This window comes from Melopsittacus undulatus, chromosome 6 (assembly GCF_012275295.1).
Source record: "Melopsittacus undulatus isolate bMelUnd1 chromosome 6, bMelUnd1.mat.Z, whole genome shotgun sequence".
NCBI classification, from domain to species: domain Eukaryota; kingdom Metazoa; phylum Chordata; class Aves; order Psittaciformes; family Psittaculidae; genus Melopsittacus; species Melopsittacus undulatus.
The window spans coordinates 75868203-75982202 of NC_047532.1; the positions used below are offsets into that span (position 1 = coordinate 75868203).

Here is a 114000-nt window from a genome sequence, read left to right on the forward strand (position 1 = left end):
TGTTACATTACACTCTGCCCTCAGCAGATCCATTGGCGATTCTCCTGAGATACGCAGTACTGCAGCAGCAGATAGCAGCATAGAATCATTTAACATATGAATGCTGTCAAACAGTTTAATCAGATCTGAGATTGCTCCCCCATTGTGCCCTGCCCTAACTCGTTGTGACTGCAGCGAGTGAGCCGGGCTCCCCTACACAAAGCGCCCTGGCAGCCCGGCTCTTTGTCTGCTCTCTTTGCATAATTTCCTGAGCCCTGCCCCGTTCCACCTGCTCGCTGGTGTTAAGCTTATTTATGGATCATTTACATGCAGCCCGCTCTGCAAACACATCCCGGCAAGGATTTGTTTGGAGGAGCAATGGGAATGAGCCTCTCCCTACGCGAGGTCCCCTCCAGTTTGTAAGACCTGGAGTCCAAACGCTTCAATGGCACTTCCTGAGCCATCCTTGAAACACCAAGGTGCAAAACCACGAGTGCTCTGGTCCTTGCACCAACACCTCCCCCAGACTGCTGGAAATCCAAGTGGGATAAGCCACAAATCGTTTTGTGTTGTTGTGGTTTGAACCAGGACACCAGCTGGAGAAATGCTCACCCATCCCGGTCCAGCACTCTAACCCCAGCCCTGCTGCTGTGGGAGGAAGCGTGCGGTTCCTGGGAAGCTTTGTTCCCTGTTGTTTGTTCCATGTCCCCCCGCAGCGTGGAGGAGAAGCAGAATAAAGGGCAGGGCACAGGAGCCAGCTCCTGCAGAGGGTGAACAAACAGGACTGCATGGACCAGTTGAGCATCGCACATGTCCCTGGGCACAGCCTGCACCCACAGCCCTGCCCTGCACATAGAACCATGTAATCACAGCATGGTCAGGGCTGGATGCATGAGCAGAAACCTGGGTGCATGGTGGTGTCCATCAGCCTGTGAGGAGAACAGGCAGAGCTTTGATGCTGGAGTGTCTCAAGCATGAGCCCAGTTCAGCTGTAAAGCCAAAGTGATGCTGCTGCATTCAGAGGAGTGCTGCTTCTCTCCCAAACCACCTCTCCAGGAGTGCCTGATTTGACCCATCACAGTCTGAAATTTCCCTTGTCCTGTCCCTATAGCCCTTGTCCAAAGCCCTTTCCAGGTTTCCTGGAGCCCCTTTAGGCACTGGAGCTGCTTTAAGGTCCCCATCACAGGCATTTCTGCTGGTAGCAGCAGAGCAGGTCCAGGCTTGCTCTGTTTCCTTATGGCCATCCCTGCCGAAACAGCCTTGTTGTGACCCATGACAAGCCCATCCTCACTCCCTGCCTGCTGCAGCAAGCCACAGGCTGTGGGAACAGCCCAAACTGCCTCTTCTTCCAGGATCACCTGCCTGGGAGTAGATCCTGGGCTTGCATACAGACTCCAGCCCCATGTTGTCCCCATGGCACCCTGAGCTCCCTAAACACCAGCATCTCTGGCTCTGCTGCCCATCTGTATGCCAGGAATGGGGTGAATCCCAGCACAGTGAAACCCAGCCAGCCAGGGAAGGCAGTCATGCCTGCAGTGGTAAGGAATTCATCAAGATCTCTGCTGATGAAGCCATTGCCTTCGCTTTGGAAGGAATAACCTGCAGGCAGGAAGCCAGCAGGCAGGTTATCTGCCCGCAAACTCAGCCTCAGGCATGCCCCAACCCACCATGGCCCTTCCTGACCAGGATCAGCAGGGACACAGGAGCCATCTTCCATATGCTCCTACAGCCATAGTGTAGGTTGTGGGCTGTGTTCACCTCCAGCTGCTCTGGAGGTCTGAGATGATGTGAAACACCCTGTGCAGGCTGGGGATGCCTGAATGCCTGGTGTGCCAGGATAACATGGTTACAGGGCACCACAGAGGACTGTCCCCAGCTCCAGGGTCCTGGAGCAGAGCTGAGTGGCTGTCCTGGGAACTGCATCCCTATGGACCCTGGACATTAACTCACCAGTCTCATGGTGATGGGCAGCGGCCAGGTTGGAGCTGAATGCAGGAGTCACCCAGGGCTGGCTTAGAAATATGTCTGTGGCTGGGTCTGAAGCAAGGTGCAGCGGGAGGGGTCCTGCAGCATCCCTGTCACCAGCCTCGCCTGGCTCCCAGCAGCACGTTCAGGACAATATTCCCTCCAATACTTCCCATTTTGCTCTTGCCAACAACCTTCTCCCAGAGAACTTCCCCCCTGCAAAAGAACAACAAATGAAATCCAAAAGTGCATCAAGGTTTTCACCTGGAGACGCTGTGCCCTTGGAGAGCATCGGGGTGAGCAGGCTGGGCAGGGACCACAGGCTGCCCACCCCAGCACTGCCGATGCACCAGACTGCAGTAAAGGGTTTTATTGCCCCAGCCGCTATCAGCCAGCTCTTTGGCTGCAGGGGAGGCAGCCGCTCGGAGCCAGTTTACAGCAGAGCCTTCATTTTTACTTTAAAAGCATCTGGAAATTAAAACTCCCCCTTGGCACCAGTCCACTTTGGAGGCAGAGCCAGGCCTGTCATCTGGCCAAGCAACCCCGCTCTATAGCTGGGTTGGATGGATCCAGCACCGGGATGGTTTTCCAACCTGAGCAGAAGTGGGATGCTGGCTCCCTTCCAGCAGCTCCACAAAGTTCCCAGGCCAAGCATTGGTTTGGTCCTCATGCCATCCATGTGACATGGTGCACACATCACTGGGAGCTGGTAAGGATGCGCTATGTCCAGCTCTGTGCTCTTCGCCAACCCCAGGAAATCTGTTCCAAGGTGCTTTGGCCAAGGCAAAGAGCAACAGGCTGGTTGGTGAATGCAGGGCTCGTCCCAGCTGAATGGGACCAGTGCAAAACGTGGGTCATTGGTGCCCATTGTGGTGCAGCTACAGGTCTGGAAGATGCTGGTCAGCAGCAAGCTGCCTCCATGGGGACGGCACATCACTGTGGCTGCCTCAGCAGTGACACTACTCAGGGCTGAGTTTATAGCAGAGCCCTGGGAAGTTCCCCATGAGCAGTGTTTTGCCCCCATATCCAAGTCATTTCATGGCCATGGCCTTACAGCCCAAGTGTGATGGGCAACGGCTGAGGGACCTGGGGGGTTCAGTCTGGAGAAGAGAAGGCTCAGGGGGGACCTGATGGCTCCCTACAAGTGCCTGACAGGAGGATGGAGCCAGGAGGGGCTGGGCTCTGCTCCCAAGGAACAAGGGATGGGACAAGAGGAAACGGCCTCAAGCTGCACCAGGGCAGGTTTAGATGGAGCTGAGGAACAATTCCTTGCCCAGAGGATGCTCAGGCATTGGAACAGGCTGCCCAGGGCAGGGCTGCAGTCACCGTCCCTGCAAGTGTTCACACAGCGTGGAGATGAGGCCTCAGTGCCATGGGGTAGGGGTGGCCTTGGCAGGGCTGGGAATGGTTGGACTGGATGAGCTTAAAGGGGTTTTCCATCCCAGCTGATTCTGTGGTTCTATGCTCAGCATCCTATTCCCACCCTGCCCCGTCCCACCAGCTCCTGCTTCAGTTCAGCCCAGTGAGTGCCCAGCACCAGGAGACACAAGCAAAGACTCTTCTCCAGTCTCAGCAAAGCTCTTGCAAACCCTCCTGCACATCCACAAACCAGGCTTTTCCAAGGCTCATAGAACCAAAACAGCTGTGGTCAGATCCTTATGGCAACGGCAATGCACCCGCCTGTAGCACAAAGCCTATCTTCCCCGCTGGATATCAAGTCCCTGTTTCAAAGCATGGAAGCACTGCGTCTTTCCAAGGAAAGGATTTCCTGCATTGTTCTAACCCTGACAGAACAATGTGTTCTTCTGGGCCCTGGTCTTTGCAGGCAGTTGAAGTGCTGGGTTAAAATGTTCCCTAAAAAAAAGAAGGAAAAGCAAAAGGCAGAGGCAGGACATAAGGACCTTGCACTCTGAAGGCACGAGCAACCTCCAGAGCAGGCTGCGCTACCAACTCTGCCTCTAATAATATCTGCCAACTCTGTGAGCAACGGACATTGTTTAAAGAATCTAATCAAGTTATGAGCTCCTTTTGAAGTCAGACAACTTTGATTTAGCAATGGCTTCAGAGCTTTGAAAAACCCAAACTTTTCTAGTTTGTCTTCCATGATGGCTCCTTACCTGTCTCCCACCATTGAATAAATCATCATAAACACGAACCAGATGCCTAATGCTAACAATAACTTTAGAGAGCCCTGCTTCCCCTAAGATGTATGGGCAATGACTAACACACTTTTAGCCTCCAGACTTAATTTAAAGCATTCTGAAACTGTGCACTGGTGAGATGAAGGCTGCCCGAGACAATAAGTTTTACATTGAAAAATAACCCCTGGTTTTAGCAGCAACAAAGTCAAGCTTGTCTTCCCTCAGCCCTGGTGTCCTCCTGCCCTGTGCAACCATGGATGCACTTCCATGATTTCATGTCTGATGATGGAGGAAAAGGAAGGGCTTACAGAAAATCAGGTGTCTGTGTTTGAACACATGGAGCCTGCAGCAGCACAGCGCAGCTCCTTGCAGTGGGCTTGGCTTTGTGTTCAGCTGAGATGGGACCAGGGACAATGCTGTGCCCAGCAGGGAGCAGCTGAGCTCACCTCAGCCTCTGCATCACCAAAGCACTTTGAAACCTAGACCCCCCCTTGCCTGGAGCAGCAGCTCCAGGGGGATGTGCTGGTGGGAGATGCAGTGATCCTGACCCAGAGACCTCAGCCTGTGGCTGCTCCAGAACTGCTCCATAGGGAATATATTGCTTAACAGAGGAACCCACTTAAATGCATTGCTAGTACAGCTAAATTGGTGTCTGGAGATAGAACTATGGCAAAGAAACAAAGCTTTGAAAGCTTCCTTGAGTATCACCTATGCCTGCATGCACCAAATTGGGTTGATTTTGCCTTTTTATTTGCATGTATTTGATGTCCCTTATTGACAAGGTTTGTCATCATACGCATTTGAAGCAATACCTAAAAAGGATAGGGGAGAGGGAAGGATGAGAGGAAATCTTTGACCTTACAAAGTTAAGGAAATTCATACTAAGTAAAGTCTCCCATGCAGCCATGCTTTGCCTGGGTGATGCGCCAGCACAGTATGGCACAGTGGGAAGCTCAGTGACACAGAATGAACTAAAGAGTCATCACTATAAATATACCCATGGGATGCTCGTGGGGAGCTCAGGAGGGTTATTTCTCCACCCTGAACTTCATGGCAGCACCTCTGCTGCGTTAAAGACCTCTACCTGATGGCCTCCGGAGCAATCAAGTCACACTTCAGCCCAATGCTGTGGTTAAGCCAAGGTGAAGATGCTATGCGGAAAACAAAAGCGTGCCAAGAAAAACAGGGAAGATTTTCCTGGAGGTTTGGCCTTTGCATGAAATTTGTGTTCTCTTTGCATCACAGCTGGTGAAGCTTCACGGAATCATGGAATGGTTTGGGTTGGAAGTGACCTCAAAGCTCCTCCAGCTCCAACCCCTGCCACAGGCAGGGACACCTTCCACTGCAGCAGCTGCTCCAAGCCCCTGTGTCCAACCTGGCCTTGAACACTGCCAGGGATGGGGCAGCCACAGCTTCTCTGGGCACCCTGTGCCAGCACCTCAGCACCCTCACAGGGAAGAGCTTCTGCCTAAGAGCTCATCTCAGTCTCCCCTGTTCTGGCAGCTTAAAGCCATTCCCCTTGGCCTGTCCCTACAGGCCCTTGTCCCAAGCCCCTCTCCAGGTTTCTTGACTTGTGACATGGGGAACAAGGTAAAGCACAGAGTGACTTGAGGGGGGTGAAGACTCTGGACTCAGTATCTCCCAGGAAACTTTAGCCACCTGCAAAAGTGCTCTTGTCTAACACCAGGAGAGCTCTTTGCCAACAGAGACCCCACCAAGTCTGCAGCCATGCTTGCAGCAATGCCAAATCCACCTCCAGAAGTAGTTAGTAGAGAACAAGAATATAAAAGACCACAACTTACACATTTCAAGCCATGGTTTTGATTATGTAGAAGAGCAAACAAAACCTGAAAAGCATCTTTTATAGAAAAAGTTAATTCTGTATGATGCTTTTTCCTTACAAAGGATGATTTACCTGTCCCTGGGGTTATGGTCTTTGTACAACAGAGCTCATGTCTGTTCTGGTTCCTTACATCTGAGATACAGATCCCAGGCAAACAGCTGTCCCCTGGTACTGTGGGGTTTTCATGACAAATGGGAATCCTTCACAGGCAGCTTTCATTTCTTCATCCGAAAGCCTCATATGTTAGGAGCTGCCAGAGTCCTGTGAACTTTCATATCTATTATGCCATCACCACTCCAAATGCTTTCGAATTAACAACCAGCCAGATTTCCTTTCGATGACCAAGCAGGAAAATAAAGAGAAAAGACAGAAGTTATTACATTACAGAATACCTTCTCCTCCAGCCCACTCAGCAATCGCTTTGTAAAGTGATATGAAAGGTTATTTACATTGGGATACATCTAAGGGGATGAATAAGAGCAAATGCTTCAGAAAGGGATCACAGCTGTTTCCTTTCTTACTTACCCTTACCACTGAGCAATCATCCCTGTGCTGGGTGTGAGCCGGGGCTGCCACACTCTGGGACACGCTCAGATGGGATCCTGACAAAGTGCAAGGAATATCAGTGGGAAATGAGCATTTCGAGTAATCTCTTAAACTCATTATCCATTTAATTCCTTTTTTAGGCTCATTCCTTGTTCTGATTCCTGTTTGGGTTTTGGAAAAGGGCATCTTTGATCCCTGTGCATGGATGAGGGCAGGCATACAGGGAAGAGCCCTTTCTGTGGGAGCAGAGCTGCTGTTGCATTGGCAATAACAGTTTCCAGGAAGGATAGAATGAAAAGCAAGACAACAGTGCAAGAGGAGTGTTTTATAGCAGTGCACTGCACAGCTGTCCCACCCTTGCCAACACAGGCTTCCAAAAGTGGTGGGATGCTCAAGCAAAAGGCTGGAATCACAGCCTGATGCCTTTTCAGGGTCAGGATCCCAGGCATCGGTTCAATGCATCTGGCAAGAAGATTGTACAGCTAAAAATAATGAGGGCGATATTAAAAAATCAGGGAAATTCACTTTTATGCCTCACGACTCTGGACTGACCCCGTTAATAGCAGCATCTTTTGATTGTGCCTTTTCAAACCCTTATCTATAGCCCCATCTGCTTGGCAGTGAGAATAGGGGGGCACAGGCTTTGCTAAGGTCTTGCAGGGCTCCAAGACCATGGATGGTCACCGATGGGAGATCACAACCCCAGGGATCCCCTGCTCTGACAGCCTATGTATAAAACCTGCGTGAGTGACTTAATAGCCTCAAAGATTGCCATGGTGAGTAATCCTCCCAGATTTGGTGCTGCTCTCCCAAACACTGGCTTGGCAAATATTGCCTTTCGTTCCTTTTTAAGCATCAAAGGCTCACATTTGCTTTGAAAGTGATGTTTAGTCATAATATTGTGTGTCTACAAGTCACTTGCATTGTGAGGAGGACATAGCCACCTCCAAATAAATGCTGCAGCAGCCATTCTGCTAACTGATACACTTGAAAAATGGTAGCGAGAGCAGACGCCAATGCACAGCTCATCTATACCAGCCACAGATGATGGTTGGTTATGTTCTATGCTGGAAATGCACACTTGTTTCATTTCTCCTTTCACTGAGGACAGGATTCTGCATTCCTGTGCTTTGTATAACTCCCCCTGCTATAGCCTGTGGCAAAACTTTAGGCCTGAAGAGCTGTGGCAGGGGAGCTTTTATCAAGGGGGCTCCAGGGGCTGCTTCTGCCTTCTTTATGCCATAGACTCGTCCAAAAGGGATTGCCAGGGAGTAGGTTCAGCACCAATTTATGTGTATAAACAGCAATGCAAAAGTCAGAACAGAAGCCAGTTTTATTACCCCTATGCTTCCGGGGCAGACTGAGCAGCTCTGATTTCTTCTGGTGCCTTGAGGACAAGACTGTCAGGGCTGTTTCTTCTCATCCCTGTTCCCTAGGTAGCTTTTAGCCTGTGTGAGGAGATCACAGCAAAGGAAGGCACAGAACCCTCCTTCCTCAGCCTCTGGGCTAAACCCCACAGATCTAAACTGTTCTACTAGGGGTTGATGCCTCCAGTGAGCCTCAGGGCTCTTATCTCTGACTGCTGTAAACCAAAGACCATTTACATGAGATCAGCCCATGTGGCCATTGCTTTCCACTTCATAGCACCTGTACTTCATCTATCAATAATGATGAGCAACCCATCACTGCCAGCCCTATAGTGATCTTGTGACTATTATGGGGTTCTATTTAATGAACAAAGAGGGAAAGCATGATGGAAGTCATGCAAATGATTAAACGCAAAGATCTGCTGATCTTGTGGAGACCACCGGCTCTTTAATAAGTCTCACTCCAAAGGGAAAGGTAGGTCCATTTAAACCCCCTTTTCCAATTAAGATTTCTAAATGCAGTCCTTTAAAACAGCCAGGCTCTGTAGGAATTGCCATGGAGTCAGAAAGAGTCCTGTGCTTGACTCTATAACAGTCAAACACGGGATAATCTCCTTCCTCCTGAAGAGCTCAGCTGAGCCCTAAAGCATTAAGCAAGAGGGTTTGCTCTACCCAAAGCACCATTTGTGTGACCTCTCCAGCGATGGCTCTTCTCCATAGGAGGATTCTGCAAAGCTTTTGATAATTTTATGGGAACACCTCATTGCATATTTCAGGCATTCCCTTTGCCATCTCCCTCCCCAAAGCACAGTAACCTCCCCAATAAAGCACAGCCAGAGACACAGCGTCTGGGGCTCTTTGGGTACCTGACTGCATGGAGAAGCCTTCGCTGCCGTGGCTGTTCCAAAGCTGCTCGTGCGAGGAGCGTGGGTTCCTCACCAGGAGAATCCCCATTCCCAGGGAAGGGAGCGCAGGGCAATTAGTCACTGTAAAACAGGCTAACGAGGGTAAAGAGGGAGGGCTTGCCTAGGCCCCAGTAAAACCCAGTGCTTTATGCGACTCAAGATGCCGCTGGAGGAATCTGGTTAATCTTTTACTCTCCTAGTAAATCATTCATTGAGGCCATCTGTGAAACATGAGACGAGCAGCTCCAACCCAAGATTCCCGCTTAGCAAAGCTTGGCCGGAAAGAAGCTTTCCTGATAAAGTTGATAGCTGGTCCAAGCCCTCATGGTTTCCAGCAGCATTAATCCTGCTGGGGAGATTAGAGAAATGGCCCTGGAAGGTCCTGAAGTGTGACTGTGCATCTCAGCAAAGGTCAAGAGAAAGGAATAAAGGGGGAAAACAAGGGAAAAAGAGGGGAAAACAAGGGGAAAAGGGGAAAAACAAGGGGGAAAACAAGGGAAAAGGGGGAAAACAAGGGAAAAAGAGGGGAAAACAAGGGGAAAAGGGGAAAAACAAGGGGGAAAACAAGGGAAAAGGGGGAAAACAAGGGAAAAAGGGAAAAGCAAGGGGAAAGGAGAAAAGTAAGGGGAAAGGGGAAAAGCAAGGGGAAAAGGGGGAAAATTAGGGAAAAGGGGGAAAAATAAGGGGAAAACAAGGCAAAAGGGGTACAAACAAGGGAAAAGGGGGGAAAGCAAGGGAAAAGGGGGAAAAGCAAGGGAAAAGGGGGAAAAGCAAGGGAAAAGGGGGGAAAACAAGGAAAAAGGAGAAAAAAGGGGAAAAGAAAAGGACAAAGCACAGCATTTGCCAGTGCCTGGCTCAGAGATGAATCTCTTGGCACTGTCTTTTCCAGCAGCCTCTTGGATACGAACAACCCCAATCCCACGGGCACAGCCCCTCTGGGACAGGAGCATTCCTGCGGCTCAAGGAGAGCATCAGTGAAGAAATCCAGTGCCTTGATGGCCAAGGCTGAGCCATGGTTCTGTTCAAGGGGAGGCACAAACACCCCTACTCAGCTGAACCCAGACCCCAAACTTCCCTGCCTCGGGAATCAAACGTGTGCAGCATGGGATGGTGTCACTCGAGGAGTAAGTCATTCAAAACACCCCCATCAGCTTTCCATGCTAGGCAGCTTATCCATGTCCTCCATCCAAATGGGAGTCGGGTTGTTAAGCAGCAGTTAGTCTTTCTCCACAGGCATTACTGCTAACCTGGGAATAGAAGAAAGTCCTTAGGCAAATACTTCATAGGGCAAAACAAATAATAGTAAGCAATAGCTTGCAGAATAAAAGGGCTGAACACCTAACCACAGGCTCCAAGAGCATCGCTTATAATCTGCCTCCCCCAGGAATTAAGACAATACAGTTTTTGATGGCTTTTTTCCTTAATTCTTCTAGTTTCTGACCTCTTAGGATGCTCGATTCCCAGGTGGCTCCATAGCTAGAAGGAACAGAGGGTTTCAAAGTGAAAGATGAGATGCCCCAACTCCTAGAGCCAAATGAAAGCAAAAACCCATACAGGGGCCAAAGTAAGAGCAGAGCAGCCTCTCACTGACCATGACACTACCAGCTTGTTAGCGGTGCACATTCTGTGGTGGAGAGAAGTCAGTCAAGGCAAGTAAGATTGGAAGTTGGCTTGGGTTTAAAAGTGAAGTGTTCTTCCTTCCTGCTTATTGACTACACAGCTGCTGGAGAACACAACTGTGATTGCGGCACTGAAAACTGCCTGAGCAGAGCTGCAGAGGGAACAGGTCCCAGCGTGTCAGAGCTCATAAAAGAAGGGGATTTCTGATCTCTACGGGACAAGGGCCTGTAGGGACAGGCCAAGGGGAATGGCTTTAAGCTGCCAGAACAGGGGAGACTGAGATGAGCTCTTAGGCAGAAGCTCTTCCCTGGGAGGGTGCTGAGGCGCTGGCACAGGGTGCCCAGAGAAGCTGTGGCTGCCCCATCCCTGGCAGTGTTCAAGGCCAGGTTGGACACAGGGGCTTGGAGCAGCTGCTGCAGTGGAAGGTGTCCCTGCCTGTGGCAGGGGTTGGAGCTGGAGGAGCTTTGAGGTCCCTTCAACCCAAAGCAGGCTGGGATCTCCTGTCTCAGCATCAGCTGGGCTCTGAAACAGAGAGGTGCCCCGTTAGTCAGGCAGGACTCACACTGTTGAGAAGAAGCCGCTCTGTTCTCCCAAGCTTGGTGAACCCTCCACCCTCTGAACCGCACAAGGTGAAGGCTGCAGGAGCATCTGTTATAAATCCTCTTCTCCGGGCAAGAGCAGGAAGCACAACTTTCACAGGACTCTCTTCTATGGAGAAAAGCATCCAGGCCTTTCCTTTGCAAGCACTGCATCCCTCCTGGAGCCCTTTGTGATCTGGGTTGTTTAGAAAGTAAATGATGTGAGCCAGAGAGAGTAATGGTCCTTTCTCCAAGAAAGAAAAGCTTAATTTTACCATAGGGATCTTTGTCTGCCATGACCCCTCCGGCAGCTCACAGGAATACAGGAGGCATCAACCAGCAGTGAGGAATGGTTCGTTCTATGAAGTTGCATCTTAGTTCTTAACAGAAATATCCCCTCTCCTGCAATTAATCCCCCCCTAAACCACACCACATCATCCTCAGTGGCTAATGTGCACCTTCTCCATAGCTTATAGCACACTCCTTTTTCTATCTAGCCAAAACAGACCTAGGGCTTGTAACCTCTTCACAGTTCTCTGAGCTGCAGCTGAGATGCTCAATGCATGAAGAGCAGGCAACATTCCATGAGTGGCAACCCTAGTGGAGCTGGGTCCAGAAAAGAGAGGGGAAAGGGAAGTGGGAAGAGGATTACCAGACTCAAAACCATTCGTTGGTTGCTCTGGTTAATATCTGATCAGCTAACTGGAAATTGGGATCAACAGCTAGGATTTTTCCATCCAATCTGAGTGAGCCAGCAGTTGGGTTTCATTCAAGTAATTGTTCTAATGAATAATAATGTCTTATTACGACTAGAGGGCTTATTGCTAGAATGTTGTACTAAGTTCAATAACCTGGACTCACCATACATTGTCCCTCTTTGGGAGCTTCAGCTGCTCAAGAAGTAGACTCAGAGTTGCGTGAGCATCCCTAAAACCTTCCCCTCTTAGTTCCAACTTTGGAGAACAAGTTGTTCATCATCTGCTGAACCGAGCCTTGGAGTAACTCCAGTGAAAATAAAAGGAGTAACAACAGGAATGGATTAGGCCCAATTGCTTTCACATTGCTCCAGCTTGAATTTTCAATTCCAATGCCAAAGGAGAAGCAAAACCAAACACCCCAAAACCCCAGTGTATGGCACAGGGACAGATACACTTCAAAACCTCAGTCTGCCCATGCTGTGGCCTCATGCCCTTTGGAAAGTGCATCAAGGTGAGCGTCCCCAAGTCCACCTATAAATAAAACCTTGCTGTCTCGTGGCAGGAGCAGGATGGATTCCTCCTTCTGCCCCAGCCTTGTACCAGTGTTTGCACAGAATGGTGCCCTTGGCAGGGTTGGAATGAGATGATCTTTGAGGACCCTTCCAACCCAAACATTCTGTGACTGTATGAAACCCATCCTGCAGTTGTAAGGCTGGAGGGACACTGGCCTCACACACGGCTGAAGAAAGCACTATCTGCCAAGCTGAGAGACAAAGGGACTGCAGAGTCAAGGACTTCATAAAGGCACATGAACATTGAATCATGTGTGTGTTGTACCAGCCCTAGGCAGAGCTGTGCACAGCTCACAAGGGCACCTCTCACCTGCAGACCTGTATTTGATAGAACCATCTCCTGTGCATCCCTGGTGAAACAGATGTGAGCCAACAGAGAGCAAGTGGAGCAAGGGCTGAGATGGAGAACCCCTCTCCTGCCTGTTGAACCATGCTTTCTCTCAGTGCCTGCTGCACCACTCACCCATTCGCTTTTAAGTAAGTTCCTTCTAACCCTGACCTGCTGTTTCCTGCCCGGCTGGTGAGCAGAGTGCAGCCGCTTCCTCTGGGCAGTTCCTCAGGGCACCCTTTCAGTGGCTGCCACATTAAGTTAACCCCAGAGAAAGCGTTGCTGTGGTTGTCACTGGAGCTATTCCCAGGCTATTCCAGAGGGTTATAAAGGGGGGAACAGAATTATCCAGCGATCAAATAACTAATCCGCCAAGTCATGCCCTGGGTTCAAGTCCTAGCTCCTATTGAACCAACAGTCACCAGAGAACCTCTCTGTGCCTCCAAACCCAGTTCTAATAACACTGATGAGACTCAAAGTTATCCCTGCACAGATCAGAAACCCACAACACATTGCAGCAGCACCCACCCTTCAGAGCAGGTTTCACCCCTGAGCTTTACAAAGGCAAATGCCCATCTCCATTCAGCAGACAGGGCTGGAAGTGGAGGAGCTCGGCTCAGCTGCTATCTAGCGCCGAAATCACTGCACATTGTTTGCAAACTTATCAGCAGTGACTGGAATGGTGAATTAGCTTCAGCGAGGCAGCTGGCAGGCTGCTGAGGCACACAATGCCTGCTGAATCTGCACTTCCTGCTGCAGACGTGCGAAGGAGAAGGCAAACTATGAAAGAGCAGAGAAATGGCTCCCAGCGCAAGGAAAGGCTACGTGCGGCGCAGGCGTAACGGGGCCAACCACTGCTCCAGACGCCAAACCAGAATCCCCAGCAATAGTGGTGCTGGTGGCACTCAGCCCAGCACAGTGCTTGCCATGGATGAGATCCAAAAGAAGAGCAGGCTCACTTGTCTTCTCCCACCTCCTTGCTAAGCTGGGTTAGACCACATTGCTAGAAGGGCAGCGGCTGGACCCAGCACACAGACCAAGGGTGATGCTTGCTTCTCTTCACATAGAATCATAGAATTTGTGTTAGAAGGGACCTCAAAGCTCTGCCAGCTCCAACCCTTGCCATGGGCAGGGACACCTTCCACTGCAGCAGCTGCTCCAAGCCCCTATGTCCAACCTGGCCTTGAACACTGCCAGGGATGGGGCAGCCACAGCTTCTCTGGGTGCCCTCACAGGGAAAAACTTCTGCCTAAGAGCTCACCTCAGTCTCCTCTCTTCAGCTTAAGGATCTAAACAGACCTATAGGTAGAGGGTAGAGCTAAATTGACCCTCTTTAAGCAAATAACACAGTCTATGCCAGCAGCAGCAGCAGACATCAAGCCACGTTCCAGGCAGTGCTCACCTGGACATGGCACCGGCACCGGAGCACTGTTGCCTGGAGGGATGCTCGCTCCATGCAGGCAAATGTTCTCTGTGCACTGCAGGTTACAAAGCTGAAACCGCTGCACATTCACCAAGATCCAGGTTCTGTGTGTGCCCAAGCAGAGAAATAACAGAAAGGTGCTTCCTGCCTGTGGTCTGACGGGAAAATTCCCAACTTATACACTGCAATCCACTGAAACCAACTGAAATGTGCCCAGCAGGCTACAAAAGGGCTGGGGAAACAGGCACTGTGCAAAGTACTCCTAGAAAAGCTCTCTTGCTGTGACAGGGACTGTTTGTTCATTTCAGGTCGGCAGCAAATCTGATCTAAGCCTCCTTTAGCACATGGCTGTGTTACAACCAAAGAGCATCTGCCTCTTCTGTATCAGTTTTCAGGTTATCGGTACAGTGAAGTGCAAACCTCAACCTGGGAAGTTGGCATTTACTGGGAAAGGAAGAGGTTACACTGTGAGTGAGGAGAAAGCTGGAGAAGGCGCAGGATGAGCCCGATTTAGACGCTCCAGCAGGATCCCCAGTGCTCATCAAACACTGCTCCGTGCTTTGCAAGCCACGATACGCCATCCCGTGGTCATCCCATCCCGGGAACTTCGCACAGCTTATTCCAAGTATCCAACCCAGCTCAATGGGCATTGCGTGTGCTGGCACTGCTGCCCACCACCAGTACTAAGTGCTTTGTGTTTCTTCTTGCTGCTGCAAAGCAAGGCTGGTGCTCTCCCAACTGGTTTGTGTTGGAAAGGACCTCAAAGCTCCTACATCTCCAACCCCTGCCACGGGCACGGACACCTTCCACTTCAGCAGCTGCTCCAAGCCCCTGTGTCCAACCTGGCCTTGAACACTGCCAGGGATGGGGCAGCCACAGCTTCTCTGGGCACCCTGTGCCAGCGCCTCAGCACCCTCCCAGGGAAGAGCTTCTGCCTAAGAGCTCATCTCAGTCTCCCCTGTTCTAGCAGCTTAAAGCCATTCCCATTGTTCTGTCCCTACAGGCCCTTGTCCCAAGCCCCTCTCCAGCTTTCCTGCAGCCCCTTTAGGCACTGGAGCTGCTCTCAGGTCTCCCCTTCAGAAGCCTTCTCCAGCTGCCCCAGCCCAGCTCTCTCAGCCTGGCTCCAGAGCAGAGCTGCTCCAGCCCTCGCAGCAGCTCCATGGCCTCCTCTGCACTCACTCCAACAGCTCCACATCCCTCTTGTGCTGCTGCCCCAGAGCTGGACACAGCCAACACCAGCCTCCCGCCATCCCACACCACCTCATCCCTGCTGGGTGACATTCCTCCCCCTGCTCCTCCCCTATGGCACTCTGTGCCACCAGGTCCCTCATGACCCTCACTGCCCCTGCAGATCTTTGGGCATCTTTGTCCCACTCCTACACCCTCAGTTCCCTTCTCATGTTTCCTTTCCCTCCATGAGTTTTGCCCACTGCTGTCCAGCACATGTCTGATGGAAGCTGGCAACCCTGTTCAGTAACTATTCTGCTTGAGCATCCAGCCCTGCTTTGGTTGGCCAACAAATGCAACCAGAACCTTCAAGGCTCATGCAACTGACTGTAAAGGAGGCAGGAGGGAAGTCTGTACCCCTCCTTGCTGCCCATCTGGCCCAGCCTACCCAAGCTGCCTCATATTGCTCATGCTGCTGGGTATTACTACAGGAGGAGGAAAGAATAAGGAATAAATAAAAGAGAAGTGACCAGCAGCAATAACAATCCTCAAAAGGCAAATGTTTCCTATTACAATACTGGTTCTTTGAGGCTTTGATGTCACTTCTCCCACACAAAGCTGTTTCTTTCACAGTCTGTTGCACATGATCAAGATGCTACACATCCAATGCATGGCCCATCCTCAACTCTTATTTAAAGCACATTTGTCCCATCCCTACTTGGTTCTCTGTACTGCTTTCCAAACCAATACTCACACATCACAGCCATAGAGGCAGTTTGATTCTAGCTCCCATTGTCACATCTATTTTCCTTCCACATTCTTGGGGGGGTTCTGGTCATCCCTGACAGTGTTTAAAGCCAGGTTGGACAGAGCCTTGGGTGGTCTGGTTTAGTGTGAGGTGCCCCTGCCCATGGCAGGGGGTTGGAACTGGGTGATCTTAAGGTCCTTTCCAACCCAAACCATTCCCTGATTCTATAAATGGGGAAGTGTTGACACTTCTCCAGGTTTGAGGCTGAGCTGCTCTTTGTGGCAGGAGCTGAGTTTCTCCCTCAGTTTTAAAGGTGTGTAGAGCAAAGGTTTGCTTTGGCAGAGGCCATATCCTACATGTCCATTCTGGACCAGCTAACTTTAGCAACATCCTTTATTCTACTATGGCCCATAGTTTTCGATGCCACACGCTTCCTACCTGCACGTTACAGATCCTGACATTTCACACTGAACATTGCATTGATAAACCATTACACCTTTCATGACAAACATAAGTCACAAATCATCTGGGGGCAAGGAAAATCTTGTTGTTCAAGCACAATGGGGTTCCCATGGTGTGCATTATGAACTCCCCCCCTACAAACCACAGCTTGGCACTTCTGCCAGCTTACTTCTCTTTGGTGGAAGCTCCAGCATGGTGGGGGCTGCAGCAGGATACAGGTTCCTTTAGGTGCTGCAAGGGTTAAACCAGTCAAGCTCTGAACAAACAAGCACAGGTCATTGCCTGCAGGATTCATCGGTGTTCAACAGGAGTTGCTCCTGCTCAAACAATAGCCAAATGTCTCACAGAATTAACACGAAACAGAGATCTTCCAGACAAGACATGGCCTTATCTGGAAAATAACCCCATATCCCAAACTCTGCTATACCCCTCAACAAGAGACCTGCACAAATCCACCAGGAATATTACCACAGTCAACCTACAGCAATATATTGTGTTTGTACAAAAGGTAAAGACCTCATGGTCCTCAGAAATAAGCTAACAGGGACTAAAGGTGTTGGAATCACTGTACTGTGCAAGGCGATGCTTTTGGGGCAGAAAGGAGCTGCTCCACAGCCTGGTGTCCCAAAGGGCCCTGCTGAATCACATAGGGCTGTAACCATGTGGGAGATGAACAGATCTTGTGGCCTTTCAGTGGCAAGTTCTTACTTTATAGCAAGGAGAAGTGTTTGGGGGTGAAAGCATATTGCATTGTGTTGTATTACTGATGATATATGCAAAAGATTATTGCCTGCAGTTAAAAATAAGGAGTCTGGTATGAAACCAGCTGCATTGGCTCACTAAAAATAGGTTATTTCTGTGTTCTGTGTTTTCAGGTGTTATTTCTTCTAAACCCCCAATCTTTCATGCTCACCAAAGCTAACGTGCGTTCTTTGTTAACAGCAAGGACCTACCTGCTTCGCATTTCCCAGCTTTATCATGAAAGCAGCACAAAACAAACTGCTCCAGGTTTAAAAGGAAAACATTGGCCCTGGTATGCTAATCACAGGCAAAACTCAAACCCAAGGCCCAGTAGACCCCATATCAAAAGGCTTTAAGATCTAAAAGCAAGTAATAAAAAGCAGCTTTAATGTATAATGGTTTGGATTGAAACAAGAGACTTCCTTAAGTGCCCAGTACACTAATAAAAGGATAGCCTTGAGGTACACACACAGTTGAAAGTGGAAGTTGGGTGCATTTGTATTTATGGGAATGGCAGCGCCAGGCCAGCAGCCACCACAACCCACTTACATGAAGACTCCCCATCCACAAACCCACACTTACCATGCTGAAACCAGCTCATTTACTCCCCCAGAAAACATTCTTGCCCTAAGACAACATCTGAGTTTAGCCTGATAGCAAAGGTCCTTGATAACCAGCCCTCCTCCAGCTCCCTGCCCTCTCCAACTGATGGCTAAACCCAGGACAACTGCAACTCCCATTTTGACTGGCAAGCATAACTTGCTCTTTTGGGGCTGGATTGAGCAGAACAGTGCTAAGCTTGCCAACAGGGAGTCTTCTCCTATTGGCTTGAACACCCCAGACTGTTCTGAAAGCCTCTGTTGCTTGAAAAGTGCCTTTTTCATCTGAAAATGAGTTGGATCAGCTAGGTCTGAGTTCAGGGGTAAAAGGCTCATTTATAGTTAAATGAGCTTGTTCCTACATCCTCTTGACTGGCACCTCCAGTGACCCAACTTACGTCAACCACTGACTTGGCTGAGGATCATTTAAGATCCCAAGAGAGACTGAAGTAGTGAATGGTGGGCAAAATCCCTTCCCACTTACTATGGACAGCTGCCATTCCTGTAACAGCCTTGGAATACAAGAAGTAGTTTGTACGACTCCAAAAACATTCCTTGGCCTTTACTCCACAAAAGCAAATGAAACAATCTTATGACTTCATGAAATATTTGAATCCATGTTAGTGCAAAGTTGGTTTATTATGATCTTACCAGAAAGATTACAGGCAGATGAAATTCCTGCAGGGAAAACCAAGTTCTTGCCTTTGTTGCCACAAATATATAAGGAGGGCCTACAGATAAGAACATATTTGCAAACATGTTTTCCCAAGTCTATTGTATTGGGTGCACCAGAAGACAAGGTCCACATCCTCCTAAGCCTGCTCAGGTTAACCTCTTCATACAGCCCCCAATGTGGGTCTGGCTGGAGAAACATGCCAAGCTGAAGCCTTACATTTCAAATGGGTTTAGCATGAGTGCTCTATTTTTATCATTACTGAAAAACCCCAAACCCCAGCAATAGCTTTCCTCATGTATTTCAAGGAGTTTTCCAATAAAGTCTGCAGGACTCAGCTTTACATCCTCACCCACTGACAGTTTAATTACTTTCATTGTAGAAGAAAGTATTTAATCACATACAGTCAGAGAAACAGCCCCTTAAATACAGGCTTTTGGGCCCGTGATCCCCAATTTGAAATTCAATGAAGGAGAATGAAACATGCATACTGCAATCCATTTCCTGATTCAGAACACTTGATATTATCAAAACACAGAGTTCCACAGCTGACACACACATTTCTCTAAAGCATTGGTAAAACCCTTCCAGCATTTTAAGCCCATGAAATGAGGATTCAGCATGGTTCAGATTGGATCTAAAGGCAGTGCTAGTCAAAGACCAACAGCACAATGCTGTGCTCATGAACACATTAAAAAGTCCATCTAAAATGCTGCTGGAATTACACTGGTATTTCAAACTTGCCTGTCAACAGTGACATTAAAGGTAAGTCATCACTGGTGATTCTCAGCAATAGATCTGCACTAATGGTTTCTTATTTAAAACAAGGATGCAAGAGAGGAACTCAGACACTCATATAGCAATTCAGCATAAGGAAATCTGGTGAGGCCATAAAAAACAGTGAAATGTGTCAACAGTTATAGACTAAAGCTGACTACCAGCCCCAGCTGGCCTGCTTCCCCACACTCCTACCTAATTCATTACATACAAGCCAGTTACCAAGCCCCGAAGTGCACCTTCTAGTCAGTTTTAGCCAGTGTGCTGTACCAGCCTTCACACTGCCACAAAGATGGGTTCTGTCCACAGCAGCAACACGTGCAGTTAAGTGCAGATGTCAGCTATTAAAGTATTAGAAAACCCAGTTTTAAAGTAACACATTGTCTTACAGCTACGAACGTGAAAGAGAACGTGGTCCAAGGTGGTTCCTACTGCACTGCACCATGCTATTCATTCCAAAACAAGAGACAGCCTGCGTCTGCGTTACATACATAGTTTATAAAAGAGCAATGACTTCAGAAGAGTGGGGAATAGCCAGAACACTCCAAAAACGGCTGTAACAAGAGTATATGTGCATTTGCTTTATGAAGCTTACATTCTAATGTTTACAAAGGCAGAAGACTCTCCACTAACAAACAAATCTGGAATACATCCATTGTACAGGTAAGTCAGCCAAAAATAAGCAACTGCTGTGCTCTTCTCACTTGTAGGAAAGCATGCAATAGCCTTCCCCCTTCTGCCACCCCCTGTTCAGATTTCTACACCACAGTCCCATTAAAAGCATCCTATGATGAAACTGGGGCACAGGCACCAGGTTGAATTTTATCACAGACGCCATTTACCAATGTCCTGTAGATGTCAATGCAGCCTTCTGCTAGCACCAGAGAGGATACAAGCATGGACAGAAAAATATTTAAGCCATTTAAGACATCAAAAAAGGTCAAGAAATAGCACTGGGCATATACAAATAAACTGAACATTCACTCCTGCAGAGCTCCTTTAAAAATGGCACCAACGGACAGTGTTTTACAATATGCACATTTATTCAAGGTGGGGAACTAATGCTCCACAGGTGAAAAAGGAGAATACAAATAAAAGTGCCACTGTTGGCCCACAATGGGATTGCTTACAATCGAATGGGAACACTTGGAAAAATAACCTGGTATGTACATGTCTCCTGGGAACTTAATGGCTTCTTCAGAACACAAATAACTATGGTTGTCCCCCTCCCTTTTTTTAGCCAGACAGTATTGCCAGAGCTTGTGCTCCCTTTTCAAGCACATCATCTTCCTTGAAATTCAGTGCTATTTTCTTTCAGAAAGATCAGAAGTTGTACTTTTAGATAACAAAAGCATTTATGTTACAAACATTCAGAACCGGAAGCTTATGATTCTGGCAGACAGCGTTGCGTATTAAATACAAACCAGCCAGCAATTACTGAACATAAAAAACTTATTCAATCATAAAAAAATACTATAATTCATCACCACAGACTTTTTACATAGTTATAAATAATAAATAGCATAACACAGTAGATTACAAACGGATTTATTTTGCCCCGTTAAAGTCTTTAAAAAGTAAAATATCTCTTGTCTTACCTCAGCCTGACCAAGGTACTGTAGCAAGCCTGCTCAGAGCTCAAACATAAGCCAAGCAATACGCAGAGCTCGTGTTCAATCCAAACTTTTAAGTCTTTCCTTAGAAATGGAATCTTTGCTCAGCTGTTTGCCCTGCTCATGACGAACAAAGGTGTAAATGCAGCTGCAGAGGGCATCACCTTGGCTGCTCTCTTGGGCTGCCCACAGCATTCAGCGAGCATTCCTAAGGAAAGCAGCCTCCAGGACAGGTTGTGGTGAGCACCCTATAAGAAGCTGTACATAAAAGGGCTTTCCCCACCCACCCCTCTGGTTTTACATTCCATCATTTTATAACAATGCCCCCTAAGGCACAAAAATACCTATGACCTCAATGCCACGGGAGACATCGGCGGTGCCAAATATGGTTCTCCTACACAGTAGTTTAAATAACTTTGTTAACTGCACTGTACGTCTTAGATCGAGGCATGGGGTCATTTTCCTTGGCCAAACCTTGCTGAATATTGACCTTATTTCATAAAATCTGCAGGGTAAAGGATCTGGGGAGAGAACTATGCAGCTATTTTAATCATGTTTGTAGAGTACTGTTATTTCTTCATTGGTGGCAAAAGTGCCAATCATTTTGTTGTGGGTTTTTAATGTCAGAGAGGGAGATTTCCACACCCACTGTAAGAAAAACGACTAGCAGCACTAAGAAAAGATTTTCCTTCCTTCCATAAAAGAATTTTTAGCTAGTGACTAAAGATAAAAACACCAAGGAGAATATTTTTACTCAATGGTAGAAGTGCCAGAGAATAAATCAGCATTTTCAAATCCCTCCAAATCAAATTCTTTCCTTAGACATAGTGACCACAATAATAATAGAAGTAATTCTCCTACAAATTGCAACACTACTAGGCAGATACCTATTCTTGGAATCAAATTGTGTATGCAAGTTCCTGAAAGCAAAACGTTAGTATAATCTGAGCAGACATCTTGTTTAAAAAAACACAAATTTGCAAAAACAGACATTAATATGGTCTACAACGTCCATTAAATGGAAAAAAAATCAAAATCACTGGAAAGTCACCAAGGATTAAGGAACAAGAATAGTTTTCTTTCAGTAATCCTCGTGTTAATGGTTCAAGAATGAGAGTTCATTTCTCTGTACGAGTGTACAGTGAGGAAACAGCACAACCAGACACAGATTAAGTCACTTAGGTGAAAGATCATCCATCAGAATGAACGAAGAGCATGAGTTGGAGCATGTCACTGGAGACTCTGTGGTTATGCTGCCTTTAGTCAGCGAGTCAGAGGACGAGCCAACACTGCTGCTGCTCCCATCAAGAATATCTGAAGACAGGCTGGGGAAGAAGGAAAAAATTCTTTAGCACAATGACTGTGGGTACAAAGCCAATGCACTGTCGCCTTGTAGAGGTGTAGGAGACCTATACTACCACTCAGTCTTTACTGCAAGACTGGCAGCCCTGAAGACTCCTTGTTTTCTGTAGCATGTTACAGATATATTCATGCTCCTTATGGGAATGAGGAGCAGAATTTCTTTTTTCTTTTTAACATGCAGAATAAATCATCACTCTCATTTGAATCACTCACAGAAAGGATATGACAACAAATGAGAATAAAACCTTAAAAGAGTATAGAAAGGAATAGCAATAACCTAATCAGCAATGCAGCAACAATATCATTGCTTAGTTACTATGTTCTTTAATGCTGAACTGCTCAGAGCAACATTTTGAAATCTGTTTTGCCCTTGTAAGGAATGCTCATATTTGGATTTTGAAGTCTTGATACAAGATTCTAGAGGGTGTAAATGGATGCTTTTACCATTTATGCTGGAAGCAACATGAAATAAAATCTCTCTAAGCAGTTTCGAGTCTGTAGGTAAACTGAAATTGTAGTAATAGAGTTGGTATTTTACAGTGCTTATTTTCTGACTTCTGACACAAAAGAGAAATCAGCTTTTAATGAATCCTGATAAACAAGACTGCACCACTAAAAACCATGAATAAAAACATGAACTATGTAAGCGCAGTAACTATTCACACACACATCTTCTGTGTATGCAGACAAAATACCACAGATACTATATGAGCACCACCTACAACACAATGAAATAATGAAGCATCCTCAAAAAAGAACTTTGCTCATGAACCAACAGGGATTTGTAACAATCAGATTCAGTATAAAGGCTTTGATACACAAAATCTAGGTTACAGTCTGCTCAGGAAGATCTGATCAAAGGAGCAGGAACACTGTCACACTACCACAGGAGCAGTTCCCAGTAACATGCATACACAAACTATATGCAGAGTATATTTTCCTGGAAAACAAACAAGAACATTTGTGATCCATGCACACTCCCCATTTTGGCATTTCAGGGCACATGAAACAGTTTACCATGAACTGAGATCGGTCAGATGTGTAACATCTGGAGAAAGCATGTTGGTTGTTCCTTGAAAAAGTCTCTTTGGCTGACTTTCAGTTTCCATTTCACCTAAGGAAAACAGTGCAAATAATCAAACTCACTTGAGCCTCTGGAATGTCTGTCTATTTAACATTTGCTTATGGTAAAAGACAGGATTGTTCCATGACAGTGCAAAGCTATTGAAACCCAAATCCTCTCATTCAGCAGGCCGAGCACTTGGATAAGACATTCATTTGATGCTGTTGTATAACCATCCAGTCCATCCTTTGAGGAGCTACAACAATCTCAACAACATAAAACTAGGCACTTGCTACCTGGACTATAATCAGGCAAAATAATCTAAAGCAAACTAATTACTGTGACTTAATTTTAAGTAAGCAGTTGAGATGAAGAGACTGACATAAGCCAAAATAGGGAGATTAAAGTTCTTAGTGATTATGAAAGCAGGAATGGCAGCTTGGCTCAGTTTCACGCTCCTGCAGACAACAAATTCTGATGCATATGTACACTGCTACAGAAAAGCTGAATAGAAAAAATGACATGTGTATGCATTTCCATTTACTCATCGTGGATTAGGCTATCTTTGTACCTGTAATCATCTACTGATATTGAAAGATTAAACATGATGAGGAGAATTCATATAATGTTTAGTTTAATCTGCCCTGAGAATGAGCAGGTTTGTGAAGAGCTCCCGTACAATAGACACATTTGGAAATATCAATTTAGAATCATAAAATAGTTAAGGTTGGAAAGGACCTTAAGATCATCTAGTTCCAACCCCCCTGCCATGGGCAGGGAAACCTCACACTAAACCAACAAGAAGCTTAAAAAAAAACCCTTCCAGCTATAGCACATTTTCATTTTTAGTTTGGCAACTAACACATACGAAATGGGAAGAAATGTTCTGGCTTTTTACCTACACTTCACAACAGCTGTGGTATCAGTTTGAAAAGCTGACGGAAGTTAAGCAGTATAGCAAACCAAAGTATGTATTAATATATGTTATGCAAGAGAATTATACTACCACTTGGTTTATAGACTGATAAGCCCCCTAAACTTTGTTTAGCTCATGGAGGTACATTCCCTTCTTCAAAGGGAAAGATCAAGCTGAATGGGCAAAACACCCCCCATTTATAATATAACCAAACCACCAACTTAAGTAACTTCAAATTTCACAAAGACAAATCTGCTCCAACACACTGCACAGTATACCAGCATTTATTCCCTCTACAAATATTCTTCAATACATTGCTTTCTCCTCCCATGTGTCACAGTGTCGCTTTGTTACCGTGTCACATCTATAGAGTATGAAGTGTAAAGCTACTGCTAAAATTCAGAAATAACAAGATTCTGTATTTAGGAAAACAAATTAGGGTCATTGAAATGGGTTGGATGTTTTAAATCTAAGTAACATTGAAAAGTCCTTGATATTTCAAGTAAAAAAGGCAAACTCCTATCTTCACTTCATAAAAGACACTCCACAGGAGCATATGGATAGGTGAAAAAAGCCTGTCCTTTACCTGCTTTTAATACAATACAACCTGGATAAAGCCTATCATAAAACACCAAAAGTGAAGCAATGCAATATAAATACTTATTCCCTACCCAGTCTGGTAAATTTTTGTTCAATATTTAATGCCTCTAAAATTCATAGAAAATAACAGCCAAGAAAGAATTGGCATCCATGGGAAAACTTGCCCCTCTCCCCTGTCAACTCAATGTATATTAGACAACATTCTGTATCTGATAGAACAAGCAGCCCTAAAATAACACTAACCAGCACCTTTTCTTGAAGGCCAAGTCTTGTAAAATACAGGGAGATGCTTTTTATGCAGTTAAGAATGCCCAAGTTAAAATGCAGAAAGAACAAGCATGGCTAGAGGCACACTTGTAAACATCTCAATCTCCCAGTTCTGCTATGGAGACTTGTTCTGGGCTGTAATTTAAATATCCTTAACATGGAATACTTCCAGGAAAGAATGCAGTTTTCCCCCTCCAGGAGGAAAGCGCTGATCTATTCCACTTCTCTAAACACTCACCTTCTGAACTTTCAGAGTGAAAACAAACATTCAGTACTAAATTTAGCAGATAGTGCATGATAAGCAACATTCCTAAGATGAACTGGAGGGTGTGCACTGTACAGTGGTACTCTTAGGAATGTCAGGGCTTAAGAATATTCATAACATTGCATTAAATGTGTACAAAGTTTGCCTCTTTTAAGTAATTGTTGCTTTTAGAGGTTTTCATTCTTCTGGTTTAGACTACCTATTTTCCACTGTATTTTTAAGTTACAACTGGCAAATTCCAGTTCACCATGGATAAAAGTGCATTGTATTTGCAGAACAAAAAACCCATGGAAAAAAAGAAATGCATCCAGCTGCAAAACTACATCCCCATAGGGTCCAGATAAAACATCTAATACTTTAAATACACATACCTTTTCTTTTAATGGGGCCAAGAACACTGGGCCTGATACAGTTAATAGGACTTTGACTCCTCCTGCTATAGAGAGAATACCAACACTCAGTCAGGCCTATTCCACCACACCTAGCATCAAATCAACACAACTACAGCACCATGAAATGTTCTTTAAAGCTATTCCTGCACAACTGGAATGCTTAGGGAGTCTAAATACATAGATAACAAAGTGCCTGCTATTAAAGCAGATTATCTGCCAGACAAAATTGCAGTACATTTTCCAGGGCTTTCTCCTTCCCATAGTGCCTCACATCCTCATGTTAATCATGCCCATTTCTAAACTGCATTTAATATACAAAATTGATATGCTGGAAAAGTTAAAGTTCATTTGAAGTAGCCAGGAATGTCCCCACCAGTTACCGAGTCTAGGTTGAAGTTGACACAGGCTTCTATAGGAGCACCCACATAAACGTGGTAAAGGCTGAACTTTCAGAGCATTTTTACGTGGCAATACTTCAGCTATTTCAAAACTAAAATCACTTTGAGTGCCTTAATATCAGCTTTAGCTAATCTTCATGCCAGCCTTGGAATTTAAGCCAATGTATACCTGTTCCTTGTAGATATTACTTACTTGGTGAATCGCCTTGTTGGACTGGGAATAGGACTTGGAGGTAGCCCATTACTGCTCACAAACATTTGCAATGATGGTGAAAAACATTGCTGCAGAGAACACCACATGAAGGTACTTCAGAATTCTCTTTGAAATATTCAGTTGTTTCATCCCACCCTCCAAACAAAACATCTCCAGTTAAAGAAAAGCTGGTAACAGCGTAAAGCAGAGATGATCATACACAACCTTAGAGGCATTAAAACGTTAACTTGCAAAAACAGACTGCCTAAAGCAAGCCCGCTGAGATTAACCTAAAATTCAAACCCATGGGAAATCTGAAATGGAAATAGAAGCTGTTTTCTAAATAAGAGAGTTGTTTCTGTTCTCTTACATTTAGAAGCAGCAGTACAGTCCTCAGGACTTGCTTCTTTCAAGAGACTTGTTAAACAAACAGGCTGAGTTGACTCAAAATACATCTGATCTGAAAACTTAACACAGTATTCCAGATGGAACAGAGCTCTGTGGTTCTGCAGCTCATTTGAGCTTAGCCCATGAATGCCCAGAGATAAGCACAAAAATGGTTTTCTGGCAAGTTATCTACTACTGCTTCACAGTCGTGATTCCAAAGGTACAGGAGCAGCTGTCAGCATCAGGGTTACACTAGGAACACATTTACTCAGCACTAATATGATGCTCCAGGCATACACCATCAACAATAGTAGCTGAGGCATGTAATAAAATGTAGCAGTACAAAAGCAGAATCACAAAAGGGTGATTCTGAAAACAGGGTCAATCAGCCCATCTATAAACACAGTTCCCAGTTTCTCTGTGCTGCCTTTCAGTTTTCCAGTCCTCACTGGAAAAAGCATTTATTTAATATACATGTATTCCCTTTCTCCAGCATCTCCCATCAGCGCAAGCTCTGCGCACTGGAGTTCTCCTTCCCAGTGATTTATGCCTTCCTTTCCATAACTGACAGATACACTCTCATCCTCCTCACCACACAGATCTGCAGCTTCTAGTCTTTGCCTACAGTCTTACTCTACACATATGATATATTCCAATGTTGGCACTTCTTCCCCAGCAGCTCCTATTTATGCAGCTGAAGATCATATCCAAATCTGATTGCTATAACGACCTCTTCCAGCTTCCCTAGAACCAGAACCCTGACCTATCCCAACATCACACAGACAGCAACTGCAAACATTCAGTGTGGCAGTACTGGGACACTCCTAGTGTGGCAGTACTGGGACTCTGCTAGCTCTGAGATGGTAAAGATCTGATTCTTAGAAACAAGTAAAATGTGGGTTTAGGCTGTGGGTTTGTTTTGTTGTTGTTTGGTTTCTTAAAAACTATCAGTTTGTGAAGTTACACAAGTCCTCACAGTTCACCTTGGGCTAAAACTCTGAAGTGTTCTCTCAGTTTGGTATTTCACTTTTCCTACCTTTCCTATTCCTCTTGTAGGTGAAGGTGCAGGCGAAACTGGAATGAAGTCTATTCTCTTTGGGGAGGAAGATTTCTCAGACTTGTCCAAGTCATTGTCGCTCTGTAAACACAAGGTTTCAGACTTAACACTGTCACAGCACACCACCTTAGAATCCAAGGCACAACCTTCTAGTGGGAAGTCATTGGGCCAAATGCACAAAAGCTAAAGCAGATGAACTTCTCCAGTTACTTTCACAGTTAATGTCTCTCTTTTCCTTAAATTCTTCAGTTGAGTGTAATAGTAGAATAGGAAACATCTATAAAAAGATTACCAGGCTCAAGCTTTCCTCCCATGACTGGCTTATCTGCATTGCTGTCTGCACTTCCCTAGAATACAAAAAACCCCATCAGTAGCTACAAAGAGGATAACTCTGGCTATTTTATCATCTTGTTTGAATAACACCCACCTTTCATGCGCTGTTTCTCGGTTCATTAAATCCACTCCCTCCTCCTGCAGGAGATAAAACATCCTCAGTTTCCCCATAATATTTGCTTTGTCACAGGTAGTTGGAATAGCACTCATGATTCAATAACTTGCCATTAGAACTGAAATGCAAACAGCAGGACCACTCCAGAAAGAAAAGAGAGCTACCAGCCCAGCTCAGTTTTTCTTAAATGAAACAATACATCAAAACCGAAAGGTAGCTTAAACATAAGGTAGCAAAAAGCAAGGATGCTTCCTTGTTGGAACTGAATCTTAAAAAAGACTGGGTTTTCGCTAGTGCTTGAAGAACTCAACAGGAAAGAAACTCCCATTAAGTACTTAATTATTATATAATGTTTTTCATTCTGCTACTAAATACACAGATAAAACCTACACTCACCCTTCTGATCTGATGAAGTCGGCTACTAGGAATACGAATAGGAGATGATGACAACAACTGAGGAAATAAAAAAGGGACAGCCACAGTGATTAAATCACATCTCAGCACCTTGCATACATCCTATTCACCACCACCTGCATTCTTAGTGAATTAAAAATGAGCTGTACTACATGTGGATGACTCAAATCATGTTGCAAAAAGAAAATACTGACCTTCAAGAGAGAAAACTTGTTTTACAACTTACAAATTCATTCTATCAGCAAGTGGCACAGAGCTCAGGCTTGCATGCAGACACTGCTCAGCATCTCAAATACACAAACTACCATGAGACAACTCAGAGATTTTTTTAAGTGAACTTATGAACATTATATAATTCCCAGCTGTACAGAACAAGATGACAAACTCCTGTATTAACTTATGCAAGGAGCTGGCTATTATAAGGGAGAAATCCCAGTGTTTCCGCTCAGGTTTGAACAACACTCCCTAAAACTTGACTGTTGCAATTCTCCAATTTTACACATCTCATTCCTCTGAACTTTGGCCACCATCACATACAAATGGGCCAACAGTCCCCATTGAGGATGTCCATTTGTTCTCTGCAACACCTTCTGATTCGAGTGCCAAATTGTTACTCTTATTTCTCAGAAATCCCATAACAAGACACAAAAGAGAATCCTATTTAAGGATTTTAAGTATTGCTTTTCTCAAAGCCTATAGGACTTTATCTTCACTAGCCTCAAGATGAGAAAAAAAATGTTCAGTGGAAAAGAGCATATAGATCCCGGAGTCGATATGATGGAACAAAAGGAAACGCACCATCTTTGACAGGTTAAACAGCAGGGCTGTTACTGTTAGACTTCAGTAAGAAACAGCAGAACATCACCCAGCAAATTATTCTTCTTTAAATCATTTTCTGACATGTAGTGTTCACCCTTTCCAATGTCAAACAAGCAGGTCAATGAAGACTTAACCCCCATTTCAATTTTACAACAAATTAAAAGACTTTTAACTGTGACAACAGTTTTCTCTTCCAACCCACAGTCAGGTCCAAGTTAACTTTAAGCTAAAGCACACACAGCTTCAGCTGCTGTTGTCTCCTTGGGGACCTACAGGTAACAAATACACCAGCATTATGACAGCAGGTTGCAGTCACAGCTAGAAAAACCCGCATATTCTGCAGCCTGAAAGGTTGCTGGGATGCACAGTGCAAATACAAATCAAGTTTAACATCATTTCTGCAGTTCAATTACTTCTTGTTAAGTGTAAACAAAACATGCTTAAGATTCCTCACCATGCTGTGACGGCTCGTAACTGTTGTGCTGTTCCTGCGAGTTCGCAGCACGTAAGGCTGAAAAACCTGCGAGTTGTCACTGGGGATGGAACATAAGCTTTTGTGAGTAGCTTCCTAAGGGGTGTTTCACTTACAGCTGCCCAGCGTCCAAAAACACCCATTTCACGTCGGCAGAAGCTCCGCTTTCACTGACGGCAGCGCAGTAGCCACCTTCCCCGGCAGCCCGCGGGGATCCGCTGCTGCCCTTCCGCAGCCACCCACCACCCCGATCCGAAACCGGGGACGTGAGGCCCCCACCGGGCACCAGCCTGCGCCGAGCACCGGAGAGCAAGGGCCCAACTGCTTGCGGGTCGGCCTGCATCACTTCACGGCTGGGCCCCGAGGGACAAGGCTCTCCGGGGCTGCGGGGCCGGGCCGGGCCGCGCTCACCTGAGCCCGTGGATGAGCGGGGCGCTGTTGGATCTCCTCAGGCCGCCCCCGTCGCTCGGGGCCGCGGCGCTCCCCGGCGGCAGCTCCAGGTCCAGCTCCATTTTCTCCTGAGCCATCGCGGCGGCGGCCGCACCTCCGGCTCCGGCTGCTCCCGCTCCGCCGCGATGCCCATTCACTGCCGGCGGCCGCAGCGGCTCCTCATGCCGCCGCTGCCCCCGGCCCCTACAGGCCTCGCGGGCGGCGCCGCAGGCACAGGCCGGGGGCGCGCCGAGCCCGGCGAGGGGGGCGGCCCCAGCAGCGCCCCATGCCGGGGGAGGCCCGGAGGGAGGCCCGGGGAACGGCGCCTTCCCCCACCCGCCGCTGCTGCTGCCGCCGCCACACGAACGCGCTCCCGCTGCTGGCTCCGGTGCGGCCGCCTCAGGCCTCGGAGCGCCTTGGGCCGCACTCCCCTCCACGCGCCCGCCGCCGCCCAGCGCGCATGCGCGGAAAGCCAGGCGGAGGCAGGGCTCCCCGCCTTACATAGCGCATGCCTCCAGCGGCCGCACCGCGGCACTGCGCATGCCCTACAGGGCGCCATCCCGCCAGAGCCGGCTGCGTGCGCGCTCCCGAGAGCGGCAGAGCACGCGCGGAACGGCTGAGCGGGCGGGGCGCCCGTTTGAAACGGTAGAGGAGGTGCTCGGAGACCGACAGTGCAGGGGCCGCGGGCTCCAGTGAGGCCCAGGGGGCCATAAGACTGGTCCGGTCTTACCTGGGTCTGTTCCGGGCTCAGCCCCGGTAGAGCAGCGGTGAAAACACTTTGAGACCTGCTCAGGGTTAGGTTCTCGCTCCTCAGCTGCAGTCTCACAGCGTTCCCCAGCGTTCTGCTGTGCCGCTGAAGAACGTGCTGTGGGTTTAATCAGTAATATGAGCCCCCATGCTGCTCTTAGAAATCCGGCATAAAGTTCATTGTAAGACCCAAAATTCTAGCTCTTGGCTGCATGTGGGGCTCGGAATGACATTTACAATTCCATTCCAAGCAGCAAAATATTGTGCTTCCAGAATCTTATTTTCTAGTATTTTTCTGTAATAACAATTACAATATATGTCTGTCTCTTACACACAGATGATCTTCAGGGTCTCTACCAGCACTGAATTCATAAAAGTTTCCATTTTCTCCTGGGAAACAGTAATTCTTTTCCCAGAGCACTAGGTACAAGAATAGTTACAATAGAAAAGTGAGGATTTTTAATCATTTCAACTTTCTTAAGTGGCTGGATTAACTATTCTCTTGGAATATTAAGGAATACCAGAAAGAAGCTCTTCCCTGTGAGGGTGCTGAGGCGCTGGCACAGGGTGCCCAGAGAAGCTGTGGCTGCCCCATCCCTGGCAGTGTTCAAGGCCAGGTTGGACACAGGGGCTTGGAGCAAGCTGCTCCAGTGGAAGGTGTCCCTGCCTGTGGCAGGGGTTGGAGCTGGAGGAGCTTTGAGGTCCCTTCTGACCCACAAGATTACATTTAAAATATTTTCAGGAGTTTTCAATATTATATTGGAAAAAATTGAGACAAAATTCCTTGGGTTTTATGAAAGTAGAAGGGAAAAGCTCCCTTTCCCACTGCTCACACTATAATACATCATGGTCAGTAATGACACCTTCCTGTGAGATGCTGCAGAGTTGCCATCTCCTGCAAAGATCAAGAAAGTAAATACCTAAACCCTTTTTTTGCTTAATTTCCAACAATGATGATCAACCTGATTCACTGGAAAATTAGGATCTCCTGCACAAGCAAAGTCTGTCACCTCTCTCTGCCACCACTCACTAAACACACCACCATGCTTTGAATGCTGTACCGTTCTCCTGGTGAAGTGCTTCAGCAGGAGCATTCTGCAGCCTGGAACAGCTCTCCCAGTGGCTGGTGAGTGCCCAAAGGGCAATTCCAGTGACAGCATTCAAGAGAACAAACACCCAGCTCTGAATGCAAATCCATTCACACATATGTTTGCTCTGCTAACACAAAAACCACCTGCCAAATGTGACTACATTGCCAAACTATGTCGGTTTTGCTACTTATTATTGTGGAGTTATTTTGTTATGTTCTTGCCACTACAGACAGCAAAAAGCTTCAAATTTAGAGGGCCTATAAGGATGCTGGGGAGCGACTCTTTGTTAGGGAGTGTAGTGATAGGAGAAGGGGTAATGAGTTCAAACTTAAACAGGGGAGGTTTGGATATAAGGAAGAAATTCTTTACTGTAAGGGTGGTGAGGCACTGGAACGGGTTGCCCAGGGAGGTTGTGAATGCTCCATCCTTGGCAGTGTTCAAGGCCAGGTTGGATGAAGCCTTGGGTGCCATGGTTTAGTGTGAGGTGTCCCTGCCCATGGCAGGGGGGTTGGAACTGGATGAACTTGAGGTCCTTTCCAACCCAAACCATTCTGTGATTCTATGATTCTGTAAGTGTTGTGTACCAGGATACCCTTAAAGGGAAAACTCAACAATCCCCCAAATGTGGCTGAGAGCTCAAAAACATCTGCTTCACGTGCTCCAATTTTCCAACACATCAGGCCACTGTCTGACTGGGTTTTCCCACAGCCAAGTAACCTTAACAGGAATATAAGAGATGTGGGGACTGTCAAGGTGACCCTCAAAGGGTAATGAGGCAGGGAAAAGGGGATGTGGCTGTGGGAGAGTTGTGCTGTGGAACAGAATGAGGTGAAAGATGGAAAGGAGGAAATCACAAATTGCTGAGCTGGAGAAACAGGGCAAATGAGCACAGTGAGAGGGATTAAGTAAGGACAGAGTACATTAAACAGAGCTTTGGGAGGATACTGGTGAAGGATGGAGATTCCAAGTGGGAAAATGGAGACTGGGAGAATGAGAGAAGTGGGTACAGTGCCATGTGGTGGGCATGAAGTTGTGGTGTGGGCAATGATGTGGTGATACTTGGTACCATCAGTACCCTGGCTACAGTAACCACAGCCATGTGACACTACAAAATGCTACCAGCATGTGACCTGTGAACATGTTCTAGCTACCTACAATCCACCTTTCTTTTGTGGCTATTAAAGGCTGCCTGAAAGTCTCCCCTGGAGTATACGCTGATGCCTGAAGAACCATCAGCTGCATTTCTGAGAAGCGACAATGGTTAGGTACAAACTCAGATGCTGGTTTTATTTGAAGGTCAGCATTGTAGCACTTTGCAAGAAAGCACTAATGAACATGCTTTGTACACCTAGAACATTTATTTCTCAGGGTAAGTATCTGTCTACAGCCTAGATAAAATGGTTTAACTAGTTAGATGGATGAGTACATGGCGACAATATCGACACTGACACATTAGCCAGTGAGTGCACAAGGGCAGAACTGTTCTGTACACACAAGTTTAGATTGGGTTGACAAAAGCTGCTATAGCAGAGCAAAACAGGGGTGCAGCAGGTACTACCTGTGCCTCGGAACAGGGCTCCATGGCGGGGGGACTGGGGTCTCCCACAGGCCGCAGCCGGGTCGGGCAGCCCCGGGGAGGGGACAAAGGCACCTTTAAGCTTTCTCACCGCTGCTGTACTTGTCCCGGGACTGGAGAGCCGCGGCCCCAGGACCGGGCAGTGTGCCTGGAGGAGCCGGGTCACCTCAGCGGCGAGGCCGCTCCTCTCCATCCCGCCTCACGTCTACCAGTGGTTGTGGCTGTCCTGGCCTGAAGGGCTCGGCGGACACAGCAGCGCGGAGGCCGCCCCGAGCACACACCGCACCGGGCCCAACCAGCTGCGGCACCGGCGGCACCGAGCCCCGGTGAACCGAGAGCGCTCCCCGCATGCGCCCTGCCGAGGGATGCCTGTGGCGCAGGCGCACAGAGCGGCGGCGGCAGTGGGCTTGAGGCGCTCCGAGGCCTGAGGCGGCCGCACCGGAGTCAGCAGCGGGAGCGCGTTCGTGTGGCGGCGGCAGCAGCAGCGGCGGGTGGGGGAAGGCGCCGTTCCCCGGGCCTCCCTCCGGGCCTCCCCCGGCATGGGGCGCTGCTGGGGCCGCCCCCCTCGCCGGGCTCGGCGCGCCCCCGGCCTGTGCCTGCGGCGCCGCCCGCGAGGCCTGTAGGGGCCGGGGGCAGCGGCGGCATGAGGAGCCGCTGCGGCCGCCGGCAGTGAATGGGCATCGCGGCGGAGCGGGAGCAGCCGGAGCCGGAGGTGCGGCCGCCGCCGCGATGGCTCAGGAGAAAATGGAGCTGGACCTGGAGCTGCCGCCGGGGAGCGCCGCGGCCCCGAGCGACGGGGGCGGCCTGAGGAGATCCAACAGCGCCCCGCTCATCCACGGGCTCAGGTGAGCGCGGCCCGGCCCGGCCCCGCAGCCGGCGGTCAGGCTGTGTGTGTGTATGTGTAGGTTTGCGGTGTGCAGTGTAGGTGAGGAGCACGCAGTGTGCAGGGTCAAGGCTGTGGCCGTTGCTATAAAGTAGCAATTGCTCTGATTTAAGGGTTCAGGTCTGACCTAAAACCCGCCCAAATCGCTGTACCGTATGTGACTATAAACAGTAAATCCTTTCGGAACAGTTGGGTGAATTTAGGATATTGGAGGATGCACAAGTTTTACATTTAATGTAAAACGTTACTTCAGTTGGCATGGAGTTTGTCTGGATGATACTCATTTTGTTACTGTGTAATACTGGGAGAGGCGCATGTAGGTAAGTTTGCTTGGGTATTTCCGTAGGCCTCTGGCCCGTGGCATTTGTGAGGGGTTTGGATGTTTGCCTCTAGCTGACAGGGCAGAGCTGGGGAAAGCTCTCAGGTGTGTATGGCCTTATGTACAGCTTTGTGTTTGGGTAAGTTGATAACGCAACGCACTATTTCTTGTCTCCTCTGGGTTGTTATGCAGTTGGGAAATGCCTGCTTCTACATGGCATGGCTACTTCGAGGTGGTTCACATGCTGTTCTTAGTAGCATGTCTGCAGCTTGGGAGAGCTTATTGACAGTAAACTTTGTAAAACAGCGTAATACATGGGTACTTCCTCCCCACAAACCCTCTTAAACTTCATGTCTCTGTAACAAACAAGGTATCAAGTGCTGAGCCAACCTCATAAATCATTTTGTACCAAAATCATTGACAGTCCATTACTGTTCAGAGGAATATTATTGTTTATGTAGCCATAATTTAATGCTAAGTAAACATGGTGATTCTTTCAATATTCACTGTATGTAGTGATAATTGTAAAGGAACAACTCTCAGTTTGTTTTGATGCTGTACACAGGTAATGGGAATGGCAGTCATTCCTCAGGCAGATTGCTGAGCAGGTAAACTGGTTATGTGACTGAGATGAGATGCTTTTATAATCTCATCCTTTTGTAAGTTACAAACTGTGAGATCCTTGCCTCCTTAAAAAGATATCCTATAACCATGCTGCAAACAAAGCCTGAGCTCTTCCGTTAACACTGTGCATACGCCATACGTTAGGTGCGTATACAAATGGAGCCGATTTGAGGTGGTTGCAGTGTTTTGCTTGTTAGGAATTTTCCAGCAGAATATTGTTTTTGCAAGATCGCAGCTCTTGGCAAGAAACTTCGGGTTTTTTTCCCAGAATGGCTTCCCTGGGTAAACTGAAACAAAAACTCTTGAGGCAGAGCAGCAAAAGCTGTTCCTGTTTTGACTTCTTCAGTAACAGGTTTAGTAAGGAGCTTGGAGAGTGAGTTACTGTAGAGCCAAAGAACATTTTGAAGTGGAATGTTTTAGGTCATGGAAGTTACATTTCACAGAACTTTTGACTCTTTTTTCATGACAAATAAGATTGATTTTTACTGGGAACTGTGAGTGTTTTCTGTAAAAGGTATGTGATGTGACCAGCTGTTGCAAGGGAGAGTAAAAGTAAGGATATTTGCAGGGTTTTTTCCTCTCCCTCTTAAAAGGAGCTTCTTTTATATCAAATAACCAATCCTGTGTTATTTAACTTACGTGCTGTTTCCTGGTTAGAAAAGCAATGACTGTGGTTAAAAGCCTTAAGGCTTTAAAAACTGCTTTTATTGTAGGTTAAATTTAACCTCATTTACAAAAAGCATTTAGCACTTTAAATGTTCATAGTGATAAGATTTATCAAGATACTGTTTTGGGTTTTTTTGGTCCTATTTTCTATGCAGCATTGAATTATTCAGCCACTGGTTAAATGCCATTTATAAACTTATTCTGTTGAATGATGCAAGTTGCAGCCATTTCATTTTTCAGAAATTCCCACAGAGATCATCAGTCTTTACAGGTTTTGAGCTATTCTGACGACTGAGGATGATTAATTAGAATCATGAATTAAAGTAGCTGGGACCTGGGGAAAGAGCAATTTGCTTTTCACTCTGTGCCAACAACCTGCAGGAGTCCTTCCATATCTGTCTCTGGAGTGCTCTGTCTTGAAATGAGAGCTGTCATAGCATTTGAAACTGAGTTTCGATTAAGAGGTGCTTTTTGCTAGGAAGGAAATGGCTTTTGCATCTGACAAGTGTTTCTTTTCACAGTGATAATTCACAAGTGTTCCAGGCCAGCGTTCTGCGGACCCGCAGGAACAGCACCACAGTTATGAATCGTCACAGTCTGGTAAGGAAACTATTAAACCAATTGCATTAGGTCCAAACAGGGTTAAAGGAGAGAATGAGGTTGTAGTCTGTGGAACTAATAGCACATGTTTTCAGAAACAAGGCTCTAACTCTGACATTAATGCACTGTACCTATAGTGAAATGTTACTTATAGACCATTGGGCCTTGTAAACTTGGGCACTTGTATTTCATTCGGATCATAACTTTGTTTATGAAATGCAAATGGGTGTTCTAAGAATAAGAAAGGTAGTCTGTAAGGAAAACTGATTATGTAGATGTATTGTTGTTCAGTATTCACTGTGTTAATAATTTCTGATGGTTAAAAAAAACAGGTGATGATACTCTTACCTTAAATTTTCTTTTATATAGTAATGACAGAATAGACTGTTGTAATCAACAACAGTGATAGAATCATATAATCACAGACTGGTTTGGGTTGGAAAGGACCTTAAGATCATCCAGTTCCAACCTCTGCCATGGGCAGGGGCACCTCACACTAGACCATGTTGCCCAAGGCTCTGTCCAACCTGCCCTTGAGCACTGCCAGGGATGGAGTGTTTATCACTTCTCTGGACAACCTGTGCCAGTGCCTCACCACCATCACAGAGGATCATATCTACATACATATATATCTATATATCTACTTTTATAATTACTGCAGGGGCAGCTGTGCCATTTGCCTGGGGTTTAACCTGCAGGTTTCTATCACTACGTGTCATTGCCAAGGAAGGGTCAACTAGGCTCAGTGTCTTGCTGTTTGTTTCCATCCAAGAAAATGTCAGTGACACCTAGTGAGTAAATGTTTCAGTGGTTTCTGTTTTGTTTGCATGGTTGGGGATCTTGTTTTGTTGTTTAAGCGAAGCATTTTCGCCCGTGGTTAGATGTTTAGGTGCTATTTCAGCATTTTCTTTGTTTATTCTCTGTACAGCTCAGTCAGCTCCCTGTCAGGGTTCACTCTGTGGCCCCACAGATGCTTGTGCTGGCAGAAGGCAGGGGGCACTGGAGGAACAGCAGTGGAAGGGCAGAGGTGCCAGGGCAGGTGGCTATTCCCTTTGGCAGTGGTCCCTCTGAAACTTTACCTTCAGGGGAAAAGATTTATCTGACATACTGGAGAAGGGCAATGGGGAAGGTGTCTTTTTCCTTTCATAGTCTAATAGTTTGTAATGGCTTTCATCAAGCTTTGTGCTCTCAAAGCACTGGAGATTTGAGTAGCATCATTTCCCCAAAGAGTTCAGTCTGCTTTAAGAGGGACTGAGGTTTCTTTTCACAGTAATTAAATCAAGTAAACAAGAGAAAAGAAAGCTTTAAGCATTGGCAAAGAAAGGTGATGACTTGTTGGGAACAAGATGCAGAATCCTCAGAGTTGGTGGGTTTAGTTACTGCATTAGATCCTACAGAAGAAAACTGTCTTTTTAGAATTTCTATTTTATACTGCAAGCCGCTGGTTTTGTATATATTTTGTTAATGTCAAACCTTAAAACATGTGGATCACACTCATAAAATTAGAACATAATGAGTGGAACAAATGCATTTTACTGTGGAGTGCCCTAGTGAACAGGCAGGAATGTACTACTGTTCAAACCTTTTTCTCTGTGAGAATCAAGGTCGCCTCAAGGTCCACATTGGCTGGTACAGCTTGGAGGAATTTTTATTAGGCTTTTAGGGAGCCTATCCATTATAATAGCAAAACTGACCTAAACTGGACTTCAGAAGTATCAAATCATAACATTATAATAACATTATGACTTTGGTGGTATATATATAAAGATGAGTACATTCTGGCAGAAACAACCTCTTGTGAGTTAGATAAGCTAGTATCTTTTGTGAGAAGGGTGTGAAATCTTGATATTTGGCTCAGAGGGAGGATTCTGGATATATGAAGCACTAATAGCCTATGATAACTTACCATAACCTGTTGTTTAAGGCAGCAGAATCTGTGTTCTCCATGGTGCTGATGAGAAGATGGTGCAGTAAATGGTTAACTGAATGTTCATAAGCTCTCCAGGTTGAGCATGATGAAGAGCTCTGGCAATGTTTTGTGAAGCAGATGAAGCCTCCTACTGCATAAAGCACAGAAACACTTAGTAATAATGCAAACCTTACTTGCTGAACACACTGGATCCATTTTAAGAAGATACCTTGCCAGTTTATAGAGAGGTTAAACCTCTAGTCAAAGCTTTAGCTTTGAAGCTTTGATCCCTGAATGGGTTAATAACAAAAGTCAGTTTAGGGGCGATCATTTGAGGGATGGGAAATACATGAAAAGAAACTATATTTTGAGAAAATAATCTCTTTTAATTGCTTGGTTTTGAGCCTGCAGTTTTACATCACAGTACTCCAGTGAGAGCTTGATGAAAAATGGACAAAATTATCAGAAGACCATTTCTAGTGACATCCTCTCTGACTTCACCCGAATTGGTTGAAGCAAGTTCAGAGAAACCATAAGGAAGACATTTAACTGTTGTTAGCCTTCTAATAGCTGATTCTTTCAGCTGTCAAAGTAGGCATTTGTAGGCAGGCAACAATCCAGAAGCCTTTCTGCACATTGTGTTTTGGCTTTGGATTTTTTAAAGGAAGAAGCTCTTCCCTGTGAGTGTGCTGAGGCACTGGCACAGGGTGCCCAGAGAAGCTGTGGCTGCCCCATCCCTGGCAGTGTTCAAGGCCAGGTTGGACACAGGGGCTTGGAGCAGCTGCTGCAGTGGAAGGTGTCCCTGCCCGTGGCAGGGGTTGGAGCTGGAGGAGCTTTAAGGTCCCTTCCAATCCAAACCAGGCTGGGGTTCTATGATCTATTGGAGAGCCTTCTGGATCACTTGAAATATTCTGCATCACTTCAGTGAAGAAGTTTATGCAACAATATACATTAAGTGTGGTAAAGTGCTACTGAAAAGCAGCTTTATTCTGTAGAGAACTGAAATCCAGGCTGATGCCAACTAGTATGTTCTTGCAAGTAACTGATGTAGTTTATATATACTATGAATGTTTTAATTCTTTATTCTTGATCTGAGACAGCCCTATGGAGTGGGTGCTGACATTCCTGTGCCTTTCCCTCCCTTCTCCTGTAGTTTCTAAGTGTGTCTCAGTTGTATGTGGCTTTGTTTTGCAGTTTGTGCCATCATCACCTATCCGTATTCCCAGCAGCCGTCTTCATCAAATAAAACAGGTAAGCACATGTTCTAAGTCAGTTTGATTTAATTTTGCATTTTTTATAGGTGGTTGGGGTTTTTTGCCATTAATGTGCAATGTCCTTCAAGTGACAATCGATTTTACTTTGAAACAGTGTTTGCAATGTCACTTCAAGGTGTTTCAAACATAAAAACATGTCTGCATAGCTCCAAATTTCATGAATCTTATAGTGAGAAGAAGTTTTGAGCAGAAAGAGGAGTCTGAAAATGGACATTTTGGAAAGGAAATCTTTCATGTAAATCCTTAGGGTAAAGTTTCACTAAGGTTTTGGCAGTGGTGCCAGCATAGAGTCACAGCCAATGCAAAGTGTTCCTTAACTTGCGTTGACACAAGACTTCTGTTCAGCCAGAAAATGGACTGGATAAGGAGGCTAAAAGAATAAGTTTGGGCTCTTCTTGCTGGTCTGTTTTTCATCTGTATAATTATCCAGATTATGGCACTTGTGCTATCACAGCATGAGCAGAGGGGGAAGGGTACCAGCGCAAACACTTGGGGAGGTGGCGGATATCTGAGTAGGCTTAAATAGCACTGCTGCCCACAGTCAAACCACTCAAGTTTTCAAATCAACAAGCTCAGAATCTTGCGGCTCCTCCATTTTCTATGTCCACTTTTTGACAGTAGGATGTTTATAAGATTTCTTTGAAGATGCTTGGTTTTATTTATATACATATGTATTTTTTAGCTTGCTGGTTTTCAATGGATAGGCTTGATTTTTACAGAGTGAAAAGTTAAGAAAACAATTTAATGCTTCAGGCAGCATTTTCAGGGTCTGATCTCTGAAGCAATGGAAGGCACTTTGTTTCCCATCTCACCTAGTGAAGGTGAATGCATAGTAATCCTGAAGAAAATAGCTGTTTGCTTTCATTATGGAAATAATCTGCTGTCTTAAAGAGACTGAAGCATTTGGGTCATTTGTAGGGTTGTTTTTATCTGCATAAAAAAGCCTAGGATTAATATGTAAGTGTGATGTGAGCAAGGGATTGAATTACAGAATGAACTACTGCAGCTGTGCTATATCACATGAAGTTAAAGTTTGATAATCCAATTCTTTTGAAAATGTATCTATATTCCTACTTTTTCCATACATTTATAAAAGCCAACAGTGACATTTCCTAATTTGTGTTGGATCACTGAATTCCCAAGTTGGAATTCCATAGCCTGTCTACTTCCTGGCACAGATGGGAACCTGTGTGATTTACTTCTGATCTCTTTCAAATCTTACCAAATAATCACACAGTTGAACCATGTTACTGTTAGTAACATTGGGAAGGTATTTTGTTGAACTTCTATTCTTGGACTGAATTAGGGAATCTCTACTCATTCACTCACCAGACTGAGCAGCATTCAGTTAGTTTGAAGGAATGGTGTCTACCTAAGAGGAGATCAATAGTCAGGTTTGTACTTTAACTTGGTGTTAATGTTTAATGTGGTTTTACATCTCTGATCCATTTTAATGCTATTTTTTGGATGGTTTAGGACCAGAACACTAAATCCCAAATGCATTGTGTAAAATGCACTGTATTGCAAATGAAATAATGACAAGTGTCTAGTTAGTTACTCATCCATAGAATAAGGATAGAATATAGCCATGCTTTTGAGGATGATTTGCACCAGTTTCCACACCATGCATAAGGTTACACCAGCATGAGCAGAAGGTTTGCTTCATTGTTCAGTTTTGTAACTACTTCTTGGCTAGTAATGAAAACAAAAACACTGCTTGAGAAACAACCAACTCCTATAAGCATTTCTTATATGATGGTCTCTCTTGCTGCATTTCTTATGTGATGGTCTCTCTTGCTACATCTCTTACCCAGCCTCTTCCCCTCACTCTTTTTCATGTGGTGAGAGCTTGAGGTTATTGTTGCTTGACTGAGTTGGATTAATTTTGGTGTGTAGCAGAGTGAAATGAAACCAGAGCTGATTTGCTGTAGGAAAGTGCTTTTGTTTATTTTCATTTTTCATCTCTTAGGAAGAAGGAATGAATTTGCTGAACAGAGAAACAGTACGTGAAAGGTAAGCATCAAGGTGAACTGGAATGTTTCATGAAGTCTGCTATGGGCCTGGGACAATACATTTCTTTTCTTCTTTACAGAGAAGTGCAAGTAGCAATGCAGATGAGCCACTCATGGGAGGAGAGCTTGAGCCTGGTAATGCATTCATGCTTCAATTTTTGTTTCTTTTGTTAGTATCAGAACAGTAGAGACTCTCATGTCAACGATTTCTTTATTAGCATCACCTGCACTTAAGGTGTTTGTATATTGCTGCTTTTGATCAGCACTTTTTCACACTAACAAGGCATAGAATAATCAGTTGTTTGAGGATACATGTGGGTTCCTTTGCACCCATGCAAAGAAAGTTGCATGGATGTCTGTCTGTTCAAATTTTCTTCCATATTCTGATAATCACCAAATGTTCCTTAAGGCTTTTCTGTTGTTGTTAAGCATAAGCTCATAAATGGCTACTTAAAAATTATTAATATGATGGAGAATAACTTTGGAATTGTACTCAGGTCCACACCAATCAGACCTTTTCAAGGTAAAGAACTCGTTCCTAAGATTAATTCTGTGTGTTGTTTCCAGACTGACCATGATTTTGAGAAATCCTCATCACCAAAGCAAGTGGACTTTGTCCCAGTTTCTCCAGCTCCTTCACCTACTAGAGGAATAGGGAAGGTGAGCAAAATGTGGTAATAATGGGTTTGTCTTGAGTAGTGCTAAATAAATCCAACCAAATTGGTAGCAAAAGATAAAGCCACCTGCTCCTTTCTGCCTCAGTGGCAAACAAGAAACTAGAATAAAGAAACAAAACTGTCCCTAAAGCCCTAAACCAGAAAATATCAACCAGCAGATGCACATCTTGTGGGTGTGAAATTCTGTGGAGTGTTCAACTGTTAATATGTGGTTAGTAAACCTTATTTATTTGCCTTCCTCTTGGAATTAAGAGGAAGGAGTGTACATGCATGTTTTCAGAGTCATGGAATGGAGCTCATCTCAGTCTCCCCTCTGGCCGAAGGTTAAAGCCATTTAACCCAACTACAGTGAAATAAATCCATGTCAACCTGCACATTTTCTGTCTGAAAATGAAATCTCCAATTTTAGGGTTTTTTTGTTCTCAGTACTGAAGTATCTGGCTATACCCAACCCTGTTGACTGGGTGCTTGCATCAATAATGGGTTGCTTACTTACCCCCAGTAAGGATCAGTTGTTACTGTATGGGTGTGATACAGTGTTTATACATAAATAACACAAGCTGTTTTCCTCTCAGCAATGTTTCTCACCATCTTTGCAAAGCTTGGTGAGCAGCAGTGGGTTACCTCCAAGTCCCAGCCCAAGTCCAACACGGAGATTTTCAAGGTCAGTACCAAATCATATCAATAACAGAAAACCAGCATAGCTTGATCACAGAAGGCTTTTTATAGACACAACTGATTTCTGATCACAAATACACCTTTATTCATGAAAACGGGGGGGGGGGGGGGGACCATGGCAGTGTATAATCTGTTACAATGCCTGTTTTCTCAGTGTTTTCCACTTAGTAGTTTGTTATCCAAGCATCTGTTAATGCTTTGCGTGTTTTCAAGCTTCCTTTATTAATGGTGATCAGTACAGCATATGCCTTCTTTTAGCAGGAGAAGCCAGAGTCCCATTAACTGCATTCGACCAAGTGTTCTGGGGTCAATAAAAAGAAAAGGTACAGTATTTGGTTTGGGCTGATGTAATAGGCCAGCTTGTGAACTTTATCAATTGAAAATAGAATGTAGCTTTCCTCATAATTCTGTTCAGCTGCCTGATACTTGAAAGAGTGCCTAGAAATAGAAGGTATTACAGGGGACCAAATAAATAGAACTGGTTACAGAGCTAAAACAGATTGTTAAATTAGTTTTTACTCTTCCATAAGACTAATAATTGTTCTAATGGCTCTCCGTTATATTTGTATAGTCATAGATCTGATAACATAATGATCGTAACAGACTTCTATATATCTGACAACATAATGATCATATATATACCTGATAACATAATGATCATAACAGACTCCTCTGTAGTCATATAAATCTGATAAGAAATGGATGTAACCTGCTTAACAAAACAAGAAATACAACTGTTGGTAAATTGCCAAGTAAAACATTTTGGAAGTCCTGGATAACACAGCACACAGGTACTATAGATGTAATAATCACCCTTCAGAACCAAAAGTTGATGCAGAGACCTTGTATAAACACCTTTACTGCTTTATTGGGAAATGTTTCTCAATCTCCTTATGTTTTTGTTCAAGTTTAACTTTTGGTTATTTTATTGCATCTGGTTTTATACCTTCATGCTTCACCTTTGTAACAGAACACTCTGACTCCTAGATGACTTTTATCTGAGTTCTGTCATCTTTCACAGCCTGTTCAAGCATATATCTGTCCTCCCTTCTCCTAGAGTATTTGGAAGTCAAAATCAATGCATAAGTTTAGTGATAATCCTGAACCTTGTTTCTATTGATTACAAGAAGAAAACAAGCTTCCTTATTGTCAGCTTCTCTGCTTTGGTGGATCCAGTTGGTGAACTGATAGCTGAATAAACTGGAACAAAAAGATTGTTCTTCACTACTGAAGAATAAACACCTGATATCTAAACTCAGTTCATAACTCACTAAATTTTATTAAAGTTTGAACTAAAATGTTGCCAAGAAACAGTCTTTAAAATTTCAGCATAAAATTTCTGGTTTACATGTAAAATAACACTCATTCTCTTGTGTAAGATTGAACTTCTGTTCTGTTTGCTGTTCGCTGAAAGTAGGTTTTAGTTGCAATGACTGGTAATGTTTTATCATTTCTTATTTCTTAAAAGGTGTAATGGAGATAGAAGATCATCCAAAAAGATTATTCCAAGGATCCACCAACATGCTTAGCCCTGAGGTTTCACATCAGGCAGACCTTGGCGGATGGTAAATGCTGTACTATTTATTGTGTCCATATCATCAGAAGCATTATAGGTGTCTCTTCATCCAGCAATGACTGTGCTTCAAGCTGGTTTTGGTTTGGGTTTTTTTTAAGTACAAACATCTCAGTTTGCAGCAGTGAAAGCAGCACAGTCACCAGGCAGCACTGTTCACTGCAATGTACAGCTTCTAGACAGGCTGTTAATGTGCTTCATGGAAATGGGAGTTCAGTACGCTTAGGAAAAGATACCTCATGGCTGACAACTCCTTGAGTCTAGTTTCAAGTCGCAATCAAATGTGAATGTAACACACCCCCACTGGGGGTGGATTGGGGGTTTTCTTCCTTCTCTTTTATTTTCCTTGCTCTTAGTCACATAGCAAAACTGGTTCTGCCCCTCCCTGCTGGGAGGAGATAAAAGTACTATGTTAAAAATCATAACAACTTGAAATAGCAAGGGATTTTGATTTACTATTTCAGTCAAGAGGTTCATAATACATAGGGTGTGCCCACACAACTATGCACACAGGCTGGTTCACAGCACTTCTGTCCTTGCCTCTCAGCTGATGTACATGGCTGTGCACAACCTTTAAGCCATAGCAGTGGTAACAACAACATAGTGTTTTAAAAGTACTTTAAAAACATGCCTTTTCTTGCACTCCTATTCCCAATAGGCACAGCAGTGCAGGGTCATGGCTGCATCTTGGTTTAGGAGATGGTAATTTTAAAAAGCACTTTGATGCTATTGCTGGTGATAGATCACTTCAGGTGTAATCCTAAATCCTGTGCAACACTTAGTGAATGGTACAACTGAAGTATGTACAGTTTATCATCAGCTCTCCCCATGACAGACCCCTCTGGGTATGTGTTAGGCCAGGATGCTGTAGGAGATGGGGTAAAGCTTGGGATGAATTCCTCAGCCTTATGCTTTCTAATCTGTACATCATTCCTGGATGAGATGAAGGAGGTGGGCAGAATGTTATCTGCCTGTATGGAAGTGATGGCGCAGCGTGTAGTTGCAGCTTTATTTCAAATCATAGGGCTTACTGTTCCTTCAGAGATGCTCTAAAATAGCTTTATAATGAGTGGAAGCTAGTATTTGAAACTCAGAGTACCTCATTTCTCCTAACTTGCTGTTCCTCTGTTGCCAGTCTGTCGTCACATGCTCTCGATGACAACAGGAGCAGTGCAGGCTCTTCCTGTGACTCACCAGCTGAAGTTGGCACCAATACAGACTCTCCAGTCTCACTTTCTGACTCCAGATCTCCTTTTTTACCAGTAGATCTCACGGCTAAGTTACCCATCAATTGAGAAGCAGAAGTCTGCTAATGGACACCAGGAAACAGGCTGGACATCAATAAGACTTTCTGTTGTGTGTAACTGATTCTGTTCCTCATAGGAACTTCCAGAAATGTCACGATTTCTAGAAAACTTCCAGAATAGTTCCTTGAGGAGGAATTCGCATTTCTAGTGATTTGTATGACATTTACTACAAATAGAGTAAGCATTTGAATCGCAAACATATTTGATGCTAACATCAGTGAGCAAGCTGTTGATTTACAATGGATATTGTCTTGTTGGAGTAAGTTACAAGTATTCTACGTACATTCTGCTTGTGGAACTCTAGGCTTTCCAGCAGCTGCCAGGCAGCATCCTCACTAATATAACATGGTGCTTGTGTAGTAGCAGGTAACTTTCACACTTGTCCTCAGTCTGAAACCAGCAAAGCAGCTTTTACTGAGTTGTTTTTATTCCAGGAGTGTTAGATATTTATCCTTTTTGTTCGTCATATGAGATAGGGAATACTGGGAGGGGGAACTGATTCTTGTGTTCTATGATGATTGGCTGTTAATCAATTCTGTGTTCTAATAGATGTCAAAAGAACAAGTTGGTGAATTGCCAACTTAAATTGATAATGATGGATTTTATTCATGATCATGACTGCTCTTGTGGCTAAATTCAGATTAGGTGGGGAACATTCTGGGGGTTTGTATTTTCATTTTCTTCCCCATGTAGATGACTTATTAGAGTGGTAGATGCTCTATTAAAGGTCTTTTAATAAGGAAATATAATAATAATAATGTTTGGAACAAAACATTAAATCCTGAGGTTTTAGTAATGAGTGCTTCAGAAGCGCGTTATTTTAACAGGCAGTGTTTGTTCCCATACATGGCTTTTGTTGGACAAATACAGAGAGGAATCTTGAATGCCTTTATACAGGCTGAGGCAATCAGACATGTTTAATCTGTGTTTCATCTCCTGCTGTCACTTCCCTCGAACAATGGCATTGAGTTATTTCTGCTGTTGAAAATTTCAGATGCTGATTGGAAGAGGTTTTGGGATTCTTGTGCTATATTGGAAAAGTCTTGACTTGAGGCTTGAGACATCTTGATCTCAACTTGGGAATTCCCCAAACAGGAGAAGAACCTGCAAACCTCACCACAGCAGCTGGTTTCAGGTTTTCCAGTGGCAACCTCCTTTTGGTTGTTGACTCCTGTTACCCAGTTGAACTTCCCCAGCTGGGTCCCTGTTTGCACAGGTGTGTGCATCTGTACTGTGAGGTTTCAAGCCTTCCCTCCAGAGAGGTTAATAATGAAGCAAAATGGTTTCTTTTTAAACACTAAATCTTTGGTCTGTGTAATAAGGTGAGAAAAGCGTGGAGGCTTCCTCAAGTAGGAGAAAAGCCTGAACTCAGCTGTGAAAGATTGATGAAGCTTTGACTGACAGCAGCCATCAGGAGTAGAAATGGACAACTTGGAGTGCAAAGACGTGGTGACCTGAGGGCCAGCGACTAGTGAACGTATGTCCTTAATGTAGAGAGAATATAGAATGTATTTAATAGTTTGACTCAGTTCAAGTAAGAGATGACATGGTTTACTTCTCATTTCATTCCTCTTAAATTATTCTATTAGTCAACTTCCTGATTGCAGCTCCCTTTCAAAACCCAATTGCCCTTCATCCCTGTGGCAGATGAACAAGCTTGTGTTTCGTGTCTGTTGGCTCTCTCTAATACAGCACAGTTTGGTTTTGCAGTTTCAGGTATGTGCCAAAGAGTTGCTGTGTGTTCACTCTTCTGTGGTGAGGGCAAGATGGGGGTTTAAACATCTTGCAGAAGAATGAACCTCCTGGTGTCTCTTCGTCTTCTAAAGATGCACCAATGGAGGGTTTGATAGTTCCATGGGGGTCAACTCCTCTCTCTTCTGTTGACTATTTATGCTATTTTTCAAATAAGTGCCAATAAATGGAAAAATAAATGTGTGTTGCTGTTTGTGCACTTTGTTAGAGCCAACTGGAATCTGGTTTTAATGTTTAAATGCTTTCAGTTTTCATTTAGAATGTCTGTTGTAACCCACTTCCCCCCAGCTGGAACTGGATGAGCCTTAAGGTCCCTTCCAAACCAAACCAGGCTGGGATTCTGTGATCTTAAAGTTCTGTGGCAGCTCTAAAACCAAATCAAATCAACCCCAACATTCTCAAAAGGCTTCACTAGCTAACCTAAACATGCCCCTGGTTTATACCTAGAGGAGGTTGTGCTGAAATAGTTTGGAAGTGAGAACCTGCAGTTGGCTGGGGACAATACAGAGGCTCTCGCCTCTGGAGAAGAAGTGGGGGATCTTTGTGGTTTGCCTTAATGGGGCAATTGGTGCTGTTGGAGGAGAGAGCAGAGTCCGCCTCTGGATGTATCTGCAGTCTGGGTGTATCTGCAGTTGTTCCTCTCCCTGCTTTTGGAAAACAAATCACTTTGAACTTGTGGAAAAGGCATAGAATCATAGAATGGTTTGGGTTGGAAAGGACCTCAAGTTCATCCAGTTCCAACCCCTTGCTATAGATAGGGACACCTCACACTAAACCATGTCAGCCAAGGCTCTCTTCAACCCAGCCTTAACACTGCCAGGGATGGAGCATTCACAGCTTCCCTGGGTAACCCATTCCAGTGCCTCACCACCCTAACAGTAAAGAATTTCTTCCTTGTATCCAACCTGAACTTACCCTGTTTAAGTTTCAACCCGTTACCCCTTGTCTTATCACTACAGTCCCTAATGAAGAGTCCCTCCCCAGCATCTTCAGATACTGGAAAGCTGCTATGAGGTTTCCATTTCTTGTCCACTGTCATCAAGAAGTTGCAGGTTTGTGCCCTGGAATCAGGAGGCACATTCAGGATTTTTCCAATGAGATGAAATACTACATTTTGGAACCAAATTATCCTGTATAATCTGTATCTGGCTTGAAGGAACTGGTGTGTGACACAATGTGCATCATCAACCCTGTACTCACGCAGTAACTCAGCTGTTAGTATTGCTTCTATATTACTGTTAACTCATGAATAACAAATATTGAAGCTGTGCTTGATTAAGTGTTGTTGTTACAGGACTATTGTACATGACATTCCTTGACTGATCTGACTTTGTAGTACAAGTGTCAGGCCTTTGTCTTCCCCCGAGAAGAAATGGGCAGCTTCCTTGTTTGAGGCCTTACTGGAAGCAGTATGATGTGTATATGCATACACATATATATAAAAATGTGTAAATATATATGATATATAAACTTGTTTGCCCTGCAGCTCTTTGGGGGCATAGAGCTGTTTCTCTGGGATTGTGCTGCTCCTCTGCCATGGCACCCTTCCAAAGCCCTGCTTGTGATCAGCATTTCATTGCTCTGGTTGAAAACTATCCTGTGGGATTTGTTGGCAGTGAAATCAGGTCTTGGGCCAGTTGTGTCTTCCTTGACAACTGATAGGTGTTTTTCTTCCTTCCACCTTCTCCAGAGTGACGTGGCTGCTGAGGGAACATGGATAACGGTGCCAGTGCTCAGTGGGACAGTATTTATGGAATGAGAGATCCAGTGCTTGCTGCCCTTAGCAGAGGGATAAATACTTGACGCTGGAAGAGAGGTACAAATGCCAGGGAAAAGGAGCCTGTGCAGCAGCCAGATTAACTTGCTGGGGTCTTGTGTGTGGTCAGTGAGATCTGAATGCTTGAGTGTAAGTGATCACCAGCCCATGCAAATGAAACAGGGCTCCAAAGTCTTGTAGTGGGGAGCCTGAGATGGTTTGATCTCTGAATGTCTATTGGGGTTCTAGCATCAGTGCTGTATGTGTGAGTCCAGCCCCACCGTGGTGAGATGTTTGCCAGTGAAGTGACTAAAGGCAGGCAGGATCTGTACTGCTGCGAGCTCTCTGCTCCAGAACAGCTTTTGCATTCCTTAGCACAAGAAGTGTTCACTTAACACTGTTGTGCTCTTGCATATGTTGGAGTCATAACTCATTTACTTAAAATAGGGAGCTTCAGGAGTCCTAATTAAAACGTGTGAGCTCTTCAGAGCCTGTTTCAAGCAGCCTTTCACCATCATCACCAAGTGGAAGATGGAGTTGAAGTTGATCCCTCTTCTCCTGGAAGCACCACCTTAAATATTTGTCAATGTAATTGGATGCTTAGAGCTCCAGTACAATAGTTAAAACCTTAATGACAGGAAGATCTTAGGCAGAAGCTCTTCCCTGTGAGGGTGCTGAGGTGCTGGCACAGGGTGCCCAGAGAAGCTGTGGCTGCCCCATCCCTGGCAGTGTTCAAGGCCAGGTTGGACACAGGGGCTTGGAGCAGCTGCTGCAGTGGAAGGTGTCCCTGCCCATGGCAGGGGTTGGAGCTGGAGGAGCTTTAAGGTCCCTTCAACCCAAACCAGGCTGGGATTCTGTGGCTTGCAAGAGCCCTTCACAGGAACTGGATGTCAGAATTGTCACCTCAAAGCAAATGTGATGCCTGTTTCCAAAGGGTCTGTCTTGGATGGGTGAGTGTTCCTCTGTTGTACCTATGACAGTGGAGTTTCCCCATTTCTGTGTGCTTGGTACGAGCTTCCTCTTCTGATGTCTTCCTTGAGACCTGGCAACAGCCAGCCTGGGTCTTGCTCAGGAGATGCCCTTCCTCTCTCCAAGCAGACAGCTGCCCTACATCTAAAGACGTGCCAGAAGGGAGGGATTCCTTCCTTCCCCTTTGGGGTCTGCTGATAGAAGCATGAGAGAGGAGGGGAAAAAATAAGCAAGTGGAGGAGAATAACCTTGTTTGACTTTCAGACGCTGGCTCAGGAACAGGCATCTCAGAAGGGGGGAGGAGATGAGTGCATTTAAACCAGAACCAAATACGTCTCTAAATGCCTTCGTGCTGGTTCCCCTCTGCCTCTCAAGGGACTGGGATCTCCAATCCCAGGGAGATTCCTCAGATAAATCTGGCATTTATAAAGCATGAAATTCCTCTGCAGGTTTTAGTTTCTTCTTGCTCCATAGGAGCCTTGGAAAATGTTTGTTAAATTCAAGGCTTCCTTCCATGATTAACAGCATGTAAATGTGTAGAACTTTGCTGGGTGTTGAGTAGGAAGAGCTGCTCCAGTGGGAGCAGCTCCTGCTGCAGGCACTGCCTTTGGAAACATGGGTTTCTTGCTTACTTTTTCCCTTTCTGCCACAGAGAAATCAAACCCAAGACGTGTGTGCCATGCACTGGGTTTTGTGGCACAGAAATAGAGCACTGTGGGGTCTTGGAGCCAGCTTGCATCAGACAGTGTGGCACTCACATCGCTGCAAGGAACTGCTGCCAGAAATACATCAAGATGCTTTCACTGTTAAGTGCATTCACTGCAGCACTTGGGGTTGGGTTTGGAGATTCCTGGCAGATTCCTGAGGGAAAAGCACTAATGGGTTGGTGCTGTTGATGGAACACAGGATTCCAGAGCCTTACTGCAGAGTTTTTTCTTGTGATGGGGTTATGCTTGTCTAACGCCTTGGTGTTCCTACCTTGAGTATCTCCCTAGAGGAGAATGCTCTGACTTTGTTAGGTGTATTGTTAGTTCCTTTCCTTTTAAACTGTAACCATGGCTTTAAGTTCTGTTACAGACTCTCTTGCTCTTTCATTCCATGTCTTTGACAGGCATTTGATCAGTCATCTTTGCTCCTTATTCTTACCTCTTGGTCTGCCAGGTTTAGGATGACAGCAGTTACATGTATCTGAACTGATGCTCCATGGCAGAGGTGTTAGGGAGAGCCTGTTACTCAGGTGGGTCTCCTTACTAGCCCTTTCCTCGCAGTGAGGACATGAGCCATGACTTTGGTGCTGCTGCATTGCTGTGCTACTTTCCCTGTGTGTAATTGCAGGTTGTGTTGTCAGTGTGGTTACAGAGCTTCGCAGATTTTCAGGAGCTGATGTGCATTGGCTACAGTTCATTACCCAAAGTGAACAGCTAGTTAGCAACAGCAGAGAGCTCCTATAAAAGACAAAAATAGACCAAAGGAAGTGAGTGCATCCCCTTACCTGGCTGTAGGTGTTACAGTGTGAGTGTTCATTCCTCCTGTACTTGTTTTTTGAGGGTGTGCAGGTTCTTTAGGACTCCTTTCATTTACATGTCCGTTATCCTTAAGTGGCTCTTGCTAGAATGAGCAGCAGTGGTTTCCCAGCCTTCACTAGCTTATTTGGAGCAGCATTGAAGGAGTTACGTGCTGCTGGCAACAGCTACTGCACCCTCCTTTAACGGTTGCCCAGAGAAGCTGTGGCTGCCCCATCCCTGGCAGTGTTCAAGGCCAGGTTGGACACAGGGGCTTGGAGCAGCTGCTGCAGTGGAAGGTGTCCCTGCCCATGGCAGGGGTTGGAGCTGGAGGAGCTTTAAGATCCCTTCACTCCAAACCATTCCATTACCTATGACAGATCTCTCATTCTGAGAACTTTCTTTGCTGTAAACAAAGTACTCCTGGGGCTGGTTTAGTGGCTCAGGGAAGTTCCTTCTGTGGGATGATTCCCAGTGGGCCTAAGTTTGGATGTGTGAGATCCATACTCCTGATAAGTGAAAGGGGTTATGTACCTTGGCATTTCTAAGGGAAGCTGTTAAAGGGAAGGGAGGGATTTGGAATATGCATTGGCAAATGAGGACTAAACTACGGTGATTTATTGGCAAACCTCTTTGCAGTTTAGGCCTCTTGGTTATCAGATCTTTCCTGTGTGTGAACATGAAATGAAGTAACATATGAACAGCTTTGAGAGCTCGGAGCTGCTTGGTTCAGGGAAGGATTTCTCCTGTGTTGAAGGCACGTTTCTATGATGGGCTCCTCAGAGCCCCTCTTGGGCTGTTTGGGAGCACCAGTGGCTGTCATTGACTCCACACTGGGTTATCCTCCTGGGGTGGGTGCTGAGCCACCAGCAGCAGTGTTTCCCTCGGCAGGGACTAGATCTGTTCCCGGATGCTCTCCACATGAGGCTGGTCCACCAGCTCCCCAAGCTCCAGCACTCCTCCAGCTCCCATCCCTGGTGAAACGAGTGGATTCTCCAAGGCCCCTGCAGCTCCGAAAGAGTTTGGTCAGGTCTGGTTTGAAGCATTCCATGACCCCTCCTTTAGAGACCATAGGGAAGTTAAAGTGTTTTCTGATCCCACATACCCAGAGGAGCTCATGTCCCTGAGCCTCCAGCAGCTGGGAGCGCCGCTCATTCCTTGTTTGATCCCAGTGCCCCAGCAAGTGCTGGGTAAACAGGATGATTGTTTCTGCTGGATGATCTTAAAACCCTCCTCACTGTCTGCTGAGAGCACTTCTCCATGGCAAGGAAATGGCTGTTTTTGTTTGCTTAAGAGGCAGGAATGGGAAATGACGCCGATGCTTAACTGTTTTTCCTGGTGTTTTTAGGAGAAGGCACCGTCACTGTCTCAGGTCTTATTTCCAAAGGCATTCAGTGTTTTCCACAACCCTGCTAAGTACTACGGCTGTGTGCATGCATGTGTGTGTATACATATATATGCGTAGGTATCAAAAAATAGCTTATAAATCTCATGTACCTGCCTAGTGATGGGACACGAGTGCCTCCCTGTGCCCATGCTGTAGCAGGGCTCAGTACGTTCCCCCTCATGGTGCTGAACTTAACCCATCCTCGGGTCCCATTTCCCAACACTGGCATAAATCTGTGCTTACAGAGTATGCTGTAACCCCCCTGAAGTGGGCAGAAGTCACAGTTCACCTCTGTCATGCTTGTTTTGCCCAAGCACCAGGTTTATCTGCACGTGCCCAGTTACACTGTGCGTTTCATCTTTATCTTGTATTGCTCCTTGCTTGTCCTTGAAGAAATGTTCCAATGTTTTAGTTGCTGGTGATGTTTTGTTACTGGTTTCTTTGGTCAAGGTGTTCTTTCTAAGTCGGCATTCCTTGAAGGTGTCAGTCATGGTTGATGTCCTGTGGTCCCATTCCCATGCTGTGTCCATGCACTAGCTGCAGCCATCAACACTTGGCGACAGCAACTCAAAATGTTCCTCCATGTGTAATTCTCTCTCTTTGGTACTTCTGCAAGAGCCTGGCAAGAAAACCACAACCCTGGCACTCCAGGATATGTGTGGAAAAGGTGGGTTTGTGGTTGTGGTTTCTTCCATCAGTTTGGGCACAATAAAACACGTATCGTGCTGCATCAGAGCAAGGCTGAGGGACCACACAGCAGCTTTGTCCTCCTATCTTGTGCTCCACTCTTTGCCCTGCTCAGGCAGCAGCAGGTCCAACCACCCCATGAAAATCAGAATGAGCAGCGTAGGTATTAAAGAGTGACAGCAAAGCTCTGGAGATCAGAGCTCACAGGGGCCCCTGTGCCCCAAATCAGTGTCACTGGTTGGTGGCTCCAGCACAGGCACTGGAACACGGCCTCCACAAACCACTCAGGAACTTTGCTTTGTAACCAATGTTAATGTTTGACTTTTCCTCATCCTCTGACCCTCACAGATGACACAATCTCAGTGCTCCTGCGAATCAAACTGAAGTTACATTTTATTGCCCTTTAAAGACTTATTTGTATCGTATATAAGAAAAAACATACAGTGCTGAACAACTTCCATTCAACCTTTCTCCTTTTGTTCTTGGGGGGGGGGGGTTTATAGCGACACTTATCTGCAGGGTTTCTTTAGCCTTGCATGCACAAGCAGGAACGTGGCCCATAACATGCGGGGGAGTTTAATTTCCAAAAGGTCATTTATACAGATCAGAGCATGTTCTACACACTGAGGAACAAAGATTTGGCTGTCTGAATCAAACACAGCAATAGAGGCCCTTCAGCAGAAACTTCTCACCCCTGAAATGTCAAGTGACATCAAGTGCATCTTGTATGAAACAAGAGAAATGGAATATAGAACTGGGATTTGAGCGGGAGGTTCTGATACAAAACCCCTCCTCTGGCTTGGCTGGGATGGAGGAATCCCTGTGCTGCTCTACTTAGTTTGGTCTCTGAAAGAGAAGAAATGGTGAAGTTTTCAGTGTGAGTTCAGCTTCTGCTAATGCCACTCGGGTCACCTGCCACATGCAGCCTGTGAAATGAGAGGACCTGATGCCAGAACTTGGCTTTATTGTCTTACAGTTGTGATACAAAACGCACACTCAGTGTGGCACTGCTGAAGCAAGGACGTGGAGAAGGAATTCTTCACCTAAAATGCATGGTTTATTTCATAGTTTCACTGCTGGAATTTGTCGTTCGCTTCCATGCTCAGCCGTGATTCGCATCCTGCAAGGGATACAGAAGTGTTGGGCACCAGCCCCAGCGCGTACAACCACAAACCAAAGGGATGTTTTACAGAGGACAGGGTTTTGCTTTCCGAGTGAGCACACACTGATGTGAACATAGACTAAAAATAACAAAGGTTGCTTTAATAAGGATTTTGTACAGTAGGCGGAGATATAAAAGTTTTCCAAGTGATTTTCACAGGTATCACTGAACATTTCGTAGCTGTCTGATACAGAAGCACCCAAAAGTGCTTTGAGTCTTTCATTTATTATACATAGTTAAAATATATTACACTTCTGAAGGGATCTGAAATCACTGAACTAGCATCTTAATGAGCCAAATGGGAGTAAAAGGCAGTCCACATTCATGATGTGAATATACAGTAAGGTGTTTGACATCCTAGTAACTCATTGCTCATGTTCTCAAAATAACCATGGTGATGAGACCTGAAAGACAAGAATTCACAACTGAATGCTTTCATTTCATAGAATAAAACATGTAAAAGAGACAGCTTACCCTGACACAGCCCAGAAAAAGAAGGTGAAAGTGCATAAATACATGCACAAGTTATATATACACTTCACTGAAATAGAAGAAGGATTGCTCCAAGTGTTAATGGAGTCACAAGCTGCTTACAAAGACTGACACTCAAGTGTAGTGCATCTGGTACCGAAGTGTCAAAGCAGCTCAAAATAATCCAAACAAAGGCTGAGCTCACCCCTGGAAAACCCTCACTCTGAGCTTTTGGCTGTGGCAAGTCTACCAGCAGCACACAAGCCCCAGTTTTCATGGGGGCAGTGTCCTTCCAAGGCTGACTCAGCCGAAGGCTCCAGGGCATTGTTTCTGCTCTGTGCAGAGCTGATCAAAGACCAGATTTAGGCAAAGATGTGAAGCTTCCTTGTGAGTCTGCACAGGGAGCTTCCTGCAGACTCTTTGTTGTGACCTTTAGCAGGGAGGAAAGCAAAACAGAACTGTGCTGATAGAGAAAACCAATTAAACCCAGCTGAAAGCAGGAGACGTGGGGCTCATAAACCTACTCATGGCACAGGGAGTTCACTTTAATTATGTGCTGATACAGGAAAAAAGTCCAACTCTGCAAGTTCTTAGCCATGATTTATTTTGCACAAGGTGACGAGGTGTATGGAAAACATGAGGGCTCCTTGAATTCCAGCCTTACACAACAGCCGAGTGGTAATTTATCAGTTCTGGGGCAATCTTCCTTTCCTGCAGGCTCAGATGGTGCTCATGGAACAGCCTTTCACTGCAGAGCTCAGCTGAAGCCTACACATCTCCTCTACCATGGAGGGAAGCATTTCTGAGACTATTTTACAGTCCTGCCACCACACAGAGATTTAACTCACTGACTTGGTAAAGTCTGAGGATGGAAGTGTGGCAAAGCAGAGCTCTAACGCTGCCTTCCATAAGGGATGCACTCACTCAAGGGTTGAATTACAATTCATCTATTGCTTAAGGTCTGCATTAGCTTGGACAGTTGGTACTGCCACAACTGCTGTAGGCCTGGATTACCTAAACCATCCCAGAGCAGTAACAGAGGCTTATGGAAGGTGCCACAGGACAGCCCATACCACCTGTAAAGGACTTTCAGGCCATAAAGGGTTTAACTCATTGCTGTAAAGCAAATACTTCCCAGCTGATGGGCATCAATCTCCCTTTTCAATTAAAGCCACACAATTCACTTGTGCTTTGGTGTACAGAAAGTGGTTTCATCTTCCCAAGAGCACTCAACTTGCTACACAGGAAGAGTTGCACATAAACTCATGAGCACTAAAAGTGCTGCTCCCACAGGAGTCAAACCCTGGTAGGACTTTATAATGAATCTACAAACAGGTTGCACTTGTTGCAAATACATCGAGTCAAATGGGTTAAAATTGTTGTTGGCACCAGCAGAAACTGGAGTAATTTTCAAAACTAGAGATAAAAAACACAGCAGGAGTTAGTGCAGGGTCTGAGAACACACCACCAGTGACTCAGGCAAAGGGCAACAAGTGAGGTTTCCAACTGTTTCATCAGCCTGACTAACAGGACTGAGCGAGTGAACTCAGTGTCTGCATGAACCACCATGAACTTGTGTCTTTCCCCACCACTACCTCACCTCTAGCTATCAGTCTGAAGCTGCCTAGCTCCTTTCCTGTAACTCCTCATTTGTGCCAGGTAGTGGGGCAGGAGAACTGAGTTTAGTGACACTGTTCTTGCAATCTGAAACAGGTATAGACATCACAGTCATCACAAATGAAATGGGTAACTTCCCCACACTTGCTAAGTTAAGAGGTACAAACCAGGAAGGACTGTGGCTACTGGTGCTCTCCTGGGAAGGGTTTACAGTAACTTATTTCTACACAACTCATAAAATCAACCAGGATGGAAAAGCCCTTTCAGCTCCTCCAGTCCAACCTTTGCCCCAGCACTGCCAAGCACTGCCCTAACCCACGGCACTGAGGCCGTAAGTCTCCAGTGTGAGAACACTTGCAGGGACGGTGACTGCAGCCCTGCCCTGGGCAGCCTGTTCCAATGCCTGAGCACCCTTGGTCCCCCCTGAGCCTTCTCTTCTCCAGACTGAACCCCCCAGGTCCCTCGGCCTCCATTCCCTTCTCTGGCCCCACTCCAGCACCTCCATGTCTCTCTTGTAGTGAGGGCCCCAGAATTGAACATAGGATTCCAGGTGTCACTGCCCTGGCCCTGCTGCTGCAGTGGTGCTGATACAGGCCAGGATGCTGGGGGCTTCTTGGCTGCCTGGGCACAAGCTGCTCATGTTCAGCTCCATCAGTCAGCACCCCCAGCTCCTTTTCCATGAGGAACTTTCCATCTGCTCCTCCCCAAGCCTGGAGCACTGCATGGAGTTGCTATGGCCCAGGTGCAGGACCCAGTACTTAGTCCTGTTAAACCTCATACCACTGGCCACAGCCCATGGATCCAGCCTGTCCAGATACCTCTGCAGAGCATCCTGCCCTACAGCAGATCCACTCTCTGACTTAATTTAGTGTCATCTGCAAACTTACTGAGGGTGCCCTCGATCCCCTCATTCAGATCATCAATGAAGATATTAAACAACATTGAGTGCTGAGGGACACCACTAGTGACCAGAAGTGACACTATTCACCACCATTCCTTGGGCTCTGCCATCCAGCCAGTTTTTTACCCAGCAAAGAGCAGCCAGTTCAATATTCCAACTGCTTACAGAGTGAATGGAGCCTTTCAGACCTGCTCCTCCAGGCTGGAGAGAGGAACAGAACAACAAAGGAGATGTAGGGTCTGCAACGGAGAAACTCCCTGTTTCAGTGTAAGAGTAAGAAATGGCACATTCCATTCTGGTTTGTTGGCAGACCACTACAGTTGCCCACCTGTCAGATGAAAGTTAACTAACATGTAGGGGCCTGTATCTAATAAATATCAACTAAAATCTGGTCTAAAATGCTTATGAGAATTAACGTACTCTGGTATCACTTTGGCTGCCAGTTAAAATCTAAATAGAGATGCAAACCAAAGGGTAATGGTGGTGATTTGGATTCCATCAGTCACCGGCAAAGGCAGAAGCTGTCAGAAAACATTTACAAAAGCCAAAATACTTACCTAAAACATAAGCAGCTACTAACTTTTGATTCACACTTAAGTGGAGGTAGAGAGGCACCAGGGATTCCAAGTCCCCCAATGTAGGTAGCATTAGTGCTGCAATACACACTATTCCTAGGAAGACTGTTAGTAAACTAGGTCCCGACGAGGCAGTTCTGTTTTCTGAAAGAGATGAAGAAGGAACATCTAAGTCAGAAGGAAGATGTGACCAAAACACATGTTAAATATTATGTAAAGAGCATTTGTGGTGCATTGGAGCTGCAACATCCTGGGATTTTCTTTTCCCTCTGGAGTTTGGAGGGGTGGAAAACAACTCTTAAACCCACCCTTCTGAACCTTCCGCATTTTGCTGCTCCCTGTTCTGATGCTGGAACTTGTTTTCACATGATTTCCCAAACCCCTCCCTTCTGCAGGAATAGAGCCTGCCAGGCCCAGTAGCTATATATATACACTCCTGAAAGCTGGATGCTTCAGCAGGGCCTGAGATTTCGCCATGCATCCTGCCTCCATTCCTTGGTATGTTCCTTCAGTGATTAGTAATCAATGAGGAAAGAACACCTAAAAAAGCTGCACAGGCAGGTAACAGCTTCCACACCCAAACAAAGCCTGGCTACAGCAGGAGCTCATGCTCTTGGGCATGATGAGACTCCTTCTATAGAGGATTCAGGGGCTGCACCTCCCTGAACCAGTTTAAATGCCAAAAATTTGTAATACTGAAATCTTATCTTAAAACCTATGGGAATGAAGCACTCTGACAACATCACCAGATTAAGGACACACAAACTATAGAGGAACCATCCTTCATACAGCTGGAGCCTACTCAGAGGCACACCGCGTAATCTCTGAGAAGAGCTGTTAACACGCTAGTTGAAGACCTCCAGCCAAATTCTTACATCCCATTGGAAACCAGCCAATGTTTTTATCCAAGTTTTCCATCCTCAGAGACCAGCAACACGTGCTCTGTTTTAATTCCATAAACCTGTACTTTCCAGGTTGCAGGGTAGACGCAAAGCCTGCAGTTGCTTTGTTTGCTGTTTTGCTGTTAGCAAGCAGTAGAATGAAGTCAATAACTGTTTTAAACAGAGAAACAGCATTTGGATCGAGACCAGTATCAGATTGTTCAGGATGGTTCAAACCCTCTGTACCAGAACAACTGTCATGGTCACATTTTGTCTTGTGAGCCCAGAGACCTTTGCAGGCTATAACCATCTACCCCACTAATACCTATCTCTTGTTGTTGTTTGGTTTCGGTTTCATCAGAAGGTGTTTCACCAGCCAACAACCTATGTGTAACTGGTGAATCAGTTTGGTTTTAACAAGAGGAACGATCTCAAGCAGGTTCACCTATTTTCAGGAACTGATTTTTGTCTTTGTCATGAAAACTCAAACAAGTGCCAAGAATATTCCAGTACAAATCAGGACGAGTGAGGGAGACTGTCAAGAATCAGTTTAAATCCAGTTCTGGAACAACTTGATACTTTTAGTATCTCCCCCGTCACTTGAATTTAACTGTTCAAGTCCAGATTTTGCCCAAGGCTGTTGATTCACTTCCTCATGTATGAAACATGCAGAGTTTCCAGCTGGTAACTGAGCTGTTCTGTACTTGTGAGACACACAAAGGAGACGGTGCTGAACAAGGAGCACTTTAGAAGATGTTTCTGTCAGTATTTCCTGCTCATCAGGAAACAGAGGATTAAGGGTTTGGAACTAACTCAGAAGGGGCATATGTTCTGAGAGAGCCCAAGGGAAAAAATAGCTACCATCCTTTTGCAGATAAACTCCCTCTGGCTGTCACAGAACTTGTGCACCACAGGAATGGAGGCACTCTCCAAGCAACACACAACCACGGGGCAGCAAAGAGTCTTAATCAAGACAGCATAAGCACAATAGTGACAATCTGGGTTCTAGGGCACTATCATCCCCCAGTGATAACGGCAGCAGTCTTGCAGGTATTTAAAGAGAATTGGGTTAAAACCAACTTTAGTCTTTCTAGTCACTGGAGCTGTCCATAACAGCTTCGAAAGACAGGATGGTCAAAGTATTTCACGTACCTGGTTGACACAAAGTCTGCTCAAAAAAGACACTTTCAGACAGGTGTTCTTTTATTCTCTTCTCCTCCTCTTCCTTTTGTTGTTGTTGTTCCTTTGCAGATGGAAGCAGAGTTGAAATAATCTCCTTTTTCCCTAATGCTTTCCTCTGGCTCTGCTCAGACACTTGTAGACGGAATTTATCTATCACACCAAAGTAAGAAGCTCGCACATCTCTGTGACGGATCACGCTGCAGAGGAAAAGCACATTTTCAAACAGAGGAACTCATAAGCAGCACTTCTCTTGTGGAATTACATCCTACATATCCCAGTGCTTCCCCTCTTCCCACCCTACACAGATGCATTGCAATAGTCCACATCCCCATTATCTCCTCCATTACTCCATATGCTTGAAGAATCGATTTTGCCTTCTCTCTCCCCTCCTTATGTTTGCTCTGGTTCCCAAAAACATCTGCTCCAATTGGCTGGCCAAAAGGAACAGTTAATTCTTTACCTTAAGCCCACCTCTGGCCCAGCTGCCAGTGTGCATGAAACACCAATGATCTGAATGAGGCCTCCTCCATCCCCAAAGTTGTTTGATGCTAGCCAGTGATTTCAAAAGGTGGAGGAGGACTGGACAAGGCAGAAGAAAAGCAGAGCTGCCAAAGATGTGGGCAGGTGATGGCCCAAGTCCAGCTTTTTGAGGAAACCAAGCTCAAAGCTTTACAATTATACTTTCTGAGAAGCCAGACTCATTGCCTCTGTAGATAAGAGTCAGCAAGATGTGAAGGGATTTGAGAATCGAAGCCCACTAAGAGCATGTAACAGTGCAGTAGAAATGACAGCCATATATCTCCATGTACATCCTTCACCTTTCAGTGAGTCAATGTGGGTATTGATAGCAGAGCTCAGTGCGGTCAGACCTTTGCTCATCCACCTAGCTACCCTGAGCACAGTTCATAGCCTGATCTGAAATGCATGATCATGCAGATACTTCACTAGCTACCAATAGCTACACCAGCTGTAGCTACACGAGCTGCAGTCACAGCTCAGACTGCAGTGTAGACATACCCTCTGCGTTATAGAGACTCAGTTATTTTCTTGGTAAGCCTTCTCACTGCCCAGAAATCACTCTGTTGCTCAACTGTTTTGAATACATTGCCCAAGATGGCTTCAACAGCAAAGCAGGGTGGGAACTGTTGCATTCCTTCTAGTTTTATGGTATTCCATTGGGAAAAGAAATGTATGTGGAACTCACAAAAGGCACAGGTTTAAAGGAACACTGCTCAAAAACACACAGACCTCTGAGCCCTGCTCAGCTGCCTCCCCTCTACAGTTATGATTCATTGTAAAAATGCATCTCTAGCATTAAAAAGCTGTAATATTCAGGTTCCAACTTGTATCAGCTCTCAGAGTTAATACAGATTTTAGTTATTTTTCCAAAGTGGAAAACTTGGGTTTTGTGAAAGGCTATTCTCAATTTCTAAGCTAACAAAAATTAATCTGGAAATACACCTATATATGGGTAATTTGGCTTCAAGAAGGCTGCCACCTGAGGGCTAAAAAACGATTCCACCCTTAGTAATACAGCAGTCTTAAATTGCTTCAAGAAACCTATCTTTGCGATAATATACACAAGAAACAAGATTTTTGTGTTGTGCTCTTCATTTAAATGAACTATATCAAAATACCCACAGTCAGGAACACAGAGCAGTGCTTGTAAGTGGTATCTAGTTTAAATTGACTATTCAACAAGGCAGCAGAGACAAGTCACCCTCCAAGCAAGAAGGTGCAGTAGTGTACCTTAGTTTTATGTCTCTTTAGAGGCGAAAGAGTGCTTATGACAGGCTTTCGGTGAGCTGAGTGTTGGCTGGGCAACTGCCTTCACTAAAACAGAAGGGGTTTTTCCCCTTGGCAATCCTAATTCATATGACCCTCAACAGATTCAACTCTTCTTTCTCCCTTTAACACTTCCTTTTCAGTTTTTGTTTCTACTCTTAGGACCAACCTAAACAGAACCCATACGTAACGCTGTGCTCTCAGAGCATGGACCTCCTGCCAAGCAGAGAGATCTTTTCTGTAGACCCCTATAAACAGCTACATTCTCCTGTTTCTTTTTAGAGCCCATTGCATAATTGGAAGCTCTGTAGAATATCTGTTTATCTGGCAAATGGCCACACTTGCATAGTACTGCTCATAGCCCAGCAGTAAACACTGCCCTTAGACAGCAACCACTGGAATGGGATGGGGGTTCTGCTGGAAACAGTTTTCCCTTGGGAACATGCACGTCTTATTTTCCTTTCTTTAATAAAAGACATTTGTTTAGGATTAACCAAACGTCCTCAAGCTTGTGTAAATGTCTGCTAAAGGCTGGAACAGCTCACTGATACACTGATATTTTCTGACCGGTTTTGTTCCATCTGCAGGACTGTTGCCCCTGCCCACTGAAACCTTTAGGTCCACGCTTTAAACTTCCCTTCTATTTGGTGAATCCTTGGAATTTTCCAAATTACACTTAGGGAAAGAGCCATTCCCCAAGGCCTGTATAATTTATCTGACAAAAGACAGATCCTTCACTAGTAGCATTTTCTCACATGGCCATTTGTCAGACAGAGATCCCAGAAGGTGTTACACATACTTCTATTCAGAAAGCCCAGTCTGCTCTTTCAGGTATTTCATACTTTCTTCAGCTGTACCTGGACATCAGCCCAGAAAGAAGGTGGCAAATGGAAGATGCAAAGAAGTTGGTCTAAAATAGACTCAACTTTCAACTGTAGCAGCCTACAGACCCTATCCATTTTTGTGGTCACTTCTCATTTTCACTGCTACTAAGCCAGGACCTAACAAGGGGAACGAGTAAAGGGGAGAGAGATCAGAGAATGAGAGAGGCCATCAGGGTGAAAGGTGGGCCAAAGTACCTTTAGTAGACATGGCTCAGCAGGACTCCACGTTTTCATTTTGCCCATCTGCAAACAAGCATTTCTCACACAGAAATCCCGTGTGTGAGGGATCTCTGCGTGAGAAATACTTGCCTGCACATGGAGTCTTGCTTTTGTTGTTTCTAACAAAAAAGTGCTCAGAGGATGCTCATTTTACACTCACCACTGATGTACAAACTATACTGCATTTACTATTTATTTATGCCTAAAGACAAATTACACAAGGAAGCATGACCTATTTTGTAATACCTCTGCCCTAGAGTGAAAGAATGGCAAAGATGAGACAGCCACAAAAATACGGGAGATTAGGATACTATATCCAACTTAGCTGATACTATGTATGCTGCATGCTGTCATTCACTCCCTCTTAAATAATAAAAGACATCAAGATAATTCAATGCTGTACATTACAAAAGAAACCCAACCAACTTTTACTTACATATCAACACAGCACTGAGGCTTCACCGCACCAGTAGCATCAACCACCACATATTTGTTTGGAGTTGTACAAAGAACTGGAACAGAAAGGACAGGAGTGGTAACAACACAGGAATTAACACCTCACCATCTTCATCAACAGATACACATAAAGACACGAGTCTGGGTTTGCCACAAGTATGACCTGTGACATGAATTATAATTGGACTGTTCAAGATCACCAACTAACCCTTAAATAGAACTTAACCTAAGAAACCCACCTTTGAATTTTAAGGCAAACTCATAGGGGTTATATAGAGTCAACACCTGCTTGTGTGTTGACTGGTCATCTGCATAAAATATAAGTTCTGTAGGAAAAACAAAAACAGGAAGATTTCCTTCCACTAACTCTGGCTGTCTTTTTTGTTGCTGCATTGGCACTGAATCCTCCTTGCTGCTTCTTGGGTTCTTATGATTTTGTATCCTCAGAGACTTCAGGTTTTGAAGCGTTTAAGCATTCCAAAGCATTTTGGCAATTCTAAAGGAAAAAAAAGGGGGGGAAAAGAGAGAAAAGGCAAGATTATTTCCATAAGTCTCTACTGAACTGAGGCAGTTAATAAAGGTGTAAAAATATACACCGTGATGCTTGGTTATGAATCTATCTCTAAATTCTTTCCAAAATACAGAAATAGAAGAAAATATTTGCATCAGGTTTCCATCTGTGCAACAAACTGTGATGAATCAAATTGGTAAGCACTTCTTCGGGGGATCAGGGCAGCATTTTGGGGTCCAAATTCACAACCAGGGCTGCTTACACTGGGTCTTTGCAACACAAACTAAATGACAACGACAAAAATATATCCCACCCTTAAAGATATCCCATCCTTGCCTTGGGACAGTAACAGCAGAAATGAGGAAACACAAAGAGGTAAATCCCCATTTAGGCAGGAATCTCTCTGCCCTGGTGCCCTTCCCGGATGAGGGATAACAACTTAGGTATCTGCTCACACAGGCACTGAGGTATGTCAAACCCCAGAGACTCAGAACAAAAGAATGGGGAACACCTTCATGTCTTGTTTAAACTAAACTCTAGTTATGACTGCATTGGAGTTCCTGGAATGAAGAATCCCAAACAGATTTGGGATTTACTATTTGATTATTTGATCACTGCTGTCTCTAACCAAAGTACAATCATTGTACTTCTCCCTCTGCCATCCCCCCCTCGCCAGCTCTGTTTTCAGTGACATTCCAGAACTAAAACCAGGACCCATGACCCGAGCAAGCAACAATCCCAAATGTAATTCATAAAGGCCAGACTCCCAAGCCCGCATATCACTGCCTTTATGCACTACAGACAGAACAAAGTGAAACAGCTACTTACATTCCCCCCCTAAGAACAGCATGTTTTACTGTAGCTCCCACAGGTTAATTATCAACCTGGAGATGTCCTTTGGGGCTCAACATTATTCTATGGTAGAAAATAGGAAAAGAACAAAAAGTTCCTACTGACTCATTCCCGTGAAGCTTTATAAAACAAGGTCCATCTCAGCTGCTCTCCAGCCTAATAAACTGATTTAGTTGCACCTTAAGACATTCAGTTGCTGAATTTTCTAGCCACAAATAGCCCTCACATTATGAACAATCAAGCCCAAAGGCTTATTTCTGCATTCTAAACATCATGACGTTCACACTTCCAAGCACCAGATACGTGTCTCATGCTTGAAACATGACCCACCTTTAGGTGTTTACCACAGTACATCTGTCATATCTTCAGATTTACGGGTTCTGATTCTTATTCCCAAACTAAACGTCTCATTTTTTATTCCAACAGCAGCTCCTGCCTGTAATATCAGAGCTCTCCCTGGAATGTCTTCCCCCAAGATCCAGTTTCTTTGCAGAGCACAGGTTTGTTTCCACTTCACTGAAATGCTACTAATAATATGCTGAAAACAAATCCCCAACGCCTGTGTTCCAAGCTGATGTTCTGCTACCTTATTAAGAAGAGTCCAGAGAAAGAAACAGCTCTGGACGTGGCAATGTCGGTTTGGAGCGCTGCTTGGAATTCCGGTGAATCCCTTTTGTTTCATTAAGCTCTGGAATCACTTTGTGCAGCAAGTGCCAGCGCTATTTCTTGAACAACTTTATGTACAACTGCAAAGCGAGAATTGTTGTTCCACGCGAATATCTGGTGACTGTATGAGGAGCTCATGTGGAAAAGCTGCCAGCTCCCAGGAATGCAAAATGACTTCTGAAACTCCTCATAGGCAGAGGGCTTTATTTTTTATAGCAGCTAGCTCCATGCAGTGAGTGCAGCTGAGAAGCTCTGGTTCTCATACACATCTATACTGCATACACTGTAAGTAGGAGAAACACAGGCAGCTTTTGAAACTAGCAGAAGTGGGGTTTCTTCCCCTAATGATTTACACTACTGCTAGATATTTTTGAGTGGCAATAACTAATGAAGTGCTCAAAACCTTATTTCTAATAACGAATGCTATTTTCATTCTTTAAGGTTTCATTTCAACAGTGCACAGGTTTCATTCTGATTCCTGGTGTCAAACCACAACTCCGGATTCTTCAGCTCAGCAGCAGCATGCATTGAGGTGTCCAAAACCCCACAGATCACCACATCAGTGGAGGGGTGGATCACTAAACCTATTAATAGGCTTATTTTCCTTAAGATACCCTTTGAAAATCCCAGGATTCCACAACTTGCAAGCAGAAAGCCACTGATCTTATAAAAGTATATCCCGTTATTGCTTCCTTTTCTTATTTGACTTGGCTGGATGAGAAATCACCGCCCAAGCTGGCAGAAGGAAAAGCTGGCAAAGCCAGGCCCATAGTAGTTGGGCTTGCTGACACAGCAGTGTCGTTCAGGTTATAAATTTCTGGATTTCTAAGCAAGTACCCTTTCTAAGACAAACCTTTTTGGCTTGGAACTCACCTTCCTGGGATACTGCACCAAGTGACACCTGTAAAAGGGTTTTTCCCAAAGGCTAAATTATAAACTACACATGTGCTGCAGAGATCTTATAGTTCAGTATTAATAACAGCATAGCTTCCATACAGCACTTATCAACAGAAACTGCAGGGACTTTTACAGAGGAAGCCTGTATCATCAGAACATCCCTGCCCAGATTAAATCTCAAGAAGTGCTCATGCAGCATTGATTGGCAAGAAGCTCCCCATGACCCAGCTTCAGTGGGTGCTTGAGCCCAGAACCCACCCATGTGCTGGGCTGCACCCCCAGAGCGTGAGCAGCAGCTCAGGGAGGGGATCCTGCCCCTCTGCTGTGCCCTGGAGAGGCCCTCCCAGCAGCCCTGATCCAGCTCTGGGGCAGCAGCACAAGAGGGACGTGGAGCTGTTGGAGCGAGTGCAGAGGAGGCCATGGAGATGCTGTGAGGGCTGGAGCAGCTCTTATCTGGAGCCAGGCTGAGAGAGCTGGGCTGGGGCAGCCTGGAGAAGAGAAGGCTCCTGAAGGGGAGACCTGAGAGCAGCTCCAGTGCCTAAAGGGGCTGCAGGAAACCTGGAGGGGGGCCTGGGACAAGGGCCTGCAGGGACAGGACATGGGGAATGGCTTTAAGCTGCCAGAACAGGGGAGACTGAGATGAGCTCTTAGGCAGAAGCTCTTCCCTGGGAGGGTGCTGAGGCGCTGGCACAGGGTGCCCAGAGAAGCTGTGGCTGCCCCATCCCTGGCAGTGTTCAAGGCCAGGTTGGACACAGGGGCTTGGAGCAGCTGCTGCAGTGGAAGGTGTCCCTGCCTGTGGCAGGGGTTGGAGCTGGAGGAGCTTTAAGGTCCCTTCCAACCCAAACCAGGCTGGAATTCCATGAATAGGGCTATGCAGCAGGCTGCCTCTGGCACCCCAGCCAGGCCATTTACAAGAAACACAGCTGCTGCTTTGTGCACCACAACAGACTCTCACCACGATCACTCAGCATCGTAGCTGACAGTCATCGTCATTGCTTGCAGAACACAGAGGTAAGCACAAACCAAGATCTGCGATCTCAGCTCTGTGACCTCCACAGGTCCTCCCGGTATTAATGGAACTCCTCACTGGTGTAGGAATCTGTCCAACAGAACTCTCATTACAGGACATGGGCGAAAGAGTAACACCTGAACAAGGCCAGCTTGCTTTCTGCTTGCTTTGAAGTGCAAAAATCACCATGGCTATCTTTTTTAGCACAATAAGGATCTTTCCTCCCTAAAGTTACTAAATATATACTGCTGGTGTCACAACAGCATAGCTCTGCCAGCGTTCCCTTTGAAGTCCCTTCCTTCATAAACTTAGACAAGAGAAAAACACAAAGCAAAACACAACTTCTCTCCAGGGTCAGAAACAACACCAATTATGATTTGGGTTTACTTAACACTATCCACGGAGAACATAAATCAAGTGAGGAAGTTTGTTGTTCTCATTTTAACTTCCAACAGCCTCATCATCACCATGGCTTCCAAGCGCATCTGTTTGTTGTTGTTTTTCCCCTCACAACTGCAAATAACTCTACAGAGTGTCATCTGGTAAACACTTTATTCAGAGGAAAACCTCTTTACAATCACACTTCTTTCAAAACCTGTTCTATTACAGTGCGATCTACTTTTGTTCCATCTCATGATCTAGGCTCTAAACCTACACAATAAGCCCTTCTACACTATAGCCTCAAGAAAACTGATGCCTTTTGAGTGCCTGTTTACAAAACAAGCCACAAACTCTCCTTCAAAACTCAAACCGAGCAATTACTCTGGGCTCCACATAAACACAGGACTGATCCAGAGCAGATCTGTGCACACTTTGCTCCTCCAGAAGGTTTTGAAGGCTTCTCCGTGCACTTACGCAAACCAATGTTTAAACTACCTGCAATTATTTGGGAGAGTCACCCAGCGCCCAGAGCATGGAGCCAGTAGCCAGGATGGCTGGATTCCATTATTGTTACCTCTGCCACCGACACTCCATGACCTTGAGCGAGTTGGTTAACCCCATCTCAATGTGCTGATCTAGGAAGGCACACATCCTGCGAAGCACTGCAGTAGGTGGCCGGTCCCATTCAAACTGGCAGGACCACTCTGCTGCCTCACGAAGCCTGGGCCGGAATCTGTGACTGTTCACCTCTTACGGGGTGGCCAGAAATGAATGCAATTAGGAACTGTCTCCAGGATGCTGTGCCACGAAGGAGTCTCAGCGCGTTACCTATTAGCACGGATGACTACAACATGCATAAATCCTGCTAGTACTGATGGCAAAATGCATTAGGACCACATCGGTTCTCTTATTTTCTCAAATGCTGAAAAGGTGGCAATAATACAACAACAACAACAAAAAAAACCCAACAAAACAAACCACAACTAAAAGCCATGTAAAAGCAGGGGAAAATGAAGTAAGTGCTATGTGCTGCTTCTGAGCCATTCTACTGTATTGTTTGGAAGAATCCTATGTGTAAATCCAAACCTCAGCACGGTACCGGCTACAGGGAAGAGAATTAACTGTATCCCAGCCGAAAGCAGGACGGGGTGGAAGCGTTTCAAGGGCACATCTGCTTTAGTCTCTATTTTCTCACTTTCGGTTTGCGTTTCGCGCACTAAACCGAACCGCGTTAACGCGACGTGGCCTTTTCCCCCGTTTCAGGCCAGGTCCAAGCACTTGTCTCAAACGCCAAGATGCCACAGATAACCGAGGAACACACTCCTTCCTCAGGGAGCGGCGGGAGGAAAGGCGTTCCGACCGAAGGCACCGAACCACCAGCAACTGCACCCGCTTCCCTGATCCTCTTTGTTCTCCAGCAGCGAGCAGCGCAGACCACGGCTGAGGCATCCGCTCTCTAAGGGCCTCTCTCCGCAGCCCGCACCCTGCCCTGCCCGTGCGATAACGCAGCAGCACCTTCGCCCCGCACCGCTGCTCCGCCGACACCTCGGAGGAAGTTCAACCGGGCCCCAGACAGACAGACAGACAGACACACATACACCCCCCTCACGCCGCCCCGGCCCGGCTGCCCCACGGTAACAGCGGCCAGGCCGGGGCCTCGGCCGCGCTCCTCCTCACGGCCCGCTAAGAAAGAGCCGCGGGAGCCGGGCCCTGACAACGCTCCCGGCACGGCGGGAGCAGCCGGCGCCGGAGGCCAGGCCCGGGCCGGCCTGTCACGGCCCGTCGGTGCCCGCTGCCCACCCGCGGTGTGGGGTGTTGGTGCCGCTCCGCTCCCATCCGCACCCGGTGCCGAGCGCCGCGCTGCGCCCACCGCCCGAACTCACCCTCCGGGGCCGCTGAGGTGCGGGCTCGGGCCCCTTTTGTCCGCCCCCCCCCGCCTGCTCCCGTCACTGCAGGCAGCGCCGCCGCTATGGCTACCGGGAGCGCGGCGGCTCCCGCCCGGCACTGCCGAGCGTCAGCGGACCCCGCCCCGGGCCCGCACCGACACCCGCCCTCTTTCTTCCTCCTCCTCCTCCGCCCCCCGCCGCCATCTTGGGGCGGGCGGGTTGCGGTGGGGCCGTGGAGTTGTTGCCCGCTGTGGGGCTGGTTGCTCGGTTGCCTCCGTGGCCGGCCCGGCTCTGCTGTGGTACATGAGGTTAACGCTAATTTACCTCATGGATGGTTTCTGAGGCACAAACCCTACCCGAAAGGGTCCATGGCCCCTTCACGGCGGTCGCTGCCGTTGACCTTGGGCCGTGTGGGTCCATCCCGGCTCGGTTCCCTCGAGATGAGGTCCCCGGAGCTCCAGCCGATCCCTCACAAACCCCCGCAGGAAGGGTCAATGTGTTCCGAGATGTGTTCCTAAATGCAGAATAAACGCACTAACGAGGCGAATATGGGCCGCTAACCACACAGCAGTGCAGCTTAAATGGGGCCTGCTGTCACCATAACTCCATCTCATGCTTCTTTGTTCTATGTTCCTCTTATTCATAGGTTTTTATTAAACTCTTTGTGGACTTGAGCTCACTTTAGGCAGCACCCACCATCATCTTTCTTCAGCCTTTTTCCTGACTTGGGCTTTTAAGCCCTATATAATTAAAAGACAAGACTGCATCAGCATAATCCCCACCTAAAACCATCCCCAATTGCATTAATGCAGCAAAACAGTTTTGCTGCAAGTCAGGTAAATAATTGACATTTACCTTAAGCCATCCAGTCCAACAGCATTGCAAAACCTTGGCCTGGTACCAGCCTTCGCCCACCAGTGAAATGAGCACAGCGGCCAGAAGTGTTTCACAACAACAGCACAGAACAATCCAGGATGGGAAGTAACTTATCTATTTAAAATCATGGGAGACGTTGAATAACAGGAGGAATAAATACCTATGTTGCAGCTTGGCCCAGTGGTGTGTATTAGCATTCGTCTTTTCTGAGTACCACCTTCGGCATGGCTAAGAGTTGCTCATAGTCCATTAACAGTCTCGGAGCCACAGATAACAGAATATGACAGTTTTTTTATAGAGAGAAATTGTAATTTGTCAGAATTTATGAAAATGTAAAAAATGGCAAAAAGATAGATACATATTTCTTGACAAGTGTCACTCAGCTCATAGTTTAACATTTGTGGTTAAAAATAAAGTGGAATTCTTGTTTTGAAGCAGATTTACCAGCCTTCAGGATACATTCAGATGCTTATGTTGCTAGCATTACTCCAATGGAGGAGTGTTCCAGGGATATTCAAATCCGGGATAAAGAGAATGATCGCATGAGAAAAACCATTATTTAAAATGGTGAGGCTTAGGAGCATGTTAATAGGGGCTGCAGGAAACCTGGAGAGGGGCTTGGGACAAGGGCCTGTAGGGACAGGCCAAGGGGAATGGCTTTAAGCTGCCAGAACAGGGGAGACTGAGATGAGCTCTTAGGCAGAAGCTCTTCCCTGTGAGGGTGCTGAGGCGCTGGCACAGGGTGCCCAGAGAAGCTGTGGCTGCCCCATCCCTGGCAGTGTTCAAGGCCAGGTTGGACACAGGGGCTTGGAGCAGCTGCTGCAGTGGAAGGTGTCCCTGCCTGTGGCAGGGGTTGGAGCTGGAGGAGCTTTAAGGTCCCTTCCAACCCAAACCAGGCTGGGATTCTATGGTTATGCTTCATACCCAACATTCCTAAAGGTACATGTGTGCCATCACGGTTTAACCAGCACTGACACAGGCACAAATACTACAGAGCCGCTTGATAAACTTACTGGTGCCGAGGTTTGTGTTTTGGGGATGCACAAAGCTGAGCTGGGCACAGTCCTACTGCTCGTCTTGCTGTGAAATTATGTGCTTTTGTGGAATAAAAAACCATTGAGAGGATGGATGTGTGCCCACATGCCATGTACTGTGGCCGCTTTCTCCATCGCACTCCTCCCCAGTAAGGCCAGGAGGGTCTGAGCACAGGGCTGGGGACGATAGACTGCTGAGAAGAGGGTGTTCAAAGAGGCCTCTCTGCAGCACCCATGCCCTGGGGTTTGGGGGCTATTCCTGGGCATGTGAAAGGAGACATTTCCTGCTGGGAAGAGTTCTCTTGTGCTGTGCTTTCATGAAAGCAAGCACCTCATTGGCTGTTTGCCTTTAGGTTTTAGAGAAGTGGGTGGTTTCCCTGTGCAGGAGGAAAGACAGATTGATTTTGGCCATGCAAAGCTCTTCCCTGCTGCTGCTCACAGACAATGTCACCTTCAGGTGCAAACCCAGACAGGACACATCACCCAGCCAAGTGCAGGTGACATGAGTGGAGGCAGCAGTAATTGGGCTGACAGCAGTGGCTGTGGCCTTGCTCATGGGCAGGAAGGAAGGGGCGAGAGCTGGGACATGTTTTGTTCACCTGTAGGTGATGAGCTCTGCTATGAAGGTCGGCAGTTCATGGTGTCATGGGCATTGCTTATAGATTTGCATTTTACCATTTATGCACTTTTAATCCCTGTTTGTTGCTCTTGGTGGTTTGCAAATCCTTATCACAGTTCTCTTAGGGCTTCTGAAGCCCTGCTGGAGCTGGAGGGATGTTTAAATCCTTCATCTTCCACTTCCCAGTGAGACTTGTCCAGCCTTTGCTGCAGGTGCGCAAGGTCCCCATCTCAGTACTGGGGGGAGGCTTCCCCTGCTGCTGATGGGTAATGCTGCTTTAGAGGCGTTGAGGTTCCCAGTGAGGGAACCTCAGAGGGATTTCAGCTGCTCTTTGTGTTCTTTTGGCCTTGAACACTGCCAGGGATGGGGCAGCCACAGCTTCTCTGGGCACCCTGTGCCAGCGCCTCAGCACCCTCACAGGGAAAAACTTGTGCTAATGTCTTAATGTGAATCTCCCTCAAAAGCCCCTCCGTGTGGATTCAGCTGAGATAACACCCGAGGTCCCTACATAAACACCAGCTTTAATGGAAAGAATATTCTGTGAATGTTCACCCACTCACAGTTAGACTGCACCTGAGCTCTGCAGCTTCAGGAGAACTCGAGGTGGGCCTCGTGTTATTTAGAACCTTTCAGAAAAGAGAGAGAGAAAGGGGAGTGTTAGGGAGGCAGAGAAACAGAGAGATGTGCTGTCTGCCAATGGGGGTGTTTGGTGTGGAGGGAGTACCCCAGGGGCTCACACATTGGCCCCGGTTCCTGCACTCTGGAAGCTTCTCTCGCCCAGTTCCAGGAGTGACTGACACAGCAGTCAGTCAAGAGAATCTGCTCCACGCCTCTCCCCATCACTTCCCTTTCTGACGTCTGGCACTTTCTGTCCATGCATTCTGACTCTGCCTTCACAGCCAAAGACCCTGAGCGAGGAAATAGCCGGGCACATGAGGTCAGGGAGGGAAGCGAAGGCCATGAGCGAGCTCACGCTGCCGCTTCCCAGACACAGTCTTTAGAGCTGGTTTCCAGCAAGATCAAGCTGTTCTCCACTTGCTCCAGTTGCACTGTGGAGCTTTGCGTGCCAGCTGCACACAGGGTGGCCAGGAGTGCAAGGTGATTTTCCAATCCCAAACACAAACCAAGAGCAGGGCCACCTCCCTGTCATTTGTCTGCTGCAGCCCTGGGGACACGAGGCCATGGCTCGGGGCAGCTGCAAGAACCCCCCCCTGCTCGGTTGGTCAGAAGCTGTTGGATGGGGATGGGGAGATTGAGTGAAGTCACCCATCTGCTGCCCATTTACAGTTCTGCTTCTGGAAACACCACCAGCTTCTCACTGCATTGCTCCAGTGCTTGCATGTGCAGGAGGAGCAGGAGAATCACGATCTCTTATCCCTTATCTCTGGCCTTAGCAATTCTAAGCCTTGCTCCTTATTCCTCCCATCCCTTCCACACCCCTGTCATTCCAGTCACCGGGCTGCAGCATGCACCGGGCTTCAAAAGCCAGCTGACATGGGAGCCACTGCATCACACACTGTTTCATCCCATCGGGATGCACCTTTTCTACTTGGCCAACATGTGCTGCCAAGAGCCAGCAGGACTGCAAGCTCAGCAGCTGGGAAGTGCTGCAAGGAAAGAGGTCGCTCCGCAGGCTTCCCTGCTACTGACACAAGGGAAAAGCTGGAGCAGGCAGAGGCAAGAACTGGGGAGAAAGGGATCTCTTTTATTGGCCCAAGAAGTGTCCACAGCGAGCGCAGGCCGCAGCACGATGTTCTCAGCTCAGCTCCCTCAGGTCTGGAGCTGGCAGTGAGGCACTATCCGTCCACTTGCAGGCTGATTCAGGATCTTCAGAAAGGCCTGCACAGAGCCTTCAGCACCCTTCTGAAGTATGATGCTTTTCGCTTTCGGCTGTATTTACGTCTGGGGCAGTGCCATTCTACGTTTGGATTGCTGATGTCCCAGTCATAGTTGGAGAACTGGGGATAGATGGGTAGCAGGTAAAGTCCTGTTTCAGGCTGCCAGTTTTTGGGGGGTATCCACTCTTTTTCACTACTATCAGTACTATCCCTGTTACTGGAGCTCCTGGCTCTGTTGAAGCCGCAGAAACAATGCGTCCGGTCTGGCCTGTATGTCACTGGAATCGATGATGTAGTTGGCTCTTCCTTGGTGTCCTGAGCTGCTGCAGACACTTCCTGTTTATCCCAGTAGAATGGACAGGAAGAGGTTCTTCTGACCACTCCTGGATGCTGTTCAGATGCTTTCCTCACTTTGTGCCTGAATACAACCTGCAGAGCGTTGCTGACAGCTGAGACCCTTTGTGGGGCCTGTCTCTGGACCTCTGGTGGTAGCTGGCTCTGCCTCGGTACTGTTCCTTGTGTCCAAGACTGTCTTGGTCCCTGTCTGTCTGTGCCCAGGCACCTGGCCTGTGCTGGTGTCTCTCTCTGGGCATGTGCTGGTGTTGGCACAGGAGACTTGGTGTGCTGAACTTCTGCAGGTCTGCTTGCTGCCATTGACACATCCACTGCTTCGGCCACGTCCTGCTCTTCCACACGTTGCTGCATAGTTTCCTCCATCATAGCAAAATTTCTGTGAATGATGTTCTTTGCAAACTGGATGTTGACTTCCTGTGGAGCCAACTCAGAGGCTATGAGGCTGAACAGAGAAAGCTTCAGACTACAGGCCTCCTTGTCTTCCTCCTGCTTGCTAGAGGCACAGGAAGCTTGTGCCGGGGCCTTCCTCTCTTCTACCACAGCAGCGAGAGGTGTGGGATGCTTCCCTTCCTCAGCAGCTGGGCAGATATCTCCTTTTACAGGCTCTTCTTGATGTTCTCTGGACATGGTGGACACCATGTCTTCTGCAGCCTCACCTGCTGCTGGGACAAGACGGGCTGTGCTGGGCTCTGCCGGAGGCTGTACAGCCATAGGAGTCTCAAAGTCCTCAAGTGTTACTGGCATCACTGGTGCCATTGACACATCCACATGGCTTTGGGCCACATCCTCCTGCTCCTTTTCCTGCTCAGCTCTTGCCTGGATGGCAGCCACAGCCTTGTGCACAGCATCCATCACAAAGCACCTGGCTGTTTCATGCATAACCAGCTCGAAGTCAATGGGGCTGAGCAGGGCCAATGACTTTCTCCGCTCCTCTTCTTCTGCCTCCTCCTTGTCAAAGCCATGGGAAGGTGGTGCTGGTGCCTCCTCCTGCTCTTGTTCCACAGAAGTGAGAGGTGCATGGTGCTGCTCTTCCTCAGCAGCTCCAGCCAGAGGAGGAGCTGCCAGCTCAGGATCCGTGGCACCGGCCAGGACAGGAGACACACTCTGCAGGTCTCCAGCTGCCTCTGATGTCACATTTGTGCCCACATTGCTGCGGATGCTGGATTCCAGCTGGATGTCCGCTTGGAGGTCCTGGAAGAGCTCTGGCACATCATCTGCTCCGGGAGCAAGATGGGGTGTTCCAGCATCATCCATGGGGATGTCGGGCAATGAAGCTGCCCCGTCAGCCTTCTGAGCTTCTGAGGAGACAACAGCTCTCCCATCCTGTTCTTGATGGTATCCTGACATGGGAGATACTATATCTTTTTCAGCCTTGCTTGCTGGTGGGACAAGTGGGGGTCTACTGGGCTGCCCCTGAGGGGCTTCAGCCACAGGAGACTCAATGTGCTGAAACTGTGCATGGGATGATGCTGCTATTGCCACATCCACACTTTGGGCCACATTCTGGTGTTCCACTTGCTGCTGGTTGGTTCTCTCCATGACAGCCACAGACTGGACAAGTGGCTTCCTCTCTTTGCTCATGGCTGTGGCCTGCAGAGCTGCATCCATTGCTCTGGTGGTCTGCGGGGCAGGTGCCTGTCTCTGTCCCTGTGCTGCTGCCTCCTGCCTGCCAGAGTGATGGGAACCTTGTGTTGGTGCAATAGGAGGTAGAGGTGCCAGGTGCTTCTCAGGAGCTCTGGGCAGGCAGCTCCTCTTTGGTTGCTCTGATGTCTCGATGGGGGGCAGCGGAGGCAGACGCCGGGGAAACACCTTGGGCAGCGGAGGCAGACACTGGGGAAACACCTGGGGCAGCCCCAGCAACTCGTTGTCGAGTCTGCCCTTGCTGCTGGCTCCCAGCATTGCTGGCAGGTGCTCTGCCACTTGCCCAGCGCTCCTCAGTGTGTGCTGAGTGACAGGGCCCTTGCTGCTGTTGGCTGCACGGACAGTGTCTGTTCTTGTTTGTGTCCTTGCAGCACTGCTTTCTGCTGGCTCCTGCCATGCCACTGGCTGCTGGTGAGGTCGCTGGCTCCCAGTGCTGCACCTCTGCAGCACTCTGCTCGTGCTGCCTGAGCTCTCACTTGTGGGAGCAGAGGCTTTGGACCTGTGCAGAGCAGGCTGGCAGGTCTCTGGCCGTGCATCTCTGCTGCCGTAATTGGGGACACGGTAGAGCTGGGCAGCAGTTTGGAGAAGCTGCTGTCGGTTGCAGCTTGTGCTGCCAACAGCCGAGTTCCTCACACTGCCAGAAGCTGCAGAGGCTGCTGATGCTACAGATGGCAGCCTGCGGTAGCTGCCGACTGCTCTCTCTGAGCGAGGTGGCAGCCGCGGTGCCATTATGACCAACGATGGCAGATGGAACGTCTGCACCTGTCTCCACGCGCTGGTGCTGGGCAGCACCACTCGGTGCCCCAGGCTGCCCATCTGCAACAGAAGCGGAGCAGAGAAGCTGTGTGACAGTGTCCCTTGTGCCCACATCCCAGCTGGCTGAGCTCAGGCAGTTGGGCTCCCCTGCCAGCCCCAGGGCAGGGCTCAGAGCCGGCTGGGGAGAGGGCTGGCCGCCCGCAGCCCACGCCCACTGCCCAGAGCATCCCCGGCATGTCCGGGCAGGCTGTGGGGCACGGCACGGGGGCTCAGCTTGCTCCCTCCTGCACCTCCTGCCCGCCCGTCACCATCTCCCGGGGTCGGGAAGACGTTTGGCCCCATCTCCCTGGGGCTCCCTACCTGTGCCTGCTGGGTGGCGACAGGCCGAAACTTCTCCAGGTAGGGCACCCGTGGCAGCGTGATCCCATGGTGGGACGATGCCTGGCTCGGGCTGCCCTGCGGCGCTTCCTCAGGCTGACTGTGAGCCACCTGCAGGCAGGAGGAGGAGGAAAAGGTGTGTGATGGAGGTGGCCGCCTTGGCACAGGGGCCCGTGCAGTCCGGGCAAGCCTGGCCCTGTCACTGAGGCAGCTCCGAGCAGCCCCGTCCCACCACCGGCCTCTCCCTCCTGCCCTGGTCCTCACCTGGCGCCTTCTCTGCTCGCTTTGCCTGCGCTCAGCGGGCTGGGAACCGGCCTTTGCCTCTTTATCCACAGGCATCTTCCACGTCCTGGACGCTGAACTGCCGTGGGCTTCCAGGAGATTGCTGCCTCCGGAGGGAGGCTGCTCCTCTGGACTGAGGTACTCCAGGGCTCTCGCTCCTTAGGGTCACCCCCCATCACAATGGCCTCTGGCCATGAGGAGCCTCCCCTACATCACAAAGCCCTGGCCGTTGCCATGGAGATGCCCATGCCCATGACTGTTTCCACCGAGTCCCAGCTGGGAACGGGCATCTCCACAGTGCTCAGCAAGGCTTTGTGGTGTTGGTGCCATTGTGTCACAATGGCTGCTGGGCACACCAGGGCTGCTGCAGGCAGTCATAGAGTCAACCAGGTTGGAAAAGACCTTTCAGATCATCAAGACCAAATGTTCCCCAGCACTGCCAAGGCCACCACTGACCCATGGCACTGAGGGCCTCGTCTACACAGCATGTGTACATTTCCAGGAATGGCGACTCCAGCACTGCCCCGAACAGCCTGTTCCAATGCCTGACTACACCTGAAGTGATCTCCTAATCTCCAGTCTAAGCCTCCCATTGCGCAGCTTGACGCAATTTCTTCTTGGTTTATCCCTTGTTCCTTGGGAGAGGACACCAGGCACCTCCTGGCTCCAGCCTCCTCTCAGGTAGCTGTAGAGAACAGTAAGGTCCCTTTTGAGCCTCCTCTTCTCCAAACCAAACCTCCTCTGGTCTTTCTGCCTTTCCTCATCACACCTGTGCTCCAGGCCCTTCACCAGCTCCACTGCCCTTCTCTGGCCCCGCTCCAGCACCTCAATGACTCTCCTGTAGCGGGAGCCCAGGTCTGAACACAGGGCTCGAGGGGTGGCCCAGTCCAGGGGGGCAATCATTGCTCTGGTCCTGCTGGCCACACCGGTGCTGATACAGGCCAGGATGCTCCCAACCAAGTTCAAGACCCAGCACTTTGCCTTGTTGAACCTCATACCACTGGCCACAGCCCATTGATGCAACCTGTCCACATCCCTCTGCAGAGCTTCCTGCCCTACAGCAGATCAACACTCCCACTCAACTTGGTGTCATCCACAAACTTACTGAGGGTGCACTTCATCCCCTCATCCAGATCATCGATGATCTCATTCTGTGTTTCTATGATTCGAATGAAGAAATTATCAACACTGGCCTCAGTACCTGGGGGACACCAGTAGTGATCGGTCTTGTTGACAGACGAGAGACAGTGGGAAAGCTGAGAGAGAGCTGAGCTGCTGGCTCCAAGCCCAAGCTGTGCGGGGACCACAAGCATCTCCCCTAGCACAAACAGAAAGGAAAGAGGACGTTAATCCAGGGGTTTGGTGTCTTGGTGCCAGAAAATACACAGGAAGGGGAGGAAGGGAACAAATATAGAGCAAGGGGTTTCCTCCAGACCACAGTGTCCCCACCCAGAACCACTTCACAGCTCTGCAGGGGGATGAGGAGGCAAAAGGCACCACGAGGGAGGAACATCCAATTGCAGCACCAATCAAGAGCATAACTGCTAGTACAGCCAAGAAAGAGGGGTGGGGAGTAGCAGAAGGAGATTCTGCTTTGAAAGGCAGAGGCACTGTCACAGGTTGCCCACAGAAGTGGTGAATTGAGACAAGCAAGTACAAAATGAAATAGACTCCTTTGTAAATAAGTAAATTCACTTCTAAGTAACGTTAAGCTCGGTGGCTTTGTAACAACAGCACTGGAACGTATTAGGTAAGTATTTCACAAGAATCAGCCAGAACTGGACTAGTGCGATTGGTTTACATCTGGATCTGTTTGTGTCTCATCAGTGTTTGACCACGTTTTGCAAATTATCACTGTAACGATTTTGCTATTAGTATTTGCCTGGAACTCTGTCTGTGACTTGCTGGTATTTGACCTAGTTTTGTGGATTATCATGGTAATGATTTTGGTATTGATGATATGAGTACTACTGTACTGTATGTTCATGTGTGTTATTAATGGTTGTTTGTCAGGATTTTGTTTGTGTTCTAAGTCTTGTAGTTGTGTGGAGTGTGCTTGTGGGATCTGGAAATGTATGTGTTCTGGAAAAGAACCTTCTCCATAAAGGAAAAGCTTGAACAGGGCAGTGCTGTAAACCTGCAGAGCTTTATCAGGGGGTAGAGAGAAGCCTACTGATGTAGAGCTGTCTGTGACACACTCATGTGTGGCAAAGAGGGGTTTGTGCTCGGAGAATGAGCTGCTGTGAGGCTTCCTCTTTGCCACTGGTGTTTCCTCTGTTTTGTTGAGCTTGGGCAACTTGTGGATGTTCTTCTAGAAAAGCCATGCTGCACTTATTTAAACCAAGTTACCTTTGATTTTATGCCAATGCCTCGGTGCATCCTTTAAAAGGAAAGGAAGGATTTGCTTCCAAATGTGTTTGTACAGAAAGGTTCTGCTGGGTCTGTGCACCCTGGGATTGGTTTGTGGAATTGCCCAGATGTGCCGGTGTTGACAGGTCGGGTGCCCCAGAACTGCTCCTTCTGACAATCAGAACTGAACAAGAAGTGTGGGGTGGTCATAAAAGAGAGGCCAGATTTGCCATGTGAGCAGCAATATCAAGATCAGAAGGTGCAGGAGCTGATTTCAGAAAAGGCAGGTGCCCTCATCTGCTGAAATACTGGGTAAGAGGCATAAAAGACTGTTGTCCTTGTAGTTTGTTTTACTGAGCAGGTATGTTTAGTTTTAGGAGCAAAGACTCCCACATGCAGGGGTCTGGCTTTGCCCAGATGGGATCTAATCTGGAGTTATTTCTGCTCATTGTGATGACGGACATTCTCATCGCATTGCTCCTTCCCTTGCTCATCCTGTTCTCTCTGTTGTCCCTCTCTCCATCTGCAGATCCAATTGACACCCATACAGAGGCATCCCACAAGCATTATGAGGACTCTTGCAGCCAGCTTTGATGTTCAGTCCTCAATGGCAAAAATCCCAGCTCCCACCACTCTGGCCATTTTCCTGGCTTGCCTTTTCTCTGGGGCACACAGTCAGACCCTCCAGGAGAGCACCATCCCCTTTGAGGTGCTTAGCCAGGAGCAGGTTTACAGCCTGGTCCAGCCAAGCCTGTTCCAGGATAACAGGCAGTCGAACCACTCGGAGATTGTCTCTGGGAGCACCAGCTCTGAGCCACCTCTGCTGCCTGTGTGTGTGAAGCCCACAGATATCAGACACATCCTCAAATACATCAACACCATCGTGTCCTGCGCCATCTTCATAGTGGGGATCATTGGCAACTTCACACTCCTGAGGATCATTTACAAGAACAAGTGCATGAGGAATGGGCCAAATGTCCTCATTGCCAGCTTGGCACTTGGAGACCTGCTCTACATCCTCATTGCTCTACCCATCAATGTGTATAAGGTAGGTTCCATGTGGCATGAGTGCTGCAGCAGCCTGCCAATCGCAGCAGAGGCATCTAGCAGAGGTTGCGTGGAGAAGCTGTGGCTGCCCCATCCCTGGCAGTGTTCAAGGCCAGGTTGGACACAGGGGCTTGGAGCAGCTGCTGCAGTGGAAGGTGTCCCTGCCTGTAGCAGGGGTTGGAGCTGGATGAGCTTTAAGGTCCTCTCCATTACAAACCAGTCTGTGATGCTATGATCTGCTCCCACCTGCCTCTGTGCTCTGGGGACAGAGGCATCAAAATGAGCCTGCTCCTTATTGCATTGCATTTTGGCAAGGGAGGCAGGAAGGGTGTTTCTGCTCTCCAAAAGGATGAGAAAAACATAAACAAAAATCTCACGAGTACATTCCTGGGAAAGCAGAGGTGTTCCCAGCTACAGCTGTGTTATGCAGACACACACAAGCATACAACCTTCCAGATCGTTTAAGTCTCATCTAAAATTACAAGAAAAGAATCACTTGCACTCTTCTGACATCACACCACAATGTTAAATTCAGCTGAGCAAAATTCTTGTTCTTGTGCACTGTTGTAAACCTAAAGATTTTACTGTGGTTGTTGAGAGACTTGTGAAAATTGGGGCTATTGCCCAACCGGTGGATATTCTCCACCCAGAGTCATGGGATAAATGTACTCATGCATTAGCTGAGGAGACAATGTCCTCGGGTAGTGGGAAACATCTTAAGTCATGGGGAGAGTGGTCCAGGCTCTGTGGAAGGCCCTGCAAGAGCAGGAAACCTGGAAGGCGGCAAGGGAGTGTTTGATGGCCACCCCCAAGTTAGGAGTCAGGGCAGCCACACAGACTTTGCCCCCCTCAGACTGTGCCGACTCCATCAGCCTGGAAGATCGACAAGAGAGCGGCACGACCCCTCAGTCCTCGGGCGCTGACAGCTCTCAGAGGGACAGAACCAGTCTGGATCCCTCTGGGGAGCGCTGGCCGAGGAAGCCAGGGGGGCTGCGGAGAGAGCAGAGCCCGCGGAGGTCAGGGCCAGACCGCTGCCCTATGTGCCCCAAGATGGCGCCGAGCACAAAGGCGAAGGACGGGGCGAGGATGCTCGTGGCGGGAAGAGGCAGGGAGCACAGAAAGGGGAAGGAGGGGGGGTGCAGAGCGGACACCGACCCGAGCGGGCATCGGGAACAGTGCCCATGCTGGTCACACACACCCGAGCAGAGGGAGGGGCCAAAAGGGGAGGAACGGCCCCGCCCACCGGAGAAGTGGGCGGGGTTGGAACCCGAGCAGAGGGAGGGGCGAACCCAGAGAGAGGGAACAGCCAACCCGCTAAAGGGGGCGGGGCCGGAGCCCAACAAAACGGCACCGAAAACCGGAAGTAGGCACCCGGTCGAGTTCCGGCTCTGAACCAGACCCGGGTGGGACGAGCGGTCAGGAACCGGTTCAAGGTTAGAGGAGGAGGAAACAGAGATAAACAAATCAGGAGCCAAAGTGTTCCCACCCGAACTACAGAGGGACCACGAGGGGAAGAAATCCCTCTGACAGATTGGAAGCGTGCACCGACCGGAGCTCAGCAGCCACATTAACGTTCCCGGTCCGGGTGGCACCTGGGGGACAGAGGCACTATTCACCAATAAACCCCAAGGACATACAAGCGATTGTTAAGGCAATTGCAGATAAAGGGCTTAACTATGCTATGAGTTTCTATCCACAGGACTGGATTATCGGACGTCCCCGTAACCTGTATACCCTGGTGACAAGAGAGGATAATAAGCCAACGAGCATCCAGCCTGCACCTGAGAGTTCTGCACCGATTAGATCCAAACGACAGCCAACGCAGTGCCTTTGTATACTGAATAAGCTCATGTCGTTTGCAAAGAGACGGCTAGAGAGAGTTAACATCATGTTAGTAGAACACCGGCAACTGCTTTAAAAATGCAGCCAACAACTGCTTTAAGAATGTTCTTGTTCAAAATTTCCTTTACCTATCCCCAGTTATACCCCGTTATTCCCAGTTATCCTCCTGTTACCTCTTGCTTAGTGTGCCTTATGTTTTCTATCCAAGTTTCTGATATATATCCTAAGTCTGTTGTAGAGCAGAGAATAGGAGTAGAATGCATTTAGTATATTTTACAATATATATATTTTTTAAGATTGTTACATTTTAGCCAATTTAATTAAGCATAGGGAGGGGGGAAATGTAGGCAGATAGGGCCTGGTGGCCGGAAGATATCATGCTGTATGGAAAGATAAGACCCCTCTCCAGGTAGCCAATAGCGTTTAGGTGATGATACCGGTTTTACGATGCAAGCAGATGGAAATGACATCGTAAACCTAGGCTATATAATGCCGTGTTCTCTCTCAATAAATGCCATTTGCCGTCCACCACATTGGTGTCTGTGAGCATTTGGACTGAGCGGCCCAAGGGGGGGCCGTCGAGCTGTTCCTGAATCAGGTCGTCACGCCTCTCGAAGGCAACACTCACCCCTATGATGGAGTGCCCTGTATTTCTTCTGCCTTCAGAACATCTTGTCCCCACTGACACCCACGGCTTGCCCCAGCTCAGCCTGGGGCCCCAGCATGTGTTCTATAAGGAATCTAAGTGTGGTAGAGGGCCAGAGTATGGTAAGAGTGGCTTTGAAAGCCAACTAAAAGAAGCTGTCCTTGCAACCCAAAGCCCATTGCAGCATTTAGGATTCAGATCCATTCAGAGTCTGGGGTCAGGTCCTGGTGTCTGGACCATCCTGTCTAACTGTCAACACACCTCACAATGAGCCCCTGCGGAAATGGATGGTTCCCAGTTCAACACAAAACACTGGACAGCACACACTGCGTAATCCCAGTGAGGGAACCTCAGAGGGCTTTCAGCTGCTCTTTGTGGGCTTCTCACACTTTGTGGGTAATCATCTGCTCAGACAGAAAGCCAGACGTGCTTTCCTGAAGCAGCTTGCTAATGCCGTGGTTCTTACCCAGCTCTTGGCAAAGGACTGGCCCTTTGGCGTGCAGGTGTGCAAGCTGGTCCCCTTCATCCAAAAGGCTTCAGTGGGCATTACAGTCCTCAGCCTTTGTGCTCTCAGCATCAACAGGTGAGAAACACTTCTAGAGAAACACTTCTACAGCTGCACTGCACAGCCTGACCCATATTTGACTTACAGCAGGTACCCTCTCTGTAACTAAAAGGCGGAGTGGAGGGCAGCTTTGTCCCAGGAGGTGGACACAAAGTGCTATCATGTGGAATTGAAATCCAAGAGGAACTGAGTATGGTGACAGTTTATATCCTGCTGGAAAAGGTTGGGGGAAGGTCATGATCTGCTGGAACAACTGCTGGGGTGGGAGGGAAGGGTGGCATCTCCCCAGTGGCAAGTAGATGTTGGCCAAGGATAGCTGCCATCAAGCCCTCTTATGTGATCTTTCCCATTCCACTGAAAGGGAAGGTTCAAGGGTGGAGAAGGAAGGCATAAGGGAAGGGCCTTTGGGAACAACTCTGATCTGCACCTTCTCAGCCCCTTCCTGACAGTTACTTTTCCCACTCTAATCTACTCCTGCTGTGTTTCCCCACGCTGGACAGGTACTGAGCAGTGGCATCCTGGAGTCGGATCCAGGGGATAGGAATCCCCATGTGGAAGGCAGTGGAGGTGATGCTGATCTGGGCAGTGGCCATCGTGCTTGCAGTGTCTGAAGCCATAGCCTTCAACATGGTGGAGCTCAGCGACTGGGAACAACACCTGCGGGTGTGCATGCTTGCCTCTGAACAGAAATCCAGCTTCATGATGGTATGTACTTTGTTGCACTCCAGCTGCAGTGCAAGGGGGAGAGAAACACAGGCAACAGAAGCACCTTCTCTCCTTGGTTAGAGGATCAGATGCTTCTGCAGATGACTTCTTCTAGCCATCAGGGTGAGCACAGGGAGAGCAGTATCAGACAAAGGACTGTAGTGGCAAGGGGCAGACTTGCTTTGAATATGGGGCCAGAAAACAGACCTTATCATCCTTAGGCTATATCATGTCTTCACCATTGTCCTGGTTTCAGCAGGAGCAATCATTTTTTCTCCTTGGTAGCTGGTGCAGTGCTGTGGTTTGACTTTCAGGCTGGGAACGGTTGCTGATAGCAAGTATGTTTTGAGTTACTGCTCAAATGTTTGGTTTTGTCCAAGGCTTTTGCAGAGCTCATGCTCTGCCAGGCAGGAGGGAGAGATAGGGCGCCTGGCCTGGGCTAGCCGGTGAGGTATTCCATACCACAGCATGTCATGCTAGGGGAGGTAACTGGAAGTTGGCCAGAAGGGGAGGAGTTAGCTCTCTTCTGGGTTGGGCTCATCTCGGCGGGTGGTATCGTATTCTCTCTCCTTGTTTATTTCCTCTATCATTGATTTATGAGTGGTAGCAGTAGTGATTTGTGTTATACCTTAATTGCTGGATTGGTTTTTATCTCAACCCGTGGGAGTTACATTCCTTCAGTTCTCCTCCCCATCCCTCCAGGAGTGGGGAGGTGGGGGGAAAAGGGGTGTGTGGTACTGCGGGAGACTGAGGTGAGGTTTTAAACCATGCAAGCTTTGTGGATTGGTTTTAAACCATGACAACCATCCACATCAGGAGGTCCTGATACATCTCAAGAAGCTTCAGAACCTGTTTCACTGCCCCAGCAGGGCAAAAAGGGTCTCCACAACCAGTCTGCATGGGTAACCTTTATCACAGGACCACCTAAGGGCAAGCAAGGGAATGAAAACCCTTATACACAAAAGCTCCTTGCAACTGGTTCTCGCAACAAGAGTGCTAAATGGGACTATCAGCCAGATGTAAACCAGCCTTTACTGCTTTATGTTGGAAAACGTGCCTTGTGAGATGATATGCACACTTAGCACAGGAGCTGACACACTTCCACACATCAGAAGTGTCTGATTTGGGCCAGCATCACCATCAGGGCCTGGGTCATCTCATGCCTCATTTATCTCCCCACCTTTCCCCACTTTCCAGTTGCTTTTTCCTTTGCCTGTAGTTCTATCGTGATGTGAAGGACTGGTGGCTTTTTGGCTTCTATTTCTGCCTCCCCTTGGTATGCACTGGCATATTCTACACCCTCATGTCATGCGAGATGTTGAGCAAGAGAAACGGCATGAGAACTGCTCTGAATGACCACATGAAACGGGTAAGAAAGCCAAGAAGGCAGAAACTGGTATCTTCCAAAGAGGAGGGAGAGCTATTGAAGGGAACATGTGCCTGTGAAGGACATGTATGAGCACAGAGAAGCTGTGGCCGCCTCCTCCCTGGCAATGTTCAAGGCCAGGTTGGACGGGACTTGGAGCAAGCTGCTCGAGTGGAAGGTGTCCCTGCCCATGGCAGGAGCTTGGAAATGGAGGAGCTTTAAGGTCCCTTCTAATCCAAACCATTCTGTGATTCTATGGTTCTATGAGCTAACGTAGCCTGAGGGTGGTCAACAGATACCAGCACACTAGATTAAGGGAGACAGGCCTTCAGCTTTACAGCGTCCAGCTTCAAGGACATCGCAAACCACTAACCTTATGATCATAGACCAGCTTGATTTCCAGCTTCTTATGGTCATTTATCTTTGGCTATGCTATGCCAGCCCAGATCACACCAAACTGGACTGATTGCTGAATATACCTTATCACAGACAAGGGGTACAGGGAAAAAGAGTAGTCTACTGTCCCTTCCTGCCCTTTGCAGAGTGATCCCTTGAGGCAGACCAGCTGGTTGTCACAGTAATACAGAGTGAAGAGTGAATGGATGATGGATATTCCCCTGGATTATGATATACTCCCCATGTTCCGAGAAGTATCACCCCAGCAAAGTCACCAAGAGCAACGGTGTGAGTCTGGTCCATATTGTGCTGCTCATACCCTACACACTACTGCAGCCTGGATCTCAGCGTCTTCTTCATGATACAGGATTTGGAACCTGCAGATTGTTCTTTGGACTCAACAGGGTACCCAGCATCACCAGACAACAGAAATTACATGGAGGGCCCTTGCTCAGCATGGGGAGATGGTGCTTTGCTACATCTGCACTCTAATGCTCAGCCAGACCGCTTCTCCCTGACCACCTTCTCTTCGCAGCGCCGGGAGGTGGCCAAGACAGTGTTCTGCCTTGTGGTGATCTTTGCACTCTGCTGGCTCCTGCTCCACCTCAGCCGCATCCTTAAGACCATCTATGACCAGACGGACCCCAGGCCTCCGTGGCAACTTAGATCTTAAATAAAATGATAATTTTAAATTGCTCAGCTCCTAATTAACACACCTAAAATGTACTACTCCTACTTTTGGCAGGCACTTAATTTAACTTTCCAAACTAGCTCCCTCACTAGGCACATTATTGATATAGAAACATAGATCCTATCTTGTCTAGAAGTGCCTCTGGAAGGTGCACCATAACTGCTCCCCATCCAGAGCTGGCCTCTGGAAAGACCTGCATGGCTTCCATCCTCGGCTCCACTGGAAATGCCTGTATTATGCAATTGTCGTGGTTTAAACCAAGTCCACACACACAGCTCATTCACTAACTCCCGCCCCCTTTGCTCCCCCAACTCCCGGAGAGTTAGGAAGGAGAATCCAAACAATGTAGCCCCCACGGGTTGAGATAAGAACAGTTTAATAGCTAAGGCATAACACAAATCACTACTGCCATTACTACTACAAATAATAATGATAAAGCAAATAACAAGTGAAGAGAATACAACACCTCACCAGCCACCGACCCATAACTCACCCCACCCTGCCCGACCGAGCACCAACCGATACCTCCTCCATCCCCCCAGAGCTCCAGCCCTTCTGAGTCTCTCCCAGTTACATCCTGGGTATGACGTTCTATGGTATGGAATACCTCTTTGGCTAGCCTGGGTCAGGTGTCCTGTCTCTCCTTCCTCCCAGCCTCCCTCCTTCCCTGGCAGAGCATGAGCTCAGAAAAGGCCTTAGACAAACCAAACATTTGAGCAGTAACTCACAACATACTTGCTATCAGCAACTGTTCCCAGCCCGAAAGTCAAAACACAGCACTGCACCAGCTACCAAGAAGGAGAAAAAATGACTGCTACTGCTGAACCCATGACATTATCCACCCCTTATTCCATACCATTCACGTCATGCTCAGATCCCACATTTTCAATATACCATCACTTAAGTCCACCCTTTGATCATGAGTCAATCTCTCCTGAAGTATCTGGGCCCACCAGGCTCAAAATCATTCACCGTCCCCTTCAGCAGTTCTACAGCTTGCTGCTGGGGACTCCACACAACTGCCTTCCACCTCCAATGCTTCCAAAGCACTGGAGGGGCCCAGTGGATCAGATACTCGCCCATACTGTCCCAAATGCCCTGCCACTCATGCCTGTCCAACCTTGGGGAAAGCCTCCTGGTGCTCCTATATCCTTGTCTAACCCTAGACAAGACCCAAACCTGACTCTGCTTAACTTTTGGGATCAGACAAAATGGTTGTGGGTAGAACACACTCAGTGTGTGCCACCATGCTGATCCCTATTACAATCAGCAATATTTACCTAATACGTTCCAGTGCTGTTGTTACAAAGCCACTGAGCTTAACGTTACTTAGAAGTGAATGTACTTATTTACAAAGGAGTCTATTTCATTTTGTACTTGCATGTCTCAATTTACCACTTCTGTGGGCAACCTGTGACAGTGCCTCTGCCTTTCAAAGCAGAATCTCCTTCTGCTATTCCCCACCCCTCTTTCTTGGCTGTACTAGCAGTTATGCTCTTGATTGGTGCTGCAATTGGTTGTTCCTCCCTCGTGGTGCCTTTTGCCTCCTCAGCCGCCTGCAGAGCTGTGAAGTGGTTCTGGGTGGGGACACTGTGGTCTGGAGGAAACCCCTTGCTCTGTATTTGTTCCCTTCCTCCCCTTCCTGTGTATTTTCTGGCACCAAGACACCAAACCCCTGGATTAACATCCTCTTTCCTTTCTGTTTGTGCTAGGGGAGACGCTTGTGGTCCCTGCACAGCTTGGGCTTGGAGCCAGCAGCTCAGCTCTCTCTCAGCTTTCCCACTGTCTCTCATTTGTCAACAAGACCGATCACTACTGGTGTCCCCCAGGTACTGAGGCCAGTGTTGATAATTTCTTCATTCGAATCATAGAAACACAGAATGAGATCATCGATGATCTGGATGAGGGGATGAAGTGCACCCTCAGTAAGTTTGTGGATGACACCAAGTTGAGTGGGAGTGTTGATCTGCTGTAGGGCAGGAAGCTCTGCAGAGGGATGTGGACAGGTTGCATCAATGGGCTGTGGCCAGTGGTATGAGGTTCAACAAGGCAAAGTGCTGGGTCTTGAACTTGGTTGGGAGCATCCTGGCCTGTATCAGCACCAGTGTGGCCAGCAGGACCAGAGCAATGATTGCCCCCCTGGACTGGGCTGCCCCTCGAGCCCTGTGTTCAGACCTGGGCTCCCACTACAGGAGAGTCGTTGAGGTGCTGGAGCGGGGCCAGAGAAGGGCAGTGGAGCTGGTGAAGGGCCTGGAGCACAGGTGTGATGAGGAAAGGCAGAAAGACCAGAGGAGGTTTAGTTTGGAGAAGAGAAGGCTCAAAAGGGACCTTACTGTTCTCTACAGCTACCTGAGAGGAGGCTGGAGCCAGGAGGTGCCTGGTGTCCTCTCCCAAGCAACAAGGGATAAACCAAGAAGAAATTGCGTCAAGCTGCGCAATGGGAGGCTTAGACTGGAGATTAGGAGATCACTTCAGGTGTAGTCAGGCATTGGAACAGGCTGTTCGGGGCAGTGCTGGAGTCGCCATTCCTGGAAATGTACACATGCTGTGTAGACGAGGCCCTCAGTGCCATGGGTCAGTGGTGGCCTTGGCAGTGCTGGGGAACATTTGGTCTTGATGATCTGAAAGGTCTTTTCCAACCTGGTTGACTCTATGACTGCCTGCAGCAGCCCTGGTGTGCCCAGTGGCCATTGACACAATGGCACCAACACCACAAAGCCTTGCTGATCACTGTGGAGATGCCCGTTCCCAGCTGGGACTCCGTGGAAAGAGTCATGGGCATGGGCATCTCCATGGCAACTGCCAGGGCTTTGTGATGTAGGGGAGGCTCCTCATGGCCAGAGGCCATTGTGATGGTGTGGGTATATAAGGAGCGAGAGCCCTGGAGTACCTCAGTCCAGAGGAGCAGCCTCCCTCCGGAGGCAGCAATCCCCTGGAAGCCCACGGCAGTTCAGCGTCCAGGACGTGGAAGATGCCTGTGGATAAAGAGGCAAAGGCCGGTTCCCAGCCCGCTGAGGGCAGGCGAAGCGAGCAGAGAAGGCGCCAGGTGAGGACCAGGGCAGGAGGGAGAGGCCGGTGGTGGGACGGGGCTGCTCGGAGCTGCCTCAGTGACAGGGCCAGGCTTGCCCGCACTGCACGGGCCCCTGTGCCAAGGCGGCCACCTCCATCACACACCTTTTCCTCCTCCTCCTGCCCGCAGGTGGCTCACAGGCAGCCTGAGGAAGCGCCGCAGGGCAGCCCGAGCCAGGCATCGTCCCACCATGGGATCACACTGCCACGGGTGCCCCACCTGGAGAGGTTTCGGCCTGTCGCCAACCAGCAGGCACAGGTAGGGAGCCCCAGGGAGATGGGGCCAAACGTCTTCCCGACCCCGGGAGATGGTGACGGGCGGGCAGGAGGTGCAGGAGGGAGCAAGCTGAGCCCCCGTGCCGTGCCCCACAGCCTGCCCGGACATGCCGGGGATGCTCTGGGCAGTGGGCGTGGGCTGCGGGCGGCCAGCCCTCTCCCCAGCCGGCTCTGAGCCCTGCCCTGGGGCTGGCAGGGGAGCCCAACTGCCTGAGCTCAGCCAGCTGGGATGTGGGCACAAGGGACACTGTCACACAGCCTCTCTGCTCCGCTTCTGTTGCAGATGGGCAGCCTGGGGCACCGAGTGGTGCTGCCCAGCACCAGCGCATGGAGACAGGAGGAGACGTTCCATCTGCCATCGTTGGTCACAATGGCACCGCGGCCGCCACCTCGCTCAGAGAGAGCAGTCGGCAGCTGCAGGCTGCCATCTGTAGCATCAGCAGGCTCTGCAGCTTCTGGCAGTGTGAGGAACTCGGCTGTTGGCAGCACAAGCTGCAACCGACAGCAGCTTCTCCAAACTGCTGCCCAGCTCTACCATGTCCCCAATTACGGCAGCAGAGATGCACGGCCAGAGACCTGCCAGCCTGCTCTGCACAGGTCCAAAGCCTCTGCTCCCACAAGTGAGAGCTCAGGCAGCACGAGCAGAGTGCTGCAGAGGTGCAGCACTGGGAGCCAGCGACCTCACCAACAGCCAGTGGCACTGCAGGAGCCAGCAGAAAGCAGTGCTGCAAGGACACAAACAAGAACAGACACTGTCCGTGCAGCCAACAGCAGCAAGGGCCCTGTCACTCAGCACACACTGAGGAGCGCTGGGCAAGTGGCAGAGCACCTGCCAGCAATGCTGGGAGCCAGCAGCAAGGGCAGACTCGATGACGAGTTGCTGGGGCTGCCCCAGGTGTTTCCCCGGCGTCTGCCTCCGCTACCCAAGGTGTTTCCCCGGCGTCTGCCTCCGCTGCCTCCCATCAAGACATCAGAGCAACCAAAGAGGAGCTGCCTGCCCAGAGCTCCTGAGAAGCACCTGGCACCTCTACCTCCTATTGCACCAACACAAGGTTCCCATCACTCTGGCAGGCAGGAGGCAGCAGGACAGGGACAGAGACAGTCACCTGCCCCGCAGACCACCAGAGCAATGGATGCAGCTCTGCAGCCCACAGCCATGAGCAAAGAGAGGAAGCCACTTGTCCAGTCTGTGACTGTCATGGAGAGAAACAACCAGCAGCAAGTGGAACACCAGGATGTGGCCCAAAGTGTGGATGTGGCAATAGCAGCATCATCCCATGCACAGTTTCAGCACATTGAGTCTCCTGTTGCTGAAGCCCCTCAGGGGCAGCCCAGTAGACCCCCACTTGTCCCACCAGCAAGCAAGGCTGAAAAAGATATAGTATCTCCCATGTCAGGATACCATCAAGAACAGGATGGGAGAGCCGTTGTCTCCTCAGAAGCTCAGAAGGCTGACGGGGCAGCTTCATTGCCCGACATCCCCATGGATGATGCTGGAACACCCCATCTTGCTCCTGGAGCAGATGATGTGCCAGAGCTCTTCCAGGACCTCCAAGCGGACATCCAGCTGGAATCCAGCATCCGCAGCAATGTGGGCACAAATGTGACATCAGAGGCAGCTGGAGACCTGCAGAGTGTGTCTCCTGTCCTGGCCGGTGCCACGGATCCTGAGCTGGCAGCTCCTCTGGCCATGTCCAGAGAACATCAAGAAGAGCCTGTAAAAGTAGATATCTGCCCAGCTGCTGAGGAAGGGAAGCATCGCACATCTCTCGCTGCTGTGGTAGAAGAGAGGAAGGCCCCGGCACAACCTTCCTGTGCCTTTAGTGAGCAGGAGGAAGAAGAGGAGGCCCACAGAAAGGTACCTTCTCTGCTCGGCCCCACAGCCTGTGAATTGGTTCCACAGGAAGTCACCAGACACTTCGTAAGGGACGTTATTCGCAGGAACCTTGTTAGGATCAAGCAAACTAGGCAGCAACGTGTGGAAGAGCAGGATGTGGCCGAAGCACTGGATGTGTCAATGGCAGCAAGGAGACCTGCAGAAGTTCAGCACACCAAGTCACCAGCACAGGCCCAGAGACAGGCACCAACACAGGCCAGGTGCCTGGGCACAAATAGACAGGGACCAGGACAGGCCTTTACGCAAGGACCAGTACCACCACAGGTCCAGAGACAGGCCCTACAAAGGGTCTCAGTTCTCAGCAGCACTCTGCAGGTTGTATTCAGGTGCAAAGTGAGGGAAGCACCAGAAGAGCATCAAGGAGAGGCCAGCAGAACCTTTGCCTCTCCATTCTGCCGGGATGAACAGGCAGTGTCTGCAGCAGCTCAGCCTTCGATTCCAGTGGCACCCAGGCCAGGCCAGAGGCACCGTTTCTGCGGCTTCAACAGTGCCATGGGCTCCAGTAACAGGGATAGTACTGAAAAAGAGTGGATACCCCCCAGAAACCGGCAGCCTCGATCAGGACGTTACCAGTTCTCCAACTATGATTGGGACATCAGCAATCCAAATGCAGAATGGCACTACAACAGACATAAATACCACCAAGAGCGACAACCATCATGCTTCGTAAGGGTACGAAAGGCTCCGAGCATGGTTTTCTGCTGCTCCTGCACTGTCTGACAAGTGGAGGAGTAGTGCCCCACTACCAGCTCCAGACCTGAGGGAGCTGCACTGAGAACATCGTGCTGTGGCCTGTGCTCGCTGTGGACACTTCTTGGGCCAATAAAAGAGATCCCTTTCTCCCCAGTTCTTGCCTCTGCCTGCTCCAGCTTTTCCCTTGTGTCAGTAGCAGGGAAGCCTGAGGAGCGACCTCTTTCCTTGCAGCCCTTCCCAGCTACTGAGCTTGCAGTCCTGCTGGCTCTTGGCAGCACATGTTGGCCAAGTAGAAAAGGTGCATCCCGATGGGATGAAACAGTGTGTGATGCAGTGGCTCCCATGTCAGCTGGCTTTTGAAGCCCGGTGCATGCTGCAGCCCGGTGACTGGAATGACAGGGGTGTGGAAGGGATGGGAGGAATAAGGAGCAAGGCTTAGAATTGCTAAGGCCAGAGATAAGGGATAAGAGATCGTGATTCTCCTGCTCCTCCTGCACACGCAAGCACTGGAGCAATGCAGTGAGAAGCTGGTGGTGTTTCCAGAAGCACAACTGTAAATGGGCAGCAGATGGGTGACTTCACTCAATCCCCCCCATCCCCATCCAACAGCTTCTGACGAACCGAGCAGGGGGGGGTTCTTGCAGCTGCCCCGAGTCATAGCCTCGTGTCCCCAGGGCTGCAGCAGACAAACGACAGGGAGGTGGCCCTGCTCTTGGTTTGTGTTTGGGATTGGAAAATCACCTTGCACTCCTGGCCACCCTGTGTGCGGCTGGCACGCAAAGCTCCACAGTGCAACTGGAGCAAGTGGAGAACAGCTTGATCTTGCTGGAAACCAGCTCTAAAGACTGTGTCTGGGAAGCGGCAGCGTGAGCTCGCTCATGGCCTTCGCTTCCCTCCCTGACCTCATGTGCCCAGGCTATTTCCTCGCTCAGGGTCTTTGGCTGTGAAGGCAGAGTCAGAATGCATCGACAGAAAGTGCCAGACGTCAGAAAGGGAAGTGATGGGGAGAGGCGTGGAGCAGATTCTCTTGACTGACTGCTGTGTCAGTCACTCCTGGAACTGGGCGAGAGAAGCTTCCAGAGTGCAGGAACCGGGGCCAATGAACAGGGGCATGTGTGAGCCCCTGGGGCACTCCCTCCACACCAAACACCCCCATTGGCAGACAGCACATCTCTCTGTTTCTCTGCCTCCCTAACACTCCCCTTTCTCTTTTCTGAAAGGTTCTAAATAACACGAGACCCACCTCGACTTCTCCTGAAGCCGCAGAGCTCAGGTGCAGTCTAACTGTGAGTGGGTGAACATTCACAGAATATTCTTTCCATTAAAGCTGGTGTTTATGTAGGGACCTCGGGTGTTATCTCAGCTGAATCCACACGGAGGGGCTTTTGAGGGAGATTCACATTAAGACATTAGGCACAAGTTTTTCCCTGTGAGGGTGCTGAGGCGCTGGCACAGGGTGCCCAGAGAAGCTGTGGCTGCCCCATCCCTGGCAGTGTTCAAGGCCAGGCTGGATGGGGCTCCTCTCCTCTTTCATGCACAAGCACTGGAGCAAGGCATTGTTTCCAAAAGCAGGACTGTAAATGGGCAGCAGGAAACAGGACCTCTTTAAATCTCTTCTATTGCTCTGGCATCCAATGACACTTTCCCAGCCCTAGGATGTCTCCCGTAAGCTACACCAATGACCAGGACCGGCAGCTTTCAGCTCAAAGAGAAAGTAATAACCATCAGAAAAGGAGATTTTAGCTGCTCACGGGAATGCAAATGCATTTTATGCCTTTACAGTAAAGAGCTCCTCCATCTTTGTGCTCTAGAAGTCTGCTCTGCAACTGCAGAGTGGATCCTGAACCTGTGCTTCTGAAGATTGCCTGTTTGCTGTCAGTTGTGTCTGATTCCTAATGAAAGTTGGGATTATTGAATGTGCACCTCCAGGTCTTGGGGTGTAAAAATCGTACAGGGATTCCTGTACATGCCTTCCATTAAGGCAATGATGTGGAGTATAGACTGCCTTTGTATGTCACACAAAGTATAAATCTAGAGAAGTTTTCCATGAGCTCCCAAAGGGACCCATGAAGGAGCCACCCAGATATCATGTGGGCAGTTTGAAATCTTTTAAAGGGGGTTCGAAAGGAGAGTAGTTACATTGCTGTCCTGGTTTGAGCAGTAGCAATCGTTTTTTCTCCTTCTTGGTCGCTGGTGCAGTGCTGTGGTTTGACTTTCGGGCTGGGAACAGTTGCTGATAGCAAGTATGTTGTGAGTTACTGCTCAAATGTTTGGTTTGTCCAAGGCCTTTTCTGAGCCTCATGCTCTGCCAGGGAGAAGGGGAGGCTGGGAGGAAGGAGAGACAGGACACCTGACCCAGGCTAGCCAAAGAGGTATTCCATACCATAGCACGTCATACCCAGGAGGTAACCGGGAGAGACCAGAAACCTCCTGGATTGCTTGTGCCAGGCCATACCGTTGTCCCAACAGATGTCAGGGTGGTTGAAGTCCCGCATGAGAACAAGGGCCTGCGAGCATGAGGCTTTTCCTATTTGTCTGTAGAGTTCTTCATCCACATGTTCCTCTTGATCAGGCAGTCTGTAACATATTGTTGTGGTTTAAACCAAGTCCCCCTACTCCCGGAGAGTTAGGAAGAAAAATCCAAAGAATGTAGCCCCCACGGATTGAGATAAGAACGGTTTAATAGCTAAGGCATAACACAGAATCACCACTGCCATTACCACTACGAATAATAATGATACAGCAAACAACAAGTGAAGAGAATACAACATTCCACCAGCCACTGGCCCATAACTCACTCCACCCTGCCCGGCTGAGCACCACGTGCTCCTTCCTCCATTTCCCTCTCCAGCTTTCTCTCCTCCAGCCTTCTCCTTCCCAGTATGCATCCTGGGCATCACGTGCTATGGTATGGAATACCTCATTGACTAGCCTGGGTCAGATGTCCTGTCTCTCCTTCCTCCCGGACTCCCCTCCTCCACCTGGCTGGAAAAAAACCTTGAACAAAAACACCCTCAAAACATGCTCAAACCATGACACATATCTCCACAGTAATGTGTCCCATCACCGATTTCCCCGTAACCCTGACCCACAAACTTTCTGTTAACTGATCACTTGTCCCCAGACAGAGTTCCATACTCTCCAGCCTATCCCTAACATAAAGGGCAACTCCCCCTCCTCTCCTACAGGGCCTGTCTTTTCTAAAAAGCCTGTAACCTTCCATTCCAACACCCCAGTCAAAGGAGCCATCCCACCATGTTTCTGTGATGCCTATTATATCATAGCCCCATAGATGTGCCCACATCTCTAATTCCTCTTGTTTATTCCCATGCTATGGGCATTTGTATAGAGGCATCCGATCCGAGCTCCAGATGAAGCCAGCTCAGTGGCTGGAGCGGCTAGAATATTACTACATTGCTCAGAGTATTTATTATAGGTGCTGGCAACTGACTGGGTGTGTTGGGATGGAATGATGCTCCCCTCCCCCAGCACAACTAGTTTAAAGCATCCTTGACAAGTCTGGCAAGCCTCCCAGCAAAGCCACTCTTCCCTTTCTTTATCAGAGCAGTTCCACCAGCCCCCAGTAGGCCTGGCCTACAGATGTGGGCCCCATGTCCAAGACACCCAAACCCTTGACTATGACTCCACCCTTTTAACCATTTATTAACCTGTCCAATCCTCTTTGCCTTTGGAAGGTCCTCCCCTGTGTCCTGGAGAGTTGATGAAAAGACAATCTGAGCTCCAGAACCCCTGACCACCTCTCCCAGAGCTCTGTAGTCCTTCTTTATACTCCTCAGGCTACTACTATCTATATCCCTAGCACCCACATGTATCACTAGGAGCGGGTAATAGTCCGTGGGACTTACTAGAGCAGGCAGCCTCTCCGCAACACCCCTGATCCGTGCCCCAGGTAGGCAACACACCTCCCTTGCGACCGGGTCAGGCCGACAGATGAGCGCTTCTGTCCCTTTCAAGGCAGAGTCCCCTACTACTACAACCCGCTGCTTTTTCCTGGCGGCACCAGTAGAGATCTTCTGTACCAGTGCACCAGCCAACTGTTTCTGATGCAAGTGCATTTCCTCATCAGCCCCTTGCAGGACAGCAAAGCGGTTCTGGGTGGGTACAGCAGATTTAGGAGGAAGCCCCTTGCTTTTAATTGCCCTCTTCCTCCTTTGGTTGTTTTTTTTTTGTTACTAATTCCCAGCTTCCCTGATCAACAGCCTCCTTCTTTCCTCCATGAGTTAGATGGGAATCTTGAGGCCCCTGTGCTGTTTGGTCCTGGAGCAAGCAGTCCTGCTTCCTCTCAGCTTCCCTGACATCTTGCAGCTTACTGACAGCATCCCGCAGCTCAGCCACCTGCTGCAGGAGGACCTCCATCAGGGAGCAGCGAGCGCAGCCCTGCCCATTCTGCACCTTTCCCTCACAAGACCAGCACAGTCACTCTCTACACTCCAAGCTCTGCACCTCAGCCTCCCCACTTACCGGCTCTGTCTGGGTGCCTACGCTTGTCACCACTGGCGCAGCCAAGGCAGAGCTCCCAGACCAGACCCTGGTCATACGGCAAGTGCTCACCATCCCGCTCACCTGCCACACGAACTGCCATGCAAACTGCCTCGACCCGCTCTGTTTGCCCGCTCTGTTCACCACGCTCCTGGTCACCGCGCTCCCTGGGCAGGTTTTTAACCCCTCACAGTTGGTGCCACTCCTCCTGTCTCTGCCCCCGAGGAGTCACCTCCTCGTGGTAGCTGAGCTCTTGGGCAAGTCCTGTTGAGGACTTGAGGCTCCCTTCTCAGTGGCTCTTGTCGCTCTGTGGTGAGGTTTCTGGACGCTGATCTCCCCCGGCTCCACTCCAGTGTTACAGGTGTCCTCTCTCAAGCTACTCACCTCAGCAAGTGAGGTAGGTTGAGTGATTCTATGGTTCTATGAGCTAATGTAGCCTGAGGGTGGTCAACAGATACCAGCACACTAGATTAAGGGAGACAGGCCTTCAGCTTTACAGCATCCAGCTTCAAGGACATCGCAAACCACTAACCTTATGATCATAGACCAGCTTGATTTCCAGCTTCTTATGGTCATTTATCTTTGGCTATGCTGTGCCAGCCCAGATCACACCAAACTGGACTGATAGCTGAATATACCTTATCACAGACAAGGGGTACAGGGAAAAAGAGTAGTCTACTGTCCCTTCCTGCCCTTTGCAGAGTGATCCCTTGAGGCAGACCAGCTGGTTGTCACAGTAATATAGAGTGAAGAGTGAATGGATGATGGATATTCCCCTGGATTATGATATACTCCCCATGTTCTGGGAAGTATCACCCCAGCAAAGTCACCAAGAGCAACGGTGTGAGTCTGGTCCATATTGTGCTGCTCACACCCTACACACTACTGCAGCCTGGATCTCAGAGTCTTCTTCATGATACAGGATTTGGAACCTGCAGATTGTTCTTTGGACTCAACAGGGTACCCAGCATCATCAGACTACAGAAATTACATGGAGGGCCCTTGCTCAGCATGGGGAGATGGTGCTCTGCTGTGCTCCTACTCCCTCTCACTGCCACTGTATCGGCTACTGTAGTGTGACCAAGGGAGCAGCAGCCAAGACACGGCAAACAAGCATCTGAGCCCGGGCTTACTTGTTTCCTTCTTCTGAATAACCAGATTACAAAGAGACACAGGTAGAGCCCGCATTGCCAGCACAGCTCCCAGCCCGCAGGTACGTGCGGCTCTAGGGCCGGGGCACACGTGACGCTCTGGCCGCCGCCGTGCGTCTCTATGGTGGAAGGTGAGCGGCGCGTCCGCTCCGGTGGCGCCGGGACCGAGGCCGGGAGGACCGCGGAGCGCCCCTGGGGCCGCTGCAGCCGCCCGGGCCCCGCCGCGGCCTCCGTCCGCCTCTCCCCGCCGCAGCGCAGGTAAGAGCCGTGCCCCGGGCGCACGCGGGGCTCGAGGCTTCAGCCCCTGCCGGGCAGGACCGGAGCTTTCGGCCGCGGCAGCTCCGGCGGAGCCGCTGCGCTCCCGCCAGCAGCAAAGACAACCCCTGCGGGGCAGTGGCCGCGAACAGGAGCGAGCTGCGAGAGGTGTCCGGGGCAGGTGTCCCGAGAGTCGGCTCTGTGCGGGGCAGGAAGGTTGCTCTCGTTCGGCTGCGCCTACGAAGGCTTCGCTGGGGGCAGCGGAGGAGCTCCGAGCAGGAGGCTGCGGGAAGCGGCGTCTGGAGCCGGCGCTCGCTGCTGAGCGTCGGGGGAGCAGGTTCCTCCCTTCGCTGCCGGGGCAGTGTAGCGGCTGTGGATGGAGCTGCCGGGTCTGCGGTGCCTTTAACGGCTTCTGAGTTTCTGAGCGGTGCCCGCGGGGGAAGGCTGGAGGGGTTTCTGGGTCCTGAGAGCTCAGCCCTAACGCCGTGGCTGCATCAGCGTGCGGAGGGGGCAGGAGCCTCTCTCAGCGGAGCACAGCGGAGAGCAACTGGGTTGAGGTGTCTTTTGGGTACGTCTGGCAAAGCACAGCTTACTCTGCAGCAAGCGCCTCTCATGAGCTGTTGCACAAAGCCGCTGCTGGAAAGGTTTGCTTTGCCTTACCCCTGCCTATTGGGGCGAACCCTCCTCACCCTCATCGGGCCAGCTCTGTCAGCTGAGGAGCTTCAGGAGAGGAGGAAGAGCAGCTCCCCTTGGCACAGCGTGGAGAGGTACCTCACAGGCCCTGCTCACCTTGCTCTGCACCAGTTCACGCAGGTTGGGGGGGCTGCATTTTGGCAGGGGTGCAGCCCTGCAGGTAGGCAGAAGCCAGGCTCCCCCAGCTCACACCTTTCTGTGCTTTAAAAAGCTTTCTTGTAGCTGCAGCATTGGTTCGCAAATGCTGTTCTGCAAACTGCTCTTCTGGTACAGCCTCTAGGGTGTGAGTTTGATACCCAGCTGGAGGTGGAAAGGCAAGCAGATCACGGCTCGGGGGAAGTGCAAGAGACTTTAGGCTTAATTTCTAGCCTAAGTAGTGGTTTTGTCTGCTTTTACCTCAGTCAAGAGGGGAAATAGCCTGGGGCAGATGTGTGGAGGTACTGTGATCTGCAAATGAGGCTACAAAGAGAAGTCACTCAGTCCACACCTCCTGTCCTGGGGCAGGATCAGCTCTTCCCAAGTGAGGCTGTAACTTGCTAAACACCTGAACGGGAAAGGTCTGCAGTGCAGAGCTGGAAAAGCAGAGGGGAACTAAGGTGGGAGATCTGTTGACTGCAGGTGGGTCTCGGAGGAGCCTGAGCCCTGTCTGTGCCCAGGAAGCTTTTGGGAAGCAGCTCGATGTCAGGAGCAAAGTCAGTGGGTTTGACTGTGCGCTGTTGCAGCTGAAGTACAGAGCACAGGTCCTGCCCCGCACTGGATGTAGTTGGCTTCTCTGTTTTCACTTAACAGCTGAGTGCAGAACTCATGGTTTGCAGTGACCTGCCTGATGTGACCTGCTTGGCTGACTTGGTTTAGCAGCTCACAAAAATCTCCCCCAACATCAAATAAGATCAGAACTTCAGCCTTCAAAAGGGCTTCAATGTAACTGCTCAGTGCTAGAACTATAGAGCTCATTAGCTCTTTTTGTATCTTTCTTTTCCACTTAGAAAGGTTCCCTTCAGGTCGGGAGCCTTCCATCTGAAGCCAGCTGAAGTGCATCAAGCAAAGGCAACATGGGCTTAATTGGTAGGGCTAACCATTAGTGCTTGTGGTTCTGCAAAGCCAGAGCTGTGCAGGAAGAACATGAATTTTTGGCTTTCCTGAGCCACCATCTCTGCCAGAAATCCTTTCTGCCCAGCCTCTTCCAGACTTGCTTCCAAAACGCTTGAGTCTTTGACCTGCTTCTAAATGAAATGAGGTGTTTTTCAAGAAAGATGTGTTCATTTCAATGTCTTCCTCCTCCCCACTGCTTTGGCTGAGACCTGACAAGTCTCGGGTTAAGTTATTACAAAGGGTAGAGGATAGAAAACCCCCAAGCTATGGGAAAGACTGCAACATTATCCAGCTGCTCAGGTACCAAAGAGCCTGCCCAGAGAAGAGGCTTCTTCAGAGCCCTGAGCTGCAGGAGGAGGTTGTTAACTTTGAGGCACAGAGTGGCCTTTGCTCCAGTGCTCCTGCACTGACTTTGTAAAGGGTGAATAGAGCACCCAGGTGAAAAGGTGCTGGTGAGTGTGGAGCTGGGAGGTGCTGCCCCATCCCCTGCTGTGGGACTGGGTTCAGAGGCCCTGAATGGAGAGCAGAAGATAAAGGCTTTCCCAGAAGGTAACAGTTCATTTTCTAACAAGGGAAGGTGGCTGCAGGCAGCTCCTGGGTGTTTGCTTCTAACAGCGCAATGCCTGCCTTGCTGGGACAGAGGGAAAGAGAAGTTTCAGAGAAGTAATGGAAGGACAGAAGCTGAGGTGGATGATTTCCCACTAGGGAGGGATATGCCTGTAGGTAAGATGCTCACTGGGGACTCCTCCAGGCTTTCCAAAGGGTCTTTAATGTGTTGCCTTGTGGGAGACAGTAATGTATGTGCCTTTGAATGAGAGTCACCCTGGACACCCTCGTGCTTCCTGACAACTTCAACAGTACAACCAGCATTTCTTTACTGTCCTCTTGTTCTGAGATGGTGTAGATTAGGCCTTAAGAACTGGCAGGCACAGCTGTTAATTGCTGGTCTCTCTCCATTCCCTGGCAGGCCTCAGTGAAACCAGAAGGGTGGTTGCATCCACCTGCACCTGATGGGGAGCACCTTCTGGCCACGGGACAGGCAGCCGAGGTGTCTTCATGCTCTGGTTTCTCTTGCCCATGCAGCATCCAAGTGTTCCACTGCCTGAAGCACGAGGGCACGGGTGAGCGGACGCTGCTGGTGGATGGCTTCTATGTGGCAGAGCAAGTTCTCCAGTGTGCCCCAGACCGATTTGAGCTGCTCACCAAGGTCCCAGTGAAGCACGAGTATGTCGAGGATGTGGGAGACTGCCACAGCCACATGATTGGAATTGGGCCAGTTCTCAATGTCTACCCCTGGAACAATGAGCTTTGTCTCATCAGGTAACATCCGTGTGAGGCCTCTTGCTAATGGGGAGGAGAAGAGATTGTGTTAGACAAGGGAAGGTTTTCAGGAGGTATCCTAGACTGACACCTTCTAATGGGAGGTGTCCCTTCCTGGGACAGGGGTTGGAACTGGATGAAATTTAAGGTCCTTTCCAAGCCAAACCAGCCTGTGGTTCTATGAAAAAACAATCTATATCTGTGGGGCAGTGGTGAAGCAACAGGAACAGTCCATGTTTCCTCCTGAGCTGTGCACTGCTGCTGCTGCTGTCAGAACCATCCAGCCAAGGATGGGTGTCAGTGCTCAGCTCTGGCTTTTCACTCCTCATCCTCACTTCAGCTCCATGCCCTCATCTCCCTTCATTTGAGAGGCAGTAGGATTCAGCCCTTCTTTGAAAAAGCCTATAGGAATCAGCCTGGCATACAAGGAGAGTGTGGACTGCACCACTTCCAAAGGAAATCTGGGCTGTGTTCTGCACTCCAGCCTGGCTGAGTGCAGAAGCCTGTCCAGCACTGCTTTGCACTCTTATTCTCACAGCCTGTGGCCTCACCCTTTGCTGTAGCACATCCTTCCATAGGACACCAGCAAGAACAGTTTTACACTTGATAGTCAACTCCTTGCTCCCAGTGCTGGGTATTCTCCTGACAGTCCTGCACTTGCAGTGTAATCTCTCATGTCATCTCTCTGGCCTCCCTTAAATACTGCCTAATCCCCCAGGCTCTTGTGCTTCCCTGTGTGAATACCTGGCTGTGCTCATGGAGCCATGTGAGCAGTCTCTGACCTCTTCTTTGCTTGTAGATACAACAACTATGATCGTGCTGTCATCAACATGGTGCCGTACGACACTGTGCACCACTGGTACGCTGCTCACCGCACCCTCACCACTGAGCTCCGGAGACCAGAGAATGAGCTGTGGGTCCAACTGAAGCCAGGCAAGGTAGGGCTTGGAGCTGGGAGACTCGCCTGGGTTTTGTGCAGGGAGGGAAGCATGGTCCTTTGGATGTGCTTGCTGCCACTAAGGTTACTGCTTCAGGCAAGCTCCACATACTGCAGCTTTCTACGCAGCTCTTTTAAGGTGGCCTGTATTACAGTACTGGCATCTGTTGTGGGGGGGATGTGTTCCTCCTGTTCTAAAAGAAATGAGCTTCCAGGTAAGGCGGAAATGTTTAGTTCAAACCCTGCCTCAGGGTCAGGTTAGGCCCAGCTAGAGGAGAGGAGAAAGATCTCAGTCACTGCAGTGAGCATCCTCAGGAGCAGAGGGGCTGGGAACACTTAGTGTTCAACCTCTAACTTCTTCCAAAAGAAACTTCCAGCATGATGAAAATACGAAGGTGTAGGAAGCTGAATTTGCTTCTGCTCTGAGGTTATCTTTGAACCCTCACATTGCCAGTGAGTCACGGGAGGACCTGGGCAGTGTCCCAGAAGCAGCTAAGATGCCTTAGCACACCTTGGTATTGGAAGGAAAAAGCTCTGCCTTGTGCTTTGAAAGGCTGATGCTGGGTTCAGCATTGGAGGAGCTTGAAGAGCTGGAGCCACAGTTGTAGACCTGAAGGTGTTGCAGTGCATAGCTTCTTCATTCAGCCACATCTGCTTGAAGGGGTTTTATTCCTTCAGGGGTTAGATTCAGGCTGAGCCCAGGGCCCCAGAAATGAAAGGATCCAGTGGGGCAATGGATTATCTTAGAATCCCCCCACCCTTCTGTTCCTGAGGATGCTGGGAGGAAGTGACACTCTAGAGGCAGGAGATGGCTCCTTTGTTGCTGATGAACTATTGCACAGCCTCTCCAGTAGAAAAGCAAAGAAACAGCCCAGAATGTGTCTCTGTGCTTTGCTAGCCCTCGTGTTTTAACTCCCGGTGAGCAGCAGAGCAGAACTGCTGCTTCAGGTAGAGCAGCTGTGCTAGATCACATGCAACATCTGACTGTGGTCTTGTGCTATGTGACAGGGATGAGCAGGAGTGGTCATGCCCACCCTGGCAAACCCTCACCTGCTCTTCCAGGGGCCTCCAGCTTTCAGACCTGTCCTGCCAGAGGGTCCTGGCCATGGTGGCTGCCCTGCTGATGGCCTCCTCTCTGCTCCTGCAGGCCCTGTTCATAGACAACTGGCGTGTCCTGCACGGGCGGGAGGCGTTCACCGGGTACCACCAGCTCTGCGGCTGCTACCTGACGAGGGATGATGTGCTCAACACTGCGCGCCTGCTGGGACTCCAGGCTTAGCATGGCCACATGCATGGGGACCTGCTGGTGTCACCCCGACAATGGTGCACATACCTCAGACACCTCCACCCTCTCTGAGCCATTCCCGGTGCCTGCTCAGGACAGGGAGCAAGTGGAAGCCAAAAGAAGTTGCGGGAGCTCTGTGGGATCCTGTTCTGCCTTTGAGCACAGCCACCCCTTGCTGTCTGCACCCAGCCTGGTTGCTCCAGCCCCTCAGACTGCCTTGGCTCTGCCCAGGAAGGGCTAATCACTCCATGGGAAGTGCTCCTCCAACCTAGTGCCTTCAGGATTTGGACTCTTTGCATTTATCCCTGCTGTTCAGCCTACTGCCAGCTGGAGTTCCAGGTTTTTGGGTTGTTTCTTCAGCAGAGCAGAATGGAAATCTTTGGGGCTTTGTCTCACCCCAGGCTGGACTTCACCCCTTCTAGAGAAAAGGAAAATCTAGCCCTTGTTTGATGTGAACATGTCACTACTCAAACTGAGGGATGTTGGCAAATTTCAGTGGCTTCTTAAACATACCATGTACCCCAAGAGCAGTGACTGATACAAGCCATGCTGCTGGAGAGGTGGCCTGCAAAGGGAGAACCCCCTCTTGGGAGGGTTTTCCTGAAGAGCTTTAGGTTAGAAGGAACAGGGGAAGTAACAACAGCAGCATGTTGGGAAGGAGAGCTGTGTTAGATGAGGGACATAGGTCTCATGTTTCCTTGACTTCCAGTAATGCCATTTGTGTGTTCTTGTGCTTGAATTGAGGGCGAAGACTCAGCAGCCACAGGATTTGCTGTAAGATCTCCACCTGTGCCTGCTCCTTCACCTTTCCTGAAGAAGGGGTTTGTGTAAGGCTGTCATTTCACCAGCTGCTGGATGGGGCTGACCAGTTTGGGTGGTGTTTTCACCAGATCCTCCTGCGTATGGAGGCAGTGAACACAGAGGTTCCTTTTGCCTCCAGCTAGCTGGGGGATAAACTGGTCTGGCACATCAAAAGGATGCAGTGTAAAGAACAAAGGCAAATCCTGTTGTTATTAGAAACACTAGAATGCTAGAAACATGGGAGTTTAAGAACCAAGAGGGGATTTTAGCATTTGTGGCTTTAGAGGTGTCTGCTCTGATATACTAGACCTTAAACCAGGACTGGTCCTTTCACCCCTGGCTCTCCTGTGCAAGCAGAGTGGTTTTGTGTCCAGGGTACAAGTGCTACATTTGCTGCCTTCATTTAATCTAAACTCTGACTGTATAGATTCTAGTGCTGAGAGACTCCTGCAAGTGTGGCCTGAGTTGCCTGAGGTTGACTTTCATGGTATTTCCCACTGCCACGGGTGCCAGGAGCTTCCCAAGGAAGGCTTGGCAGGGAGCTGTGGATCAGAGGGGAGGGGGGTGAGGAAGGGAAACATGAGCCATGGTGGCAGGTAACAGCAGGCTGAAGTGAGCTGGTTCTGCCAGGTTCATCTCTCCAGGATGGGTTCCCACCTCTGTGGACAGCAGCTTCGGGCACAGGCAGGAATTGAGTATTCCTCTAGGCTGAGGTAGTGAATTCCCCGAGCAGCCTGCAGCATCCAGTCTGTTACTTTCTTTGCCAGGTTCTCCTTGAGTTCCAGTTACACCAGCACAATGTAGCTGGGGAGTTTTACACATCTTCATTGATGGTGTGGAAGTAGCAAACCCCAGTGGTTCCATACACAATCCCACTCTGGTGCTCTGGGGGTGGCTTTCCTCTGTGCTGCTCGGTGAATCCATGGCTGGGAGTGTGGTGGTGACAGCAAACCAGCTCTGTGTTCTGAGCCAAAGGATCCATATTTGAAAGCCTGGTGTAGTGAGGTCTTCTCACAAATTATGTGGGGGTACCGAGGGTTCCTGAGCTCTTTTTGCCTCCCTGTGCCTCCAGGATGTGAGGGGAATACTGTGGACATCAGCTTTACCTGCTGCTGCCCTGAGCTGGAGCGGGCAGCTCTGGGGCTGGCACCAGTATGTTGGTGACAGGTCCGAGTGACATAGGTGCCTTCCTGCCAGGGAACGTGGTGGCTGTCACTGCTCACCCTGCTGCTGCCAAGGGCTGTGCACTTCAGACGTCAGCCTCCTCTTAAGAGCCAACCCCAGGCCAGCACACTCCTCGGGGGGTCTGGGTAACCTCTCTGGGGGAATTGCTTATGGTGAATGTAGAAGAACACATTTCCTCATCGGTGTTACTCTAATGTAGCCACTCCAGCACTAAACCATGGAGTGGAGAGGGCTTTGTTTAAATCCTGAGCTTCATCTCCCCCTGCTTCCCATGAGGGCTAAATTCTTCCTGTGCAGCTTTATCTGGAGGACCAGGGTTTTTTGGCAGTCAGTGCCTGGTGAGCCGGGTACTTGCAGTGCGTGTCAGGGAACAGGCTCTCTCTGCTCAATGCCACTGGATCAGGTTTCATAATCTAGTTCTTTCAGCCAATAAATGGTGAACTGCTTCCTTCTGTTTCCCCTTCCCTGGTGATCCCATGGATGTGTTTAAGGCATTTTCCAAAGCTAAGCACCAAGTCTCTAGATAGATTATTTATAAAGTGATCATCTTAACAAAATACACGTTACAAGCGATCAGGAGCTTGAAACTTAAGTCTGTATTGCCCATCAACGTGGAATAAACGTGAGGAGCAGTAACCAAGGCAGTTCGGTTGCATTCTCATTGCTCGTTCTTCCATCGGCCACAAGGTGGCAGAAGAGGCAAGAAATTGCCCACCCGACGTGGGTTTGGGGTTAGCGGTGCCCCTTTGAATCCCAGCCTGATTTGGGACGAAAGGACCTTAAAGCCCATCCAGTTCAGGCCCAGCACTGGTGTTTTGTCTCCTCTGGGTGCCCTTGGGACCAGACTCCTCCCTCTTGGCTGTGCAGCACAGCCCCTCATTCAGCTCTCAGAGCCCCCAGAGTGTTCAAAGTGGTGAAACCAGAGCCCCCCCATTTACCTGCTGGTCAGACCAGGAGCCCCATTTGCCCCCAGTACACCTCAGAGCTTCCTGTTCCCCCACAGTGTGCCCCAGAGCGCTCAGCTCACCTGCGGGTCACAGGGATGTGCTGGTGCATCCCCCACCTCAGTCCTCCCTCTTAGCTTTTGGGTCCCACTGAAGGCTTTCCGTGTACAAAAGGAATGGGAGGTGAGGGGTTTGGGAAGGGGTGTCTTTGTGAGAAGTGAGAACTGACTGGGCTCTCTGATGGAGTGGGGGTTTTTGAGGAGGAAGTCAGCAGGAGCCTGCTGCCTGTCCCATTTGCGTGATCCTCATAGGAAAAGGTACCATTGTTATCTTTGGTTGCTGGCTGTTTCCAGGCTAAAAGGCAAAGGAAGGAGCTTCACTCTTTCCAGTTTGTCCTTCCCCAAAACTGGGTGTTTTTTGAGACCTTCAGCTTTCCCTGAGCAGGGAAAATCCTATGGAGCCATGGAGGTGTCCAGGGGTTGTTCTGCCCACCCTGAGCTGCAAGTCTGCTTCCTGAGAGAGGACGATGCCTGGTGCTGGCTCCCAGCTCCTTCCAGGGCCCTGAAGAGGTTTGTGAGCAGCAGATTCCACCGTTGTGACCGTGCCCTGGGCCAGGAGATGTGGGCACTTCCCATGGGGATGGCTGCTTTCTGCAAAGTGGGAGATGAAGACTACTGCTGTGCATGGCAGAAACCAGAATTAGATCTGTGGGAAGTTCCTCCTTTATCATTAGCTCATTGTTTCTTTGGCTCTCTCCTTTTTGGGCTACTTTATTTTGCCCAAATAACTAATTATTTTTGGTGTTGGAAGCAGACTGAATTTGCAGTCCTTGATTGTGGATGAAGGAGTACTCACAAATACAGAAGCAAAGGAGCAGAGACACAAGATGTGATAGAGAATCTGCAACCAGTCTGTCAAGTCACTTTAAGTGTGACCTGACAATGCTGTTCCTGGAGCTGATGTTTGGTCCTCTGAGTTTTACTGACTGTAGAAACCACTGCGAGTGAGCTCCAAGCACTGGCTAGTCTTGTGTTACATAAAATATTGCCTCCTTCAGCACCAAAACCTGAGCCTGGAGTCTGCACATACACAAGGCTCCTGAAAAAGACCAGCCCTGTGGTGGTTTTGGTTGCTGTGGTGATTATCCATCTGTTAAAATACTTCCTATGGGAGCTTCTCAACTCGTTTACCATGGAGAAGGTTGTCTTAAGTTGTGAGAAACACCACCTTAGGCCCGATTCCTGTGATTTTCACACTTGATTGGCAGCACATCCACTTGATCTGCCATGGCAGAAGGATGTTGTGTAGTATTTAGATACCGAGGGTCTGGCATTAGGATTCTGTGGGTTCTCTGAAGATGGCACATAAGTGGTGTTGTGCAGTTCAGGAGGATGAGTGCAACACTTGATGAGGGGCCTCCTTTAATGGATCCTCATCTGAAGCAGTTACACAAGATCACTTGTACTTTGGAAAGTCTGATAGGAAAAGAACTCATGGGCAGCCAGGAGAGAGCTGAACATCTCCCCCCCCATGTCAGGGGGTGGAACTAGACCGTCCTAGGTGGTCCTTTCCAACCCTAACTGTTCTGTGATTCTATGATATAGCTGAGTCATCCCTACAGCTTTTAATGCATTTAATTCTTAATAGTGCCCATTCTTAATGTGCTATTTTTTCTTGACAGTTGCTTTCCCCATGGCACAATGTGGTAGATCCTCTTTGACTGAAGTAACTCAGGAAATGGAGTGACGCATCTGCATTTCCATCCACACCCATGTTGTGTTGTTTTCCTCTTGTCCCTCTGTACAAAATGAATTGAGTTCTCTTTTTAATTAATGTCAATTTATTAAAAAAGGCTATTTGTTTCTCATTTTAAAACACTATCAAAGGAAACAAAACACTGCATCCAAACATCCAGCTTAAGGCAGCGTGCATGTTCTGACTTATAACTGAATCAAGAATTGCTCAACCTAAAGTGTCCAAGCTGTTCTGGTAACTTTAATTCCCCAGTAAAAAGTTTGGTTGGGGTTTCCTTCCTTGCTGGGGTGCAGATTGTCAGCCCCCGCTCCCCAGGGGCAGCATGCTGTATTCCCATTTCATGGCACTAGGGACTTCGAGGTTCCAGCGTGTAGCTCTTTGTGTCAAAGGTTAGGCTGTTTGTTTTTATGACTAATGTGGACCTTGGGAGCTGCATATCCGAGCACTGTTGAGGAAATATCTAGACCTCTGTTAAAGTGTAATCCCTCTCAGGGCATGCCTATACAGGAGAGTAAAGACAGCTGGAAGCTCTCTCTGCCTGTGCTCTGCACTGGCTGGAGGCAAGCCAGTTCCACCTTTATCAGCTCTCTGCCTGTGCTAATGGTCCCTGAGATGTGGCTGTGGACACCAGAGAGCTGTATTGGCTGCAGGGCAGATACAATTATTTGGGGAAAATATAGCCTAAAGAGGAGGTGTCTTTAAAGTACTAAATGCAAACAAGGGCAGGTTTTGTGCTTGCTCATTCTCGAGAACAAAGCCAGTGTAAGATCTAAGTGATCATTCAAGTCCCTCTCTGGCCTTGTACTGAGTGAATCTTGCCCAAAGTATGCTTGCACTTCACTTCAGACAAGTATCAGGGTTCTCTTCCTTGTACTTGGTGTCTGCCTGTGGGAACTCCTAACACTTGTCTTGCTCCATGAAGCTGTATGAAGGAAGCCGTAATTGAGTCTTAGACACCATGGCATTTATAATCGTTTAGAAGCCTCAGAGAGAGCAAACACTTAGAGCTTTATAGACAGTCATCATCTTTATGAAGTGTAGGATCTGTTTCTGCATCATCTGGAGGACCCTGCTGAGAACCTCCATTGTCCTGCTCATTGGAAGGCTACAGCCCAGCATGGGCTCTACTTCTTTCAAGCCTGTGCATGTATATCTCTTATAAATGAGCAGTTATGGTTATTTCATTAGACCCCTAATAACGTCTCTATTTCATTTTCCTTCCAAAGATGTTTACTTCAGTGCTGACACAGATTTATAATGTCGTCTCAAAAGTAAGAGCCTATCCTGTCAGATTTACAGCTATTATAAAGTAGGATGCTATCTGCATACCAATGGTCAGAGCCTTACCAGCATTTCCCCTACTATTACTGCCTAAGGAAGCAATAAAAATTTAACATTTACCATTGGGAAACACCTGCAGGGATGAAATTAAAACTAGATTATGTGCTTATCAGTTAAACGTTACCAAAGCAAACTCTTTAGAGATTAACATAAAAATCAGTGTTATCACAATCTTATTAAAAGCTCCATTAATACAATCCATACTGCACCTCCACTGCTCAAGCACTCTCTGTGTGTGACTTCCTCAGTCCTTGTGGGGTGTGCAGAGAGGAGGCAGAGCAGCCTCGCTGATGGCTTTGCTATCGTGTTAGCCAATGCCTACCCTGATGTTTGGATTTGTCTTTGAAAGCTGGCCATGAGTGTCATTTATCCTTCTCTTGTTGATCCCGGCCCCTCTCCAAAGGGCTCTCCGCATGGCATGCTCTGCTCATGAGCATGGCGCCAAGGCGAGCTCCCGGCTCCCTTGTGGAGTTCTGCTGGGAATTACTCTGGAAACCACTCACCCTTCCTGCTGAACCCGTTCCTGGTTATGGTCAGCAGGAGAAAGACAAGGGATTGAAGAAGGCTGGAAATCAGGAGCAAGGAGCTGTTGTTGCTGCTTCGCAGATGGTCTTGTGCTTAGTTCATGCAGCCTTTGGTCCGTTACAAACATGCTTCAGAGAAGAGGGATATGGGAGGTGATCTCTGACCTGGAAATTTGAAAAGCTCCTGGATTTCAGCTTTGCTGCTACCACTGATTTGGAAGTTTATAGTGCAGATAATCCACGTGCACTGACTTGAAGAAGACACCATCAGCACAGATCCAACCGGACTCGATTTGCACACCCAGTGCTTAGAGTCTATTTCTCCATCTGGTATTAGGTGACCCTTTTGGCTCAAGGCATTAGAAGCAACCTGCCTCGAGCATGTTCTGAACTGTGTGTGCGAGGGTACAACCCAGCAACAGCCACATCCTGAGTTACTTATGTGAAGGCCCAGCCAAAAAACCCTTCTGATTTTGGAGAACCTACTGAGTTTGATAGGATCTCCAAAACCCCACGCCATCTCCTCTGTTGTGCTGGCACAGACTAGAACCTGTAGGTAAGTGAATCAGGGATGTGGGGGACATTCAACTTAGAAAAAACCCCAATAGCAACTTAGGTGTATAAAACCAAACAGAACCGTGCAGAGAGCAGTGGGGTAGGGGATGCAGAGCCAAAGCGTAGACAAAGATTAAGGAAGCAGGAATAGCTGGGGCAGGAATAGCAGGCTTTAGATCCCTGCTTTGCAGGGATCTAAAGACGTCCGTGCAACCGTGGCCTAACCTCTGAAGCAATCACAGTCTGCTGGCCCAGCTGATTTGCCCTGCAATGGGTTAGGGAGTGTTCAAACAAGTATATCCAAATCAGAGGGGTGGTAACTTACAACAGGGCGATGCTCCTCAGCCTCTGGGCAGACTGGGGGAGGACTCTGCTGTCAACACAGCTGGGTTGGGGAGGAGATGTGTGTCCACAGACAGATCTGGGCACTGTCACAGCCCAAACCCATTCTGCGTGTGCTTTGCTGCCCAGAGCAGCATGTTCCTGTGTGCCTCTGGGACATCAGCATTTGGATAACAAGCATCCCTTCCAGGGGAGGCAATGGGCATACCTGGGAACTTTGGGAGAAGCCATGGGCACATCCAAACACTGTGTGCTCTCATTTTATCTGGACAGATGAGTGTATTTAACCTGGAAAGAGTGCTCTTGCCTCTTGCTGGAGTTCCCGGCTCTGAGCAGTGTGAGTTACAGAAATGAGGGGGTTAAGGTTTCATTTTCCAAAATGGATGCACGTTTTTGTGTGTACATCCCTGCATCTGAGATGGAGAAACTACTTGACCATAGTCTGAATATTCCAGTCATTATGCTAAGTAATTCACTTCTACTGCCACTAGAGGTATAGCATTCACTTGAGCAAACAGCAAAGGAAACATGCAGTTGGAAGCCTTGCCTGTATTAATATTTCATTTTTCCAGCAGTGTTTTTGATCTGGGGTGGCTTTGGAGACCTCAGCCTACTTTCCCTATTCCTTTTGGGCAGCCTTGCTTCTATTGAACTGCAGCTGGCTACTCAGGAGATGAAATGCCACTTTATGATGAAAGGGGACAGGATTGAGTGCTCATTTAAACTGCATAAAAAGCTTAAGTATAGTATCAGCCATCATATCAATCACTTGTGAGTGCCTCATGTGCGAGCTTGTACCAACACATTTGTAAGTCTTATTCCACATGCTTGTTGCTCTGGAGCAGATTTACATTCATTCAGAAATGCCAATGTAACAAAATTAGGTTTAAATTCATTTCCTTTGATTTTGGGGAGTTAATGAACAATTCTCACATATAAGCACCCTTTGGAGACTCCTGAAAACCTCAGTGCGGACAAGGATTGTGATGAAACTCCCCCATGTTCCTGTGCTGGCAAGAGAGCTGCTGCGTGACCCGGGCTTTAATTGCAGCCCTGTAGTGCCTACGCAGGCTGCGAGCAGCACACATGTATCTTTAGTAATATCAGGTATGGAGCATAGTTGTAGAACCAGACTGTGGTTGTGTTGGAAGGAACCTTAAAGCTCACCAGCTCCAACCCCTGCCACAGGCAGGGACACCTTCCACTGCAGCAGCTGCTCCAAGCCCCTGTGTCCAACCTGGCCTTGAACACTTGAACACTTTTGTGAAGTTTAGTTTGTTCAAGGTGTGATAGATTGAAATGTCTCTTTTCAGTCAGAGTCTGTTGCACAGCAGCCAGGTACACACCATGTCTGTAGGTGCTGTGCTGCCTGTCACAGCAAAATGGTTTTGAAGGGAAAATACTGAAACTAGACACCAGATGCTTGCAGGATGTTTGTTTCGCCCCTAA

The 114000-nt window shown here is 48.2% G+C and overlaps 4 protein-coding genes and 1 non-coding gene across 6 annotated transcripts; 2 read left to right on the top strand and 3 right to left on the bottom strand.

Annotated features, from left to right (window-relative positions):
• Positions 1–18699: 18699 nt before the first annotated feature.
• On the bottom strand, positions 18700–30493 carry LOC101878068 (protein FAM122A-like). Its single transcript, XM_034063994.1, has 10 exons — positions 30210–30493; positions 29781–29859; positions 28490–28546; positions 28073–28116; positions 27938–27992; positions 27625–27726; positions 26202–26290; positions 25590–25654; positions 23125–23221; positions 18700–22070 (listed from the first exon to the last, which is right to left on the bottom strand). Exons 1-10 carry the CDS (start codon positions 30323–30325, stop codon positions 21920–21922), a joined length of 855 nt encoding a protein of 284 aa, XP_033919885.1. The 5' UTR covers positions 30326–30493; the 3' UTR covers positions 18700–21919.
• Positions 22142–22288, bottom strand: LOC115946384 (small nucleolar RNA U109). Its single transcript, XR_004080476.1, has one exon. It is a non-coding gene; the product is annotated as a small nucleolar RNA U109 (small nucleolar RNA).
• A 3613-nt stretch (positions 30494–34106) lies between the features above and the next one.
• Positions 34107–48129, top strand: LOC101875998 (protein FAM122A). Of its 2 annotated transcripts, none has more exons than XM_005148216.4 (10): positions 34107–34486; positions 36655–36733; positions 39837–39893; positions 41886–41929; positions 42009–42063; positions 42496–42588; positions 43181–43269; positions 43542–43606; positions 44752–44848; positions 45992–48129. In XM_005148216.4, the coding sequence occupies exons 1-10, from the start codon at positions 34371–34373 to the stop codon at positions 46149–46151; spliced, it is 855 nt and encodes a 284-aa protein (XP_005148273.2). In that variant the 5' UTR covers positions 34107–34370; the 3' UTR covers positions 46152–48129. The 2 variants fall into 2 exon arrangements, with proteins under 2 accessions (XP_005148273.2, XP_033920104.1); XM_034064213.1 differs by having other exon boundaries at positions 34235–34486; positions 43545–43606.
• A 7122-nt stretch (positions 48130–55251) lies between these two features.
• MOSPD1 (motile sperm domain containing 1) lies at positions 55252–70688 on the bottom strand. The gene is made up of 6 exons (XM_005148215.3): positions 70549–70688; positions 64589–64845; positions 64330–64405; positions 60976–61202; positions 58925–59086; positions 55252–55782 (listed from the first exon to the last, which is right to left on the bottom strand). Exons 2-6 carry the CDS (start codon positions 64740–64742, stop codon positions 55751–55753), a joined length of 651 nt encoding a protein of 216 aa, XP_005148272.1. The 5' UTR covers positions 64743–64845; positions 70549–70688; the 3' UTR covers positions 55252–55750.
• Positions 70689–79606: 8918 nt separating this feature from the next.
• LOC117436268 (endothelin receptor type B-like) lies at positions 79607–87918 on the top strand. The gene is given in 6 exon segments (XM_034063813.1): positions 79607–79620; positions 81225–81726; positions 84684–84796; positions 85279–85483; positions 86703–86852; positions 87781–87918. Coding segments are annotated over 5 exon segments (1086 nt in total). The 5' UTR covers positions 79607–79620; positions 81225–81246.
• Positions 87919–114000: the final 26082 nt, after the last annotated feature.

What these genes read in the sequence shown, in the direction of transcription:
- LOC101875998 (XM_005148216.4), top strand. Translation starts at nt 34,371, where the DNA reads ATGGCTCAGGAGAAAATGGAGCTGGACCTGGAGCTGCCGCCGGGGAGC. An exon ending in CCGCTCATCCACGGGCTCAG is followed by an intron (nt 34,487 to 36,654) that starts GTGAGCGCGGCC and finishes TTCTTTTCACAG; the next exon opens with TGATAATTCACAAGTGTTCC. An exon ending in GGGAGGAGAGCTTGAGCCTG is followed by an intron (nt 42,064 to 42,495) that starts GTAATGCATTCA and finishes TGTTGTTTCCAG; the next exon opens with ACTGACCATGATTTTGAGAA.
- LOC101878068 (XM_034063994.1), bottom strand. Translation starts at nt 30,325, where the DNA reads ATGGCTCAGGAGAAAATGGAGCTGGACCTGGAGCTGCCGCCGGGGAGC. An exon ending in GACTTCATCAGATCAGAAGG is followed by an intron (nt 28,117 to 28,489) that starts GTGAGTGTAGGT and finishes TATCTCCTGCAG; the next exon opens with GAGGAGGGAGTGGATTTAAT. An exon ending in GGGAGGAAAGCTTGAGCCTG is followed by an intron (nt 27,727 to 27,937) that starts GTAATCTTTTTA and finishes TTGTGTTTACAG; the next exon opens with AGCGACAATGACTTGGACAA.
- MOSPD1 (XM_005148215.3), bottom strand. Translation starts at nt 64,742, where the DNA reads ATGCAGCAACAAAAAAGACAGCCAGAGTTAGTGGAAGGAAATCTTCCT. An exon ending in GCAGACTTTGTGTCAACCAG is followed by an intron (nt 59,087 to 60,975) that starts GTACGTGAAATA and finishes CATCTCTTTCAG; the next exon opens with AAAACAGAACTGCCTCGTCG. An exon ending in AGTAGCTGCTTATGTTTTAG is followed by an intron (nt 55,783 to 58,924) that starts GTAAGTATTTTG and finishes CTTGTCTTTCAG; the next exon opens with GTCTCATCACCATGGTTATT.